Below are 139,825 nucleotides of genomic sequence, written 5' to 3'. Positions count from 1 at the left end.
GTTAAAGAATAAACTCAATATTCTGGGTAAACGATCCCATATTGTCAACTTTATGAAATATTAGTCTTAGACATGAACACAATTTACAGTCAATATACAGTCAACGAAGACCAATACTGTACATGTAAAATGTTTTTTTTTTATTGATTTTGTAACTTTTACACAAAAACAACTATACAATTAAACTTTTCCCATTCTCATTCCTCAACATTCCATAAAGTAATTATCGAATGTCATAAAGCGCCTATTTCCAAAGCAGATAGTATATATAGTACATGACTATCATGATAAACAGGAATGAGTCTAAAAGGCACCATGCATAACTTATTGCAGGTATAGAGAACACCAATTAGAAATGGAATCATCAGTACGAAGTTTCATCTGGTCCAATCCCTATGTCACCAGTGACCAGACAAAGAGCTAATAAACTATAGCAATACATAAAGGTCATACGGTACACCACCACCACGAACAACCGGTTTCCTCACCAAGCACTCACCGGCCAGGACAAGAGTATTCAGACGTGTGGCCCAGTGTTTGTCAGATTTTCTTATGTTTTTCATTAGTAGCAATGTAATGACGGGGGTGGGGAGACAGACAAGTGAGCCCTAATCTACCCGCCACTCAGTCCCTGCCTACTTGCAACGACCCGCCCTAGGCGACGGGGTACAAGTGGGCGACGGTCCCTACGCTTAATAAGTGCACGACAGACAAACAGACAAGGGTACACAGAGCTAGGGGGAGAAGGGGGCAGTTGCCCACGGCAACACCGTGAGCAACAAGAGTAGTGAACAAGCCGAGTCAAACCAGGAGTGAACGAGGTACCAAACGCAGAGAAGGAGAGTAGTCAGCAAGCAGGGGTCAATATGAAGCAAGGACAATAGTACAAGAAGCTGCAGCAGGGCCAGGAAACCAAACGAGAAGAATCACAAGCAAAGGAGGAACAGGAAAGGCAGGTATAAATAGACAGAGGGCGGGAGCTAGCTCCGTCTGGCCAGGCTGTGATAGGTTCTCCCACTCCTAAGCCTGCCACCCTGAGTGGTGGAAGATGGAGTCAGTCTCACAGACATAGAAGCAGGTGCAGACTGATTATCTATGGGCGTTAACCCCGAAGCTGTGCCTGGCAGATCCTTTACAAGCAAGTTAGAAAATTAAAGTCTAATAGTCAGTCTTTAATTCCCATAACTGGTCGGATCGGTTGGGTGGGGAATTTTCAGGATATGGTTGATAAACAGATACACAGAAACCTTAAACCCTTTCCTATATTTTGCTGACCATTTGGTGTTTTATGAGTTTAATGGCAAAATGGGGAGGGGGTGGAAAATGGCAGCAGTTTTCCTTGCAATATTTGACTGCCTTAGCTACACATTTCTTTGTGTTCTCAGTGACGTGTCTGTGAATATATAATCTAATTTCTATTATGGCTTTTTCCTTACAAAGGATTAATACTTAGAAGTAAAATGAATTAAGCAATTATTTTCTATGGCAAGTGTGTCACTGCTAAGGGATTTATCAAGTGCCACAGAACTTTTGTAGTCAGGAAGTAATGTTGGATCCCATATCTGTCACATGCGTAATACAATCTAAAAAATAATCCTCACTGAAGCATAGCCAAACCTTCAACCAAAGCAGTGACACTATGGAGTAATCTACATGATCTCCAGGCAAAATTAGATGGCGAACATACAAAAAACCAGAAGTGTGTTCATTCTCCGAATCTCATCCATAAATTCTGAGAATAATAGGTTGTTGTTTTTTTTTTGCGTTCTTATATAGTGTTTTTCCACTTAGTTATACATTTTGTACCATTTCATCTGAACATTAAGAAGTTTGATAATAATGCCTTACCACACAGCACCATGGTCCCAAGAATTCTTTAAAGTGAATGTCTTAGCATGGTATTAAAAGGTGGACACTCATTTTAAAGCGTGATATGCTCTTTGGTATGGTGTTGACTTCATGGCAATATAAAGTAGGGAATTCATCTGGGTAATGTGAAGAAATAAGCAGACTAATATAATTATAACAGGACTCCTGCAGCTTACCTCTGCTCCCTGCCGCTGCCGTTTCCCTATTACTTTACAGTCTCTTAAAGGGTTAGCTATTTAACTCTCCCTCTGACATCACATCTCTGCATGAGCAACAAGGTTCTTTGATTCCTGAGAATTTTTTTTAAAGTATTTTGTTAATTTACTTGGTCCTGCAAGCATACTTCGCAACTCTCAAGAATCGCAAAGAAGGAGAACCGATGCGACGCACGTTGCGCGTAGTGGCTTATTTTTTCTTTTAAGTCACACATCTAACCCCGCCCAATCCCCACCCATACACACCCGATTCAGCCCACACTGTATCATGCCCCCATAGCTGCCCTCATACAGTATAATGCCCCCACAGATGCCCCCATATAGTATAATGCCCACACAAATTCCCCCATACAGTATAATGCCCCATACAACATAATCCCCCCAGAGCTGCCCCATACAGTATAATGCCCCCATAACTACCCCATACAGCATAAGTTCCACACAGGAGCCCCCACACAGTATAATTCCCACAGATGCCCCCATACAGTATAATGCCCCCTTAGCTGCCCCCACACAGTATAATGCCCCCTTAGCTGTCACCATACAGTAGAATGCCCCATAGGGCCGAAATGCCCCTGTACATAGTGGCACAGTTTTGACTGTAAAAATGCCCACATAGATGGGGTCAGTGCCCACATATTACCACAGTGACCACTGTAGTGTCAGTGCCCCCATAGTACCACAATGCCCCCATATATACAGTGCCATAGTGCCCACATATAAAGTGCCAGTGCCCACATAGTGCCACAATGCCCATGTGGATAGTGCCACACACAGTTCCCATGCAGATAGCGCCACAATGTCCCCTGTAGATAGTGCCCACATAGTGCCACAGTGCCCATGTAGATAGTGCCTAGCCACCCCCGTGTAGATAGCACCAATGGGGCTCAACGCTCTGGCCGGTGATTCTGTTGCAGGTGGAGCAGTATCCGTATATGGCCCTGGCCAGAGCGACGGCAACGATATCAGGGGCTCCCTTTAGGAGCTGAATCCCTGGCCAAAGCATGGCCTACACTCTGACCGGGGAGTCTGCTCCAAGAGGGAGCCCCTGACATCATTGTCCATATATGGATAGTGATGCCAGGGTCTTCTCCAGGAGTGAAATCCCCGGCCGCTCCTGGAGAAGCCCCTGAAGTCATTATACATACATGGACAGTTATGAATCGTCTGCAATGCTCTGGCCAGCGATTTCGCTACTGGACAGTGACATCGAGGGGCCCCGAGCTAGAGATCTTGCATTGCTCTGGCTGGGAAATCCATAGTTGAATGTTGAAGCAGGGAGAAAACGCTGTAAACCCTGTGGAATTTCCGAAACAGAATTATGTGCGGGAATTTCGCAGTATTTGCAGTAGCAGCAAATTGGATATAATTTAGAAAATCTCAGCCACATGCTTCGGAAAATAAACCGCAGAAAAGCCATGTGGAAAGTGTTCTATGGTGCAACTTTCATTTCTGCAACGTCAATTAATGCTGCAGGTTTTTTGCGGAGATGCTACGAGTTTGACCTAGAGACAACAATGGGGAGCATAAATTCTTCAACAGATGAGTTTTGTAGAAGTTTGTACAGCGAAAACACAGTAAAAGCCACTGGAAATCCGCAGGTACACATAAAGTTTTCTATAATCAATGCTTTACACTGCAGCGTTTCCGCGGCAATATGCACTATTTGCTGTGGGTCTCTGTGACAGCTTTTTTTCTAGATTCTGCTGCAAATTTTCTGTTGCAAAAAAACTGCAGCGTCTCCTGCCTGAGGGAACATACCCCTAGGCCTTGTTCCCACAGTACAGATTTTCTGCAGATTTTGCATGTATTTTTTAAGTCAAAACCAGGAATGGAACTTAAACAGAATAAATGTATAAAGAAAGGCCTTATAGGTCTGCTCTCCTAAATCCAACTCAGGTTTTTGCTTACAAAATCTTTAGCAAATCTGCACTGTGGGAACAAGGCCTCAGAATGTGCTCCCTGATTTAGCCCCAAGCTAAATTCGTTAGCAGGCCAGAGTAAGAAACTAACTGTAATAACATAAAATATTGTTTTCACATGAAAGAGGTACAACATTGTCAAAATATCTAAATTAATAATTATAATAATGTGTAATACTGTAATGGAGAAACACATCACCAAATAACAGAAACAAAATGTCAATCCAGCAGGGAGAGGTGGGTTTGGAGGCAGGACTATGTGACTCTTCAGGATAGCGGCACCGCCCCATGACCCTTTCATGAGTAATTAGCATTTAGTGTGCGCTGTTTTAAAAGTTGATTTGACAGATTTTGCTGCATCTGAAAAAAACATACAAGGGAATGTTTGGAAATATTGTCAGGTCATGTATCACCGCATGGCAGTTCAAGGTGTTAAAACTACCAGACAGGTTCCCATTAAATATACAATGAATTGAAAACAATTCCATCTGCCCTGCAATTTTGTTATTATAAATATATTCTAAATAATTACAGCTCCAGAACCAAGCTCAAACATATATACCGTACCAGAACCAAGCTCAATACATATATACAGCACCAGAACCAAGCTCAGTACATAAATACAGCAACAGAACCAAACTAAGTACATAAATACAGCACCACAACCAAGCTCAGTACATAAATACAGAACCAGCACAAATACATCTCAAATTTAGTGCAACCCCTGCAATATAGGTACGGCATAAAACTACAGTTCCCAGCATGGCCTAATCAATGGTAAGAATATGCTGGGAGTTGCGGTTACACGAAAAAAAATATTCCACCCATTATCTCGCTGCAGATAATACAGTGACTACAGTACTGATTAGACGCAGAATAAACATTTACATTAAATGACTCACAGGTTATGTCTTCCCAGATTCTAGTTGTTCGTTTTTCTCTTTTCTTCTCCATCCGGTCCAGACCACTATGATGACTTCTGCCGGCCACAGCCCATTTCTGCAGTTTACCACTCAGATATCTCCAGCTTCTCACTTTTCAAACATTTCTGCACATATAAACGAAGTTAAAATTCTCATGGTGCCACACACTATGCCCCTAAATATAACAGTGCGATACACTGCACCTCTAATTATAATAGCGCCATACACTGTGTACCGGATTATAATAGCACCATACACTGCATCCCACACACACACAGTGCCCACTGTAAATAGTTCCCCCACATAGCCTCCCCTGTAGATAGTGCCCCACATATAGCCTCCTCTGTAGATAGTGCCTCACATAATGCCCCTCACATTTTTAACAGAAAAAAAAACAACATTACATACTTACTTGATCCCGTTCCCAGAACCCCCCCCCCCCCCGACCGGTCCCTTGCAATTCAGCCCTGCTCTCTTCTGAGCAGGTCTGCTGAGGCTGAACGACGCAAGCGGCGCCACGACCTCATCGCACCACTTGCGGCATTTAAAGGCTCTGAACGACAGGGCAAGGCATTCTGCCCTGCCAATCAGTGCCTTTCAACAACGTGCCATTGAAAGGCGCTGATTGGCAGGTTGCCTTGCCCTGCTATTCAACAACGCAAGCGGCGCGTTGACGTCATCGCGACGCTTGCGTCATACATACTTACCTGATCCCGTTCCCCCGCCATCCCCTTGCAATTCAGGCCTGCTTTCTTCTGAGCAGATCTGCTGAGACGCAAGCGGCGCGATGACGTTATCGTGTCGTTTGCCTCATTGAATGGCGCTGAATGGCAGGGCAAGGCATTCTGCACAGCGAATCATAGGTGCCTTGCCCTGCCATTCAATAATGCAAGCGGTGCGATGATGTTATCGCGCCACTTGCATCATTGAAAGGCGCTGAATCGCAAGGCATGGAATGTGCCCTGCCATTTAGAGCTTATGCATATAATTATATCTGCGTCCTGTAGACGCAGGTACAATTATAGTGCAGTAGGGGGTGGCGGTGGCGGCTGGTTTCAGTGGCGACGCCGCCCCCGCAGAGAAACAGCAGGCAGTCTGAGGCAAAATGCTCATCCTGCCTCATGGACGGTGCGACCCTGCTCATCTGAGCTAGTTGTGCCAGCACAGGAACAACTCTGCTGTAGACCTGGGTAAATAAAAAATGGGATATATGTTGCAGCGCTGCTTACATCAAGCACGGACAATTGCTTTAATCGTAAGATTTTTTTATTTTATTTAGGCTACGCGAGTCTTTATGCTTGATGTCAGCAGCGCTGTAAGACATTGTTCACATCTACGTTAGAGGCTCCATTAGCGCCCCATGTTGCAGATTGTCTCTGGTAAAACCACGGACACCCCGACGGAACTCATGAAAGTCAATGGGTACCGACGGGCGCCGATGCAATCCTTTGTGCAACAGAAACTTTGCGCCCAGAACAACGGAATAACGCAGATGTGAACATAGCCTAAAATATATTCCATTTTTGCTTTTACTGCTCGCCTGTATCAGGAAACTTTCTCTCAAGGTGTCATATAAAAATATAAATCCGAATTTAATGACAAATATCAAATATAAAATGTGGAACTTAATAACCAGACCACACAAACTTAATGTATACAAATAAAAATTATAAAAAAAAATACAATTAGAAAGTAAAACCATGTATTTTTTCTTTTTATTTGTATTGTATTTGAGCCAAAAAAATATTGGGTAAATCATGCAGGTGAGGTGTTGTAAGACTAAATCCACACGAGTATTACACTGTGAATTGCTGCAAAATCCGCAGCATTTGAATTCACTCTATAGGTATAATGCTAGTGTAGGCAGAGGCGTAGCTAGGTTCTCCACCACCCGGGGCAAAGATTCAGTTTGGCGCCCCCCCCCCAACCTCTTTCCCGACATCTCCTTCCCCCTCGCCGTGTTTGTTTTCTCTACCAATCGACGTGTCATTTATTTTTATGTAACGCGAGCATAAAAACATTTGTACATTTTACAAGCAATATGGTTCTATACACAACACCAGAACCAAGCTCGGTACATATATACAACACCAGCACAAATACAGCTCAATTTAGTGCAACCCCTGCCGTATAGGTGTGTACGGCGTAAAACTACAGCTCCCAGCATGGCCCAAACAATGATAAGGATATGCTGGGAGATGCCGTTTCACAAAAAATAAATCCTATCATAAACATACCACCCATCATCTCGCTGCAGATCATACAGTGACTACATTACTGATTAGAGGCAGTATAAACATTTACATTAAGTGACTTACCGGTGACGTCTCAGATTCTAGTTCTTTTTCTCCATCCGGTCCAGACCTCTATGGTGGCTTCTCCCGGTCACAGACCATTTCTGCAGTTTGCCGCTCACATGTCTTCAGCTTCTCACTTTTCCAACATTTCTGCACCTATAAATAAAGATAAAGTTCTCATAATACCACACACTACGCCCCTAAATATAATAGCGCTATACACTGAACCTCTAATTATAATAGCACCATACACCGTGTCCCACACACACACTGTGCCCCCTGTAGATAGTGCCTGCCATAGAGCCCCCTGTAGATAGTGCCCCCATACAGACCACCCCTGTATAGTGTCCCACAAATAACTCCCCCTATAGTGCTCTACAGATAGCCCACCCCTGTATATAGCCCCCTGTAGATATAGCCCACCCCTGTATATAGTACTCTACAGATAGCCCAACCATGTATGTAGCCCCACTGTAGATATAGCCCACCCCTGTATATAGTGCTCCACAAATAGTCCACCCCTGTATATAGTGTTTCACAGATAGCCCACCCCTGTATATAGCCCCCCTTGTACATATAGTCCACCCCTGTATATAGTGCTCCACTAGATAGTCCACCCCTGTATATAGTGCTCCACAGATAGCCCACCCCTGTATATACTATATACAAGGGTGGGCTATCTGTGGAGCACTATATACAGGGGTAGACTATATGTACAAGGGGGCTATATACAGGGGTGGGCTTTCTGTGGAGCACTATAGGGGGAGCTATTTGTGGGATACTATATACAGGGGTGGGCTATATCTACAGGGGGACTATATACAGGGGTGGGCTATATCTACAGGAGGACTATATCTACAGGGGGACTATATCTACAGGGGGACTATATACAGGGGTGGGCTATCTACAGGGCGACCATATCTACAGGGGGACCATATCTACAGGGGTGGGCTATATCTACAGGGGGACCATATCTACAGGGGTGGGCTATATCTACAGGGGTGGGCTATATCTACAGGGCTGGGCTATATCTACAGGGCTGGGCTATATCTACCGGGGTGGGCTATATCGACCGGGGTGGGCTATATCTACCGGGGTGGGCTATATCTACAGGGGGCTATATACTATATAGCCCCCCTGTAGCTATAGCCCCCCCTGTATATGGTGCTCCATAGATAGCCCACCCCAGTATATAGCCCCCCTGTAGATATAGTCCCCCTGGATATAGTCCACCTGTATATAGCCCACCCCCTGTAGATATGGTCCCCCTGTAGATAGCCCACCCCAGTATATAGCCCCCTGTAGATATAGTCCCCCTGTATATAGCCCACCCCCTGTAGATATAGTCCACCTGTATATAGCCCACCCCCTGTAGATATAGTCCACCTGTATATAGTCCACCCCCTGTAGATATAGTCCCCTTGTATATAGCCCACCCCCTGTAGATATAGTCCACCAGTATATAGCCCACCCCCTGTAGATATAGTCCACCTGTATATAGCCCACCCCCTGTAGATATAGTCCACCTGTATATAGCCCACCCCCTGTAGATATAGTCCCCCTGTATATAGCCCACCCCCTGTAGATATAGCCCCCCTGTAGATATAGTCCCCCTGTATATAGCCCACCCCCTGTAGATATAGCCCCCCTGTAGATATAGTCCCCCTGTATATAGCCCACCCCCTGTAGATATAGCCCCCCTGTAGATATAGTCCCCCTGTATATAGCCCACCCCCTGTAGATATAGCCCCCCTGTAGATATAGTCCCCCTGTATATAGCCCACCCCCTGTAGATATAGCCCCGCCGTAGATAAAGTCCCCCTCCCCCGCAGATACAGCCACACTTCTATTACAATTAAAAAAATAAAAAAATATTCAAACTCACCTTATTCCCGCTCCCACGCCGTCCGGCAGCCATGGAGACTTGCTCTCTTCTGCGCAGGTCTCCAGGGGGTTGAACGCAGCATCTATGAAAGGCGCTGATTGGCTGGGCAGGATGACTTTCCCTGCCAGTCAGTCAGCGCCTTTCATCGACGGAAGCGTCACTGGTACAAAAGGTACCAGTCGCTTTATTCGTGGAGAGGCGCTGAATGGCCGGGCACGGAACGTGCCCGGTCATTCATTTCTTCTAATTGTACCTGTGTCCTTGCGACACAGGTACAATTATAGTGAAGGAGGTGGCGCTGGCGCCCCCCTCTGAGCTGCGCCTGGGGCACGTGCCCCGCCTGCCCCCCCTCTAGCTACGCCCCTGAGTGTAGGGACCCATCAGAATGAGGTTGCCTGGTTAGCATAATTATAGCTCATGCACACGGCAAAAGCACGAAGCCTGTATGGCAGTGCATGGAGGCTGTACGTCTCCTTAGGGTGCAGTCAGATGCGGCAAATTTTGTTGCCGACTCAGATTTTGTTGCAGCAAATCAGTTCCATTCATGTAATCGCATGTGATAGATACTATACCCTTAGTACAGAACTGCACAGCCTCCATGCACTGCTGTAAAGCCTCCATCAGGCTCCGTATATATGGAAATGTTCTAGCCTAGAAGCAATACTCAGCATGCCACTATTTTTTTCTGTCCGACTCTTACAGATTCCAAAAAAAAAAAAAAGAGAACCTTCTGCCTCCAGATAAAAACAAAACCTTATGGCTTCATATGAAATTGGAGTCATATGAAAGAATAATAGGGGCTCTATGGCAGCCCTATTACAAAACGGAGTCATAATTTGCCTTCTTGCATGAACCCTTAATATGTCTGTTTATAAATCCATTTGCTCCATTCTCCCAGCGTGAACCTTTTTAGTATTGCAGATATAATTTCGGCAATTTCATACTTTATTTCTATTATACATAATACTGTAGTTGGTTTTTGGAACACTACAGTTATTCAACTTATTGACTCATCAAATGGAGGTGTGGATTTACTCAAGGACTGTCGGATATAAAAAAAATAATAATAATAAAGGATTATTTTCTTTATAATAAAATATTAATTATAAAATGAAGATTGTGTAAATTACACAAAGATCTTTTGGTTTGGTTCCATATTCTGAAGTTAATCCTGTGTTGTAATATTGTGTAGAAATAATACGTCAATTCTCAGACAACTATTCAATATTGATAAAATTGGCAGTTGGTCCAAGACTAGTTCTAGTATATATATATAAACTGGCTGTGATATGTTAATCACTAACATTCTCTGACCACCGACTGTACCTTTCTTTTAGGTAAGACTTCTATTGATTTACTACTTTCCCTTGCTGTGACTTATCTTGCGAATTATTCTTTTTAAACTTTTATTATGCCTCATGCACACAAGCGTGTGTATTTTGGCCAATAATGCAATGTGCACATTATTTTGCAGACCACATCGCGGCCCCCTAGTTCTGAATGAGGCTCTTTTTCACAGATTGTGTTTTCCTGCTAGAAGCAATAAATTCAGTACCTTTAGGGAAGAACTCGGTTCTATATACTGAATGCGATAGAGCATGCTGCATTACTTTTTTTTACAGGACTCTGCATGCATTTACCACTATGGTGGTATGCATGGCCCTATTAAACTGCAGCGACACCCTATTCGGGATCCGTTCACGTGATTGAGGCCTAACTCGAATGACCTGTTAGTAATATACCTAAGAAGGTATCATTTAAAATGTAGATAACATCCAAAGAATGGAACGGTTTATAAAAGCATTTATTTTTCAAATTCCATGCAAGTAGGATATAGCAAGCGAAAGAACTCCAACCGGCCGCAGTGATTTCCTTTCTTTGGATGTCATCTGCAAAACGGACTTCAGTGGGTAGAGCGCCACCCTTTGATTTGCCCCTGTGTTAGGGTATGTGCACACACACTAATTACATCCGTAATTGACGGACGTATTTCGGCCGCAAGTCCCGGACCGAACACAGTGCAGGGAGCCGGGCTCCTAGCATCATAGTTATATACGATGCTAGGAGTCCCTGCCTCTCTGCAGTACAACTGTCCCGTACTGTAATCATGTTTTCAGTATGGGACAGTAGTTCCACGGAGAGGCAGGGACTCCTAGCATCGGACATAACTATGATGCTAGGAGCCCGGCTCCCTGCACTGTGTTCGGTCCGGGACTTGCGGCCGAAATACGTCCGTCGATTACGGACGTAATTAGTGTGTGTGCACATACCCTTAATATGAAAATCATAGCCAGGTGGCAGCAGTGCCACTGATTTGCCTATTTAGCTTTTCCGTTTTACTGAGGTTGCATGGTAAATATAATTCTAATTTGCTAGTTTTGTTATTTCTATGTTGGAGTTTAGCACTTTGTTGCAAAGAGGCAGCTTAATTTTTTTTTTATAAACATTGGGCCTCATTCATCACTCCTGTCTAACTGAAAAACTGTCCCTTTTGCCTAATCAATAAGTGCTCAACTGCCATTTTATAATCTGCTCCAGAAAAATTAAAACTGCATTATGATTGGTTGCTTTGGGCATCAAGACCAGTTTTTATTGATTAGGCAGTATTGATACATGAGGGCCAGGCTGCTTTCCCCCTCTTTATATTTTGCCAAAACAAGAGCAGATATTTGAGAAAACGTAACTTGAAATGCCCCAATGCAAAATCTGTAACACGGCCCGCCAATTATCACATGCAATTTATGGTATTAGTCTCCCAATATAGGAAGAGGACCTTTAGGGCCCCCGCGGCTCCAGGGCCCGGGTGTGACCATAATCTCTGCACCCCCTCAAGTTACGTGCCTGAAGAAAATGTATATACTTTCACATTTGAAAGGAGATTTAAGCCCTGTCCGTTACAACCCGAAAACTACTGAAAATGCCCTTTAATGAAAAAGTATCAAAGTATAACAAGTAAATTCGGTGCATATACAGATAAAAAGTACACACATGATATGTGATACAGTCATGTCAGACTAAGAAGCAAGTCATGTAAAACAGTAAGAGCATTGAGAGGGCAGCCAATATAAACAATACTCTGTCTAGAGAGAAAGAGATCATACATCTCACATCTCTAGTCGAAAATGCCCTTTTTAATACAAATTTGAAATAAAAATAAAAACTTTCATGACACTCCACAGGACTGCCCCTAGAAAATCTGGACTGTTGGTAAGTATGTATATAGTCACATACTGAGAATATAGCCATGTAAACAAGTCCTATATATGTGTCCTGGCTGAATGTGATGCCCTTCGATGGCATTAAGGGCTGCAACCTCCATAATGTGGCTGGTTGACAAAGACTGGCTTACCATAGTACCAAGCCTAAATTAGTGCATATCAAAGTTTGTAAACGTTCATAATTAAGTCTATGCCAGCAGTGTGCTCATTCTTGAGGGGCAAAACAGGATTGACATTTTTCAGGAGCCCTATTATTCTCTCTGAATAAGTGGTGCCCTAGGTATGAACTGCTCTATCCATAGAAATAATATGAATGTTTAGCTAAGCCAAGTAAATGATAAGATGATTAAAGGGGTTGTCCACTACCGGACAACTGATGACCTATCCACCGGATAGGTCATCAGTATATCATTGGTGCGGGTCCGACAACCGAACCCTGCACCGATCAGCTGCTCCGGCTGCCTGCGGGCACTGGATGTCATTGCACAGTACGCAATGTATGGAGCCAGAAGCAGTTGGCTCCAAACATTGCATAGGGGCCGTGCTGCCGAACTGCAGCTCTGCTCCAATTCACTTGAATAGGAACAGAGCTGAAGTACTGCAGCTCAGCCACTATTCCGTCGACGGAGCCAACTGCTTCCGGCATTGACATTGATAAGTCATCAGTTATCCGGGCTCTGATTAGTTGCTATGGGCAACAGGGACAATTATTTTTTTGTGTGACAGGAATGGATAAGGCCCAATATTTTTCCGTCATTACTAATAATATATTGGGAGACAGACAGAAGAGGTAACTTTAACGATAATAAAAAAAATACTGTAATAAACTTTTGTAAATTAATCTTATTGTTAGTGTTATTTGCATTATCAGGATTTAAAGATGAAGGTGCTGATCGTTTTCCTTTTATTCTTTGCGTCACTTCATTGTTTTCCGGTGAGTGGATTTTATACAACAATACAAGATATAATTATTTATTACATACAAAAGCCTGTCAGAGAAAAATAAGTTCCACCTTCGTCTTTGTAATGCAATTGTTTTTGACTGAATTTGCAAGCAGCGTTTTGCTGTGTTTTTCGTGGCATTTTTGTTTCCGTTTTTCACTGTGCTTTTTTAGGTAAATATTGTTGCGGCCAGATGTTTTAAAGTCTATAGTAAAACATAGCAAATACTACATGCAAAATGTTTTGGTGTGTGAAATTTTTTGTGCCATTTTTGGGGTCAGTGGTGCTTTTACAAAACACAGGATTCTCTATAAGACTTCTAAATCACCAGCATAAAAATGTGCCTATTTAACCCCTTCCCATGAGCTACATCATATGTGTGTCTGTCATGTGTGGGAAGCGGTTGCCATGAAATGGCATACATTTACGGCACGTGGGCTCAGCAGTTGAGCCTGCACCATCCACAGTAGGAGGTCAATAGTGACCGTGGCATTTAAGTGCGCTCCCTCTGTACCCCAGTGGCTTTGGCAACCGAAGGGCTAAGAATAGCTTCCTGGCCTGCCATGTATAAAAGCCTATTAGGCCCTGCCCAGTGTAAAACTGGGTTTTACTAACTACATAAGTAGTGCAGTGTATTATACCAGCAATCAGAAGTTTTGATTTGGTAAACCACATGATAAATGCCGTAAAAACAAAACCCAAAAGAATTATTGCACAATTGCTGTTTTCTTTCCTTTCTAACCCTCCTCCAAAAAAACACAATAAAAAAGTTTTTTAAATACATTATATTTCCCCCAAAATGCTTCCATTAAAAAATACAACACATCCCACACAAAAAAAGCCCTCATACAGCCACGTCGACAGAAAAAACATAAAACGTTATGACTCTTAGAATGCAAAGATATAAAATGATGGCACAGACTAATTTATACACCTGGCAGTTTCATGTGCAGGCCAGATGGGAAAAATTCAGTATCTAGAGGTGGTTTTTCCAGTCCTAACATTTGGGAACTAGGAAGAGGGAGGCCCCAAGCACATCTGCCGCTGAAAAACATCAACTCTGCTGGAAGCGAGGCTGCCCGATTTGTAGCAAGGCTGCCCCGATTTGTACCAGGACAACCCTTATCCCAGCAAAGTTCCCCAGACAGCAAAGAAGGGAAGGACTCAAAAGAGGTGCAGTGTGTTTTCCGAAAGGGTGATAAGATAGGACAGCATTCAAAAGTGCGGCACATGCCCCGAAAAACCTAGCCTGTGCTTAAAAGGGTTTTCCCATCGGGGACATTTATGACATCCGCAGGATTTGTCAAAAATGTCAGATGGATGCGGGTCCCACCTCTGGGACCCACACCTATCTCTAGAACGTGGCCACCTAAACCCTGTTCTACCGCTCTGTGTTCCCATTAGATTCCCTGTGTGATTCCCGATCATGAAGAAGGATACAGCATAGCTCGCTGAACTATGCTGTTTCCGTAACTCCTATAGAACTGAATGGTAGTTAAGGAAACAGCGTAGCTCGCATGCTATGGTACTTCCATAACTGCCATTCACAACTATGAGTGTTACGGAAACAGCGTAGCTCAGCGAGTTATGCTGTCTTCTTCTTCATGGTCGGGAATCACACGCAACACAGGGCGGTAGAACAGAGTTTAGGGGGCCCTGTTCTAGAGATAGGTGCGGGTCCCAGATGTGGGACCCGCATCTATCTGACATTTATGACATATCCTGTGGATATGTCATAAATGTCCCTGATGGGAAAACCCCTTCAGAGGATTGATTCAAAGCGTACCACCATGTATTATTGATTTATTTCTTTACCCCATTATTATACCACCTTACTATGCCCTGATATACGCCGCACAACTTACATATGCCCCATAATTATAAATTGAAATACCAGTAAAACCACAAATCTACTACCAAGCAAAATCTAAAATCTAGCAATTTAAAAGCCAAAAAAAGTGGTTCCTTCCGAGCCTGCCTGTGTGCCCAAACAGCAATTTATGACTACATATAGGATATAACTGTACTCAGAAGAAGCTGCTTAACTATTTATGGATTGTGTGTCTCCAATGTCCATGCAAAATCATTTGTGGAAGTAGCTGTGGATAATTTTTACACGTGCACCTCCAACCAGGAGCCTCACTGTATGTCTCCAATGACACAACATATTGAGCACTGAAATGTCATTTCTTTGGAAAAACGAATCTGCAACATCCAGTGAGCACTAATTTCTGGAAAACACCTGTGGGGTCAAAATGCTCACTACACCCCCAGATGAGTACCTTGTGGGGTGTCGTTTTTACAATGGGGACACTTCTTTGGAGCTTCTGTTACTATTTCACCTTAGAGCCTCTACAATTGTGAGTAATGCTGTGCAAATCACCAAAATAGGCCTCAAATGCACATGGTGCTCTTTCACTTCTGAACCCTGTTGTATGTCCAAGCAAAATATTACATATGTAGGGTGTTTCTAAAACTGGGAATCACAACACAATAGAGCATAGAGAGCTGTCTTTTTACAGTGGCATAAGCTGCGCACAACATACCGTATTGCGCACTGAAATGGCATATCTGTGGATAAATAGCAATTTTCATTCTGCAACATCCAATGTATACTAATTTCTGCAAAACACCTGTGGGATCAATATGCTCACTACACCCCTAAATTTATTCCTTAAAGTGGTTTTCCCATCTTGGATATTTACACAGGATATGCCACAAAAGTCCAATAGATTTGAGTCCTACCTTTGGGAACCGCACCTATCTCTAGAACTGGACCCCCTAAACCCCGTTCTAGCTTACTCGGTTCCCGCTGCCTCCCGGCCACATCCTGGTTAGGTGGTCGGGAGTTACGGAGACAGCCGAGCTCACTTAGCTACGCTGTTTCCATAACTCCCATAGAAGTGAACGGGAGTTATGGAAACACTGTTTCAGTAACTCCCATTCACTTCTTTGGGAGTTACGGAAACAGCGTAGCTCAGTGAGCACTGTGCTGTTTCCGTAACTCCCGACGACCTAACCAGGAAGTGGCCGGGAAGCAATGGAGCCGAGTAAGCTAGAACGGGTTTTAGGGGGCCCCGTTCTAGAGATAGGTGTGGGTCCCAGAGGTGGGACCCGCATCTATCGGACATTTATGGCATATCCTGTGGATATGCCATAAATGTCCAAGATGGGAAAACTCCTTTTAGGGGTGTAGTTTCCAAAATTCCGGTCACTACTGTACTGGTACCTCAGTGGCCCTGCATATGCAACAAGTTGTGCAAAAACCATTCCAGCAAAATCTGCAATCCAAAAACCAAATTGTGCTCCTTCCCTTCTTTGCCCTACCGTGTGGTCAAACAGCAGTTTATGACCAGATATGGGGTATTACGGTACTCTGGAGAATTACATACCAAATTGTGGGGTACTATTCCTTCTACATTTGTAAAAATGGAATAAACATTTTTATTTTCATGGCTCAATTCAAATAAAATCTAGGAAACATCTGTGGGGTCAAAATGCTCACAATGCCACTAGATGAAGTTGAGGGGTGAAGTTTCCAAAATGGGGTCACTTTTGGTAAGTTTTTACTGTACTGGTACATCAGTGGCTCTGCAAATGCGACATGGCGTTCACAAACCATTCCTGCAAAATCTGCACTCCAAAAGCCAAATGGCACATCTTCCCTTTTAAGACCTGCCATGTGTCCAAACAGCATTTTACAACCATATATTGGGTATTACCTTACTAGGGAGACATTGAGCTACAAGTGTTGGGGTGCTTTTTCTCCATTTTCCTAAAGAGCAATCTCCCTCTATGTAGCATTGTGGTTTGACTGAATCCTGTTGAGAATTGGAGCTTGTACCAGCCCTTGTATAAGTATGGCCCTTTTTGGTGATTTGAAACACTAAAATTTGCTATTAAGGCAAAAAAAACAACTATTTCCTGCTCTACTATTCCAATGTATCTAGGTTTATTAATTGCAATCTTTATTATAAGGCACTTAGCCCCACAAATTAAAAAAAACACTTAGTTCTCTGTGAACAGGTCCCTGCATTTGTATAACACCTATAAATCTCTGCTATCTAACCGTAGAGGAAGGGTATTCAGTAGTCAGAGGTGTAGCTAGGTTCTCATGCACCCGGGGCAAAGATTCAGATTGCCACCGCCCCCTCCCAACTTCTTTCCCGACATCTCCTTCCCCTGCGCCATATTTGCTTTCTCTACCAATTAATGTGATGTAATATTTTTCACTTTTTTTTAATGTAACTTGAGCATCAAACCATTTGTACATTTTACAAGTGATATAGTTATATGAGGGAGTTACGATAACAATAAATTAAAAGAAAATTAATTAAAGAGGCTACACACTGCCCCCTGTAGATAGCGCCACACACAGCCCCCCTGTAGACAGCTATATACACAGCTCACTGTAGATAGCTCCACACCCCCCCCCCCCTGTAGATAGCACCACACACAGCACCCTTGTAGTTCGCGCCACACAGCCCCCCTGTGGATAGCTCCACACACAGTCCCCTTGTAGATAGCTCCATACACAAGCCCCCCTCTTGTAGATGGAGCCCCACACAGCCCCCCCCTTGTAGATAGTGCCACACACAGCAACCCCCTTCAGATGGTGCCACACAGCCCTCCCTTGTAGATGGAGCCACACAGTCCTCCATCGTAGATGGTGCCACACAGCCCTCCCTTGTAGATGATGCCAGATAGTGCCACACAGTCCTCCCTTGTTGATAGTGCCACGCAGCGCCCCCTCCTTGTAGATGATACCACACAGTCGCCCCTTGTATATGATGCCACACAGCCCCCCCTTGTAGATGATGCCACACAGCCCCCCTTCCCTTGTAGAAATAAATAGAAAAAAAAATACTTACCTAGACCCCTTCCCTGCTGCAAAGCCATTGCGCAGGGCGGCGTGATCCAGTGACATCATCACGACTGGACTGCGTTGGGACTCCGTCCCAGCGTCTTATAGGGTGCAGTCTACCCCATCAACAATAAGATGAAACCTTTAAGTGTGATTAAGAACACCTAACAAAGCCCCCTCAGATGTTTTGCCAAGATGACGTCATTGCCCAGTATACCCCTGAAGACACCATCTCAGCGGAACATGTTGCATAAGTAAAAGCATTCCAAAGTTATTACCACATGAAGTGACTTCAGATTTGAAAAATGGGTCTTTGTCCTGAAGTCCAAAAAAAGTCTGCGTCCTTAAGGACTATTAATCAAACAAATGATGTTTACATACCACAATGTCAGAACGACCAACAATTATTTTCATGTTTGCATAAACGATTATTTGTATAATCAATAAACATTTTATCATTAGTCCTTTAGCTGCTACACCCATTTACATTAAGCAATTATCGTACATGCTCGCACGCCCGCTTGCGTTGGAATCTGACGGATTATCTGCTCGTAAATGGGCCTGAAGTGGATATGGAAAACTAAAGAGGCAGGGCAGATATCAAGAGGAGCATCGGGGTAGACCTGGAATGTCTGTCAGCTTTATCTAGACAAAAGGAGACAGAAAGTTGAAGAAGTATTTGGCAGATTTAGCTGTAAGGAGGGCCGAATAAAAATTGATGGGCTGACTGTCACCCAATGCCTGTTGTTGAGAAAAAAACAATCAACATGCCGAATTCTGTGTTCAACTGGGAGATAAGCCACTCCCATAGGTATGTATCAGAGACGCTTATCTCCCTCGGTCTAGGACATTAAACATGCTTGCTCACATTCTAGATTTTTTTCTAGTTAGCAGTGCAAAGCAGAAGGGGCATCCAAGCTTCTAAGAAGGAGAATGGGGCCCCGACCCTAAGTAATATATATTAGTAAAAGCTGCAGAATCAGAATATTCTGTCACATAGTAAAACTTTTAGATTATCAGTAATATAACTAAAAATATTTCCGACTTATAGTCATCTAGGAGTGCCTGGTAAGTAATAGAGAGAACTGGGAAGTGGAGAACCTAGGTGGTGAATTTGCATGTGCAATTATTAAAAAACTTTATTGCAATATGTATTTAAAATATTTATTTGAAATAGGAGGTACATATTACGTAACATGACGATCACATTTTTTTTGTACTGTAGAGGAGAAAATCTTTTCCAAAACATGGAGCCTTTCAAAAACATGGAGCCTTTCAAAAACATGGAGCCTTTCAAAAACATGGAGCCTTTCCACATCATGGAATTTTTCCAAAACATGGAACCTTTCTACATGGATCATTTCCACAGCATGTATCTTTTCCAAAACCTGGAATGCTGCCCATGCCTGGATTCTTCCCCATTACTAATTTAGGTCATCACAATGAGGTATTGTGTACTCATTATTAGAAATTAGGATCACTTCTTTATAGATTTCTGCCAATTCCACATAGAGCATTATATTATATTCATAATCTGTTTACTGCTTGAAGCAAATGATGAGACATTTTAATATGTCTGCGTTCTACTTCACTGTGGGATAGTGGTTCCTACTCATCTGCTACTTACATATTTTTACTTTATGGCAATTTGTCTGTGCCATTTAGGACAAATGCACACAATGCGTATTACGTGCAGATTTGCCACGCGTATTTCCGTCTGGCAAATCTGCAGCGTAATACTGTACCAGCAAAGTAAATGAGACTTAAATTTTTTTTATCTACACGGTGCATTATCTTTCTGCACATAAATTGACCTGCGTATTTTAAAATCTGCAGCAAGTTACTTTATCTTGCGTTGCCGCTTGCGAATTGTATCTGACTAGTTTTATTAAAAAAAACACACCAAAATCCGCAGCATAAAAACGCACCTATTTCTGCATCAAAATGTAAAAACCGCATCTAAAAATGCATAAAAAAACACACTATTAGGTGCTGATTTTACCTGCGGAACTACCTGCGTTTACCTTCGGTTTTAATGAAGATTTTCTGCACCAAATTCTGCAATGTGTGCATTTAGCCTTAAAGGGGTTGTCCACGTGCAGACAATTGATGACCTATCTACAGGATAGGCCACCAGTATATGATCTGTGGGGGTCCGCACCAATCAGCTCACTGGCCGGCTCCGGACACCTCTTGTCAATGCCGGAAGTAGATGACTCTGGTCACGGAATAGCGGCCGAGCTGCAGTTCTGCATCACGGCCGCTATGCAGTAGTCGGAGCCATCTGCATCCAGCTTCAACTACTGCATACCCTTCATAGCAACCGGCGCATGGAGGCAGCCGGAGCAGCTGATCGGTCCGGGTGTCGGACTCACACCGATCATATACTGATGACCTATCCTGTGGATAGGTCATTAGGGTTTGTATGTATAAAAGATGAATCTTGGACTTTTTTTTTTTCTCTTGCCAACTCACTAACTATGCATCTGTCAATCTATCATTTACTTACACATACTGTACATAAAGGAGTCAAAATAAAAATTTTGTATAGTTAGGGTTTTGCTTCTGCATTGGTCTATACCCATTTCTAAGCTGCTTCTGTATACTGAATAGTTTAGCAACAACCCATGAACAATTTATAAATAAAAATACATATGTGACTAAAATCACTAATATAAATGGAATAAGATATGACCGTTTTGGTGAATTATAGACTGGACATCTGGATTAACATTACCACACGTTCCAATTCTCAGTCTAAATGTAAATCCATTTTCTCTTCCAGCATTTCCAAAGATATTCTGATTTAATCTGGCAATTTTGTGTAAGTAATCGAACATGGACAATTGATAATACAGTAGATGCTGCAAAATGCTAAATGTATTACCCAACAGTATATGGGATTTAAAAAAATATATAATTATGTTAGCATTAATTTACTGTTTAGATAATTTATATAAAAATCTGAATACTATGGTTAAAAAAATATTTCTTAAAGTACCGTATTACAGAATTCAGAGTTAATGGGGATCCCCTGACCTGGACACTAATTTAGTATTCAGAGTGGAGAGCCGCTACAAAAAGAGGTTGTCACTCTGGAGGACATGTCTGTGCATTACCCAATGTTTAATTATCCCTGCGGTGGCGCTGAAAAGTTAAACACTTGCTGCCAATCCCCCCCACAGATTTCCGCTAATCACAGAAGGTATCAGGAGCGGGATCCTTCGAACAAAAAAGTTGTTCAAAAAGGGGCAACCTATATAATACTTTATACTACATGTCACATCATTTCACATATGGGCTCAGCTTGATGAGAAGTTTGGCTATAACTAAGGACCCCATTTGTATACATTGGCACAAATAGATGGTCCCTTTGACACAAATAGATGTCAAGTACAGATCACCCACTAGTGGTGGTAACAGGTAGTGTAATGAAGGGGGTAGGGAAACGGACAAGTGAGCCCTAATCTACCTAATCTAATCTACCCGCCACTCTGTCCCTGCCTACTTGCAACGACCCGCCCTAGGCGAAGGGGTACAACTGGGCGGCGGTCCCTACGCTCAGTAAGTGCAAGAGACAAACAGACAAGGGAACACAAAGCAAAGGGAAATGGGGCAGTTGCCCACGGCAACACCGTGAGCAACAAGAGTGGTGAACGAGCCGAGTCAAACCAGGAGTGCACGAGGTACCAAACGCAGAGCAGGAGAGTAGTCAGAAAGCCAGGGTCAGTATGGAGCAGGATCAAATAGTCAGAAGCTGTAGCTGTGCCAGGAAACCACACGGGAAGAATCACAAGCAAAGGAGGAACAGGAAAGGCAGGTATAAATAGACAGAGGGCGGGAGCTAGCTCCGTCTGGCCAGGCTGCGATAGGCTCTCCCACTCCTAAGCCTTCCATCCTGAGTGGTGGAAGCTGGAGTCAGTCTCAGAGACATAGACTCAGGTGCAGACTGATTAACTATGGGCGTATACACAGAAGTTGTGCCTGGCAGATCCTTTACAGTACCCCCCCTTTTATGAGGGGCCACCGGACCCTTTCTAAGTGGACCTGGTTTATTGGGGAAACGAAGGTGGAACTTCCTGACCAATACCCCAGCGTGAACATCCCGGGCGGGTACCCAAGTCCTCTCCTCAGGCCCGTATCCTCTCCAATGGACCAGGTACTGGAGGGAGCCTTGGACCATCTTGCTGTCCACAATCTTGGCCACCTCGAATTCCACCCCCTCAGGGGTGAGAACGGGAACAGGAGGTTTCCTCGAGGGAGCCAAGGACAGGGAGCAGCGTTTAAGGAGGGAGGCAGGAAACGCGTCGTGTATTCGAAAAGATGGGGGCAACTCCAGTCGGAAGGAGACAGGATTGAGGACTTCAATGACCTTATACGGCCCAATAAACCGGGGAGGAAACTTCTTGGACGGGACCTTAAGGCGCAAGTTCCTAGATGATAACCACACCAGATCCCCGACCATAAACAAGGGGTTAGCAGAACGTCTTCTATCAGCCTGAGTTTTTTGTACGCTCTGGGACGCCTCTAGGTTCTTCTGAACCTGGGCCCAGACTGTGCACAGTTCCCGATGAACGACCTCTACCTCGGGATTGATGGAACTACCAGGTGAGACGGAGGAGAACCGTGGATTAAACCCAAAATTACAGAAAAAGGGGGAGACCCCTGACGAGTTACTGACCCGGTTATTAAGGGAAAATTCGGCGAGGGGAATGAATGAGACCCAATCATATTGACAGTCAGAGATAAAACACCTTAAATATTGTTCTAGAGATTGATTAGTCCTCTCAGTTTAACCATTAGTTTCAGGATGGAAGGCAGAGGAGAAGGACAGATCAATCTCCAACTTTTTACAGAAGGCTCTCCAAAACAATGAAACAAATTTTACCCCTCTGTCCGAAACAATATTGACAGGGACCCCATGGAGACACAGGATGTGTTTGACAAACAAGGTAGCTAACGTCTTGGCATTAGGTAGTTTCTTGAGGGGCACAAAGTGGCACATCTTACTGAAGCGGTCTACTACCACCCACACCACCGACTTGCCTTGAGATGTAGGCAAATCGGTGATAAAATCCATGGAGATATGGGTCCAAGGTCTCTGGGGAATGGGCAAAGAACGTAGTAAGCCCGCTGGTCGGGACCTGGGAGTCTTGGACCTAGCACAAACCTCACAAGCAGCGACGTAGGCCTTAACGTCTTTAGGCAACCCAGGCCACCAATAGTTTCTGGCAAAGAGGTGTTTGGTACCCAGGACGCCTGGATGACCAGATAGTGCGGAGTCATGATTTTCCCTAAGTACCCTTAGGAAGTATTGCAGGGGAACAAACAGCTTGTCCTCAGGAAGGTTCCCGGGAGCTGAACCTTGATCAGCCGCAATTTCAGAGACTAAATCAGAATCAATAGAAGAAATGATTATACCAGGAGGCAAAATACAAGCAGGATCTTCCTCCGAAGGAGGGCTGGCCATGAAGCTACGCGACAGTGCATCGGCCTTAATATTTTTAGACCCAGCCCTATAGGTAACCAAAAAGTTGAATCTGGTAAAAAATAGCGCCCATCGAGCTTGTCTCGGGTTTAGCCTCCGGGCAGATTCTAGGAAAACCAGATTCTTGTGGTCGGTAAGGACCGTTACCTGGTGCCTAGCCCCCTCCAGGAAGTGGCGCCACTCTTCAAATGCCCATTTAATGGCTAAGAGTTCGCGGTTGCCAATATCATAGTTACTCGCAGTGGGCGAAAACTTCCTGGAGAAGTAGGCACAGGGACGGAGATGGGTGAGGGACCTGGTACCCTGGGACAAGACAGCCCCCACTCCCACCTCGGATGCGTCAACTTCCACGATAAATGGCTCCATTTGGTTGGGCTGAACCAGCACCGGGCCGAGATAAAGCACTTCTTAAGGACCTCAAAAGCCTGAACAGCCTCAGGGGGCCAGTGGAGAAGATCAGCACCTTTGCGAGTGAGGTCCGTAAGAGGCTTAGCGATGACCGAGAAGTTAGCAATAAATCTCCTGTAAAAATTAGCAAACCCCAAGAAACACTGTAACGCCTTCAGGGAGGCAGGTTGGACCCATTCCGCCACAGCCTGGACCTTGGCGGGGTCCATGCGGAATTCATGAGGAGTGAGGATTTGACCCAAAAATGGTATCTCCTGTACCCCAAACACACATTTTTCGGTTTTCGCAAACAGTTTGTTTTCCCGAAGGACCTGGAGCACCTTCCTGACATGCTCAATGTGGGAGGACCAGTCCTTGGAAAACACCAGTATGTCATCAAGGTACACTACAAGAAATACCCCCAGGTAATCTCTTAAAATCTCATTTATGAAATTCTGGAAGACCGCAGGAGCATTACATAACCCAAAGGGCATGACGAGGTATTCGAAATGACCTTCGGGCGTGTTAAACGCAGTCTTCCACTCATCCCCCTCTTTGATGCGGATAAGGTTATACGCCCCCCGTAGATCAAACTTAGAGAACCATTGGGCCACCTGAACCTGATTAAAGAGATCAGGAATCAAAGGAAGGGGATACTGGTTCCTTACAGTGACCTTATTCAAGTTACGGTAGTCAATGCATGGCCTAAGACCACCATCCTTCTTCCCTACGAAGAAGAAGCCAGCACCTACCGGAGAAGTAGAGGGGCGAATGTAACCCTTGGCCAGGCATCCCTGGATATACTCTCTCATGGCTTCACGTTCGGGACAAGAAAGATTAAATATCCTACCCTTAGGGAGCTTAGCTCCTGGTACCAATTCGATAGCGCAATCGTATTCTCTATGAGGAGGTAACACTTCGGAGGCCTCCTTAGAGAAAACATCAGCGAAGTCCTGAACAAACTCAGGTAGCGTGTTCACCTCCTCAGGGGGAGAAATAGAATTAACAGAAAAACATGACGTCAAGCATTCATTACCCCATTTGGTAAGCTCCCCAGTATTCCAGTCAAACGTGGGATTATGCAACTGCAACCAGGGAAGGCCTAAAACCAATTCGGACGATAATCCCTGCACCAACAGTACAGAGCACTGCTCCAAATGCATGGAGCCAACAAGGAGTTCAAAAACAGGGGTATGCTGAGTAAAATAACCATTAGCAAGAGGAGTGGAGTCGATACCCGCTACCGGGACAGGTTTAGGCAAATCAATTAAAGGCATAGCTAGAGACATGGCAAATTCCACAGACATGATATTAGCAGACGACCCTGAATCCACGAAGGCACTGCCGGTAGCAGACCTACCCCCAAAAGAGACCTGAAAGGGAAGCAAGATTTTATTACGTTTCATATTTACGGGAAATACCTGTGAGCCCAAGTGACCTCCCCGATGATCACTTAGGCGCGGAAGTTTTCCGGCTGCTTATTCTTATGCCTAGGGCAGGTGTTCACTTGATGCTTGTCATCCCCACAATAGAAGCAGAGACCATTCTTCCTGCGGAACTCTCTACGTTGTCGGGGGGACACGGAGGCCCCGAGTTGCATAGGTACCTCCGAGTCTTCCGTGGAAGAGCGAAGCAACGGGACCTCGGGAGGCATCATGGGGGAGTCAGAGGGGAAAACACAAAAACGTTCAAGTTGTCGTTCCCTGAGACGTCGGTCAAGTCGTACCACTAAAGCCATAACCTGGTCAAGGGAGTCAGAAGAGGGATAACTAACTAGCAGGTCTTTCAGGGCGTTCGACAGACCCAACCTAAACTGGCACCTTAAGGCAGGGTCATTCCACCGAGAAGCTACGCACCACTTCCTAAAGTCAGAACAATACTACTCAACAGGTCTCTTACCCTGACGTAAGGTCACCAGCTGACTCTCAGCAAAGGCAGTCCTGTCAGTCTTGTCATAAATGAGTCCGAGAGCAGAAAATAAACAATCAACGGAGGAAAGTTCAGGGGCGTCAGGAGCCAAGGAGAAGGCCCACTCTTGGGGCCCTTCCTTGAGCCGGGACATAATAATACCCACCCGCTGGCTCTCAGAACCTGAGGAGTGAGGCTTTAAACGAAAGTAGAGACTACAACTCTCCCGAAAGGAGGGAAAAGTCCTCCGGTCCCCTGAGAACCGGTCAGGCAACTTGAGGTGGGGTTCAAGAGGTGAGGTGAGGGGCACTACCATGGTAGCGTCAGGCTGGTTGACACTCTGCGCCAGGGCCTGGACCTGTAGGGAGAGACCCTGCATTTGCTGGGCCAGGGTCTCAAGGGGGTCCATAGTAGTGTCAGGGACCAGGGTAGACTAGGTATATGGGCTTGTGATTATGTAATGATGGGGGTAGGGAAACGGACAAGTGAGCCCTAATCTACCCGCCACTCTGTCCCTGCCTACTTACAACGACTCGCCCTAGGCGACGGGGTACAACTGGGCGGCGGTCCCTACGCTCAGTAAGTGCAAGAGACAAACAGACAAGGGAACACAAAGCAAAGGGAAATGGGGCAGTTGCCCACGGCAACACCGTGAGCAACAAGAGTGGTGAACGAGCCGAGTCAAATCAGGAGTGCATGAGGTACCAAACGCAGAGCAGGAGAGTAGTCAGAAAGCCAGGGTCAGTATGGAGCGGGATCAAATAGTCAGAAGCTGTAGCTGGGCCAGGAAACCACACGGGAAGAATCACAAGCAAAGGAGGAACAGGAAAGGCAGGTATAAATAGACAGAGGGCGGGAGCTAGCTCCGTCTGGCCAGGTTGCGATAGGCTCTCCCACTCCTAAGCCTGCCATCCTGAGTGGTGGAAGCTGGAGTCAGTCTCAGAGACATAGACTCAGGTGCAGATTGATTAACTATGGGCGTATACACAGAAGTTGTGCCTGGCAGATCCTTTACAGGTAGCCAATATTTTCTATAAATTAAGGGTGATCTGTACTACCGAAACAGCACTGTAGTAATCATATTATAAAATTACTGTAGCTGTTTTCAGTTATAATCTATAAATCCTTTTTGTTTTCTTCCAGAAATCTCAGAAACTTTCCAGTTTGATTTTGAAATTGTGTGTAAGTAATTTACAGCAGTAATTATAGCAATTATATTTAATGGAAACTGTGAAGTGCTTTACTTCTACTGTAGTGAAGCATCAGGGATATTGAGCACTTGCTGTCAGGTTGCCCCGCTGATTGGAGCAGATTGTAAAGGTCTTATCAGCTGGACACCCTGTGATCTGCTCATACTGTAGTCAGTGAACCCTTCCAATAAAAAAAAAGATTGCCCAATGCAACCAAATCATTTAACAATAGCTTGTGCATGTATGTATTGCCCTAGTGTAGTCTAGTGAAAAAAGGAGTAAATAGGGACCGAAAGTGATAAAAGAGAAGGGTTTAAGAGAAGGCTAAAGGAAGGTGGGTGGAAAATTGAGGGGTTGTGTCTACATATCCCCTATAAGCAAAACAAAACTTTAATTATAAGGATAACATTATTTGTAATGCGTGATGAACTAAATGCACATGAATTTTTCCTTGTCTGTCTTGCAATCTTGAAGTTGGAATTTTCAGCATTTTTTCTTTTAGAATGGGAAGCGAAAATTGAATATGAATACCATAGCACCTAGTATACCTGTGACAACTATCCAGACTCCCAAAGAAACAGCTAATATGCCATTGACAACTAACCAAGCTCTCAAAGAAAAAACTGGTATAATAGTGTTAACAATGACAACTGTGGAGAATCCCCAAGAAACTCCTATAATACCAACGACAACTGTAGAAACTCCACAAGAAACCCCTATGATACCAATGACAACTGTAGAGACTCCCCAAGAAACCCCTATGATACCAATGACAACTATAGAGGCTCCCCAAGAAACACCTATGATACCATTGACAACTGGAGAGGCTCCCCAAGAAACATCTATGATACCAATGACAACTGGAGAGGCTCCCCAAGAAACATCTATGATACCAATGACAACTGTAGGGGCTCCCCAAGAAACACCTATGATATTAATGACAACTGAAGGTGTTTCCCAAGATACATCTATGATACCAATGACAACAGTAGGGGCTCCCCAAGAAACCCTTATAATACCAATGACAACTGTAGGGACTCCCCAAGAAACCCCTATGATACCAATGACAACTGTAGGGGCTCCCCAAGAAACACTTGTGATACCAATGACAACTGAAGGGGCTCCCCAAGAAACACCTATGATACCAGTGACAACTGTAGGGGCTCCCCAAGAAACACTTGTGATACCAATGACAACTGAAGGGGCTCCCCAAGAAACACCTATGATACCAGTGACAACTGGAGAAACGCCAAAAGAAACACCAACTATACCAGCAACAACCGGTGAGGATCCCCAAGAAACACCTATTATACCAGCGACAATTGGAGAGGGTCCAAAAGAAACACCTACTGTACCAGTGACAATAGGACAGACTCCCAAAGAAACGCTTATTATACCAAGGACATCTGCACTGGTTCCTCAAGAAACACCAATTTTACTAGGGCCAACTGACTAAATTTCTCAAGAAATTATATAATGAACAACTAGTCAGTCTACTCGAAAAACACCTATTGTACTAGAGACAAATATCTAGACTTCCCAAAATATACATAGAATATTTAGGACAACTACCCAGTACTCCTTTCTACATTGGGCAAGAATTCCTCAAGAAGAGGAGACATCTATTTCTTATTTTTCTCCTTTTCCTACTGTGTTATGAAACAGCATTACAGTAATGTTTAGTGCTACCTCTTTCTTTCTGAGATATAATGATGTCTAAAATAATGTGCAATTATGACAAAAATATAAATTAAAAGAAATTAAAAAATATATATGGTTTACATTTTGTGATGCAGTAGTGCAGTGAAATTTCAGGTGAATCAGTTCCATCACCTCCAACACATCCTAAATCATATTTACAGGGGCCTAGGAACCTGAGCTGCCAGACAGTTCCTAGTATAACTGCATCGCAAGACCGTGGCAATTCTACAACATGATTAGAGTGGTAAGTTCTATTATTTACACATGATTTGGAAGGCACACTCCTGTCTACCCACAGCTGACAATACATGTCAGAGCAAAAATAAAGCCACCTCTTGAGGCACGCTCAGGCCATAAAAATCCCATTCTCTGGTCTGATTAAACCAAAATTGAACTCTTTGGGCTGAATGCCAAGATTCATGTCTGGAAGAATCCAGGCACCGCTTATAACCTGGATAATGGCATCCCTATTGTGAAGCATAATGGTGGCAGCATTAAACAGTGGGGAAGTTTTTAGCTGCAAGAACTGGGATGCTAATCAGGATCAAGAAAAATATGGTGTAAAGTACAAAGAGAGATTCTTCATAAAAAAAAAACTTGCAGTGGAGAATAGGAGTAAATCCTCCAATACAGGTGTGCCAAGCTTGTAGTACCCGGGAAGACTTATCGATTAAATGATCCTATAATCAAACTCTAAAACTATTTGCTGCACTCACTGCAGAGGGTACCACACAACAGAGTAAAGGTTCTGAATAATTTTGTAAACGTGAAATTTCAGGTTTCTAAATTTGTAACAAATTTGCACAAGATACTACCCTCGTGTCGAACTGGTAAACCCGGTCTAACTCTTGAATAGAAAAGTACCTTGGTCCAGAAAATGCACTCTCGATACAAGAATCTGTATAATATACACTGTAACCAAGAATAAACTTAGCTGAACTGAATGTTCAGGATGCATCTCATCATTTGAGTTGTCCAATCAAATAGGGAATATGGATGTCACTGAAGTGGTCCCCAGCTTGTTTTCTTTATCTTGTTATTGTTTTTTTTTTTTGCAGTGCTGTATTGTATATAGCAACATCAAATACAGGTATAGACAGTGAAGCATTGCTATATGTAAACACATTATTTACTGGCATAGATAGGAGAGCGGGGCAGTGCTATATGCACCTAAATGAATCTTTAGAAAAAATGGATATACTAGTCTACCTTGCAAGGTGACCAGAACACTATACTGAAACTTAAGCAAGGAGTTTTTTAGTCACATGCAACGGACTCAAGCCGTTCTAACCTTCTAAGTTCATGTATACATATGTGTGTATATTTATATATATATATATATATATATATACTGTATATGTATAGCTCTGAAAAGACACTCTATTCAGATACATGGTGACAACTATGCAGATTGCTTCTTTTTTTTTTTTACAATATAGATTTATATTGGGTTTAATATTATATGGTAACATAGTAAGAAATATTTAGAAAGCGTTGAAGGTCAAGCATGACCAAAAATTGGTCCACATAGAACACCACATTGACCATAAGATACCCCCTCTGTTAACCATAGCAGAGGACAGCAGCAAAGAGAGACTTTGCATGAACATACTTGCCGTGTAATCCTATATTTGCCCAATATAATATATATGGCCGCCGGCAGCAGTACCAGGTAAAAACAGCTGATCCGGAGAGGGGGCGTACAGGTGTTTTTTAAGAAGGGATTTTCCCAGTAGTACAACCCATGTAAGTGGCATTCTGTCAAATAAAGAATACAATTCCATCCTGGATTAATACTACCACTACCATGGTAAAATGAATAGAGCCATTATTTTCAAATGCCGGTGTGTCATTTCTAAGTCAGGAAATAATTGTGAATTCCACATTTGTCACATGCATAATGAAAACAATATAATCCTAGATGAAGTCAGCCAAACCTCGAACTGGAGAAGGAACATTGTTTGGAAGATGACATCGCTCGCAGACAAATGGCACAAATAGCAAATGATGAATCAACAATAATAATCTTTTGTAAAGACAGCTGAAGATTTTAGAAGATGGCGCCAGAGTCTATCATTGGAACCTCATAAGCATATTCTTAGTAAATTGTGGTGCAGAGTGAGCAACAACGTCAAGATACAATGATAATAGTCATTCTTAATACAGGAGATGTTGGAAGTGGCAGATACTTATTTGTAAGGTCTAAAAAAAACTACTTTTTTTCTTTTACTATAATTTCCCATTAGACACTTTACAACAGTATGTTAATAAAGCAGTCAACAGTGCCACGAGGTTCACAGGACTCACCCCAAAGATGGTAGTTAAAAGTAGTTAGATGCAAGAAAATGTTTATTGTTATGAGCCTCACACTTCGTGACAAATCAGAAATATAATTTCATTGCAGTATTTAAATGAGTTATCCAGGATTAGAAAAAGAAGTCTGTATTTTTATTTTTTTACCCGAAACAGCGCCTCTCTTGTCCATAGGCTGTTTCTGGTATTGCAGCTGAGCCTGCTTCACTTTAATACATAGCCTTTTTTCCAATCTTGGACAACTCCTTTAAGTACTCCATAACACCATCGAATGTAGGGAGTATACATGCAGGATCAGACTACGTAGGGTTTGTTTATAGTGCGATACCATGGAAACAATAGGTTTGCATAGCTCCTGTAGACACAAAACAATAGGAGATTTTTTAATCAAGTCTATCATCAAAGCTGTTTCATTTTTATTTGAGATACCTTAGAGCAATAATAAATCGGTTGCAGACGTACACATAACCGCAACTTCATACTTTACTAGATTTTGCCTATTTTATATACATAGGACGTGGTTGGGTTTTGAAACCATGTAGTAATGTGTGAATGACTCATCAAAGGAAGCTAGAGGTGAATCCAGGTCCTATTATAATGAACATCTTGTTGGTCATGAAAACCAAAAATAAAGATTGAGCAAAACTTGGCAACGTAAGCCGGAAAAGGTTCAGAGTTCTGAGAATGAGCCTTTCTTGTCTAGAAATGACACATATACGTTCCCAGAGCATGTAACAACTATTCACTATCAGTAAGACAATAATCTTATTTGTGGCATATGACTCTCGTTCTACTGGTATATATAAGGTGGCGGAGGCATACTAGTTATTAACGCTCTTTGACAATTGTCTGCCTTTCCCTCAGGTAAGACTTCTTAATCTATTAAACTTTAGGGCACATTCAGACGTGGCGGAATTGGTGTTAAATTCCGCTGTGGACAGTCCGCAGTGGAATTCTGCAGCAGCCGTTTTTTACATTTCTTTCTATACATTTTTAGGAAACTTAGTTCAGACATTGCGGAAAAAAACTGTGCGGAAATTAGGCTGCGTTGCAGAATTTTCCCTCCGCAGTATGCACATTACATTGCCGAGAAAAAGCGGAATTTCACTGCGGATTTCAGCCTTTGCAATGCAAAAACTGAAATCTGTGGCAAGTCCGCTGTCTTATCTGCAACGTCTGAATTACCTGTCAAATATGCAAATGTTGGTGCAGATTCGTTGAGTAATTGCCCCAAATCTGCACCAACATTTGCAGCGGAAAAATTCTGCCACGTCTGAACATGGCCTTAACCTACAAATACTGATTTTTTACCCCCTTTCACTGTATTTGAAATCAAGGCATAGACAAGAGAAGGGCTCAGATTTCCTAATACACATTTCATTAATATAGGTATTGTACTATAAAGAAGACATTTTTCCATACAAGAAGCTGTCTGCAAACATTTGTATGGACAAATCCTTCATATAATGTGCAATCCCTGATTTAATGCAATGTATATTATGAAATGTGAGCTTTTTAAGATACACTTGAGGATTTGTCTTCTCTACAGGGTTTGGCTGCTGAAATCCTCAGCAATTGGCACCCATTAAAAAAAAAAATAATTACTGACCATGTAATAGATAGTTTTGCCAAACCCTATATAGAGTAGGAGCCAATCTTTGTGGAAGCTCTCTACTCTGGAAAATACAGGGAGGAAAAATACCACTAATAGGGCATATGGACAGGGGTTGTCCAGTTGGGTCAATCCCTTTAATAAAAACATTTAGAACCCTTTTAAAGGGGTTGTCCATCCAAAACAGCCCTCTTTCATCAGGCAGCTTCCCAATGATGAGTTGATCGTCAATGTCTGCTGGAACCTTTGGCAATAAGCAGTTACCACTAATGTATTATTACACGGTGGCCATTGAAATCAATGGCCGAATACGTAATAAATGGTCACACATTGGCTCCGACTAACTAACAAACCGTGTGGCATATGGACACAGTTGTTCTGAATGCACAACCCCTAAATACATCAATATAGAAATAGCTCCATTTTATGGAGAAAATAAATGTATAGAATGCTTCTACTTTTATTTACAAGGCTTAGAAGAATATCACGTATAAGTCCAGATTTGTGTTAAGAGATTCTGACTTCCATTGTGTTTATTTTTTCCTTGACTTTAATCACTGCTATACTAAGTCATACATGTAATGTTCCAACGGTGGAGGTAACAGTGTTCGAGGACACGTCTATAATTTGAACCATAAGTTGAAGTTAGCAGACAGTAGGATCTGCCATTAATGCATTGAGCGAAAAAGAGGTATAAACTTACATCCAAAAAACGTAACTTGAAGTTTCTGCACGGCTTTGTAACTGTAGAATTAAGGTTGACAACTTTGACTATATGGAGACAATTGATGCTATCTTTAGTTCAGCACCCATGATGAGTTTAGTTGTAGAGTGTTACTTTATTTATCACTCCATGAAAGATTTAGCTCATTGCTCCCAATACACTCATAAATATTCTGTATGTTGCTTCATTGTACAATGTCTTTAAAATTCAGATAACAGATTGTACAATGCACCGATTTTGAATATGGCTCTGAACAGGAGTCGAGTATATATAGTGCCAAGAATGGGATCAAAGCAGTCAGAAAAAAAATAAAAGGAAAACATTCCCAAAGGTTTAGTTTGGGAAAGGTTTAGCTGCTTTGTTCTGACTGGATCTGATCCTGTTCTTGTCCCCAAATATCCAAATATATGGCTCCCATCTAGATGCAGCCTTTGGCTATGTTCACACAGGGTGGATATGCTGCGTAAAAGCACAAAAGCGTATCTACCTTGGTCCCTGCAGGGAATTCCGTAGAGAAAAACGCACCAAGTTGTGCTGCAGATTTTCGGGCGGAATGTCAATATGAAAAACATAAGGCTATACTTACCCCTGGTCAAGGCGACGCGTCCCTCTGATGTCCTAAAGTCCGTCCTCCTGGAATGACATTTTATGCCATGTGACCGCTGCAGCAGTTAGGGCTTGTCTACACGTAACAGAATTGCTACAGAAAATTTCTGCAACGATTCCACAGAAACGAGAAGAAATTCCCCTGTGGAAAAACCGCACCATTTCCTTAGTTTTTTACTGCAGAAAATGGTACGGATTTTGCGTGTTTCTCAATGTTGTGAGATGGTGATATCTCCTGTGGGAAAACACAGCAATTCAGTCCACTTTCCGCAGCAGGAATGGACATGCTGCAGTATGAAAAATACGCACTGCGGATCAATTTCTGGTTGGAAATTTTATGCAGTGTGTGGATGAAATTTGTTACTTCTAACCCACTTTGCTGCTACTGTACTCTGCTGCGTATTTTCTGTCTGCAATTCCGGATGGAAAATACGCAGCAATTCTGTTACATGTGGACAAGCCCGTACATGGAATGAAATGTTATCCCTGGAGGCCGGGCTGGACGCAGAAGCAGAAAGATCTTTTTTTTTTTTTTTCTGATTTGCGATTTTTGCAGTCGAATCACAGCTTTTCCACTGCATAAATCGCAACATCTGCTATTTGTTGCGGGTTTTACCTCCAATAAATTTAATGGGGAAAACCTGCAACAGAAGAGCAGAGATTCCAAAGCATAAATTGACATGCTGCGAATTAAATTCAAATCTCATCCACACTCAAGCTACTGTATTAGGGCTTATTTACACGAACGTGTAATACGTCCGTGCAACGTGCGTGATTTTCACGCGCCTCGCACGGACCTATGTTAGTCTATGGGGCCGTGCAGACAGTCTGTGATTTTCACGCAGCGTGTGTCCGCTGCGTAAAACTCACGACATGTCCTATATTTGTGCGTTGTTCTCGCATCACGCACCCATTGAATTCAATGGGTGCGTGAAAATCACGCCCAGCACACGGAAGCACTTCCGTGTGACGCGCGTGATTCGCACAAGAGCAGTAAAAAGTATGAATGAAAACAGAAAAGCACCACGTGGTTTTCTGTTTACAAACATGTAGGAGGGACTACCACTGTCGGTACGCAAAATGCAAGAGACACAACTTCTTTCGATCAACTTCTTTACTGCAATGAACAGGTAACAGGAAATTCTCTTCTACGGAGCAGACAGGAATCCTGAAGTTGAGGACTTCGATCCCGCTGGAAGTCCGCCGGAGAGAGGTTGTGCCTGACCCCACGTTGCCAGGCTTGGCTACGGTCACGCCACTGTCAGGGTCGGTGGGAGCTACCCACTACTGACAGCCTACCCTAGGGTAAGAGTCACACTCCCGGCCCATGGGTCGCGTCGTGGGAATCAGTGAACTACCCGTACCTACTGGCACCGTCACGGGTCCTTGCGGAGCTATCCGCTACCTTTCGCGACAAACCCTCTCTCTCTTCAGTCGGCGGTCCAAACGGTGGACCCCCTAGGACGCAACTGAACCAGCGGGGCTGACGCTAAGGTTTACTCATAGTCCAGCTAATAGTCCAATAAAGTCCCGTCAACCCGACCGTTCCTTCTGTCTGCTCCTTGGATCAACAAGCTTCATCACCAACAGTTCAATGCAAATATTACAGGCAGTAATTACAGTGGTTTACACTCTGGAGGACACGCAGGGACACTGGCGCGGTTAATGAGGTAGCGAGCCTGTACTAGGCCTAATTCAGGATAAATCATCTGAGGATTGTAAGGCTAGTCTTCCATGTACTCTGTGACCAGGATAACGAGGGCCGTACTTCTCTTGGAGGGTCAGACTGTAATGTGGATACTGGTACTGTCCCTGGGAAGGTGTGAGGGTCCTAGTTAGGGGCTACGGGGTGAGACCGGTACCTGTAGCGGATGCTGATGCTCCAATCCGCTCCTGCTTTGGTCAGTCCTCTGTTGTTGCGGTCACTCTCTGCTGCTCTCTCTCTACTGCAGGGAGCCACGTTCCTTTTGTCTGTCTTCTGCTGCTGCCACACTGATTCCCCTCCTTGCGTCACTGATCCGGCAGCCCTTTGTGCTTCAGTCTCCTGTAGCCACGCTGTGGGTTCCTCCCTGGCCGTTCGACTGCACCGCTTCACCTGGCCTTACTTTCCCCCTTTATCACACTCTCCTGCTCCCTCCGCTCCTTCCTCTCCTCTCTCTCTCCCGCCGAACTTCCTCACTTCCGCCGCCGCCTCCTTCTTCTTCCTCCTCATCCGGACCTCCTCCTTCTCCCAAGTCCCGGCATCGCCCTGCTTCAACGCTGGGCGCATGCGTCATGGCTGTCGGCAGCGCGGCCGTCGCCATGACGCCCAAGACGCACCTCCGCTCCGAACTCCTGAGCCGCAGACAAGCCCGTGTCCCTGCGTTGGCCCCCAGAGAGAGGTAAGTACGGGTAAACCCTTACAAACATACAAACAGAGTGTCATAATGATGGCGGCTGCGCGAAAATCACGCAGCCGCGCATCATATGGTGATGACACACGGAGCTGTTAAGGGACTTTTGCGCACGCAAAACGCTGCGTTTTTTGCGCATGCAAAATGCACACTCTCGTGTAAATCTAGCCTTACACTGCAGATTCCCCGCAATGAGATCCGTTGCGGAAAATCTGCAGTGTTTACAATACGTGTGAAGCCAAATGTTCTGCAGCTCCAAAAAGGAAGTTGTACAGATAAACTAAGACGTTTCTTAATTGCTTTTTTTACTTTGGACTTGAAAGTTTAGTCATTGTTATGAGATTGTTTCTTTAAACATCTAGTATTCAATACCACTACTAATCTATATACTGTAATAAATGTCATAGAAAGCATTGTGTTACATTCTCCCAATGGTCTGTTCTTTGCAATGAAAGGATGACTGGATGTGGAGTCTAAGTATTGGTAAAATAACCGCCTGTACAGGTTCAGCGGGGCAGTCCTGGGCTGGTGGAATTAAAGGGGTTGTCAGGATTCAGCTAAGTAATGCTATTTTTTGTATAAATAAAAGTTATACAATTTTCCAATATAATTTCTGTAATCATTCCTCATGGTTTTTAAGGATCTCTGCTTTTTGTCATTCAGTAGAAACATCCATGGTTTACTTCTAGTGGATACAATTCTGTCCATGATCATGTGAAACTGTAACGACCCCAGCACTTGTATGTCAATCACACGACCATGGATCTTAGGCACCAAGCAGACAAACATATTTTTGCGGCCGCAATTCACCCGCAAATCTGCGGGTGAATTGCGGCCCCATTCATTTCAATGGGCCCATGTACACGACCGTGGTTTCCATGATCCGTGCATGGCCCAGGAGCCTGAACCGCAAAAAGAACGGACATGACTTATTACGGCCGTGTTTTGCAGTCCAGCCTCATAGAAGTTAATGCACGCAGCCATGCGCACGGCCCGCGAATTGTGGGAGGGTCCGCAGGTGACAGGCCGCAGCCGTCCGACCCGAAAATCACTGCCGCGCACATGGCTACAGTCGTGTGCATGAGGCCTTAAATTGTTGTCAGCAGCATATCCAACCCCTCCCCCCACGGAGGCACATAATTCTCAATAGCTCTGTCCTTCTACCCTTTCCCTCCCAACAGCAGCACATTCTCTCACTGTCCTGTCAGAATTCTCCTCCCCTTCCTCAGACGCACATCCGCCTGACTTGGACCTGCAGTACATGAGGTCTATCTCCTCTCTTGGTCGCTCTCTGATACGGTCAGCAGCTGTACAGTACAGCAACTGTTCAGCAGCCTATCAGAGTGATGTTTATTCATTCTGGTTTAGCGTAGCATCGTTGGCCAGCTTAAAGAGGCTCTGTCACCAGATTTTGCAACCCCTATCTCCTATTGCAGCAGATCGGCGCTGCAATGTAGATAAGAGTAACGTTTTTGTTTTTTTAAAACGAACATTTTTGGCCAAGTTATGACCATTTTTATATTTATGCAAATGAGGCTTTCTAAAGTACAACTGGGCGTGTATTATGTGCGTACATCTGGGCGTTTTTACTTCTTTTACTAGCTGGGCGTTGTGAATGGGAGTGTATGATGCTGAGGAATCAGCATCATCCACTTCTCTTCGTTAACACCCAGCTTCTGGCAGTGCACAGACACAGCGTGTTCTCGAGAGATCACGCTGTGACGTCACTCACTTCCTGCCCCAGGTCCTGCATCGTGTCGGATGAGCGAGGACACATCGGCACCAGAGGCTACATTTGATTCTGCAGCAGCATCGGCGTTTGCAGGTAAGTCGATGTAGCTACTTCGTCAGCATCATACACTCCCATTCACAACGCCCAGCTAGTAAAAGAAGTAAAAACGCCCAGATGTACGCACATAATACACGCCCAGTTGTACTTTTACTTTAAAAACGCCCAGTTGTACTTTAGAAAGCCTCATTTGCATAAATATAAAAATGGTCATAACTTGGCCAAAAATGCTCGTTTTAAAAAAAAAAAACGTTACTCTTATCTACATTGCAGCGCCGATCTGCTGCAATAGGAGATAGGGGTTGCAAAATCTGGTGACAGAGCCTCTTTAACAGTGAATCAGAAAGTACAGGCCTCACATTATTGTATGTTCCCATAGATACCGTATATCATCCCCATTAACTGGCAGTATCAAGATCACTGCAGTCAGGGCCGCACCGTCGATGAGTCTGAGGGGGCGGAGGTGGTGCCACTAAAACCAGCCATCGCCACCCCCTCCTGCACTATAATTGTACCTGCGTCTATAGGACGCAGATACAATTACATGCATAAGCGCTGAATGGCTATTTCAATGACGTAAGTAGCGTGATTTCATCGTGCCGCTTGAGTCGTTAATTGACAGGGCGAGGCAGCCTGCCAATCAACCCTTTTCAACGACGCAATGTTGAAAGGCGCTGATTGGCCGGGCAGAATGACTTGCCCTGCCACTCAGCGCCTTTTCACGACGCAAGTGGCACGATGACGTCATTGCGCCATTCAGCCCCAGCAGACCTGCGCAGAAGACCTGCATTGCAAGAGGACAGCTTTAGGTAGGTAAAAGTTTTTTTTCTGTTAAAAGTGTGAGGGGCTTTATGTAGGGCACTATCTACAAGGGAGGCTATATGTGGAGAACTACCTACTGGGGGGGCTGTATGTGGAGCACTATCGACAGGGGGGCTATATGTGGGGCACTATCTACACGGGGGCTATATGTGGGGCACTATGTACAGGGGCTCTATGGGGGGCAGTCACTACAGGAGGCTCTTTAGGGGGCATTATGTATGTGGGGCACTGTCTACAGGGGGCAGTGAGAGAGTGTGTGTGTGTGTGTGTGTGTGTGTGTGTGTGTGTGTGTGTGTGTGTGTGTGTGTGTGTCAAAATGTATGGTACAATTATAATCAGGGACACAGTGTATGGTTCTATTAGAATAAGAGGTGCAGTGTATGACGCGATTATATTTAGGGGCGTTGTGTAAGGCAACACGAGGACTTTATCTTCGTTTTATAAGTGCACAAATGTTTGAAAAGTGAGCAGCTGAAGACATCTGGGCAGCAAACTGCAGAAATGGGCCATGGCCGGGAGAAGTCATCATAGAGGTCTGGACTGGATAGATGGAGATGTCACCTGTAAGTCACTTAATGTAAATGTTTATTCTGCCTCTAATCAGTACCATTAGCCACAGAACCCCTGAAGACGCCACTTGTGTGGTGAAACATGTCTGGGGGGCTCTTTATATACTTTTAAACATCATGCTTTTGCTGCTAGCTCTATCAATTACATCTCAGATTGGGCCTGGCGTTCTACAGCCGCCGGCCTCATTGATATCGCACCACTTACCTTGTGTGGGCATTGTCCTACGATCTTACATTGTTGCAGTACGTTTAACTTTTAATCTATATGTGGTTCGGCTGATTTGCTTAAATAGCATAATAAAAGTTACAAATCATTCTTTAGGGATAGTTGGGATAAGGGTTTATTTTGCCACAAGCAAATGTGTATATATAAATCAGTACTGTAGTCACTGTATGATCTGCAGCGAGATAACGGGTAGTAGGATTTTTTTTTTTTTTTGTGAGGCTGCTAGTTCTGTAGAACAGCCATTGAGATGTCAATCTAGATTTGGGCGGCGCCATTTTGACCTCAGGCAGCAGAAAAACTAGAATCGGCCCGGACTGCAGTTTGATAATTCTTTAGATACTTTAGTACCTTTGACAACATTTTGCCACTCCCCCACCACCTTGCTTTTAGGGAACCGGGTTCGGGGGGCCTTTGTGCCAGAGAGACTAAAAAAAACACTTATGAAAATCTGCTTGTTGTCCACATAGAGGAAATTACAGATCTTGTCCACATATCTGGTACTGCTAGCAAACATGGGAAGAGAAGGAAGAAAGACTTAGAGTAGAGGGGGGGGGGGGTGACTCATTCAGCAACGTGACATTCATGGGAACCTGCATACGTGCACAGTGATAAGCTCAGCAAAGACACGAGAGACATAAAGGACTACTGGATAGCCATTTTATTTTGCTATACAAACAAAATGGTGGACATCTGTCTTTTACAAGCTTTCACATTTTTAGGCCTCTCTCTGCTTTTACAGAACAGAAGCATTCTGTGACCAGATTAAAAGCTATGTACACCTTTGAAATATACATAAAAAACCCCTATCTGTGTTTGGTGCTTTCTAAATATTTTAATTAAAATAATTTTTACTTTTTGAGATACAGCTGCTTTGTATCCTGAGCAGCTGTATCTTGCGCTGAGACCTGAATCCGTCAGGTTAGCGGGACTGATGGGTTCAGTGTCAGCGGGACACGCAGGATGCACCGGTTATCGATGACATCTCAGTTATGAACTTAGATGTAATCGATAACCGCTCAATTGACACGCAGGACCCGCTGTCACTGAACCAGTACGGTTACAAAGCAGCTGTATCTCAAAAAGTAAAAATATTTTTTAATAAAATGTAATTACAAAGTTGCACTGATACACATTTTTATTAAAATAAAACAAAAAACAAAATCGTTTTTAAAGGTGTACATAGTCTTTAAAACCTGCCGGAGGCAGGGAGTGCTAACATGGCAGACCTGGGGGTCTTCATTAGGCCACCAGGCTGCCATGCAAACCATCGGCACCCCGCGATCGCGCCGAGGGTGGACTGCTGGGCTCTCTGAGAGGGTCAGAGTTACTAACTTAGATGTGACCGGTAACAGGTGGTAACCGGTAACCGGTAACAGCTATATCTCAAAAAGTAGTATTTAGAAAGTTGCACCTAACACAACGATAGACATTTTTATTTAAAAAACAAAAACAATTTCAAAAGGTGTACATAGCCTTTAAAGATCACAGACTTCAAGAGTTTTTCCTAATGGAGGAAAACCCAAATAATTAAGGCTATGTTCACACTACCGTTGTGTCCCGTTTAGCTCTCTTCCATCAGAGGAAGAGATGACCGAAATTCCAAAACGTAAAGCATCGCTTCCGTTTGAATTACCATCGATTTCAATGGTAATTCTTTTGTTTTAGCTGGATTCCGTTTGTCTCTGTTCGATAGTTTTCCGTATTTTCATGGAAGCAAAAGTGCAGTCTGCATCACTTTTGCTTCCATGAAAAATAAAAACGGAAACCTAGTGAACAGACAAAACGGAATCCAACTAAAACAAATGTATTACCATTGAAATCAATGGTAATTTAAATTGAGCGATGCTTTCCGTTTGGATTTTCGGTCATCTCTTCCTCTGATGGAGAACTAAACGGGAGATAACGGTAGTGTGAAATTAGCCTAACATGCCACAAGGGGCATGAAACTTCCTTTGTACTCCTGTAATGCACTCTTCCTCTACTAGCAGGTGGATACAGGTCAGTGGCCTACTGCTAATTTACTGGTATTGCCCTAAACAGAATTGATCTAAGAGTCGGACGGTGCCAGCAGGCCAGGACTGTACCACTAACCCTGTTAGGCCTAGTTCACACAGAGATTTTTGCAGGGAGTAAAAATCTGCCTCAATATTCCTTCAGAAATTTTGAGTCAGAATTTGAATTGCCAGCGTTGTTTTGATGCTTTTTTCTCATTTTTTTGGCGGCGTTTTTTTGCCCGCGCCCATTGCATCTAATGCACAAACCACGGGCAAAAAAAGCTGCAAAAAAAAAAAAACCTCAAAAAAAGCGCCACAGGTTTATTCTGCCTCCTATTGATTTCAATGAGAGGTCAGAGACGGAAACCGCCCGAAGAAAAAACATGCCGCCTATTTTTTTCCAGCGAAAAAAATCCTCTGCCTCCCATCTAAATCAATGGGGGGCGATTTGGGCCGTTTTCTGGCGCGGATTCTGACGCAGTTTCCGCATCAAAATCAGTGCCCAAAAATTCCTTATGAGCTAACCCTTACAGTCATCCTTGTTTTTTTTTACCATTACTCGGGCTCCAGTTGTTCCAGTCTTCTGGTTTTAAAACGTGGCCCAATATATATGTGCAAATGTAACATGATTCCTTCAATATCTTGTTTAGGATCAACACGCAATGGAGGACTGACTACAATACATTGTTACAAACTAATTTTTTTCTGTTGGTGTTATCAGGATTTCAAGATGAAGTATATGGCTGTATTTGCAGTGTTCATGGTGACAGTTTATTGTTTTCCGGTAAGTTGCTTCCATGTGAGATATAGATAAACACATACATACATACATACATGCACACTGATACGCCATAACATTAAAACCATCTGCCTACCTTCCAGCACTTTCCACAAATGCTTAATCAAATTGAGATTGGGGGAATTTAAAGGCCAAGTCAAAACCTTGAATCCTTTGTCATATTCCTCAAACAATTCCTGAACAATTTTAGCAGTGTGTCAGGGCGTATTATCCTGCTGAAAGAGGCCACTGCCATTAGAGTATACCATCGCCATGAGGGGCTGTACTTAGTCTGCAACAATAATTAGGTAGGTGGTATGTGTCAAAGTAATAAGCGACGCACACACACCAGGTCGGCCACATGATGTTAAACAAAAACAGGATTTCTTGAGTAGTCACCGTAAAATCCTTTTCTTGTCCAGTTTATTGGGGGACACAGACCGTGGGTATATGCTGTTGCCACTAGGAGGCTTTACACTATGAAATAGTGACTCCTCATGCAGAATATATCCTGCCCACAGACACTGAGCTATTCTATCTGTCCGCAAGCAGTAGGAGAAGCAAATACAAGTTAAGATAAGTATGTCAAACACAAGGGGGGAATCCCTCAAACTGACAACTGTAAATGCAAAAAACCTTGAAAACAATTGGGTGGGAGCTGTGTCCCCCAATGAACTGGATAATAAAAAGTATTTAAACAGTGAATACTCAAAAAATCCTGTTAGTTATATTGGGGGACACAGACCATGGGGCATCCTAGAGCAGTACCCAGGGGCGGGAACAGAACACAGGACATGTTCAGCTATTTCACAGAAGCCTGCAATACCTTGCGACCTAGGGAAGCATCTGTAGAGGCGAGGGTATGCACCTGATAGAACTTGACAAATGTGTGCAGAGACCACGAGGCTGCCTTTCACAATTGAAGGGCAGAGGCCTGATGGCGCACAGCCCAGGAAGCCCCAACTGCTCTGGTAGAGTGGGCCATGACCCAGAAAGGGGGAAACTTTCCCCAGATGCAATAAGCCTTGTGAACAATCATTCAAATCCACCGAGCAATTGTGGCCTTAGAGGCCACAAAACCCTTTCTGGGACCCTATGGGAAGATGAAGATGGAACCAGACTACCAGAAGGAAGCAGTGATAGGAAGGTAAATCCGCAGAGCACGTACAGTGTCCAGTGTGTGGAGGGAACACTCTCTCGGATGATTGGTAAGAGAAAAAGATGGCAAGACAAAATCCTCATTTATGTGGAAGGCCGAAAACCACTTTAGGCAATAAAGAAGGTACCGTGCGGAGCACTGCCTTGTCTTGGTGAAGAGTCAAAAACAGAGAATGACAAGAGAGAGTCGCCAACTCAGAGACCCTCTGGATGGAGGTCAAAGCAACCAGAGAAACCATCTTCCAGGACAGAAAATTAAGAAAGACTTTTCTTAAGGGTTCAAATGAAGTCGACTGTAAGACATCCAAGACCAAAATTTAGATCCCACGAGGAAGTAGGAGGACGATAAGGAAGGGTCGCATGAGTCACTCCCTGAAAAAAAGTCTTAATGTTGAGAGCTAAACCGTGATCCTAACCCCTTTGTAAAAAGGATAGAATCCTGGACAAGGAAGAACGCAAGGGCGGAAGCTTGCGTTCCTCACATCAACCGAGAATCAGCCAATTCAGCTGGAGGAAGGAACGCCCCTGGGGAACAGCCCGAGAAGTGATCCACCACAGAAGCGAGTGATGGACCGAGAGGGGAAGGATGAACTTCAGATCCAGCGATTGCAAGCATCGGTCCCACCGGGAGAGGATCGTCCGCTGCAGAGAACACGTCCGGAACTGCGCCAATGGAATGGTCTCGATTTAGGCCACCCTGGTCCCATAAACCTGCATGAAGAGGCAACGTGAGGTCGGCACAGTCGTCTATAAGGAACTAATCCCTTCTTAAAGAATGTAGAGACGCTCCAGAGGAATAAAAAGCCTTTGCCAAGTGAGTGTCGAAGGCGACCCCCAAAAAGATGATCTGCTAAGAAGGAGACAGGCAAGACTTGGACTAGTTGATGATCAAACCGAGAGTGTCCAGAGTGATCTGGAGAGCCATCTCGTAATTGAGATTTGATTAGGATGTCGTCCAGGTACGGGGTGACCGACAACACCCTGGTGTGAAGTAGTGTCATCATGACAGAGAGAACTTTTGTAAACACTCCTCGGGGCTGTGGCTAGACCGAAAGGAAGGACCACGAATTGGAAATTACGAGACAGTATCGCAAAGCGCAGGAAGCACTGATGAGTAGAACAGATAGGGACATGTGGATGTGTCCTTGTAGGCCCCAGAAGAAATAAATTCTCACTGTTCTATGGAAGCGATGACAGAGAAGAGAGATTCCATTCGAAAATGACGGATCCAAAACATGCACGTTGAGGAGCTGGAGATCCAGGATGGGCCGAACAGTTAATTTTGGGGACTACAAAAATGTTGGAATAAAAGCCCAGGAACCTCTGGTTCAAGGGTACTGGAATGATGACCCCCTGAAGAAGCAGAGAGGAGTCGATTGCCCGAAAAAAGGGTGCCGTCCTGGATGGGGACTGTGGTAAAGCCGACTGAAAGAAATGCTCAAGAGAGGCTGGCAAATTCAATTTTGTATCCTAAAATAGTACTACGTGTTGAACCCAGGCGTCCGAAATATGAGAGAGGCAGACATCTTTCAAGTGCAGAAGCCTCCCCACCACCTGAGGCAAGTCGAGTAGGGGAGCGCCTTCATGCAGAAGTGGCCTTGCCGGTTCCAACCATTGAAGGTGGAAGTCGGGGATGCCAGGAGGGTCAGGAAGGTTTGGCCTTCTGATCCTGTTGAGTTTGTGGTCTGGAGGAAGTGGAGTTGGAGGAACCACGAAAGGGACAAAAACGCGGACCTGCCTTTTCAGTGACGGCTCTGCTAACCCAGATGCAAAAATGTGACAAAGGGCATAGCCCGAGGCCCCAAAAGTGGCTTTAGCAAAAGGAGTCTACGCGGCGATCCAGTGGATCTTTGAAGGAAGTGGAATCTGCCAACGGCAAGGTAGTGGCCTTGGCTTGGCGAGAAACTGGAGGATCTACCAGCGGAGCCTGCACCAAAGCGGAAAAATCGCAGTCTTGAAAGGGGTAGAAAACATTCAAATGGCTAGAGTTGGAAAACTTCTTGTCCAGGTGATACCATTCCTCCAATACCCCCCAGTTCCGAGGGGGCTGGAAAAACAGTCTGAGAACGTTGGGGCTGAAGGAAAAAAATGGAGTCAGTGGAAAGGGAAGGTGCAGAAGAAGTGACCTGAAGTGTGTCACGGACAGCTCTAAATTAGAATCTCCCTGAGGTGGGAAGAGAGGTAGAACCCTTACCAACTGAAGCCAAATCGGGAACAGATAATTCACAGTCAAAACCTCTCTAGGAGGAGAGGAGGTAAGCGAGAAGTTTTGGTCCGCTTGAGAGGTCTGCCATGAGGGGAAGGCATGAACCCTAAGAGGACAGGCAGAACAAGAGTCTGGCAGATGGGCAGACATGCCACCCAGAACGGACTGAGTAATTTTCGCCAGGTTATCAACCGTCCGGAAAAGTGAGTTATCCCATTCCAGACCCACACCCATCTTACCAGGGGCGAGCAACACTGGGGGTGGAAGCAGACTGAACACACAGAAATTTAGTATTGCACTTAGAGCAGGCATAATAAATGGCAAATGTCTGGCGTGAGGATACCCCTTTAGGGTCAGACATGGCAGTAGAGAGGGTTACTTAGCTTCAATGAAAAGAAAAAAGCAATCAAATGAAAGAAACAGAAAAAAATTACTAAAACTGCGTAGCAAGGTGTTCTCTTATTCAGCGAGTAATGGCTGCTTCACTTAGCGCTACTAGAAAACTGTACGAACTGAAAACTAGCACAGTGTAAGAAAGGAGTATGTTCCCTTAGGAAACTAACTCAGTGCCTTTAGGCTAGGTCACCTTAAGAGAATTGAAGAAGCAAAGGCTAATCCTACCCGCATCCAATATGTCAGAAGTCCTCCTGAGGCAAGAAGCAGTAGCTCTGTCCAGGAGGTCCTGTGTTCCCAGCAGCTTCCATCCAAATGGAGGAGAGCTGAAGCCCGCCCATGGAGCGCCACGATTGGCTGCTGGCGGTCATGTGGGTAGACCTGCCAATCAGGAGTCTCATGATTCCCCATGAGAGACAGTTAAAAAAAGCATGCTGGAGTGCTATTAGTGCATCCTATAAAGAAGGATCCCCGCCTGTGCAGTGAAGCGCAAAATGGCGCCGCCGTTGTAATGGCACCGGCCATACAGTAAAAGGTAGCGCTGTCGCCCAAAAGTGTTAGGGAGAGCAGAGACGGCTAAGGGAAAAGCCCCATGGAATAGGCTGGTGAAGCGAACCACCACAGTGCAAACAGTGGACCGGTTCTGGAAGGGGGTTAAATAACACTGAGCCAACTCTCCATCTCCCAGATGTACTGACCAGCAGTAGCACGCCCTCAACTTTACTGCCTTTACCAAGGGGATTCTGGTGGGAGAGGTGTTAAAGGTGCTCCTTAGGCTGGTGGGTGACAGTGGATGTTCTTGTTATGCTTGTTTTCATAGGCAGGATGGACAACAGTGCATTTGCATAGGACACTGGGCGCCCACAGAGTGGGAATACAGGGGGACTCTGTGACCCTAGTTCTTTATGATTAAAATAAAACCACACCTTCCCCTTGTAGACTGTGCAATACAGCCCCCACCTCTCCCATGTATATAGTGCCACCCCCACTTCCCCATTGTACAGTGCCATACAGTCCCCCTCCTCATGGAGATCGTGCCATACAACCCCCCCCACCTCCTCCTTGTAGACAGTGCCATACAGCCCCCCACCTCCCCCGTGTAGACAGTGCCATACAGCCCCCACCTCCCCCTTGTAGACAGTGCCATACAGCCCTGCACCACCCCCTTGTAGACCATGCCCCCCAAACAAATAAAACAAAAAAATTATACTCAACTAGGCTCCATTCCCTCGACAAACGGAGCTGCTCCACAACAGCGACGGGATCCTTTCATAGGCCAGCGCGATCCAGTAATGTGATCACACCCCAAAGGTCGGCCCTGCCTATGACCCTGTGGCTGGTTCACCTGTTGTCCCTCCTTTGATCACTTTTTGGTAAGTACTAACCACTACATACCGGAACCAATCCTTAAGACCCTCCGTTTTGAAGATTCTCTGACGTCTAGCCATCACAATTTGGTCTGTGTCAAAGTCACACAAAACTAATTTGATAGAAACTTGTTACTCCAGTACCAATGCTTTATTAGTTTCATTAAAAAATGGATTCAAGTACACAAAGATTGAAAAAACTTTGTACACTGACAGACTAAGGAACACAAGATGGTGAACTACCTTGACGCGGCATAGTAATGTAGCAATGCCAGCTCCATATTGGTGTATAGGTGTAAAACGTTAATGATTATGTTTATTTCTGCCCAGGAATCGGTTAGTGGACTATCTAGAAGGAAAGGCTGGGTTGCCTGTAACTGGAACTAATGGGCATTTGTAATCTAGTAGGAATTAAGTTTTGTTTGTATATTTTAAAGAAATATTTAAAAATAAAACTATTTTAAAAGTTGCTTTAGTTTATATTTTACATGCATTGGGGCAGTAGAAAGTCTCCATAGCCTTTAAAAAATGTTTAAAGGTGTGCACAAGCTAATTATTCAAAAAGAAAACACTATTTTTGCAATACCTTTACATGATCTGTTATTTCCTTTTTTCTTACTTTAGAGCGAAAAATCTTCTCCAAAATATGGATCTTTCCCTAAGCATGGAATCAAAGATCTTCACAGGGAGGTATAATGTTTGTACTGACCCCATTTAACAATTTTAAATATAAGTAACATTGGTGCAGTTATAGATTTCCAGAACACCAAACAGCCAAAAGTTCTGCTTTAACCCCTTAGTGACTAGCCCATTTTAGGCCTTAATGACCAAGCTATTTTATTCATTTTTCTATAGTCGCATTCAAAGAGCTATAACGTTTTGTTTTTTTTCGTCTACATAGCTGTATGAGGACTTGTTTTTTGCGGGATTAGTTGTGCTTTTTAATAGCACCATTTTTGGGTACAAATAATTTTTATATTAACTTTTATTAACCTTTTTGGGGGGGATTATAAAAAAAACCTGAAATTCCGCCATTGTTCTATGCGTTTTTAAATTGACGTCGTTCACTGTGCGACGTAAATAACATGTTACCTTTATTCTATGGGTCGGTACGATTACGGCGATACCACATATGTGGAGGTTTTTTTATGTTTTACGACTTTTGCACAATAAAAACACTTTTGAACTAAAATTGTTTGTTTTTGCATCGTCGCTTTCCAAGAGCCGTAATTTTTCTATTTTTCCATCAATGTAGTGATTTTTTGGGCTTGTTTTCTGCGGGACAAGACGTAGTTTTGAATGGTACTGTTTTGGAGTACATGGGACTTATTGATTCATTTTTATTATGACTTTTTTGGGGGGCAATGGAAAAAAATTGCAATTTCGCCATGTTTTTTTGCGTTTTTTTTACGGTGTTCACTTTGCGGTTTAAATTACATATTAACTTTATTAATGGAGTCATTACGGTCGCGGTGATACCACATATGTGGACTTTTTTTTTTTTTTTTTACACTTTTACTAAATAAAACCACTTTTTATGGAAAAAAATGGTTTTATTTATTTTTTTACTGTACTTTTTATTAATAATCTTTATTTCACTTTGATGACTGATTTTATTAGTCCCACTAGGGGACTTTACTGTGCGATGTTCCGATCGCTGCTATAATGCTCTGGTATACTTCGTATACCAGAGCATTATTGCCTGTCAGTGTAAATCTGACAGGCAATCTGTTAGGACGTGCCTCCGGCGCGTCCTAACAGGAATATGTCCAGGGCAGACCTGGGGGCTTTTATCAAGCCCCTGGCTGCCATGACACCCCATCGGAGACCCGCGATTTCATTCGCGGGCCGCCGATGGGTGACAGAGGGAGCTCACTCCCTCTGTAAACAAAGTTAAATGCCGCGGTCGCTATTGACGGCGGCATTTAACGGGTTAAACGGCCGCGATCGAAGTAAACTTCGATCGCGGGCGTTGGAGCAGGAGCTCAGCTGTCATCAGACAGCAGAGCCCCGGCTCCTGCCTGCACGGGAGACCCGTGCAGGACTTAGACTAGGCTGACGTGAAAAGGCGTCAGCCTAGCCTAAAGCCCATTAGTGACCGACGTAAAAAGGCGTATTAGTGGTCACTAAGGGGTTAAAGATAGTCACAGTTTCTTGATAAATGTTGGTTTCCTTTTTGGAAAAAATTACTACTTTTTGAAATCTGCCGTTTTTTGTTGTCACCAAAGATTATATTTGTTTATAGAAGTTGTGGAGGACCACAGAACTGTTATTTAGACCCTGTACCCACTTTTTCCCATGACTGTATATGAAAGTTTTAATAAAATATCCATAGCACAAATTATTCATGCAGTGGGTGGCAGATATCCCTGACTTGTCAACAGAGGATTGGAAGGAGGTTGAAGGCTCCTACTTTAACCAAGTGATGAGCGCAAGAGATTTTTTTTTTTTTTTTATTCAAATTACATTTCTAAATATAGTGTACTATACTCCAGCTAGATTGAAACCTATTGGGGTCTCTACTTCAGATATCTGCTTTAGATGTCAGGTAGATGAGGGGCCAAACCTGCATTCTGCTTAAAATTTGTTAAATACAACCTCAGATGAACAACAAATTACACCGTGTCATTATTTATTTAACAAAAACTAGGCCAAGAGGGAAAAACCATGTGTGAAATAAGTACAGCCCATGTATCAATAGCTTGAATAACCACCTTTAGTAGCTGCAACGGAAAGTAATTGTTTTCTGTATGACTTTATCAGTCTCTTAGGTCGTTCTAGAGCAATTTTGGCCCACTCTTTACAACATTGCTTCAGTTCATTAAGGTTCGTGGGCATTAGTTTATGCGCAGCTCCTTTAAGGTCCCGCCCCAGAAGTTCAATTGGGTTGAGGTCTTGGCTTTAGCTGTTGGAAAGATGGCCTCACATTTGACTCTAGAATACTTTAGTATATAGAGGAGTTCATGGTCGACACAATAACTGCAAGGTGCCTAGGTCCTGTGGCTGCAAAACAAGCCCAAATCATCACCCCTCCACCACCATGCTTCACAGCTGGCATGAAGTGTTTGTGATGATATGATGTGTTTGGCCATAACCCCCAGCATCACGTTTGGAGAAAACCAAACATCTCCACTTTGGTCTCGCCTGTCCAAATTACATTATTCCAGAAGTCTTGTGGTTTGTTCAGTTGCAACTTTGCAAACTTGAGTCGTGCCGCCATGTTCTTTTTAGAAAGGAGAGGCTTTCTCCGGGCAACCCTTCCAAACAAGCCATACTTGTTCAGTCTTTTTCTAAATTGTACGATCATGAACTTGAAAATGTAATATACTGAGGCCTGTAGGGTCCGAGATGTAGCACTTGGATTTTTTGCAATTTCTCTGGGCATTGAAAGGTCTGACCAATTTGCTGCGACGTCCATTCCGGAGAAGATTTTCAACTGACTTAAATGTTTTCCACTTGTGAATAATCTTTCTCACTGTAGAATAATGGGCTTCACATTGTTTGGAAATGGCCTTATAACCCTTCCCAGATTGATGGGCAGTAACAATTGCTTCCCTAAGATCATTGCTGATGTCTTTCCTCCTTGGCATTGTTAACACACGCCTGAATGCTCCAGACCAGCAAACTGCCAAAACTTTTTTTTTTTTTAGAGGTGGTCATACTAACTGATGATCAATTACTCAAGGGCTTTTGAAAAGCAGCACCTGACTGCTAATTACCCTCTTCATTCCTATGGAAGCACTAAGGGTGTACTTAGTTTCTCACACACGCTTTTCCATTTTGGCCTAGTTTTTGTTAAATAATGACTGTGTAATTTGTCATGTGTTGTTGGTTCATCTGAGGTTGTATTTGCCTAATTTTACGACCTTCTAAGGAGATTTTTTAATCATGTCATGATACATAAAACCATAGAATTCAAAGATGGTGTACTTTGTTTTTCTCACGACTGTATGTCCCCTTAGACGAAATCTCGTTCAATGACAGGAAATGCCCATGCAAATTCGATCAAATTTGGTACTGATGGATTGAGAAAGAGAATACTGCTGTATAATCAGTATGTATTCATGAGGCCGATATATCTTCTTTGTTAATGGGGGGGGGGGGTACACCGACGTGCATGGTTGTATGGCTATTGGTTGCTTGGCATATCTAATTCTATTTTTTGATTTGTATGTTTTACCGCAGAAAAGTATAAATAAAGCCTTAAAAAATATATCTATAGCACAACATGAAATTTCGGATTAACAATATCATCTATGTTGTCTCTTCCAGCATTATCCGAGATATCCCAATTTGTTTTGGAAAATCTGTGTGAGTATTCCACCATAATTACAGCAACCAAATACACATTTATTTTTCCTGAGGGGTTCTATTTGCATTAGTTTATTCTGAAAGTAGATGCATATGATGTGTATACTTTAACTGTTCTTTCAGAAGAAGCAGCCAACATTGAGCACAATCACCAAAATACCAACCATACCGGTGACAACGGTACAGACTTCACAACCAACACCTACTCTACCAGTGACAACTATCAAAGAAATGACATCATCGGCCATGGATACTGTAGGGAACATTTTTACAACAGACCACGATGAATTTATAAGGGGAGACCAATAAGTTGCTCACTCCATATTGTGTCATGAGTCAGCAGGACGAGAACGTCTTGCCTTGTTAAAATAATTTTGAAAGATGTAAAAAATTTATATACATTAAAAAAATAACAAAAATGTTTGGATTAAATTTTGTACATCCGTTTTGTGTCAGTCAACAATCCAGGCAAAGACAGGATCCCCTGTATTTAAAGGGAAACTCCAGCAAAAACTATAGTGCCAAGTGGTTGTGTCAGGTCCGTATATCAGGGTAGCTCCCTTCTCCCTGTTATTTCACACCGAATAACCACCTCTGTAAATTGAAAGCTGAAGGCATGCCTGGAAAGAAGTAAACCAGCCAAAGATGTTGGTACACAGCTTTCCCTAGATCAGACAGGAGGAGAACTGCCCTTTATTCAGAACAAAGAAACACACAGAGAAAAGACACTTGCCCCTCCCTAGAGATGTGGGACTTGCTTAAGTCCCATTGGCTCCTCAGCTGTAAGTTCTCCTGTACATTCTTCTGCACACTCCTCTTTGCATTCCAGGGGGCGGTGTCTTCCATAGGCGTGTTATGCTTGCTCTTTGTGTAATATACTGAATATATATATATATATATATATATGTAAGGATAATATTTTTCAAACAATATACATGGTAATGATCCCTGACAGTCCCCCCTAAAAATATTATTATTCTATCCCTGAGTCTTGCCTATCAACCTACCACTGACCACTCGAACCAGGCGGGTAGGGGTTGTTTTGGATTTCTTCACCAGCTTGAGACAAGCTACTCCTGATGAGTAACCCCGCTTTGTACCTGGACTTCCAAGGTTTCTGAATGGTCCTAACTGTCCCTATTCTCCTCAGTATACAGGATGGTTGTCTTTAAAGGGACTGTCGGTGTCACCTCGTCTATTTGTGTAAACATAGTGGGAACAGTCTGTTCTACAGCTTTCGTCATCATTTTCCTGATACAAGGGAAAACACAGAACACAAGGACAGAGAATAGTATTAAAAAGACCACTATTACTACTACTATTTGTGCTAATATTTTCTGCCATCCAGTCATCCATGAAAAATACTGGTCCCATGGGTTGGTAATACCTGAGTTCCTTTTCAACTCCTGAGATAAGCTCTCCAACTTATGTATGGCCATTGTGACTTTCCCTTTGGGCCCGGTGTTGTCGGGGATATACGTACAGCAGGTTGTCCCTATCATTCGGCATACCCCACCTTTTTCAGCCAATATCATATCAAGAGCCATTCTATTCTGGAATGTCATAGTCGAGGTGGGCCCTAGTTGGTCGGCTAACCCTTGTAAAGCATCTCGGGTATAATTTACAAACCGCTGCTGGTTGTAATATATATAATTAATCCAGTCTACATTTTTATTAACAGTAATAATTGGGATAAGAGACTCAAATCCTGCCTTCACCTGATCTCTGGCCTTGAACTCGTCTGGCACCCCCCTCGGGACACCAATTGTATCTATATACACATGTGGATCGAAGCTTCCTCTTGGGGATGCTTCCCTCTTTCTGCGGTGCTAAGATCCTTTCATTGGGTCTTCATCTGAACCTTCACCAAGAATGTGGAAAGGCATAATTGCTTTAGCCAATGCACATTCTCCTTTCCATTGCCCCTCAAGTCTGGTTCTGATTTTCATATCCCCACATATCCAGTATATATCGCCCAAAAACTGCACCTGATTCTGAGTGATAGATGCATTTAATGAGCTGTACTTTGAACAGTACCCTTCCAGAAAGTTCCCTAGGAGCCGGCCATTCCCTTCTGTATTGGTGTAACATGTGTAGTTGCCTTTGTAAATGGTAAGTCCCTGGGCTTGTTTGGGTGTCGTGGTGACTATGGGGTATTCCTTTTTCCAGGACTCGCATACTGTGTGGTCTAATGTTATATTGGTGTATATGCTTAGGAAACATTCTTCAGCATCGTCAGGAATATTAAGTGGTACTATCCCTAGGTGTGGCCGGGCTCCTGCCCACACATAGCAGTTGGACTTATTCACTTTCCGTGTCGTGTATTGTACCCACTCTAACCAGACATTATGGTCCCCAAATCCGGTTTCTACGGCCATAGCGTCTTCCAATCCTGGGCCAGCCATGGCCATCATTTTTTTATGCATCTGTATTTGGGATAGCAACACTTTTATCAGTCTCTCAGGGTTCAACTTTCTCCATTCTCGGGAGTCTACCATATCTTTTAGTTTGAATTTTCCCATTTCTCCCCCATAGGTCCCTAATATGTATGTGTCTTGGTCTGTTTTACTAAGGTTTTCTATGGTGAGGATCAAGTCTAATCCTGACAGATCACAGGCTTTTCTTGATAACGTCATTACAGTTAGAAGTGACTTCCCATTAATGTCTTTCTTTTCTAAGGCACTCTGTGGGCGATATCCCCAATGGTCCCCCGGGTTCCAGCCCACCGCCTTCCAGGATGTACAACGATTGCCGTAATAATTGTCTGTTACACATATATATTGAGTGCCTCGATCACACAGGTGATAAGCATTCCAATATCCGCATGTTTGTTTGACACAACTATGTTTGTTTCTGAAGGATGTTACAGACTCAAATTCAAACTGGTATGTAGCTTCATGTGTACTAGAAGAATTATACCAAAAAGTAGTCACCCCATCAGCCTGGGAGATTCCTACATGTCCCCCCTCAGCACTCTGTGCAATAACACGGAAAAGGATAAGGATGTACATGGTGATAGTCATTCTTTGGAAAAGACCCTCTTGCAGTGCGAGGCGTGGATCCATGTCGGCCTTCCTTCCAGCTTAACTGCAGTGGGCGAGATCAGGAGGACCTGGTATGGGCCCTCGAATCTGGCTTTTAAGGCCCCTCTGACGTGTCTTTTCACCAGTACACAGTCTCCTGTTTGTAGCTTGTGCACCCCTGAGACAGAATCTGGATCTGGAATGGAAGAAAACAATGCAGCATGTGTTACTGTCAACTCTTTACTGAGGGAAATAACAAAATTAACAAGACTATCATTTCCTAGACTAAGTTGTTGCGGGTAGTAACATCCCATTCTGGGAGGACCCCCAAAGAGGACTTCATATGGGGTGAGTCCTGTTGGCTGTTTGGGGGTATTGCTAACCGAGTACAAAGCAATGGGCAATACTTCGGGCCATGGCAGGGACAGTTCTTTAGTGGCTTTAAGAATTTTACTTTTCAGAGCACCGTTCATTCTTTCCACTTTGCCACTGCTTTGAGGGTGGTACGGGGTGTGTAGTCCGAGATCTGCACCCACCATCTTCCAAATGTCTCTGGTCACATCTGCAATAAATGCTGGTCCCTGATCACTTTCTATGACTTCAGGGATGCCGAATCTGCAGACTAACTCTGTCAGCAGTCGCTTCACCGTGGTTCTTGCTGTCATGTTGGACACTGGGTACGCTTCAGGCCATCCTGAGAACATGTCCACCACCACCAGGACATATTCATACCTTCCACTCTTTGGTAATTGCATGTGGTCTATCTGTATCCTTTGAAACGGGTACAATGGTCTTGCCAAATGTTTCTTTGGAGTGGGTTCAGTTCTTGCTGGATTGCAGGTATTGCAGATTCCACAGCTTTGGGTGTATTGCTTAACTGGTGTGGAAATGCTGGGTGCTACGTATAGTTTGTTTATGGCAGCAATCATCTGATTCTTCCCTCTGTGTACTATTCCATGGGCCCATTGTACTGTAGATGGGTAAAGTGCTCTGGGTAGACATATTCTGTTCCCTTTTCTCCAGAGTTCATCCTGCAACGATTGTATTGCCCCTGTTCTGAGCCATTCTTCTCTCTCGTGGGTCGGGGCTTGTTTTTGAAATTCCTGGAAGGTTCCGACTCCTGGATTATCCACTTTCTCCCCCTCCTGCTCTTCTTCCTTGCTTTTACCCCTCCTCGTCATTACGTACACACCTGCCTCCTCTCGAGGCCCTATGGCTGCTTGCTTAGCCTCTTGATCCGCAAACAGATTTCCTTGGGCTTCTGCCGTATGGGTTTTCCCATGTGCTTTAACTTTGATTACTGCCACTTGCAGGGGGAGCTGGAGGGCCTCCAGTAAATTCTCCACCGCCTCTGCATTCTTGATAGGGGATCCGGTGGCTGTCTTGTAGCCCCGTATGGCCCATAGCTGACCAAAATCATGCGCTACCCCGAATGCATATCTAGAGTCAGTATAGATATTGACGGTTCGTCCTTCTGCATGTCTGCAGGCTTCAGCTAGGGCTATCAGCTCCGCCTCTTGTGCTGACATGTGCGGCGGAAGAGATCCGGCTGTAATGACCATGGTAGAGGACACCACAGCATATCCAGTGTGAAAAGACCCCCATTCATCCGCATATCTGGATCCATCAGTGAAGAGGGTAAGGTCAGCATTGACTATCATCTGTTCAGTCACTGTGGGCAAATGCGATGTTTCATGGTGCATTACCTGGAGGCAATCGTGTTCGTGGGCATCTGGATCATCATGATCCGCCATAAGCGGGGGGTTAGGAGTGTGAGAAGAAAACCCATCTGTATAATCCCCCGAGAGAGAGGAAGCAGTGTGGCCGGATTCAGGATTGTGCATCGCTGTAGGGTCACATTTTCTGGGAGAAGAGAACATTGGAGTCTCATATGCCGCTGTGTAGAGAGATGCTTTTGTTGGCTTTGATCAAGGATGGCTTTGAGATCATGTGGAGCCAATATCGTAACTGAATGTCCTAGAAGAATGTCAGACGTTTTATCCAGCAATTCCTTGGCGGCCAGCACAGCTTTGAGACATACAGGGGCCGCTTGTGAGACAGAGTCCAATTTACAAGAGTAATATCCAATGGGACGGTGTGTCCCGCCATGGTGTTGGGTTAACACTCCGGATGCATGGCCGTGGTATTCTGACACGAAGAGGAAAAACGGTCGCTGATAGTCGGGGATGCCAAGGGCTGGCGCGGAGACATGAGTCTTTGTACCGCATCCACGGCTTCCACAGGTAGATGTGGATTCCAGACTACATCCTTCAAGGCAGCATACAGCAATTACATAAGGGCAGAAGCATTGGGAATCCACTGTCTACAGTAGGTGACCATACCCAGGAACACTTGGAGTTGTTGCACTCCCCTTGGGAGGGGAATATCTCGAATAGCAAACTTCCGGTCTTCAGTAAGGTGTTTCACCCCCTGAGAAATGCAGTGTCCTAGGAAAACAACTTTGGTGGCACACCACTGGAGCTTCTTCAGAGAGACCTTACAATGAATTTTCGCAAGAAACTGGAGCAGGCGTAGAGAGAGATGATGACTTGTCTGTTTGTCCGGACAACAAAGGAGTAGGTCATCCACGTATTGGAGGAGTGTGGCTTCAGGGTGAGTTCGTATCCAAGGATCCAGGCACATGGAGAGGGCCTGAGAAAAGTGATTGGGTGAGTTCTGTGCTCCTTGTGGCATAACTGTCCAAGTGTACTGAGCTCCCCTGTAGGTGAACGCAAAAAGATACTGACAATCAGGATGTAGAGGGAAACTGAAGAAAGCATTGGCCAAATCAATAACCGTGAAGTATGTAGATTCGGGCGGAATGTTACTCAGCAGAGTATGCGGGTTGGGGACCACTGGAGTTTCTAGTACCGTAGCAGCGTTAACTGCTCTCAGATCCTGGACCAAGCAAAATTTATCAGGCTCACCTTTAGGAGTTTTCTTCTTCACAGGGAAGAGGGGGGTATTGGCTGGAGATATGCAGTGGATAAGGGCGCCATTCCGTAGTATTCCCTGAATCTGGGCTCCTAAGGAAGCTTCTTGTATAGCCTTCAAAGGATATTGTGGGAGCCGTGGTATGTGCACACCTTCTTTGAGGAACACTTGAACAGGTGGAACGGGTAATCTCCCTATAGCTTCCGGCCCTGTGGACCACAAAGAATCGGGGATCTGATTGTAGAAATATTCCGGAATGGGGGTGGGAGGGGGTTGGTGTAGAAGCAAAGGGATAGCCCTGATCTGACAGGTCTCTTCCTGGGACAGAGGAGTGTCCAAATCGAGGTACATTCCAGAGTCTTCATAGCGGATAATTGCGTGAAGTTTTTGTAACAAGTCTGCTCCCAACAGGTTGAGAGGACAGGTATTGGAAAGCACAAATATGGAGAGAATCTTTTGCTGGGCCCCAACAGGTACAGGGTAGGTGAGCCTAGAAGAAGATGGCTTGCCGTCTACACCAACGCAGGAGATATAATCTTCAGATATGAAACTGTCAGCAGGTAGATCCTTAGTTCTTATGACTGATCTGGCTGCACCCGTGTCCACTAGAAAAAGCAAAGAGTGGCCTTCCACCAGGATCCTAACAGAAGAAATAGGTCCAGACTGTGCAGTAACAGAGGCCATGGTGGGCACGGGCATGCCGGTTCCCTATGGTCGATAAGGGCGTTCTGGAGAGCGATTACTGTAATCGCCTTGAGGTCGTGGATCGGGTCGATTGGCCGGACGAGTTCTGCAGTGCCGCCTAAAGTGCCCCGGTTCCCCACATCTATAACAGGCGAGGTCTCCACTGGCCCTTCCGGGACCCTGAGCGTCAGGATATTTCCTTGTTAGTCTCGCTTGTATGGGTCTGGGCTCGTAAGATCGTTGAGGACGGTAAGCCTGTTGCGGGTAGAGAGGGGGGCGTCGCTCTGCTGGTCCGGCGTACATAATTGTATTGATATCCTGGCACACGGCCACCTTTGTAGACTCCTGTGGGGTGGGGGCTGGTTGCTTTTCAATAGCTTTAGCTATGAGGAGGACCTTCCTCGGATCCATGTCAACATATTCCGGCCTTCCCTCCACCAACTTCTTCTTGATATGCTCCTTGAGACCATTTACAAAGGAGGTCACTAACAACACCTGTTGCATTTTGACTTTAACATCAAACCCCTGGTCTTGGAAAAGGGATTGTATCCGGGCATAGAACTTCTCCACTGACTCTGTGGTGTCTTTTGTGCAGTCTGAAATACTCGTGGAAGATTCCGTTAACCAATCCCTGGCCCACCCTTGTATTTGGCGGCAAAACACATCTCCTGATTCATGTTACCTGATTTGGGACTTGTGTATCATCTAAGGCAGACTGGATTATGGGCCAGAAACTGTCCCCCCCCCCCTTGATGCTAGTGATGAGTTGCAAATCCTTCCATGCTGCTGAGTATGTCTGTTGAATTTGTCTGAGTCTCCTGTAGAACGGCATAGGATTCTTGTCCGGGTCCGGGAGTTGGCTCACAATCTGGTTCACTTGCGTCGGATTGAAGGCCACATATTTGTTGGGTGCGTCACCTTGGGACGTGGTCGTGGTTGTAGGTGGGTCAGGGACTGAAGGAGAGCCGGGGATGGCGGAGGAGGCGGCTGTGGTAATCCCAATCTCCTGAGGCAGTGCCGCATCGGGGAGTACCACGATGGGTGTGGATATGGGAACTAGAGGTAAGGCTGTAGGAGGGGGTGGGTAGACCGGTGGGCGGGGTAGGCCAGGTAGCAGTTCATCCGGATCTTCAGGGAACATCTCCTTAAATAAAGGTGAGGGGATAACTTGCTTGGACATGTTCTGCACGGCCTGCTTCAGTGCTTGGACAGTAACATCATCATTGCTAATTAATCTGATTTCCTCCAGGGACGGCACTGCTGGGTGATGCCGTATGGCCTGAACAATTGTCTGTGCGCATGCCTGAGGTGGGAACCCGAAAATTCCTGCACTAATAGCTGGGAGTGCTATGGTTGTGAGACGTTTATAAATGGCGAAATCCAGAATCCTGCGGACACTTGTTTGAAGCTGTTGAACACAGTGCTCGTGATTCTCGGCCTCATACACAGGGCCTACTGCATGTACTATCAGGGTGCAGGGGAGATTTCCTGGGCCTGTGGATACCAGATCTGTCACTCTAAGTGGGCCCTCTTCCTGAACTATGAGATCGCTGTCACGTTGGATTCCGACACCTCCGACGTGTACTATTGCTCTGGCCACCCCTCGCATATGGCGGTGCTTACTATTAGCTGGGTTGACAATTGCATCCACTCGCTGGGTGACAATATCGCCCATTCCTGCTATCAACAAATTGTCAGTAGGCCACACCAGTCTTTTTGCTAATGGTTCCCAGTACTCTGGGTGTCCTGCATCAGAGAAAGTATCCCTCTCTTCCACTGGTGGGGACTCTGGTATGTGAAATGTGACACGGCCCGGGATCTGACTGACCGGGAGGGGGAGCGTACAATCCTCTTTCACAGCATGTAACTCATGCTGGGATTCCTTGTCTTCATCCGGTTCACACTGACTCCTTCTCTTCGCCATTTCACATTGAAAGGCCGAGCTATTAAGAAAGTAATCTATGGACGGAAAGCGCCCAGTCATGGCTGGGGGGACAATAGGGAAAAGGGGCACAAAATCTTTCGGGACATAATAGGCACCATCTGGTGTAAGGACTGGGTAAAGTGGTAATGGTGACTCTATGGTAGCTTCATGTGGAGTAGTAAGATGGTCGCCGGGGGTGGGAACTTCCTGTGATGTACTGATGTCAGTTCCGGGTGTACTGGGCGTGTCGGTGGGTGCAGAAGGGGTTGGTCAGGCTGATTTGGTTGAGCCGGACGTGAGCTCATCAGGGGGTGAGAGGCGGCCTCTCCCACAGGAAACACATTGTTCAATTGTAAGAGGGTTTTGCTGGCCACAATAAGGGCACACCCAAAATGAGGGATAGCGGCCATTATAAGGTGGGGGCTGCTCCTTTGTTGTATAATACATATAACATAATATAATGCCTTTCTTATTCCTAACTTCTGCTTCTTCAAATCCCTCTTTGCTGACCGCTATGGCTGTTCGCTGCCTTGCTAAAGCACTTTCCATCAACTTACTATCTTCTAACTTCCCTTTGTTCTCACGAATACCTTTTTCCCAATCTGCGGCTTGGAGCCTACCTCCTCTATGGATCCCACACACATCCATCAATTTCTTCATTTTACTCACATACTGCTTCCCTTCCCTTCACTAAATCATACTAATAGGACTGTCCGGAAACGGACGATCCTGGAGATTTGAATATGGACCGTAAACCATCCATTCTAACAGTCTATATTATACACATAATTTTTCAGTCTACAACTCTCTGACCTGGTTAATATATTACCTACAATTTAATACACGACTTATCAGTGCGTTGCACCCCGCATGCGCCTGTCCCACGACTTATCACACGTCTTATCGCACAGTTTACCGTGCCCGCATGCCCGCGTATAAGACAGGTTATAATACTATCCACGACTTATCAGTGTTTAGACACACCCCGCGTGCACCTGTATAAGACAGGTTATAATACTATCCACGACTTATTACACATGTACTGTGCCCGCGTGCCCCTGTATAAGACAGGTTATATTTTCTATCTAGTCCCTAATTACCCAGAGGATGGTTAGTCGGGCGCGACTAATGTCTCACAGGTTTTCGACCTCACAGCGGAAAATATCACCTCTGTCGCCTGAGATAATCCAGGAAATCAACAAAAGGGTTCTACAGATCGCCACAAGACCATCCACAAACACAGATAAGACGAAGATTCATAAAATCAACTCGCTTACCGTGTTATTGTGGAGGTGATCAAATTCCTTATCAGTGGGCAATCCTGGGTCCTCTGTTTCACCCTGTGATTGTCGGTTATCCGGATTTCGATATTTCCTCGAGTGAGGTCCCTGTTCGGGCGCCAAAGATGTCAGGTCCATATATCAGGGTAGCTCCCTTCTCCCTGTTATTTCACACCGAATAACCACCTCTGTAAATTGAAAGCTGAAGGCATGCCTGGAAAGAAGTAAACCAGCCAAAGATGTTGGTACACAGCTTTCCCTAGATCAGACAGGAGGAGAACTGCCCTTTATTCAGAACAAAGAAACACACAGAGAAAAGACACATGCCCCTCCCTAGAGATGTGGGACTTGCTTAAGACCCATTGGCTCCTCAGCTGTAAGTTCTCCTGTACATTCTTCTGCACACTCCTCTTTGCATTGCAGGGGGCGGTGTCTTCCATAGGCATATTATGCTTTCTCTTTGTGCTCCATGAATCCAATCGCTTTGTGTAATATACTGGATATATATATATATATATATATATATATATAAGGATAATATTTTTCAAACAATATACATGGTAATGATCCCTGACAGTTGCACCTGTAATTATGATTTATAATGCCACTGCTTTCTTATGTAGGTTTCTGAATAATAAGATATCGGACTAATATCTCTAAAGCCTCCGCCTCACAGTTTTGGAATGTTTCATAAAACTATAGCTTCTGATAAATGTGATCTGGCCACACCTCCCTATCTAAAGAGACAAGGAATTATGGGCCAGATATAGCAGAGTGCTGTACTGTTTTCTCCAGCAGTCCCAGAAAGAATGAACAAAGCAACAGCGTGCATGCGTGACCACAGTTCCGTTCATACAGGCAGACCAAGGACACCCCTTCTCTGGATCGGTGGGAACCCCTGCAAACAAACACTTATTACCTATCCTGTTGAAAGATGATAAATTGTTTTGTGGGATAACTCCTTTAAAAGGATACTTTCCTTGCTGCCTGCAACCACCATTAGAGGGAACTCCCTGCATACTATTATACATTAAACTCAATAATAACAAAGTATGCAATAAGCACCCTCTAGTGGTGGCAGCAGGCAGCCAACATGTTATGTTTTAAATCTATGTCTATGCAGTGGATTTGGAGATCTGAATAAGAAAAACAAAGCTCTGACCCCTGTAAATATATATTCAGAAATTAATCAACACTAAATTTTGAACAGATTTATATAAACAAAAAATGGTACTCAAGGGAATGCAGCCAGATAATAATTCTGCAACTGTTCCAGTACAATGAGCATTAGTTGGCAAATTGAGTCTCTTAAAGGAAACTTCACTTTTGAACATTTTTTTCTACATTCCAGAGTCAATATCTACATCAGACGTTAAGAGTTTTACTTTCCTGGTAGTGAAGTAAATACAGAAGGCAGTGAGTGTGGTGCACAGTAGAAATTTGCATGTTACGCTGTTAGGCGATATGTCTAACCGATAGTTTATTAAATACTCAATGTAAAAATTGATAAGTAAATGCATTATTTTATTTGTAAAACATGAAATTAATGTAATTCATATTTTCACTCTTAAAATGTCGTTCTGTGGCTAAATCTCTATGGCCTGACTTAAGCCAATAAATTATATAACTTTGTATGACTTTACCGGTACAATAAACTAGTGGCAATGCTAACAAGTTTGAAAATATTTATCAGGGTGTTGAGTGTTTTAAGCTCTTTCCATTTTAAAAAGACATTTTGGTGCAAATAAAAGAAATGAGGATCTACCGGACTACAAATACGGATGCCTCCACAGGTTACACAAAATAGGATATGACCAGTGAGGAACGCAGCCGTTTCAGGTGTGAAGGCACTAGACTTCCATTTCCAGGTCTACTACACTTGTATCATAGCACTCTAGAGTTACAAGGGGGAGCAAGAAACAATCTACCCCCATTCCTTACTATTTCAGTGTTTGCTGTAAAGAGGCCGTAGCAGCAAGTTTCAGCAGAGTCCGCTAGATAGAGATCATTTGACATTGCATAGCAATGTTTTGCACTTGGCAAGGGTAAGGGGGAGCACCAGAGAGAATAAGGTGCGGTATAACACTGGCAGAGCAATAGTAGACCACATTACCAAGACATATTCCTAATAAAAAAAAAGGCTTGGAGATGCGTGAACTGGGTATGGCAACAGCTCTGCAACCTAAATGACTTACTTTGGCTTTCATCTTCACATTGCCTTCATAGCTTACTATAGGCTCAATTAGGGGAATTACTAGAGATTTTTATTACTATAAAAAACAAAACAAAAAAAAAAACAGGATAGCGGTTTCCAGAATGAATGTCTCTACATATTGTCTTCTCTGCTGTCCTCCTCATCCAGGTCATCTTCATCACCAGCATCTCCAGACTCCAGATCATCCTCATCATCCTCCTCATCCTCCACCTGAAGAGTAGGGAGGTGTCACATTAGAGCCATTTAATTTCCACAATTCTTATTTTAAGGAAATTTCATATTCTGTGGGAGGTAGCTAGCAAAACAAAATAAACTCTAGCTCTACAGGGTAAGGGTATGATCCCACGGGTTGGATACGCTGTGACCGCAGGAAATTCCGCCCATAAAAGCGCACCAAATTGAGGTACAGATTTTTGGGCGGAATATCCTTTGCAGAAACAGCGCTTTACAAAAAAAAAGCCAATACTCATAGTGACCCACCTTTCTGTTCCCCATGCAGCCCGGCCTCCTGGGATGATGCTGCAGCCCATGTGACCACTGCAGTCTGTGATTGGCTGTAGGAGTCACATGGGATGAAACGTCACCCAACGAGGCCAGGCTGGAAGGAAAACACACTCAGGGGAAAAAGCGACATGCCCTATCTTTGGGCGTTTACGCCTCTGACCTCCCATTGACATGACAATGGGAGGCAGAGAAAGCGTATTTCGCTGCGTTTTTGCCCGTGGCTATCAATGGTCGCGAGCGGAAAAACCATCGCGGCAAACGGTGTGCAGGCAGTTCAAAATCTGCCTCAAAATTCCAAACGGAATTTTGAGGCTGAATTTTCCACCTGCAAAAAACTCAGTGTGAACGCAGCCTTAGATGGAACCTGCCCCACTTCTCTGCTGGCAGATTTCTTCTTAACCTCAAATTTGCCTAACCTGTGCTCCAAGTTCTTTCAATTTATTCCTCAGACTGAGGATTTTTTGGTCTTGATCAGCCAAAAGTATCAAAAGATCATCTTGTTCCTTCTTGGAGTCAGCAACCTCCTGTTGTAGTTTAAGCTTCTCGTCTTGTAAAATGGCTGCTGTGCTGTGAGCAGAATCTAGCTCCCGCTTTAAAGAAGACTTTTCCTCTGATACGGTTTTAAAGTCATCCTATAATAATAATAAAAAAAAAGTTTAGCAATTTTTCTACAGTTCTGACAGAAAATGTTTCTTCCCTCATTGCGCATTTCTTATAAAGGACAATGTGAAATAGCTTGTTTTCTATAAATTACTAAATATTGCAAACCCACATCAAAAGGAATAATGTATAAAAAGGTTTCATAAATACGTACAATTATCTTCCATGTAAGGCTAGGTTCACACTTGCGTTGCATCTGCTTTTAGATCAGAACAACGGATAAAAACGAATCCGTTAAAAATCTTATTGAAATCAAGTCAATCGGATTTTTAATTGCATCAGTTTGTGTCCTTTAGTTTAGTCATCCGTTTGTTTTTTTACGGAGATAAAAGTGCCGAGTACAGAACTTTTTTCTCCATTTCAAAAAAACAACAACAAAAAAACGATGTCTAAAGAATGGGTTATTTTTATCATTGGTGCCAATGTAAAACAGAGACAAACGGATTGTAATCTGTTTGAATTGGTCTTTTCATCAACATTCTTGTCCTTAGACCAGATTCACACAAACGGTCCCGCTAACCTGATGGATTCAGGTTTTAGCGCAAGATACAACTGCTCTGTATGCAGGATACAAAGCAGCTGTATCTCAAAAAGTTAAAATAATTTTTAATAAAATGTAAATACAAAGTTGTACCAATCACACTGATACACATTTTTATTTAAAAAAAATAAAAATAAAACTTTTCAAAAGGTGAACATAGCCTTTAATAGGAGCACTATCAGAAGCACGATATACTGCAATACATTAGTATTGCAGCATATAGTGCAAGCAATCCAACGATGGCTGGTTCAAGTCCCCTAGGTAGACTAGTTAAAAAAAAAAAAATAATTTGGAAAAACTGTTAAATAGAGGAATTTATTAAAACAAATTATTAAAAAGTAAAAAAAAAAATCATAATTGGTATCGTCGCGTCCATAAAAGGTCTGAGCTATTACAATACAACATTATTTAAACACACATGGTGAACGCCGTAAAAAAAACAAAAAAAACAGAAATCGCTGTTTTTTGGGCACCTCATCTCCCACAAAAAATGTAATAAGTGATCAAAAACTTGCATACACCCCAAAATGGTACCATTAGAAACTACAGCTTGTCCCACAAAAAATATACCCTCATACCGCGCAAATCGACAGCAAAGTAAAAAAAAAAAGTTATAGTTATTAGAATTTGGCGACACAAAATAAATTTAATTTTTACAGTTCGTTTTTTTCCTTGTAAAACTAGTCAAATAAGAAAAAAACGATACGAGCTTAGTATCGCGGCAATCGGATTGAACCGCAGACTAAAGTTAACATGTCCTTTTATTTGCCCGGTGAATGCCGTAAAAACAATGGAGGAATCAGTTTTGTTTTTTTTTCATTTACACTCCATAAAGAATTTCCTATTACATTATATGGTACAATAAATGGTGCCATGAAAAACGATAACTCCTCCCGCAAAAATCAAGCCTTCATAGGGCTAGATAGACAGAAAAATAAAAAAAAATTATGCCGTTTGGAAGGTGGGGAGGAATTTTTTTTAATGAAAATCTGAAAAATGCTGTGGTCGGGAAGTGGTTAATACCATCTATAATGACATCATCTATAACACCATCTATAATAACATCATCTATAACACCATTTATAATAACATCTATAATAGAATTTCGATAGCATCTTAAATTCTTATGAAGACTCCTCAATAGATGAAACCTTTGTATAAAGAATAGGAGAAAGATTCGGTAAGTTCTATGTTAATAAATGTGACATTTTCATGGTTGGGGTAAGGCTTCATTCACATCTCTGTCGGGACTTCATTCATGGGTTCCGTCTGAGCTTTCCATCAAGGGAACCTATGAACGGAAACCATAGGTTTCTATTTGCATCACCATTGATTTCAATGGTGATGGATCCGATGCAAATAGTTTCAGTTTGTCACCGTTGTGTAAGTGTTCCGTTGTTTTGATGGAATCAGTAGATCAGTCGACTACGGTATTGATTTCGTCAAAATAACGGAACCCTTACATGATGTCACCATCCGTTTGTTTCAGTTTGGCTTCCGTTCATGGGTTCCCTTCAATGCAGATGTGAACGAAGCCTTAAACCCTTCCATGTGTGTGTGTAGGGGGGGGGGGGGCTCACAGTCTGGTCTCTATTGGGTATTTATGGATTTGTCTTTTCTTTCTCTTTTTGTCTTTTTTAGATGGCCTTTATAATTTCCATTTTGTTCAGTTTTTTTTTAGAATGTTTTTTTTTTTTTTTATAGGATTTCACTATTCAAGTGCCTGAAGACCTAAAAATTGAGAAATATGAGAAAAAAAAAATCAGCTCATCTCAATCAAGGTTGCAGTCAGGGCTGGACTGTCCATCTGGCAAATGGGCCATTGTCTGCAGTGGGCCACTCTCCTCCTCAACCCCGCAGGCTTCTGCAGCTCCACCACCTCCTCTCTGACCTGTCTCTGCATGGGTCAGTCAGTTACCCAACCCCTGCAGTCTCAGTTGTGCTCCTGCTAGGTATGATGCATGATATAACAGAAAGGGTTGGGGCCTCCTGGGAGAAAAGGTGGGCCCCCCCCCCAGATTACAGTACTGTTTATAACAGGAAGCAGAAGCAGGGTGCTTGTCTACACATGTATACAGGTGAAGAGAGAGGAGTGAGGGATAGCAGGAGGAGACTATATGCAGGTGGCTGAAGGCATGGAAATTATATTTTTTTAATATGGGACTGTTTGTTGGTGGGAGCTGAAGGGAGGGGAAGGATGTTTTTACATGGGACTGTTTGTTGGAGGGGCTGCAGGGAGGGGAATGCCGTTTTTACATGGGACTGAGGGGAAAGGAAGGATGTTTTGCACTAAGGACTGTATGTTGGAAAGGGACAAAGGAAGGAGAGGGATGTTTTGCACCTGACAAATGTATGTTGGAGGGGGCTCAAGGGTGGGATATTTTTTTTATTTACATTGGAGGGGGTGAAGGGAAGGGAGTGATGTTTTGCACATGGAACTGTATTTTGGAGGGGGCTGAAGGGACGATAGTGATTTTTTTTTGCACATGGGACTGTATGTTGTAAGGGATCGTTGTTACAACCGGTAGGGACTATATCAGCCCTAGGATAGGTGAGCCCTGCTGTTCTGATCCACTATGAATTTATTACTTGGTTATCAGTCCGGCCCTGGTTGCGATATGTAAGGCTGGACTGACTATTATCTTCACATCATCTAAAGCTCCACATCTCCTCATCATTATGGACCTTCATCGATCATTTCGAGGAGGACATCTGCAGAGGTACTACAATGATCATCAGGCTACGCGCACCATCTCCAGTATTTCATCATCCTTGACAGAATATACCTCCATAGATGGTGACATTCCACAAATGTCCTCATGTTCCAAGAGGCTAGATCCTCCTGCCTCCAGAAATCAGCAAGGTGTCTATTGTTTTACAGGGTAACTGACATTAACCCCATAACGCACCTGGACATAAATGTACTTCATGGTGCAGGGTCTGAAGTATGAAGCGGGCTCACGCGCTGAGCCCGCTCCAGATGCCGCAGGCATCCGCCGTTTCTGGTTGTTAGTGCAAATAGCTGTAATCAACAGCTATCGTTCTGTTCTTCGTCCTTTAACCACTTAGATGCCGCGGTCAATAGCGACCGCGGCATATATGCATTTAGAAAGAGGGGGAACGGCCCCCACCGACAACCCATAATTCATTAGGATTGTATTGACCCAGATTATTTATCATGATGTACTATGGAAAATAAAAGCAGCAACTCCAATGTTTGCTATGCGCAAAATTACGACATGTGCATTTAATAATAATCATTGGTATCTGAACTACCTAAAAAGTGTCAAAAAGTGACAACCTCGCATAGCAGTCAGACTGATTTATGTATATGTGCACTTTTCAGTATTATTGCCCCTTTATTGTCCCATACAACTGAATAGGGTTTGTAAAAAACCTTGCAAATTCTGCAGAAACAAACTAATTTAGATGAACAGAATGGATTTTCAGTCGCAATAATGTCTGCAATAAATTTGCCACATGGGAACATATCCTTACAGTGTAAAGTCTGTCAGCTTGTTCTTAAGGAAGGTATTTTTTATTTTTTTTTTGTCTGCCCCAAAATCCCCCTCCATTCCCATCACCCCCGTATTGTAGACATGTGTATTAACTTACCAGGTGCTGTATTTCACTGGTCGCCGTGGGATGACGTGATCCGTACTCTGACAACTCAAATCGTACGTCTGCTGTAAGAAACGTAGATCAGCCCCTCAATGCATGTCTACGAGACTCACATCAATGCTTTTATAGACTTGCATTGAGAACCCGACTTCTGGTCTCTACTGAAGGATACAGGGAATCAAAAGGAAGATCACATGACCCCACGGTGGCCCGTACCGGAGCGGCGACCCATGAAATGTAGCACCAGGTAAGTCAACACTGATAAAAAAAATGGCAGCAAGTAGGACCTTGGCCCGTGCCCTCCGGAAAACCCGCTCGCGTACATACGTTCCACACATCCTAGGCACACATAATGAACGACTGCAACTCACACATGACATTTCAGAGACCTTCCGTGCTTATTATCACTCTCTCTACAACCTCCCAAAGGCACCCTCCTCACAGGACGGCGGTAGCCAACTGGAGAAGATCGAGGAGTATCTTCGATCCTCCGGCATTAAATCCATCCCACTGGACGATATTGCGGCCTTAGAGGCCCCCATCTCCCCAGAGGAGTTGTCATGGGCACTGAAAGACTCACCCACGGGGAAGGCCCCGGACGGCCTATCCCTGCCTTACTATAAGACCTACTCAGACGTGCTCACACCTCATTTCATCCGGGCCTTTAATTCGCTTACCGAGGGGGGCTCCATCCCTGGGGATACGTTGAGGGCGCACATCACGGTTATACCCAAGGAGGGGAAGGACCCATCCCTATGCCAGAGTTTTCGTCCTATTTCTCTACTGGATGTAGATTTGAAACTCTTTGCGAAGATTCTGGAATATCGGTTGTCTCCGCTCCTTCATAACGTGATACATACTGACCAAGTGGGTTTTATGCCCTTACGGGAAGCGAGAGATAACACCACGCGGGCAATCGATTTAATGTACCAGGCGGCAGTCTCGTCACTCCCCACTTGTATTTTGTCAACGGACGCGGAAAAGGCTTTCGACAGGGTCAACTGGGACTTTATGTTGGCCACTTTACGACATATAGGAATAGGAACTCATATGATGTCCTGGATCTCTGGTCTCTACTCCTCCCCATCAGCTCAGGTCAAGGTCAATGGGCACCTCTCATCCTCCTTTAGGATCACCAACGGTACACGACAAGGCTGCCCCTTCTCTCCACTAATCTTTATTTTATGCCTGGAACCCTTGTGTCATATCGGCTCCAACCCAGACATTACAGGCTTGGACCTGGGAGGCAGATCCCATAAGGTTGCCGCATACGTGGACAATCTACTGTTCTTCCTCACAGCACCTAGAATTTCCTTGCCCAACCTGATGGCGGAGTTGAGTAGATACTCGAGAGTATCCAACTTCAAAATAAACTACCAGAAGTCAGAGGCTCTTAACATCTCGTTACCACAGACTCTGGTTTCTGACCTGTCGGAGTCCTTTTCTTTCAAGTGGACAAGGGACTCACTTAAATACCTGGGAGTCCGACTTCCCAGTGATCTATCTCACCTTTATGCGGTGAACTTTCCCTTGCTTCTTCAATGTATAAAGGCGGACCTGGACTCTTGGACGTCGGGCACTTTCACCTGGTTTGGTAGGTGTGCGATTTTTAAAATGAACATTTTACCACGGATTCTGTATCTCCTACAGGCCCTACCGATACATATCCCGCGCCCGTTCTTTCAATCTCTGCTGTCCCTGGTGCACAAATTCATATGGGCAGGGAAACCGGCACGTATCGCCTGATCCTTGCTTTTTCGTGTAAAGAGGGAGGGGGGCATTGGTCTACCGAACTTTGTCTCCTATCATCACGCCTCCCACTTGGCACAAATCTTATACTGGTTCCGGCACGGCGGGATAAAAGAATAGGTATCTATGGAACAGGCTTTTATGACAATCCCCCTGCAGGCACTACCTTGGTTGGGCAGACATGTTCCCCGAATCGTGCGGACACACCCGACAATAGGCCCCACCCTTGCAGTCGCAGCACGGGTGTTTTCTCGGGCGGAGTTCTCGCCGTCCCCCTCCCTGCTATTTCCGATTTTAGGCAATCCTGCCTTTTCACCGGGACTGGATAGTGGCCCATTTCAAGTATGGTTGAGGGCAGGTAAGGGACAGGCTATACATTTTCAGCAGGATGGGAGGTGGATGTCGAGCGCTTAAATACGGTCTGTCGGATCCGGTCCCTTTCTCGGCATGGCAGGTTACACAGTTTCGACATTTCCTGGCGTAATTGGACCATCCTGGAGCGCAACTACAAGACTGCTCCTCGTTTGAACTCCTATGTACAGGCATGATCCGTCACTCGTTGTCCAGACTCTATACGCTCTTGATCTCACCCTCCAATTTGCCTCCACCCCCTTACCTGCTTAGCTGGGAGAGGGACATGGGTGAAACATTCACCCCTGAACAACAGGAACGCTTGTTCACCATGACACAAGTCCTCCATGGCCAGTAGATTTCAGGAGGCAGGGTTCAAGATTCTGTCCCGTTGGTATAGGGTGCCTTCCAGATTGCATGCAATGATCCCGGCGGCCTCGCCATTATGCTGGAGATGTGGGGACCATGTGGGTACAATCATGCATATTTTCTAGGACTGCCCACTCCTGACTAGGTTCTGGTCCGAGGTGTGGCGCATTTCCTCAAAATTTACGGATTTCCCCCTCCCGCGATCCCCGGGCCTCTTCCTGCTTCATTTGTGTGAGGTCCCCCTGTCCTCGTATAGACGCTCGGTAGTTCGACACCTGGTGAACGCGGCTAGGTTGTGTGTTCCTGCACGGTGGAGACAATCCTGTCCCCTGACAGTGGGCATGTGGTTCGGCAAGATTCAGGAGATCATGAGAATGGAGGACCTCATGGCATTAATGAAGGGGACCCATGCCTCCTTCCTAAAAACATGGCGGGAATGGATCAGATTCCAAACAACCGAGGAATAGAAGACCATCATGGCCTCGTGAATTCCCACCTGGATCCGGTGTGTCAGGTCAGCTCCCCCCCCCTTCTTTTTTTTTTTTCCTCGCCGTTTTTCCTCTCCCTCTGTCTCTGCTTTTCTTTCCTCCTTTTAATGTTCTCATGCTCGCTTCTGGAATACCATGCACGGCTGCGGGTTCAGGGTGCATATCGGAGATTCCTTAAACATTTGTTTCCAGCGACATGGTACTCTCAGATGACCCCATGCACTTATGTGATGCTGATAACTGACCTGTGACCTGTTGAATGTTTTGCACTGCCATTTTCGAACTATGTTGTGTATACTTTGAACGTTTTGTGATACAAAATGACAAAGTGAAAATAAAAGAATTTATAAAAAACAAAAACAAATGGCAGCAATGGAAGCTGCAGTTGTGCTCAACCAATAGGTTGTCCTGGGATCTGTAGTTCCTCAGTTGGAGTGCAGTCGGAAGAAGTGGGCTTGCAGGCAGGCAAGGATCCAATAAATAGAAGAGTTTGCTAGCAGTAACACGTCCCACCTGTGTCCGCTGGACTTTTATTCTATGCTGAAATAAAGCTCTTTTTATATTTTTCTAAATGTGGATGTGCTGAGGATTTTCTTTCAAAAACTCTTCTGTTTAAGTCAACACGGATATCTATATTATATTACATTTGCAAACGGGGGTGGGGGGGGGGAAGGAAAAGATTTGGTAGGCCAGAAAAAACATATAACCTAGAGTGCTACTTTAACCCCTTAATGACCAGCCTATTTTAGACCTTAAAGGGAATGTGTTGCCAGAAAAACATGTTTTTTTTTAAAAAATTAAACATTTAGTGTGTGGGTGATTAAACATTGTTCAAATTTTTTATTTTTTTTCACGAGTCAGGAAATAGTCAGGAAATATTATAAATTAATTCTAATTTATAATACTACCCATTTTTGGTCACTAGATGGAGCTATTCCCAAAATTGCAGCATTGCAACATTGGGTTAAAAGCCCTCGCTCTAGTGAGCTCTCAGCATCCCCCCCTCCTTTATCCTGGCTAGTGCCGGGATAAACGAGGGGTTTGAACGGTGTAACCTCCTACACTGTGTGTCGCCATTTTTTGAGCTAACACACAGTGTAGTAGGTTTACATACAGTAGTAAACACACACAAACACGAACATACATTGAAATCTCTTACCTGCTCCTGCCGCCGCGGCTCCCTCCGGCCCGTCCGCTCCGTTTGCTGCCGCTGGTCCAAGTGCACAAATCCGGAAGCCGCGACCGGAAGTAGTAATATTACTGTCCGGCCGCGACTTCCGGTCCACAGGAAAATGGCGCCGGACGGCGCCAATTTCGAATTGGACTGTGTGGGAGCGGCGCATGCGCAGTTCCCACACAGACGCCGTACACTGAAGTCAATGGGACGGGAGCCGTTCGCAGTCCCTATGGGACTGTGGCTGCCGTATTCCATGTCTGTATGTGTCGTTAATCGACACAGACAGAAATGGAACAAAAAATGGCAGCCCCCATAGGGAAGAAAAAGTGTAAAAATAAGAAAAAGTAAAACACAAACACACAAATAAATATAAACGTTTTTAATAAAGCACTAACATCTTGAACATATGAAAAAAATTTTGGGTGATGACACTGTTCCTTTAATGACCGAGCCACTTTTTTACGTTTTTTCATCGTCTCATTCAAAAAGCTATACACTTTTTATTTGTGCGTCGACATAGATGTATAAGGTCTTGTTTTTTGCGGGACAAGTTGTAATTTTTAACAGCACCATTTTGGGGTATTTAGAATTTATAGATGAACTTTTATGAACTTTTTATTTGGGGGGGGGGGGGGGAGAATAGAAAAAAACCCAGCAATTTCGCCACACTTTTCTGCGTCCTAAATTTACACTGTTTACCGTGTGGTATAAATAACACAATACATTTATTCAGTGGGTTGTTGCGATTGCAACGATACCAAATTTGTATAGTTTTTGTATGTTTTACTACTTTTACACAGGGAAAACATATTTTTTTCAAAATGATTTGTTTTTGTGTCTCCATATTTGAAGAGCCGTAACGTTTTTATTTTTTCGCCGATGGAATTGTAGGAGGGCTTTTTTTTTGCGGGACGACTTGTAGTTTTTATCAAATTTTTTTTTTAAGGCTGGATTCAAAGAAAACCGCAATTTTTGCATGGTTTTTTATTTTTATTTTTTACGACGTTCACCGTGCGGGTTAAATGATGTAATAAGTTTATAGTTGGGGTCGTTACAGACACGGCGATACAAAATGTGTGTAACTTTTTTACTTTATTTTGTTTGTTAATAATAAAGCAGTTTGTAAGGGGGAAAAGTGGGTTTTTCATATTTTTTTTTTTCCCACTTTTTTTACTAGTCCCACTAGGGGACTTCACTATGCGATTATCCGATCGCATTTATAATACACTGCAATACTTCTGTATTGCAGTGTGTTACTGCCTGTCCGTGTAAAACGGACAGTTATCTGCTAGGTCATGCCAGAGGCATGATCTAGCAGGCATTCACTACAGGCAGACCTGGGGACCTTTATTAGGCCCCCGGCTGCCATCGGAGACACAGACACTCGGCGATCTTATCGCCGGGTGTCAGTGAGATGAGAGGGAGCTCCCTCCCTCTCTCCAAAACCACTCAGATGCAGTGCACGCTATTGAGCACCGCATCTGAAGGGTTAAACGGGTGAGATCGATACCAATATCGATCTCACCCGGTCGAGCAGGGACGCCCCCAGCCCTCAGCTACCTCTGGTAGCTGAGAGCAGGGAAATTTGACAGCTCCCTGCTCTGTTTACTTATTCCGATGCAGCGACATAAAAAAGTCTATTGCATCGGAATAAGGCCCGTTAGTGACCGACGTAGAAACACTATGGGCGGTCACTAACGGGTTAAACCCTTCAGGACTGAGCCTGTTTTGGCCATGAGGACTGTAAAGGGAAGTGTTTTATATATTTCTATCTATATACATGTGAGTGTAGAAATATATAGATTTGTCCCTCCAGAAAGGTGTATACCCATCCCCCTATTAGATAATGGTATTCCATGTGGCCCAGGCCCCTCCCTTTCACGTGCATGAGCCTGTGAGGTCACACAGGAGTGCACGGGGAGGTTTAAAAGGACAAACTTTCCCAAAGCTCACTCTCTTGTTCCTGCTCCCCAACTCCACTAAGGGTCTCCTCTTCCCTCCTGGCCTGCTCATGGCCCTTGCTGAGAGACCACACCAACTTGTACCACATGGACTGCTAAGTATCCACGTGTAGCAGCAGCTACACATTATGTTCTCCCCCATCTTACTTTAACCCTTTCCTAAGTTAACCCTTTATCCTCCTGCTGTCCCTGGTAACCCTTGCTATTAACCCTTAGAGTATAGGGAAAGCTATATTAGGAGGGAGTGATACAGAAATAGTGAGCGTGTATTGGATTGTAACGTAACTGTATTCATGTGTATGTTTAGGTATGTGGGTGGAGGCATAACATAGGATACCGTGTTTATACTGTACTACGTATAGTGTGAGTATACTCAGTATATATTAACGTGTTATATGTATTGGGATATACTGATACTATACGGTGATCGGTTAATGTGTTCTGTGTTTGGTGCATTTTATATGTAAGTGTGATTATTGTTAGTAATAAATATTACCCTTTATTTACTATACAATTGTATTTATTGTACGGTCTTATTCCGTAGTAGCAAAGCAAAGCAAGTAGACGTTAGTATAAGGAAAAGGTAGGGGAACTAGGCATAACCCTAGTGACCCTGATTATAAAGGGGGTAGTAATAGTGGGCGACCAAGTAGGTGAAACCCAGCTATTATACCAGCCCTTGTACACACGTGGGTGAGTGTGTAGTAAGTGAGCATATATATATATATATATATATATATTATATTTATATATTATATATGAGCCCTTTTACAAGGACGAAGCCGGTTTTTTCAAATCTGACTTGTCACTTTATGTTTTAATAACTTGGGAATGCTATTACCTATCCAAGTGATTCTGAGATTGTTTTCTCGTGACATATTGGTTGATAAATCCAATATTTATTTGTGAAAATTACCAAAATTTAGAGAAAATTGGCAAAAATTTGCATTTTTCTAAATTTAATTGTATCTGCTTGTAAAACAGATCGAATTACCACACAAAAAAAAAAGAGTTACTATTTCACATATCCCATACGTCTATTTTATGTTTGCATCGTTTTTTGAACGTCCTTTTATTTTTCTAGGACATATTCTTATAACCTTAGCAGAAATTTGTCACCTTTTCTAGAAAATTTCAAAAGGCTATTATTTTTCAGGGACCAGTTCAGGTCTGAAGATTCATTTGTAATAAAAAAAAATTCTGTAACACAGAAGGTTTTACCAGAGAGATTCAATATTTATTGCCCAGGTTCTGCCGTTTTTAGAAATATCCCACATGTGGCCCTAGCATGGTAATGGACTGAGGCACAGGCCTCAGAAGCAAAGGAGAACGAAGTGGATTTTGGGGCCCCCTTTTTTAGAATATATTTTAGGCACCATGTCTGGTTTGAAGAGGTCTTGTGGTGGCAAAATAGTGGAAACCGCCCAAAAGTGACCCCCTTTTGGAAACTACACCCCTCAAGGAATCTTTCTAGGGTTATAGTTACGGCAATACCCCATATGTGGTCATAAACTGATGTTTGGACAGACAGCAGGGCTCAGAAGAGAAGGAGCGTCATTTGGATTTTGGAGTGCATATTTTGCTGGAATAGTTTTCAGTGCCATGTGTTTGCAACGCACTGGAGGGACCAATACAGTGGAAACCACCCAAAAGTGACTCCATTTTGAAAACTACGGCCCTCAGGGAATTCGCAGAATCTTGTGGAAATCTTGCGTGAAAAAGTATTTCTTCACAAATACTTCATTTATAGGACAGGGATTGTTCAGAGCATGCAAGTGAAGAAAAGCACTTTCATGCTTGGGGGCAACCAATTAGGTTCAGGTGCAGGTCTAACCTGAACACTAACCTTCCTGCGACGAAGTTCCTCGGTGTCACTTGAGGAGGACAGAACAAAAGCAGACCCAGCATCATACGCCTCCTCTGCGGTAAATGTTTTGCAGGTCATTTTTTATTTTTGTGTACAGTAAATGTTTATGTACACTTGTATACTGTAGAAAGTATATACAAAAAAATGTAGAACTTTTTTTTTTTTTTTTACATAAAACACTAAAAATACTAACACTAAATGTACACGAATATATATTTATTTTATACCACAAACTGATTAACACGGACTAAACTACAATGACAAAAACATAATAACTAACTGACGCTGATTGTCAATCACACACTGACTGACGCTAACTGACCGACCAACACTGACTAAATTGAAGTGGACTAACACGGACTAAATCTGCGGGTGAATTCCGGCCCCATTCATTTCTTGTGGCCCATGCACACGACCGTGGTTTCCACGGTCCGTGCATTATTCGGGAGCCTGGACCGCAAAAAGCTAGGACATATCTTATTACGGCCGCATTTTGCGGTCCAGGCTCGTTGAAATTAATGCACACGGCAATATGCACGGCCCGTGACTTGCCATCAGAGCTGCAAATCACGGCCCATGCACACCACTATGGTCGTGTGCATGAAGCCTTAATTGACGCGAATACTGACTAAATTGACGCTGACTAACACTGACTAAATTGACGCTGACTAAACTTACATTGACTAAAGTTTTTTTTTTTTAGTTTTATTCATTATTTTTATTAAAAAAATAAAATAAAAAAAAGCTCCCTTATAGACTGGAAGAGGAAGGGGGGTGATCACAGTTAGAGACTATTACTAGGGATATTACTCCTCGACTTCCTGACTCCAACAGAGAAGATCAGAGCCTGTGACTGAGTTTTTCTAAAGTTCTAAGCTCCGATTGGTTAGTCTGTACAGACTTACCAATCAGAGCGATCTCCAACAACGGACCGCTTCGATTGGTCCCTTGTACTCTTCCCGGACACCAGGGCAGACCGACTGCACTGTTAACCGCCGCTGTGGTGTAGCGCCGCACGGCGGCTAACTTTTAAAGTGCAGACGTAACTGCACGTCAAGGTTCGCAAAGTTACTGAACACCTTGACGTGCAGTTACGTCAAGGTGCGCGAAGCGGTTAATATGCAGATGTAGCTTTTTTTTCTTTTTTTATCAACTAATGAAAAACACCATCAGATAAATTTACTGTGACTGACAAACCTTCATAGAGCTATGCTCCTGCAGCAAGTTTGCTATTTTCACTTCATAGTCATTATTTCTGGAAGCAGCAGCAATGTCACCTGATGCTGTAACTGTAACCTGTGGTCCAAAACAAATATATGATAACTGACATTTCAATATTGGTACAAAATAAAAGATCTTATTAGAACAAATGTTCCTTTAAAGGAAATATCTTATGTGTTTATTTTAGTTTCTTTAATTAGTTGGCAAGAATTGCGTCTAATTTATTAAAAGGTGCACAACTCTTATCCGATTCAGGTCCAGGGTATTTTGGGTCGTCAGGAATCAGAAAGTATATTCCTGAACACTTCAGAATTAATCCGACTGCTTCTGTCTTCAGTCACATCATCAATAAACACTAGTGACCCAGTGGCTTTGGCAGCCATGCATACCCATGCCATCACACTGCCTCCACCATGTTTTACAGAGGATGTGGTGTGCATTGGATCATGAGCCGTTCCAAGCCTTCTCCATACTTTCTTACTCCCATCATTCTGGTACAGGTTGATCTTAGTTTCATCTGTTCAAAGAATACTGTTCCAGAACTAGGCTAGCTTCCTTAGATGTTGTTTGGCAAAGTCTAATCTGGCTTTTTTATTTTTGAGGCTGATTAATGGATTGCACCTTGTGGTGCAGCCTCTGTATTTGCTCTCATGAAGTCTTCTCTTTATGGTAGACTTAGATACTGATACACCTACTTCCAGGAGAGTGTTCTTCACTTGGGTAGATGTTGTGAAGGGGTTTTTCTTCCCCATGGAAAGGATTCTGCGATCATCCACCACTGTTGTCTTCCGTGGAAGTCCAGGCCTTTTGGAGTTCACGAGATAACCAGTGCGCTTTTTTTTCAAGAATGTACCAAACTGTTGATTTGGCCACTCCTAACATTAGTGCTATCTCTCTGATGGATTTCTTTGTTTTTTTTCAGCCTAACGATGGTTTGTTTCACTTGCATTGAGAGCTCCTTTCACCTCATGTTGTGGGTTCACAGCAACAGCTTCCGAATGCAAATGCCACACCTGGAATCAACTCTAGACCTTTTACCTGTTTAATTGATGATGGCTTAACGAGGGAATAGCCCATGCAGCCCATTACATAGCTTTTGAGATAATTGTCCAATTACCTTTGGTCCCTTGAAAAAGAGGGAGCTACATATTAAAGAGCTGTAATTCCTAAACCCTTCCTCAAATTAGGATGTGAATACCCTCAAATTAAAGCTGAGAGTCTGGACTTTAAGCCCATATTGATTATATAACTGTATATTCAATATGTTTTGGTAAACTGCTAAAATGCCAAAACTTGTGTCACTGTCCAAATAATTCTGGACCTAACTGTACATTGGTGCAGGTTTATGTACCAGGTTCGCTTGCCGTAAGTCTGCAGTCCTTAAGCGGCTAAAATCTAGTGCATTTGGAGTTGTCTGACTGTTTGAATTTCTTTTTACGTCTGCTATGAGCAGCCGTACATTTGCGTCACAAATGTTCACTTTTTTAGTCTTTGTCCACGCCGACTTTTCTTGCCTGTTTTCTTTTTTATTGTGAGAAGTTCTTGCACAACTTTGGATGCAACTTTATAACTTGTGCAATTTGGGGCAAAATTAGGCGTAATTTAAATAATAAATACAAGCCAATATGTTCGTTACTAGTTTAAAACTATGAAACCATTTATTTTTTACTCTTAAAAACTTTCCTGGGGTTGGCCATAATAGAGAAACACACATTCTTACTGTATTGTCAGTGTACCTGCAATGAATGGTAGTTAATTGACAGAAAAATGTCACAGATTATTAAAGTTTCCAAGTAGTTATGGAGAATAGACCCTCCCCTAGAGAGTGACAGGGCAGATGCATAGGGAGGCTTATCTATGAATATAGTGTATAGCGTTACTATCCTACCTTATCTATGGCCTCCAGCAATAAGATAAAGCTGTCATTAAATCACCTACCCTCCATTGACAATGACTCTGCTCATCCTGTACCAGTCTATACTGCAAAGCTGACAAATGAGCTACAGAAAATAGAGTCAGCCTATTGTATCTACTCTAGTAACCAGCTCTAAAACTGGAATATTTCAAGATTTCTATTTATATGGATAGTGACATAAAAAACTCCTGATTTAAATATGTAATTTTCTGAAGATAAAGTCTATTTAAGCTGGAAACAAGCATACTGGGATGGACACACAAGGTAAACTCACACTGGCTTCTATTTTTTGGACCAATTCCATTCGTTCTGCTTGTAGTCTGTTGATTTCTGCGGACTGAACATGAAGCTGAGATTTTAGGGTTTCCATTTCCTATGAATTAATAGAATCAAAAATTAAGTGTCTTTGTTACTATTCAAAGAATTTTATCAATTAAAAATTAAGTTTAAAATAAGTTTCCTTAGTTTTGTTAGTTGACACATTTGAATTAGGGACTGTGAAAGGCGGGTTATACAGTAATTCAAGCCCATACGGGTGGCATAATCTGCACCGATAACATTTCTTTATTGCTATTATATGGTCCGTCTTTATGACCTGCAAATCTTGTGATCAAATTGTCTAGTCAGCAGATGACTGACGTTATCTGGCCTGTTCAGTGTTAAAAGCAATTACTTGTTTTGTATTGTGTTTCTGGTAAGTAAAAGCATTTTAGGGAATCTGTCACCACGGAAAACCTCCCATAACGATTAAGTGAATAACTTAAAAGACAAAGATTCCGAATATGTCATTTTTATGTTTGCAATTTACTTGCATTCCCCAAACAGTCCGTGCGCTGTATGGTAATGAAGCAACGAGGAGTCCGCTGTACTATTTAGTCAAGCTTAAAGGCCATGTACACCTTTGAGGAGCAATTTTATTTTTTTTTTTTTAAATAAACAGGTCAGTCCGTGTGATTGGTGTAACTTTATAATTATTTTTTATTACAAATTTGTTTTACTTTTTGAGATACAGCTGTGTCTTTCACTATGACCTGGATCCGCCCTTCCCGCGGACCTGATGGGTTCAGAGTCTCCGACACGCAAGAACCACCTGTAATCTATCACATCTAAGTTATGAACTTAGATGTGATGTATAACAAGGGGATCCTACGTGTCATAGACACGCAGCACCCGCTGACACTGAACTCGTCACGTCCGCGGACCTGGCGGGAACTGGATTTAGCACTACATACAGCTGCTATGTATAGATAATTTAGAGCAGCTGTATCAAAACAAATTAAAATAAATTTTTAATAAAAGTTACATCAAACACACTGACTGAACTCTTTATTAAGAAAATATATATATGCCCATCAAAGGTTTACGTAGCCTTGAAGAGTCTTGGGTTTACATTAGTATGCGTTACAAGGAAGGACCATTTGCGGGCTTATTGAGGGCGAATGCAAGTGAAAGCAAGCATAAAAATTACATATTCAGAGTCTGTTTTTTAAGCTATGCAACCATTACAGTAGTTCACAGGGGTTATCCGTAGTGACATAATTACTTTAATCACATTTAAAGCCATGGTAACAAAGGAACAATACCGTTTGGAGATCTGTGACTTGATCGGACACTCCTGTGATTTGCTCTGTCTGTCCTCCGGCTTGATTGTATTTCTGTACAGCATAGAAGAAGCAAGATGTGAATGTAATGGAAGTAAAAACTGTATAAGTGGAACAGACAGAACACATTAGGCTCTGTTCATACTATAATCAAGGCTTACATTCATAAAGGAGACACAGCGGATATGAACAGTCAGTTTATAAATGGATCCCAACAAATCCCTTTGACTTATAATGGGGCCTGCCAGGTTTTCAATAACTTTCCAGTATTATGAGGGCAATAATAGCTCTGCAGGCTGCGCTACTCTTACCATGAAAAACACTGGAACCTCTGATGGAAAGCAAATAGCGCCAGTGTGAATAAAGCCTTAAAACTTAACTGGTAGCATCCAACCTCAAACCAATATCAGATACACTATATTACAAAAGTATTGGGACACCTATGACATCCCATTATAAATCCATAGGCAATAATATGGAGTTGCTCCCTCTTTACAGCTAAAACAGCTTCCACTCTTCTAAGGAAGGCTTTCTACAAGATTTTGGAGTGTGTCTATGGGAATTTTTGCCCATTTGTCCATAAGAGGATTTGTGAAGTCAGACACGGATGTTGGACAAGAGGGCCTGGCTCACAATCTCCGTTCTAGTTCATGCCATTTGATGGGGTTGAGGTCAGGGCTTGTTGCGGGCCAGTCATTCTTCCACACCAAACCCTTGCTTTGTTCACTGGGGCACAGTCATGCTGAAACATAAAAGGTCTTCCCCCAAACTGTTCCCACGAAGTTGGAAGCATAAAATTATCCAAAATGTCTCATTATGCTGAAGCATTAAGATTTCCCTTCACTGGAACAAAGGGGCCTCGGCCAACCCCAGAAAAACAACTCTATAGCATTATCCCTCCCTCACCAAATTTTACAGTTGGCACAATGCAGTCTGGCCGGTAATGTTCTGCTGGCATTCGCCAAACCCAGACTCCTCCATTAGACTGCCAGACAATGAAATGTGATTCGTCACTCCACAGAACACTTTCCACTGCTCCAGAGTTCAGTGGCGGCGAGGTTTACACCACTCCATCCGGCGATCGGCACTGTGCTTGGTGATGTAAGGCTTGCGCGCAGTTGCTCAGCCATGAAAACCCATGCCATGCCGATGCACAGTTTGTGTTGCCAGAGGAGGGTTGGAGCTCTGCAGTTATTGAGTGTTGGTGACTTTTATGCACAATTAGGCATTCGGCGACCCCGTCCTATAATTTGACGTGGTCTGCCACTTCGTGGCTGAGTTGTTGTGGTTCCTAAATGTGTCCTTTGCAATAATACCACTGACAGTTTATAGTGGAATATCTGGTAGGGAAGAAATTTCACAAACTGACTTGTTGCAATAGTGGCATCCTATTACAGTACCCAACTCTAATTCAGTGAGCTCTTCAGAATGACCCATTCTTTCATAAATGTTTGTAATGGCGACTGCATGGCTAGGTGCTGGATTTTATACACCTGTGGCAATAGGACTGAATGAAACACCTGAATTCAATGATTAAGAGGTGTCCCCCAATACTTTTGTCCATATACGGTATCTTCCAACCAGATTTGGCGCATATTTTTAATTTCTTTTACTTGTCACTATTCGCCATTATATTACTTATATGAAAGATTTTAAAAGCATTACCAATGTATTGCAAGGCATAGCTATGGTAATATCATCATTTGCTCTAGAAGTCAAGAAAAAGGGGCTAAAGCTGAAAAGCAAGTATTGACAAAGATAAAATAATAAAAAATATTAGCTGCCAATCACATTCAAGCTTTTATTTTTCCTGTACAGGTTAGAAAACAGAACATCTGACCATGGGCAACAGAGACTTCTTATCTCTATTAGAGTCTCAATACGTTCAATTCAATCTCAATTTCCCATCTTACAAGACAACCTTGATGAAGAACATCCTATACACTTGCGGGTAGAATGGGAACTCTTACCAAGTTTTCTAGAAGAACATTCTTTTCAGAAAGCTCTCCTTGTAGTAATTCATGGTGTTTCTTCAATTCTTCGACTTCTTCCTTTAAGCGGCTGACCTCTTCAGACTGGAACCCGTTCATTTGTGCGTTGCTGTTATGTGTGTTGTGATGCTGGCTATCTTTTCCTATTTGTATAAAAAGGAAAACCCAAGGTGACTGGATCGGGTACACCAATACCAAGGACAGAATGAATGTAGGCTGGAGACAGGAGACGATAACCAAGGGCTACAATGTGAGAATAAACATCACCTTCAAACAGGGCTATGCTCACATAGAAAGGAAAGAAAATATTCTATATACATTTGAATTTATTGTCAGCGATTTAAGCAGAATATTCAGATTCTATGATTTCTAGATCAGTTATTACTACATATACTACAGATATGGATATTACCTAGTTGCACTTTCAGAAGATTATACTGATCTTTGTGTTGTTGAATTTGGGCCAGTTGCTGAGTGACAGTAGTCTGGAACTGTTCATTTTTAGCTTGCAGAGAAGAGACTGTTTGCTTTAATTCTTCCACTTGTATGTCCTATAAAATAAAAATGAAAGATAGATAAACATTGATCAACTTTCTATCATATAAGCCTAGCAGACTATATATAACAATATGCAGTGAGGTGGCCCATTGCAGTGTGGTGGTCAGGTAACCATGAAAGCAGATGCATGGCATGAAAAATGAGGGAAAAGGAAGAGGTTGCCTAGACATTATCCACAATACTACCTTTTTATTCCTAAAGAGCATTGTCTAAACGTGACGCAAATTTACCAACTTCTCAGGATTTGCCGCGTACCGGTTCGCTGCCTCGAAATGTAATCAAGACTCTCATTCAATGACGGCAAAAACAGATCTTGAAAATTGTGAGGAATTGAAAAACGCAAAGTATATTATAAAGTTGCAGAACTCCATTTATGCAGTTAAGAATTATTAACCTAAAACTGGAAAACCTCTTTAAAGAGGCTCTGTCACCAGATTTTGCAACCCCTATCTGCTATTGCAGCAGATCGGCGCTGCAATGTAGATTACAGTAACGTTTTTATTTTTAAAAAACGAGCATTTTTGGCCAAGTTATGACCATTTTTGTAGTTATGCAAATGAGGCTTGCAAAAGTCCAAGTGGGTGTGTTTAAAAGTAAAAGTCCAAGTGGGCGTGTATTATGTGCGTACATCGGGGCGTTTTTAATACTTTTACTAGCTGGGCGTTCTGATGAGAAGTATCATCCACTTCTCTTCAGAACGCCCAGCTTCTGGCAGTGCAGATCTGTGACGTCACTCACAGGTCCTGCATCGTGTCAGACGAGCGAGGACACATCGGCACCAGAGGCTACAGTTGATTCTGCAGCAGCATCAGCGTTTGCAGGTAAGTAGCTACATCGACTTACCTGCTAACGCCGATGCTGCTGCAGAATCAACTGAAGCCTCTGGTGCCGATGTGTCCTCGCTCGTCTGACACGATGCAGGACCTGTGAGTGACGTCACAGCGTGATCTGGCAGAAGCTGGGCGTTCTGAAGAGAAGTGGAGGATACTTCTCATCACAACGCCCAGCTAGTAAAAGTATTAAAAACACCCCGATGTACGCACATAATACACGCCCCCTTGGACTTTTACTTTTAAACACACCCACTTGGACTTTTACAAGCCTCATTTGCATAACTACAAAAATGGTCATAACTTGGACCAAAAATGCTCGTTTTTTAAAAATAAAAACGTTACTGTAATCTACATTGCAGCGCCTATCTGCTGCAATAGCAGATAGGGGTTGCAAAATCTGGTGACAGAGCCTCTTTAAGCACCAACAAGAGGAGCACTCTAAACAAGACAACGATGAGTACAACAAACGCACGAATGAAGAAGATGTAAGGGAAATGCTAAATAGATAACATTATACAAAATCATAACAATATCGTTTCTATATTGTAAAATAACGATTAGTGCAGTTAAAGCTGGATATAGATATAAGATGACATGCTTTAACTTGAAGGGGCGGGATATTTTTCAGAATCTAAGGGGAAAGGATTGGAGGGGTTAAAATGAAACCTGCCTAATCCCTTATTTCCCTGACTTGAGACATCAGTGGACAGCTGGGCTGTCACTATAGACACGAGACTGCCGGTGGAGCCAGTAGAAATCTGATGAATCCACCAACAATAACATCAAGTCTACGGGCAACTTCAGACTTTCTACATATCATGGGAGCATGGTGAATCCAAGGTCTATCTCCCACATGATGAAGTTCACCTTTATTGTATAGTTTGACCTCGCATTTGAGGAATTTACTTACACATTTCACAAAATTCCCCCTGCAAACAAGTGGAGTTGCGCATAGCGATCTACCCCATTACCATTACAGCTCTTCATTTTCCGATGGCAGGTTACAAACGAAAAAGCAGTGAGCCGAGTCTCCTCACTTAATTTAAAACAGGTTTATTTGTACTATTGATTTTTATTATTCATCTAGTGTATGCTTTATTTTTTTCCCAGTTTACCTGCTCTCGGATGACACTTTTGTAGTGAGATATAATGTTATCGTGCTGTTCTAGAGACTTTTTCACCTCTTCTTCTTTCTTGTCTTCTTCACTAGATTTGTAGATAGCTTTAATAATGACCACTGAAGCCAAAAAAATAAGAGTTAAAATTCCATCTATTTCAACACAACACTAGCTTAGTAATGCTGGGATTTCCTTACAGCCAGCAAGAACTCAGCGTAAAAATGCAGTAAGAACAAATAAATCACAGGAAAGAGATTGAGAGAAAAAAAAAAAAGGAGAAAAAGAGCGAGAGGGCGCGAGGAAAAGAGCGAGAGGGCGCGAGGAATAGAGCGAGAGGGCGCGAGGAATAGAGCGAGAGGGCGCGAGGAATAGAGCGAGAGAGCGCGAGGAATAGAGCGAGAGGGCGCGAGGAAAAGAGCGAGAGGGCGCGAGGAAAAGAGCGAGAGGGCGCGAGGAAAAGAGCGAGAGGGCGCGAGGAAAAGAGCGAGAGGGCGCGAGGAATAGAGCGAGGGGGCGCGAGAAAAAGAGCGAGGGGGCGCGAGAAAAAGAGCGAGGGGGCGCGAGAAAAAGAGCGAGGGGGCGCGAGGAAAAGAGCGAGGGCGCGAGGAAAAGAGCGAGAGGGCGCGAGGAAAAGAGCGAGAGGGCGCGAGGAAAAGAGCGAAAGGGCGCGAGGAAAAGAGCGAGAGGGCGCGAGGAAAAGAGCGAGAGGGCGCGAGGAAAAGAGCGAGAGGGCGCGAGGAAAAGAGCGAGAGGGCGCGAGGAAAAGAGCGAGAGGGCGCGAGGAAAAGAGCGAGAGGGCGCGAGGAAAAGAGCGAGAGGGCGCGAGGAAAAGAGCGAGAGGGCGCAAGGAAAAGAGCGAGAAAAAGAGAGCGAGAAAAAGAGAGAGCGAGAAAAAGAGAGAGCGAGAAAAAGAGAGCGAGAAAAAGAGAGCGAGAAAAAGAGAGCGAGAAAAAGGGAGAGACAGCTTTTGCTTAATAAAGCTTAAAGAGACTCTGTCGCCACATAATAAGTGCCCTATCTCCTAAATAAGGAGATCGGCGCTATAATGTAGGTGACAGTAATGCTTTTTATTTAAAAAACGATCTATTTTCACCACTTTATTAGCGATTTTAGATTTATGCTAATGAGTTTCTTAATGCCCAAGTGGGCGTGTTTTTACTTTAGACCAAGTGGGCGTTGCACAGAGGAGTGTATGATGCCGACCAATCAGTGACCAATCAGCCTCATGCACTCCTCTCCATTCATTTAGGCAGCGCATAGGGATCCGGCTAGATTCTTATGTGCGGTCTTATACTAACATATTAACGATACTGAAGTGTTTAGACAGTGAATAGACATTCCACGGGATGTCTATTCACAATCTCTGCACTTCGTTACTGTTTCTGTGGTACTTACAGCAGAGCAAGCGTAATCTCGCGAGATTACGCTGTAGATGACAGGTTACAACGAGATTATGCTTGCTCTGCCGTAACTACCACAAAAACAGTAACGAAGTGCAGAGATTGTGAATAGACATCCCGTGGAATGTCTATTCACTGTCTAAACACTTCAGTATTGTTAATGTGGTAGTATAAGACAGCACATAAGGATCTAGCAGGATCCCTATGCGCTGAGTAAATGAATAAAGAGGAGTGCATGACTCTGATTGGTCAGCGTCATACACTCCTCAGCACAACGCCCACTTGGTCTAAAGTAAAAACACGCCCACTTGGGCATTAAGCAACTCATTAGCATAAATCTAAAATCGCTAATAAAGTGGTGAAAATAGATCGTTTTTCTAAATATAAAGCATTACTGTCACCTACATTACAGCGCCGATCTCCTTATGTAGGAGATAGGGCACTTATTATGTGGCGACAGAGCCTCTTTAATCACTGTATGAATAAAAAGTTCTACAACTTTAATGTACTCTGTTTAAATTCCTCACCATTTTCAACATGTCTGTTTGCTGTCGGTGAACCAGAACACTGTTGTTTACATTCAAAAGCAACAACCCACTACATACTTCCTTATGCTTTCAGCTGTGAAGTGCATACAATTGTATCCAGTCTAGGCAATGGTCTGAGTTAAATCACCAGAAGCTGCACAAATCTCACTGATTGTTTGCTACAATGTATCAGTCTGGAGTCCAGGTTGGTTAGCTCACAGAGCATTGCTTAGACTGGATACAGTGATATTCACGTCTTAGCTCAGAGAGGACTAGCTATGTACAGGTTTGCAGTCAGTCAATGAGACCTTTCACGTTTACATTGACAGACAGCGAACTAATGTCTCGAAATGATGAGGAATGGAAACAAAGTATAGTAGAAAGGTGTAGAACTTCTCATTTATACAGTACGGTGATTGAGCTTTATTTATATAAAAGCAGAAAACTCCTTTAACATTCATCAGTAGAATAAAAAACTAGAATAATAAAATAATATTGACAGGTGCCTTACCCTCTAATTCTTTAACTAATTTGGTGAACTCGTGATCAAACATCATGTGGTCAGGACTGGAGAAACTTGGTTGAGGTTTCTGAGCGGCCTTTGAATAAAATTCATGCTTTGTGATGAAGCTCAGCTTTTCGGTAAAGATTTCCTTTCCTATTCTTTTTTCTATCAATTGTTTCAATTTCTCTCTAAGGAAACAGAACCAATTTATTGAGGTCAACAAGGTTAACACCTTTATGTTTATACATCAGGTTGCCATTCAAACCCTTTAAAAGTCACATACAGTTATGGAGAGAGTACTACAAATATACAGTATGCCTTTGACATAACCATGTAAAGGTGGGTTTACACGGGCAGATTTGTGCCCATAATGAGCGCCGATAATTACAGGTCGATCGGCGCTCGTTTAAGTGTCTTTTACATGAGAAAATGTAAACTGCATGCGGACGAATGATCGTTAAGACGGTAGTTCGGTCCCCATACAGTTTACATCATGTCGGCAGAACAGCCCGTGTTTTTCAGGGCAGAATAAAAGATTAAAATCAGCCGACGACGAGTGTTTGCTCATTCGCCAACTGATCGCTGCCCTGTTTACACAACGATCAGGAGCGGGCATTCGAACAACACTCATTCACCCGTGTAATTGCTTTTTACTCAAAAGCAGAGGTCCATAATTAAAAATCTTGCTAGGGAAACAGACACAGTTGATGATATATCTATTCTGGTTGAGATTTCTAAACTGCTAAATAAAGGCCTTGGAGTGTACACTGACATTTCACATAGACGCGGATATTGCATGCGACTGTACATACTATACAAAATATTCACACAAAATAAACTTTAAGTAATATACATACTTGGTATTGTTTTCAAGTGAGTTATCGTTATAGTAAATGCAGATTCCCAGGAGAAGGGCGCACAAGCCCTGAACAAGCTGCTCCTCTTCTCCAAGGTTCTCGGATATCTGACCTGTGAGCTGTATGTTCACTAAGGAAGACAAATTCTCAAAAGAGAAGAACTCACTAACTTTTATTTACAAAATGATCAAGATCATATTGAGGTTTGGTCAGGAAGTAAAAGTTTATAAGCATGATTTGGGTTTAATGAAATCACAATGCTGCTCAAAAATTGGACCTAAATCCAGGTTTAATCCATGTCCAAGGCATGTTACAAAATTATATTGACTTAAAGAAGTACATTTGTCGGAGCTCGCAGTTGAGGGGTGGGGGTCTGAATGTGGCTATAGGACCCTATGTATTAGTGTATGTCCCCAGTCGACACTTATGCCAGTTGCACACGACCGATGTGCCACTCGGGCCGTTTTTAACGGCATCCGAGTGGCACCCGATAGTCTTCACGGACCCATTCACTTTAGCGGGTGAATCGGGTCCGTGAAAACTGAACCGATTCTCCAATCCGTGGAACGATAGGACATCTATGTTTCCACGGATCACTGACGGGACTCGGCTGGCGCACACGGTCGTGTGGATGAGGCATTACTCTCTATAGTAAAAATCTCACATATTCATACAACAGTACTTACGCAGCTATAGTCAACACTCATGAAAGGATACAAAAGGCACATTATCTGCATTGTGTAGGAAATGTGTAACAGCAATGGGACAGTTGGTTAACCAAGTACACAGCAACATTAACAGTCCAACTCTGGTCTGCACCTTACTACCCTGCAGATATGGGAGACAACGAATAAGAGCTTATGACATCGTGTGAGAAAAAGTAATATGGCTCCGTGGGACAGGATGTCTCGTTGATCGGCGCTCGCTGCACCGGCCGAATATCGGCAGGTGTAAAAGGCCCTTTACAATTGTGTGAAAGTAAATGCCTTCTACTAGCCGTTTTCCAGTATTGTACCGCGGTCACACCGAACAGCTTCTAATTGTATAATAACATGTAATACTAGACAACGGGAGCCTTAGCAAACACTTCAATTTCATTGGAGCCTACATTGCAAATTTCATCCGTTTTGTAAAGAAAGAAAAAAATGCAGCGGCATGGAACGGTATTCTGTCAAAATGACGGACACGACGACGGTACCCGACAGACCCCATTACAAGTCAATGGAATTCATCAGGCATCAGTGGGATCGGTCATGCGGCGGATCTGGCACTGCATTGGACTGCGGTTATAAATGGAAGTCATGATGCAGCTGTGAACAGAGTCTTAGTAACAATGCTTTTTTTTTTCTTTCTAACACCAATATGAAAAAGTAAATGCCAAACTAAATAATTGTGCCACCTTTAGCAGGAAGCATTTCAAGCAAATCCGATCATTTGTTTTAAGCCTTACACACTTAAGTTGAGGCAATAAAGCCCACTCTACTAAAAACGCTGTCATTCAGGCACACTGGTAGGTTTTCAAGCATAAACTGCTTATTTTAGGTCCTGGATCAACATCACAAATGGGTCCAAGCCAAGAATTTTACTGGCACCATCCAAAGCTTTAAAGAGGACCTGGTAGCTCTCATGACATGGCTGTTTTAGTAAATAATTGTATTTCCCAGGAAGTAACAATTCTGGAGCATCTTTTTTTTGTTTTTTGTAAGTAAAAAAAAAAAAGTCTACGTTGTGCCGTTCCTCTGCTATACCTCTTAGAAACGTATGAATATATTGACAGCTGGGTGTTACCAGTTGGGGGTGTGTCCCTACACAGGTTGACACTTTCAAATCAGTGCTGACAGAGTGAGACTATGTAAGGACACACCCCTTTAACCCTTTGTAAAATGGTAACTCCCAGTTGTCAATTTGTTCATACATTTTTTGAAGGTATAACGTAAAGTTCTAAGAAAATGCATCACAATTGTTATTTCATGGGGAATACAAGCGTTTACTAAAAGAGACATGTCGGAGTAGGTGGAAGGTTCTCTTTAAGAAGCACTGATCTAAGCAAGTATCCACTAATCTGAATTTTCCCTCACTTACAGTAGAATGGCCTGCCAAATTTTTAATAACAAATCTCTGAGCATTCCCAAGGAGATAGATTCTGGAAACCAGTGGTGATCAGAGATCACCAATGTGTCTCCTCTGTCTATGAGATCTCAGAAGATCATTTTGACTGGTTCTGAATACACCCTTATATTTATATTTATCTATGCGCCAACAAATAAAAGGAGAATATTAGCCAATATATATATCTATAATTATTTTTTTTCAAAAAAAATTAGGGAACTAGTCAGTGACAAGCAATAGAGAAAAAAAAATGTCATGCTTAGGTAACACCATAACGCAATAGCACAACAATCCTAATGTTATACTGAAGTTAGTGCAAGTCGGTTTTATAAATCTGTTTAAAAACATTAGTTAAATGGGCTCTCTTTTTGACAAAGCAACCAATAAAGTAGTCATTTGTTTGGTGTTGAAAGTGGATCTGTCACTGATGGGTGATTGACGGGCTTCTGTGCATGCCAATCCCTGCTTAGAGGGGCGGCTGGCTCCCCTCATAAATAAACTGGAGCCTTAACTAGGAGTCCGGTGAATTCTTTGATCGCTCCTATTAGCTAAACACAATATTTTTTTTGTGTACCCTTTTAGCGTATAGGACCTGCCCCCATACTTTGCTGCCCTTATAGTCCGATGACAGATCTGCTTCAAACCACAATATATTTACACCGCAAACATTCACAAACAATATGCATGAACAGTTGGGAATCACCTAATATCCAATGGGGGAGTAGCAAAGATGGGATTTAAAGAGGACATCTCAGCTCTCTTGACATGTCTGTTTTAATTAATGATTTGATTCCCCCCTGAAATAACAATGCTGGAGCATTTTTTCATAGAACTCTGCATTATGTGAAAGCTCTGTTATTCCTCCTGGAAAATTTTAAACAAATGGACAACTGGGTGTTACCATTCCCCTTGGTAACAGGGTGTTACTACCCAGTCTGAAGTTATTTGACAGTGTCAGAGTATGTAGTGACTCATCCCTATGACAAGGGTAATGGTAACAACCAGTTGTCAATTTATTCATACATTTCTAGGAGGCATAACAGTGGAATAGGAAAAGATGCTCCAGCATAAATTTTAAGGGGAGTAAAAGTATTTACTGAAACAGACATGTTCGGAGAGCTGACTGGTCCCTAAACAGCAGTTCCTACAATAGGTTAGATGCCATTTTCATACACGAGCATTTCCATAAACTACCTTTATAACCCCCCCCATCATAATTTGATTTACAAGTACCCCAGAAATAGCAATAGGAAAGATACTGGCTGCAATAGTTTCAGCTTTTTAATGAAATCACTATCTGCTCTTAAAATGTCCAGTTTTCCAGACACTCAAAGTATAGACACTCAGACTATTAGAATAGCGGTGCACTGGACACGGGAAACAGACAGCAGAGGACATTTAAAGCAAATCTAAACATTTTCTTCCCATAACAAAGCAGAAGGGATTTAACTTTGGGTGTTTATTACTAACATTTGCTACTTCAGTCCTAGTTCACATGTATTAGAGGACCGGTCACCACTTCGGACAGGTCTGTTTTAATAAATACATGTATTTCTCATAATATAACAATTCTGAAATATATTTTTTTAGAACCCTGTGTCGTGTGGTTTCTCTGTTTTTCCTTTTAGAAATGTATAAATAAATTGACAACTCGATGTTACTATTCCCCAAATGGGCGTGTCTATTCACAGTCTGAGACTGTGAGCCCTGATTGGACATGGTCAGTCTGTGTAGGGACACACCCCCAAACAGTAACACCCAGCTGTCAATTTAGTCATGAATTTCTAAAAGGAATAACAGATGAAGGGCCCAACATATAACTATAAGAAAAAATGCTCCAGAATTGTTATTTCATGGGGAATACAATTATTTACTAAAACAGACACGTCAGGAGAGGCGATAGGTCCTTTTTAAAGACAAATGCTGTTTGGAAATCTTCTGAATGGCATGGCATTGCCATGTGTGGAATCAAGAATCACTTACAGACAACAGTGGGGAATTGTAATGGTGTAATAAATTATTATTATTTTCACACTTGGGCAAAGATGGGTGACAATGTTTTGACTCCAATTCAAGGTCTACATGGGGATCAGTCAAAAATAAGACAGAAAAGATAGATTTGGAAATAATATTCATACCAAGGTAAAAGGAAGGTGGGAAGGTCATTTAAACAAGATTTGGTTTGCTACTTTAAAAATGCAATGGCACCATCTGACCCAGAATTGTGGAGGTTTACTAAATAATATCATTAAATAAACTTTATATTGAACTATATGGTGACTCGGAATGCATCTTTAAATAAGGCAAGTGTCTTGTCCATCTCTCCTGTATTGAGAAGACATGAACTCTAGAATCATATAGTAGTCATGCTGCTTCTTGGAAGCCCAGCACCCTGTAATAGGAATACCACAGCAGAGGAGAGAACATGTGAGTGAGAGCAGTTACTTAAAAGGTTAAATGAAAAACCCATATCACAACAGCAAGTAAAAGAAGCCCTGCGTGCCAGCAAGCAGCGCCAACGTATACATACCCGTCTGTTGATCTTATCCCCCTGCAAATTATATGTCATACATTTAATCTCTTCCAAAAATGGTTACTTTATTATTTCACTCATAATCCAATTTGGATTTCGACCCAATATTTTTGTAGAGCTTCCATTACTTTTCACACAATGGCGGAGCCACATTGTCACAGACTAATCTTTCAAAAGAACGATTCAGGTCAGGGGAGTTAAGGGGGTTTTACACTGGGCGATTATCGTGAAGGCAGCGACCAGCAGATGAACGAGCAAACGAGGTCTCGTTAATCGGCGCTCGCTGCACCGGCCGACAGGTCCTTCACGCTATGGGAGATTAATATATTGCTGTTAATAGTACAGTAACAGATCACAGTGCATTGTATTCTTTAGAATGGGAAATACTAAACATGAGTATGGTTGAGAAGCAAACAAAAGATTCTCAGAGGATGTACAAAAAAAGTTGACCAAAGGCTATATATATATATATATATATATATATATATATATATATATATATATATATATATATATATACTGGTTTACAAGCCATGCATCCACAAACAGTTCGTGTACGCATGGATGTGTTGGATATAAGTAGTCAAGGTCCCCTAATCAACAATCATCATTTAAAGGGGTTGTTCAGGATTCGAAAAAAGGGTGTGCCTTCATCCCGAAAAACAGCGCCAGTCTTGTCCAAGGGATGTGTCTGTTATTGTAGCTCAACACAATTCAAGTCAATGTGGCCGTGCTGCAATACCAGACAAAGTCCATGGAGGGGCACTATTTATGGGTAAAAAAAAAAAGCAGACCCTTTTTTCCAACTCCAGCACAACCCCTTTAACTTTACCTGTCAAATATCAGAAAAAAAAGTAGTCAAATAACTAAACATTGTAAAACCCACTGCAGTCACTATGGTGGAACCCATATAGAAGGAGTGTCGGATTTGTTCTGAGGGCTAGAACCACATCACTTTCCCCAATACAGATCTACTGTAGATGGACTATAGAGCTTCCTTTGGATGAAGCGCTCAAAACAACCCATGGAAAGAGTAGGATTTACCAAACTCATGTTTAAGCACTATAAAGCCCTGCAATGCTTGGTCTTATTTTACATGTAAATACTCCTACCTGCGCCAGGATGTTGGTACATTGCTGCAGCAGTGATACGGGTGGATTTCCAATACTCGTAGCCAGCTGGACTCTGAGCAATTGTTCTTTTTGTGTAGAATTGTCTAATAATGCATGAGCGAGGGCCACTGCCGCGCACCAGTTTGAGAGTGAATCTGTAGAAAAGAGACCTCCGCAGAGTAGCTGTCCAGCAGACAATGAAGTAGCTGTGGGAAGGGGCAGACATTAAAATGCAACCATCTGCTCCCAGTGACAGTCCCTGCCATTGTTAAAATTAACACCAGCATAATCCCACCACCACAATGAGCATAACCATTGCTATATTTTTAGAAATATTGTTTTACAATGAAGTCAGCAAGAAGGATTTTATTCTCAATGAAACATAGCTATAGAAACAACAGACTGTCAAACAAACCTAAAATATAATAGAATATAATATATATATATATATATATATATATATATATATATATATATATATATATATAAAACTAACTATTAGGTGAGTTGGGCAAAGTCGACTTTATGCCTTCTGAAATTCAAACGACATATCCACAGGATATGTCAGATAGATGCAGGTGCCACCACCTATCTCTAGAACGGGGCCCCCTAAACCGTTCTAGCTTTTTGTGCTCGCGCTGCTTCCCGGCCCCTTACTGATTACATGGTCGGGAGTTACGGAAACAGCGTAACTCGCTGAGCTACGCTGTTTCCTTAACTCCCGACCATGTCCCAACCATGTAATCAGGAAGTGGCCGGGAGTCAGCGTGAGCACAAAAAGCTAGAACGGTTTAGGGGGCCCCGTTCTAGAGATAGGTGCGGGTTCCAGAGGTGGGACCCGCATCTATCTGACATTTATGACATCCTGTGGATATGTCATAAATGTCCCTCATAGGAAAACCCCTTTAACTTAAAGGTGGATGGTAGGTGCAGGAATTTTGCCTTTCAGTAGCAGTTAGACAAAGCTATTTACATTGCTCCCTTTTTCGCAAATTACTATTTATTACCAATTTGCGGTAATGTTTTCCCACTATAGGCTTAGGGCTAAGCATGTAGATATGACATAAAAGTTTAAGTGGAAGGTGTCTGACCACCAATTAGAAAATAAAACGCAGATGCGAGGTCACGTTCCCAGCATATAAGTCGCCATGCATGCACTCCATTATAAAATCTCCCACTTACTTTATTGGAGAGTGGCCATGTATGTGCAGCCACCACACCAGGAATTAGATTTCCATAAACTCGAATAGATAGTGACTGTACAAGTGCTGCCATCTGGGTCGGTTGAGCCCCAGATGTTGGACTTCAATGAAAAGTATATTGTCGCACAATCCTAACAAGCAATTTATTATTAACCCCTTCGGGACGGAGCCATTTTTTGATTTTTGATTTTCGTTTTTCACTCCTCGCATTCCAAGAGCCATAACTTTTTTCTTTTTCCGTCAGTAGAGTGGTGTGAGGGCTTATTTTTTGCGGGAAGAGTTGTAGTTTCTTCTGCTACCATTTATAGTTCCATATAATGTACTGGGAAACTGAAAAAAAATTCTTTGTGGGCTGAAGTTGGAAAAAACTGCGATTCCTCAATTATTTTTTGGGTTTAGTTTTTACGGCTTTCACCGTGCAGTAAAAATGACAACTTATCTTTATTTTGTGGCTCAAAATGATTACGGTGATACTAAACTTAGTTTTTTTTTTTATATTTTACTTCTTTTATTGATAAAAAAATTTTTGCTAAAAAAGAAAAACGTTTTGTGTTGCCACATTCTGAGAGCCATAGCTTTATTTCTTTTTTTTACTGATTGAGTGGTGTGTGGGCTTATTTTTTGCGGGAAAAGCGGTCGTTTTTATTGGTACCATTTTTTGGTACGTACAACTTTTTGATCACTTCTTCAATTTTTCTTTAGAGCGAAGTTGACCAAAAAACAGCGATTTTGGCGTTCTACAATTTTAATTTTTTACGGCGTTCACCGTGCGCATTAAATAACGCTATATTGTAATAATTCAGACTTTTACGGACGCAGCGACACCAATTATGTTGACTTTTTACATTAGGGAAATGGGAAAAGGGGCGGTTTTTTTAATATATTATTATTTTTTTCACTACTAAAAACTTTTTCCCACTTTATTAGCCCCCCTAGGCTGGTACATTGATTGACCACAGCATTTGAGGGGTTGAACAGCCAGGAACAGCGCGATCGCTGCTCCTGGCGGTTAGTCCAGGGTGTCCACTGTAGAACACAGCCGACACCTGCAGTATATGGAGCGCGCTCGAAACATCACCCCCCCCCCCCCCCCCCCCCCGGACGTAATAGCACGTCTGGGTGCGCGAAGGGGTTAACGCACCATGATGTACATTGTAATGTAAATTAAGCGGTATTCCTTCATGTAATTCAATATCTGACTAAAAACAAACAAAAAAAAAATACACAGAAACAACATTACCATCAATAGTTGAAGGAAGAAGAGTTGCTACAATTTCTCCTTGACCCTTCTGATTCTTGTAAAGGAAGCACTGGAAACAGTAAAGAACGGCACATCTCAGGACAAAGGGTTGCCGTTCATTCACCATGGACATTAAAAGCACCACAATCGCAGGCCTTCAGCGAAACAAGAGGAAGGAAAAAAAATCATTCTAAGTATATGAAGGCCGGTAAGGACACAAGATTTAAAATCCTATTTGATATACTGTACAGCAATTTCATTGTGATAACCCAGGGATGTTGCCTTTTTGACTATCATTTTTACAGCATGCTCATAGATCCTAAAGCCCCCAGTATGGACTCTGTATGGTCCAAATGCTCAACAAGACCGATGACTTGCTGGTAGATCGAGATACGACTAGCAAAACCAAGCAAGATTTCTCCTAAAGGATGATGGGAACGCTGGAAGCATGCGCCAACATTACTCTGCAGGGAAATCATGACCGCGATCTGACAGCCATCTCATTTGAAAAATAAAAGCAGGTTTAATTAGTGACATTGCAACGTTTCCTAAAGTTCCTCTTGAAAGAAAAAAAAAAAAAATTGGACTTCTTACAAGAAATCTTAAATGTGCTTCAGTTTAGCTGCGAAGCAGAATGTATATTTCAAAGATTACCTTGGAGGGTTTGATGGAGCATTTACGGATGCAAAGTAGTCCTGATTAACTTGGCTGCCTCGGATGACCTCGGAGACTGTGTTTATGGTCTATCGAAAAGGAAGGGTAAATAACAATCCTCCGTAAAAATAGGAAAAAAATCAGCCAAGAAAAATCCTCTCACCGTATATGTAATAAATCATCAATACAATTGATCAATTGTGCAGGATATGGAAAACAAAGCTCGAGCTGTTTAACTCATAGATGACTGTGGATACAAAGTAGCAAACCAACTGCTATGAGAGGTATTAGGTCTGTACAGAGTTCCGCCACTGGAAGTAAATAATGTTTCCATTCACTGACAGCAAAATGCAGAGAAAATGTAATATTAAGTAATCCAGAATTTATCATAAAATAATTACATTTTATTTACATAACTGGCTTTCATATGGATATCCTCATCAAAGTTAAGTGTCTTGACTCCCTATAAATTGCAACTCCATCGTACACATAGATAGTGCTTTTAACCAGTTGCTGACTGCTCATAGACTATAAACGTCCTGGTGGTTCACATTTATCTCTGCAAGGACGTTTTAAAATGTCCTGCAGAGTTTTCCTCTTTATATCTATCCTAGAATGTTAAACCAGAGCAAGGCAAATCACCCTGCCCCATTAGACAGAAGCCAATTTTGCTTATTTCAGGGGAAAATTTCTTTCCCAACTCCAGATTTGGAAATCAGAATAATTCCCTGGATCAAGGACTAATTTCCATCAATATAGTACCCATAACCATCTATGGGGATGCTGAAACCGTCTTCCTTCTAGACATAGAAGATGCCCACTTGTTAAAGCTACGGCGCTGGGTATAAATCAGACGGATCTCTGTATTGACCTTAGATATATACATAGATATCTTTGGGTATATATCTTTTTCTCTTCTTCCTTTTTGAAGTTACTTACTTCTGTTAAAATGTCTGCAGGGACCCCAGTAGCCATCAAGATGATGCACAACTGTTGCAGCAAACCACACTGGTACATGAACTTCTGGCAACTGCTGGTTGCCCCTGGAGGATTCCCTGGAGATACCAAAACCCTGACCAGCTGAAACAGGAAAATATCAAGTACTAGTCAAAAAAAGTCTTGTAAATTCACAAATGTATTTATGGTTAGAAAAAAAAAAAAAAAAAAGGGTGGTTAATTTTATCCCTATGGGAATGTCCACCCACTGCCTTTCAGGAAAAAGTCCCACTCCCACTTTTGTGGAACTGGACAGGATTATACGGTCTAATACGGTCTAATGCTCATATAAAGTATGTCAAGTATAATCTTACATAGTTACATAGGTTGAAAAAAGACAGGTCCATTAAAGGCGTTTTCTACCTTCTGATAACTGATGATGACCTATCCACTGAATAGGTCATCAGTACATGATCTGTGAGGGTCCGACACCCGGACCCCACACAGGTCAACTGGTCCCGTGCCTCCGTGCACCGGACGTACAGGCCGGAAGCAGTACTGCAGCTCTGCTCCTATTCAAGTGAATAGGAGCAGACCTGCAGCAAAGCCGTTATGCTATGTACGGAGCCAACTGCTTCCGGCATGTACATAGGATGATGTGCCATAACATCTGGTGCCCGCAGGCCAACGGAGCGACTAATTGGAGCGGTTTACGGGTGTCGGACCCTCAACGCTGATATACTGATGACCTATCTGGTGGATAGGTCATCAGTTGTCAAAAGGTGGAAAACCCCTTTAAGTTCAAGCTTTCCCAGATCAACTACCATATAGGTCATTCATTGCTAGATTAATTATAACCCTCAATGGCATCCGTCCATAAATCATCATCTACCTCTTTTTAAATAGCGACATAGTATCTGCCATTACTAACTTTTGGGGTAAGGCATTCCATAGTTTGACTACTCTAACTGTAAAGAACGCTTTCCTTAATTGATGTCTGAAAAGCCTTTACTCCACACCCAATTAATGTCCCCTAGTCCTTTGGAAGAAATGGCTGGATGAAGCCAGATGAGACTGCATGAACACGGACAGGTGCCAGATTATCAGACATTCAGAATTATTGGATATTCATAGAACTATATAGCTTAATGTACAAAAGCAAACAATTATGTCGAATTTAGAAATACAGAAACTATGGGGGAAATTTATCATACACTATGCCATAGAAAAGTCACAATTTCCCCAAAAACTAGCTTTTTGCGCAAAAATTTTACTAGCTTTAGCTATTTCACAACCCACGGCACTTTTCCAAAAAGCTTAGAGAAAGGGTGTAACAACACACATTCCGACACACTTACTAGAATTTACGATGGAAACTGGTGTAAATTGCAGCGGAAATCTACGCCAGCTGTCGTATCTCTCCCTTTTTGGTGCAAATTTATTAAGAGGCGTGCGCTATGCGTCTTAATAATTTCCGACCATGTAATCAGGAAGTGGCCCGGTAGGAAGCGGGAACCGAGAAAGGTAGAACGGGGTTTAGGGGGTCCCGTTCTACAGATCGGTGCGGATCCCAGAGGTGGGACCCGCATCTATATCACATTTATAGCATATCCACAGGATATGCCATAAATGTCCCTGATGAGCAAACCCCTTTAATTTAAAATCTATTGCAATGAACTTGACTTCTGTTTACACTCATGACGTCTACCTGCAGCATCAAATGAAGATTTGTTACTTTCTGAGCAGACCAGCCAGAGTTGTCATCCCTCACTTCAAACCATGGCTTCATACGTTGGATGTAGGAGCCCTCTTTAAAGAAGTTTTGATTGGAGTTGTTATACTTCAGTAGATTCTGGAGCAGCAGTAGGCAATCTTCTACTACAATACCTATGAATAAAAAACATTTTGAATAAAAGAAAAGCAACCTTTAAGGCCCCCTGCAAACATTGGGGATTTTGTTGCAGATTTCGCGATTGTTGCGGAAAACAACTCCATTCAGATGAATGGAATGGAGATTTAGTCGCCAACATTTCTGCATGAAAATCTCCACCGTGTGCATGGTCAAGCCTTTGAAATTTTTTATTTTAGATCTGTTTCTTCCAATTAACGTTGGAGGGTATGGGTTGGGCACAGGGCTGGTACATCAGACATGAGAAAGACCACACCTGATGATATCTATGAAGACATAATGGGAGTGACGTTGAGAGGGAAGACAGAAGAAAAGCTTGAACTTCTTAAAAATCAATTATTATATTTCTACTTTATTAAGATTTACTGCGCCATTTCTATTGTTCATTTTTTTTTATGTTGTATATCCATGAGCAGGAGGAAGCTACAGTGGTCCTATAACTGAGAGACCCTTAGTGAGATGAAAGGAGTGCTGCGGATTTACCAACTCTACACTACATAAATCACGTCAGCTAAACCATGATGCGATTTATAGACAAAGATGGCTGCTGAGTCACATGGCATTAGGGCTTATTCGCTGCCCAAAAGTTGCTAAACTTTCTAAAATATTTAGTTTCATTTCTTCTCCATTTTCAAGAAACACTGAATGACCCCGCACACACTTACCACCATCACTGCTTCCTTCTTCTGTAATGATGTCAAGTTGTCTCTCAAAAGCATTTTCAAAGGCTACAATTTTTTGTATCGCAGCATTGTTTTTTGTCAATTGCTGTAGCAATAGAAGGCCCTGCAGTGCAAAATATTCAAAGAACAAAAGCAGAATTTAGTGAAATGGATGTACATCTCAGAGCAAGCAGAATTATTAACAACAGATGTATATCACTGTGTATAAGAAATATAAACGTATAGCGTAACATAACCATAGACTAATATTTTGTACACATAGAAAAAAAAAGTGCAAAAAAAACAACAAAAAAAACACACACACCACAACTCCAGTCAATATGCATAGTAACCACAGAAAAAATTCCACGAAATAAGACTTCACCTTTAATTCTACAGTTAAGGTATCCCAAGGAAACGACAACACTTACACAACAAATAACTCTAGACGAAGAGATACACAATTACAAACAGGAAATCTTGTACACTGACCAAACTCACCCTACTATATCCCTCTGCTAATATTGCCTAAAGCGGAATAGCCGCCCCAATAAGGGCTATCCCACTCTGGAACCTAGACTGGTGTCCCTACAATTTTCCCTTACAATGCGGAGATGTATGGATTATGGCAAAGGGGGCTCTAAATAGCGGGACAGCCCAGGAAAACACCTAGTGTAGGTGGTCCGGCTAACAGATCAGAGTAGATAGCAACAATTATCAAAGGTTTAGTGATGCCAACAAGTTATATATAGCCCAAATCATTTCAATTAGCCCAACACGTTTCTCTCTGGTTAACACGCACAGAGTTCATCAGGGGCAACAACTCATAACATGGCAACTCATATTTAGCACTGCACAGATATCGTATTACAAGTCATAAATGATTCATACCAATGCTGATGAGCGCCTATACAGATATTGAATTAGACCAAAACATCCTTAGCAGATAGTTAGCTCAAGGTTAAGACGTCCCACACAGCCATAATCACGGTTTCCAGGAAGAAGCAAGCATCGTTAATTCATAGCCAGCAACCCATATTGTACCAGATAAATATAGGGATGCTCCGATGTGATCCCCCAGAGAGCAGAAAGCTGCACTATTTTGGCTATATATAACTTTTAGGCTTTTACTAAACCTTTGATCATTGTTGCTATCTACTCTGGTCTGTTACCCGAACCACCTACACCAGGTATTATGTCAGGGCTATCGAGCTATTTCAATGCCCCTTTGCCGTAACCCATTCATCTCCCAGTGAAGCAGCAACATGGGGGACATTATACAGCAGTAATAAGCCGTGTAGCTGAGAATCCAGCGCTGGGGTAATATATAACATTTACTTGAAGCTGCAACAGTGTCTGTGTGTATCTTAAGTGACATGATAGTCCGACTCGTTTTCAGGAGATGGATTTAGCAGTAAATTCAGAGTGAGTGAACAGTTAGGAGGGGTTGGGAGGAGCCTGATAAGTGGAGAAAGAGTCATTTTCTCTAATAAGATATATTACAATGTTTCTTATATTTGCTTTTACTCTTAATTTATGCAAAATTTGTTGAAAAGATAGTGACCATTTAAATTAACTTGACGGTCTGTGAGTGTACAAAACACTTTGTCTGCCACCTCACGATCGTACTTAAATATCAAGCGGCCAGATATAATATGAACGAATTGTTTGAAGGCATACCAGTCATTGACAAATGTCACAGAAACTAGACTCCATCAAACAATAGAACATACAAGAAAAACAACTTATCTCCAAAAATACTGGCTTATTCACTATGACAGGGTAAAAAAACAAGTGGTACTGGAGTCGCAATCAGTTGACTGTGCCAACAGACGTGGTTCTAGTCTTTGACTTACGTCATTACGGATCACCTCTCGAGAGTCATCTAGCAAATCCATGAGTCTGGAAACACCTGGAAAAATATTTTACTTGTAAATACCTAACATTTAGGTTACATTAGCTCATTTACAAACGATAAGATTATGTGATACCTATGAGCAAAAGGGACAACCTATCACTTTGAAAGACCGAATTCTTTTCAGCCCCCCTATTGGCACTTTGGGGGCGGTTTAGTGGATGCAAATACACACGCTAATATAGCTTTTAGGACATCCCACTGATCATCTAAATTAAAGAGGTCTGTCATAGTGACAAAGTTACTTTTGACTTACCTGTATATTCAAATCCCAGTTAAACTGCATAGGATATTGTGATTGTAAAAGATCCATAGAACACATATGTAAAAAGTCAAAAAGACCCCTGTTAGTGAGGAGACGTCACTTACCCATAGGACTGACCAAAATAATCTGCTGAACTTGAGGTCCCTGTTGCTTCAGAATACACGTGAGTAATTTCACACACGGCCAACGTACATGAAAATCAAATTCCTGCAAACATAATTGAGGCAAAGAAAGATATTGTGTGTATTTTAAAGCAAGAACAAGGGTTTATACAGCATGAGATTATAAAGCAGAGAAGAAGCTATGCAGAAGGGGGATATGGGGTAGTAAGGAATATAATGTACAGTAAGAAGAACAGGTGTTAGAATAATCTCGCCATGGACATAGAGAGTTCTAAAGACCTCCATATTGCGGTGTCTAAGCCACTTGTACACCGCACAGAAATAACCTGGGCAGAATACACATCCCAGATAGAAAACGTGTGAACTGTGGACTGACTTCAGATCGTAAAATACAGTTTAGAGGTAATTTATGTTTGATCTACGGATATTTTACATCCATAGATAAAATGTACAGGTAGGTTTGAATTTCTCTTTACCCTAGATCGTCTTTTTTGTCAATGACTAACCTCTAAAATAGATAGTAACATTGTGACATTTTCTTGTTGTTTAATGAACATTTCTGTGAATTGGAATCCCAGATCATCTGTATGCACTTGCTGGTTCTCATCTGCAAAATGAATTAGAAAAGGATTAGGAGAAATCTATTAGAAGAGTTGAATTCATATCTGCGGATGACCACATGAGTAATTTTATGGGAGACTTAAAAACAGTATTCTGTATCTTTTGGACTCTCAGATTTAATATACCAATTACAATGAAATACAAGAGGCTTGAGTCATAGAACCATGCGAAAAATGTCCTAGGTATCTATGGAATGCACGGTGTGTGTCAAGCATAATAATGGTGAAGAGCAATCCAAAAATGTGGTATAACTGTACTGGTATACAGTAAAACATCCTTAAAGATAACACGTCACCTGACCAAAAAACTGCAGTTGACATCTCAGTTAGATTGCAGGCGCCTCACAGATTCTGTCACTTTTTATTTTTTTCTTCTACCTCCCACCGTTGCTGAGATATCGGTACCGTTCGTTCTGGTGTCCGATATGCAAATGAGGCCTTTGACTGTCAAGTGGGAGGATAACACAGGTCACTTGATAAGGGGTAACCGCCCACTTGACAGTCAAAGCCTCATTTGCATATCAGTCACCAGAACGAACAGCCCCAATATCTCAGGAACGGTGGGGGCTAGAAGAAAAAAATAAAAAGCATCAGAATCTGTGAGACGCCTGCAATCTAACTGAGAGGTCACCTGCAGTTTTTTTGGGCAGGTGACAGGTCCTCTTTAAAAGAACACTAAAAATAAAAAAAATAAAAAATAAAAAAAGAACTCCCAGCAACTCCTCCCTTTAAACCTATTCTGTCTAATATAGCATTCCAAATTGAGAAACATACAAATAATTTTTGTGTGTGTGTCCCAGAAGCTCAGCCAACGACACCCCCTTTCACCTCCTTCTCACAAAGCGGTGTCTGGCTGTAAGACCACTGGCTGTATCAGAACACATCTCCCACTGATATACACAATTTCTATCTTTTATTTTACAGAATCAGTAAATGGTAGCTTATTTATTTAAAATGAGATAAAGCATTTCATGAGTTACTAGGCAGCGTGAGACATCTTATGTCAACTACGGTAGTGTGGCTTTTAAACAAATAATAAATAGGATCATATATATGGACGATAATCACGAATATTTTTATACACTGAATTAGCAAATCATCAAGTATCAGCAAGGGTTAAAAAATAAAAGGGGGGTTAGCAAAAATTTAATGGCCTCTTTCTAGAGCATACACGTGGTCCCTTGTTTTCCAACTTTTATTAGTTCAACATGATACATATATTTAGACCTCCTGCCCAGTACCTAGACACGTACGGCCAGCAATCCAGCTAATGCCAAACAAACTAGCAGAACACGAATGTGTGTCCCCCATCCGCAAGCAACATCAGCAAAGAAGGGCATGGTTTTAAAATATTTTAATTAGCTCGCTGGATACTGCTGAAATTTTTCATTTTCAAGGTTATGGGGAACTTCGTGTTTTTTGAGACATTTATTGCAAGGGTAGCATCATTACAAATAGGACTGGCATCAGTCAGGAGCAAATGGCTCTGTTCTTTTGGGAGGGCAACCAGTCTTAGTGTCAACCGGTTACTCCCAGATTGTGAGCGCCCATAGACCAGATTTTATCACCACAACTGCAGCTCTCCCACCTTAGCATTGGAAATATAATGCTGAGTACTTTCTATCACAGATTTTACTTTAAATAAAGGGTTGTCTTTATTTAAATTCTAATAATCCGCCAGAAATCTTGATATTTCGGCATAAATCAAAATGAGTTTCATGATTAATGTGAAAATGAACAGAAAATACAGTCATGTCTGTATGTGCCTTAGTAATCGAATATGCTTCAGGGTAAGTTAAATAATATACAGTGCATTCGGAAAGTCTTCAGACCCTTTCACTTTTTTCACATTTTGTTATGCTTAGGCCTGGTGCTAAAAAAAAATTACGTTTTTCCCCATCATTCTGCAATCAATACCCCATAAGTTAAAACAGAATTTTAGAAATTTTTGCAAGTTTATTCAAAATGAAAAACTCAAATTTTACATGGACAAAATTACTCAGACCCTTTGCTGTGACACTTGAAATTTAGCTCTGGGAACCTCCCATTTCTCTAGATCATCTTTGAAATGTCTCTACACCTTGGAGTCCACCTGTGGTAAATTCATTTGATTGGACATGATTTGGAAAGACACACCCCTGTCTATATAAGGTCTCACAGCTGACAATGCATATCAGAGCAAAAACCAAGAAATGAGGAGGAAAGAACTGCCTGTAGAGCTCCGAGACAGAACAGAGCTGGAGAAGGGTACAAAAAAGAAAATGTCTGCTGCAGTGAAAGTTCCCAAGAGCACAGTGGCCTCCATAATTCTTAAACGGAAGAAGTTTGGAACAACCAGGACTCTTCCTAGAGCTGGCCGCACCACCAAACTAAGTAATCGGGGGAGAAGGGCCTTGGTAAGAGAGGTCACTCTGGCTGAGCGCCAAAGATCCTGTATGCATATAGGAGAAACTTCCAGGTCAACCATCAATACAGCCCTCCACAATTTGGGCTTTATAGCAGAGTGGCCAGAAAGAAGCCTGCCTGGAGTTTGCAAAAAAGCACCTAAAGGACTCTCAGACTGTGAGAAACCAAGATTTAACTTTTTGGCCTCAATTCTAAGTGTCATGTCTGGGGGAAACCAGGCCCTGCTCATCAACTGCCCAATACCATCCCAACAGTGAAGCATGGTGGTGGCAGCATCATGCTGTTGGGGTGTTTTTCAGCCCCTGGGATAGGGAGACTGATAAGTGTTGAGGGAAAGTTGAATGGAGCAAAGTACAGAGATATTCTTAAAGGGTAACTAAACGTTCAACAAACTTCTGACATGTCATAAATTTTGATTGGTGGGGGTCCGAGCACTGAGACCCCAACCAATAGCTAAAACGAAGTGGCAGAAGCGTTCGTCTGAGAGCTGAGCCACTTAGTTTCTGTTCGACTATTTCCGGAAAGCCGATGTGAACGAAGCCTAACATGTCAGAAGTTGGTTGAACATTTAGTTACCCTTTAATGAAAACCTGATCCAGAGTGTTCTGGACCTCAGACTAGGTCGAAGGTTCACCCTCCAACAAGACAATGACCCTAAGCACACAGCCAAGACAACACCGGAGTGGCTTAGTGACAACTCTGTGAATGTCCTTGAGTGGCCCAGCCAGAGCCCTGACTTGATCCCAATCAAACATCTCTGGAGAGGCCTGAAAAGGGCTGTCCATTGATGGTCCCTATCCAACCTGACAGAGCTTGAGAGGATCTGCAGAGACGAATGGCATAAAATCCCCAAATCCAGGTGTGCAAACCTTGTGGCATCACACCCTAGAAGAGTGGAGGCTGTTATCACTGCCAAAGGTGCTTCATCTAAGTAAAGGGTCTGAATACTTAGGTCAATGCAATACTTTAGTTTTTCCTTTTCAATAAATTAGCAAAGATTATTAACATTCTGTTTTCACTTTGTCATTATGGGGTATTGAGTGCAGAATGATGGGGAAAAACTTGATTTTTTTTTATTTTAACACAAAAAAGTGAAAGTGTCTGAAGACTTTCCGAATGCATTGTATATACAAATGCACATATATCTATGTATGCCCCAAGCACCATCGAATTTGCTTGCATGTATATGAATGTGAGATGTCCAATAGTCTGGAATCTCCAATAATCTGGCACCTCAGCTGTTCAGAGGATGCCGGATTATTGGTATTTTACTATAATAGGGATCTAAATAAACCGCAACCTTCTAATACACTCATCATTGGAATTGCTCAATTTAAAAGTATAAGCGTTCCAATAATAAGTCGGCCAAGGCAGGAAAACGGTCAAGCACCTCCCTGTTGACCCATCACATCACATGCACATAGAATACAAGGTGCCATTTACAACCGCTTCTATTCTGCTGATCCAGTTCAGAGAGACACAGCGCAGAAATTTCTATATGGTTATTGCTCTCGATTTTAAGTAAAAATTAGGTAGTTATTCAGTGTTAGAGTAGAGGAAATTGTACTTTTTTTTTTTTCCCCCAGAAACAATGCCACTCTTGTCCATGGGCTGTGTCTGTCATTGTATTCAAGTAAATGGGGCCGAGCTGCCATATAAAGACACAGACCATGATGCCAAAAGATTTTGGTTTTTGATTCCGTATTAGTTCAGTATGGATCTACATGGAAATAGAAGCGTAACACAGAAACGAAGCTAAACCAACACCAGGATAGTTAGAGAGAATGCCGGATGAGGACTAAAACACCATGCAGACACCAATTTTTACCTTCAGATTCGGCTGCAAAGACATGAAAGAAAGAAAGATGATAAGTTTACAACACAAGAAAGACAAATGAAGGCCATAATTCACAATTTCATGACTGTAGTATACCATGTTAATAAAGCAACATTGTATCATACTACAGACACTCGACATCGCAACAACGGAGCTCCTGGGTTACAATGATACGATATGACACATTTATAGAGCCGATCTGCCTAACTACAACAAATACTATGTGTTAAAAGTGGAGCTACCATATAATACTAAGCAAGCAAGCAGCACAGATGTCATTTTGCAACAATATACATAAAGAAAGCAAAAAAATATCTGCAGCAACTGCGAAAAACATCAATGTCCAAGATGACGTTGCGATTGACAATGGTAGGTGCATGCATTGGAGGTCACAGGACCAACAGAAGCAGCCTGTCTGTTTGCCAGAAGCAGTGTTTTCATAGGTGGTAGTTCACCTGTATCTCTGGGACGGAGGCTCCAAAAGGGGAATCGACCAACTGCATGAATAATTTGGTACAGGAGAGGTGGGTAAATGTAAGGGAGCAAAATCAGAGCAGCATGGAGAAAATGGCTATTTCCTGAATGAAAAAAGACTGATATATCGACATAGATCATACGCCCTGTCAGGTCTAGTATAAGATATAGGGAACTTAACAGGTTCCCGACCGCTGGCCGTATTTATACGGCCAGCGGTCAGGGTCTCTAAAGTCCGGCGTATAGTATATATACGGCCGCACTTCAGAGACTGTGCACGCGGGATCGCGTGCACACAGCTCTATGCCCTGGCTGTTGCTAACAGCCATGGGCACTGGGCAGAATGTCAGGGGTCAATCTTTTGGCCCCTGACCATGTGATCGCTGTGACAACCAATCACAGCGATCACATGCATTTCTGCATAGAAAACAGTGTGCACGCGATCGCGTGCACACAGCCCTGTGCCCTCGCTGTTACCAACAGCTCTGGGCACTGGGCAGAGTATCAGGGACCAATCTGATGGTCCCTGAACATGTGGTCGCTGTAAAAAACCTATCACAGCGACCACATTTGTTTTATTTTGACTTTTCTGGCAGTAAATCTCCTGCCTCTTTTCTTCTCCTCAAACATTGTTTCAGTTTGAGGAGAAGAAGAGACTCGGGAGAATTGCTGCCAGAAGATTACAGTTACAGTTACAAAAAAAATACAGTTACACTCTAAAACATTCTCTGTATAGATAGATTTCTATCTATCTATACAATCTATCTATCCATCTATCTTTTTTTCTATCTATCTACCTTTCTTTCTTTTATTCTATTAGAATAGGCAGGTAGGGAGTATATAATTATATATATATCCACATATATATAATATATATAGCAATAGCGGTTTATTTTTTTGTTAGCGGTAGTGTAGATATATATAGCAGTTAGTTTGTGTGTTTTATAAAAAAAATAAAAAAAAAATTTGTTTAGTTAGTGTTAGTGTTAGTTACGTTATGGCGAGGAAGTTGTTTAGCGCCGAGGAGGCATACGCCATGCTGTGGTCTGAGTCGGAGACCGCATCAGAGATGGCGTCCGAGATGGAACCTGTTTTAGGTAGTGACGATGACAGCGTCACTTCAGGTTCATCTTCAGGGGACGTTGTCCCTGATGCAGTCGAAACTGCAGAACATGAAAGCGCAGGGCCAAGTAGCGCTGTAGCACGGGACAGCCTGGTCCCTCCAGTCCAGGCTCTTGTATGGGCACCTGCCCCATCTTTTGGGCCTAGAATCCACGGATTTACGGCCACTCCTGGCATAACCGTGGACAATACAAATTTTGTCCAAATGGATTACTTCCATTTATTTATAACGGACGACATCCTAAATCAGATTGTCCACGAAACAAATTTATATGCCACGCAATATATAAGGCAGAAACCTTCATCCACCCATGCCAGAGATTGGACGCCCACCAATTTGCAGGAATTAAAAAATTTTTTGGGGCTCACCCTAAATATGGGTATTGGCAAAAAGCCCTCCATTAGGTCTTACTGGTCAACAAGACCCGCCCAAGCCACCCCAGTATATTCTGCAGTAATGCCCAGGTCTCGTTATGAGACAATAATGAGGTTCCTCCACTTCAATGACAACGCACAGGCCCCCCCAAGTACCGATGCAAACCGGGATCGGTTGTTCAAAATAAGACCGCTAATAAATTCCCTGAATAATTTATTTCTGCAACTCTACACCCCTGAGCAGAATGTAAGTGTGGACGAATCCCTCCTCAACTTTCATGGCAGACTTAGCTTTCGCCAATATCTACCTTCCAAAAGGGCAAGATATGGCGTTAAAGAGGCTCTGTCACCAGATTTTGCAACCCCTATCTGCTATTGCAGCAGATAGGCGCTGCAATGTAGATTACAGTAACGTTTTTATTTTTTAAAAAACGAGCATTTTTGGCCAAGTTATGACCATTTTTGTAGTTATGCAAATGAGGCTTGCAAAAGTCCAAGTGGGTGTGTTTAAAAGTAAAAGTCCAAGTGGGTGTGTATTATGTGCGTACATCGGGGCGTTTTTAATACTTTCACTAGCTGGGCGCTCTGAAGAGAAGTAACATCCTCTTCTCTTCAGAACGCCCAGCTTCTGACAGTGCAGATCTGTGACGTCACTCACAGGTCCTGCATCGTGACGGCCACATCGGCACCAGAGGCTACAGTTGATTCTGCAGCAGCATCAGCGTTTGCAGGTAAGTCGATCTTATCCCCAACCGATCCACAAGATTTCTATTGACTGATATAAACTGCGCTAGTTTCCTGGATTCTTATGTGTATCCAGGAGACTAGCACATGGGCACTGTGTTTCTGTGGAGGTAGCACGAGATTACTGATGTCACATCACCCTCCAGCTGCAGCCATTAAAGGGGATGTCCAGGCATGGGGCAGTTTTTCATAGTGATGACCTATCCACAGGATAGGTCGTCAGTACATGATCGGTGCGGGGTCCGTGTGCCGGCTGCCTCCGGGCACTGGATGTTATGTAGTGGCCGGTGTCCAAAGCAGATGGCTCCATACACTGTATAGCAGCCGTGTTGAAATACTGCAACTCTGCTCCTATTCACATCTGCTTCAGGCACAGACATCTGGTGCCCGGAGGCAGCCGATTGGTGCGGTGTCCGGGTGTTGGACCCCCGACCCATCATATACTGATGACCTTTTCTGTGGATAGGTCATCAGTATGAAAAAACACCCAGTGCTTGGACAACCCCTTTAGATACAAAAGTATATTACAAAGTTGTATAACTTTACTTTTATACAGTGATTAAGCTTTATTTGAATAAAACCGAAAAACACCTTTAACTTATTTTAGTTTTTGTGTTATCGTCTCTCATAACTATGAAAAAGACATCAATATGTTTTCCGTAACCCATGGTGCACTCTCCCTAGTATAATTTTATTTAAAAAATAGCTTTCAGTGTGTTTTGTGCAAGTTTATATTTCGTTTTTATTAAAAATTATTTTAAATTTTTGAGATACAGCTGCTTTGTATTCTGCATATAGAGCAGCTGTATCGTGCGCGAAGATTCAGTGTCAGATCCACCTGTAATCGATCACATCTAAGTTATGAACTTAGATGTGATCGGTAACAGCTCGATCCTGCGTGATCAGAGACATGCAGGACCCGCTGACCTGACAGATACAGGATACAGCTGCTCTGTATACAGAATACAGAGCAGCCGTATCTTTAAAAGTAAAACTAATTTTTAATAAAAAACTAATAACAAAGTTGCATAAAACACATTGATTGACATTTTTCTTTTAGAAAAAAAAATAGCTTTCAAAGGTTTAAGCTTTTAAAGAGAACCTTTCACCTCCCTGTACATGTGCAGCATGTAATGGGCAGGACTGAACAAACCCTGAGTAACTTAAAAAAAAAAATTCTACCCTCCTCTGTTATTTAGATATCGATGCCGTTATATTTGGCGCCCGATATTTAAATAACCCCCTGAACTGTCAATGGGGCGTGTAATGGCAAGGGGGCATGTTACAATGGCTGTGACACTGTCCAATCAGATACGGACAGTGTTACAGCAAGAGCGAGGATAGAGTGTGTGCGCGCGCATGCAAGCACGCTCTCACTCTTCAGCTGTCAAGATCAGTCTTCTGCTGAACTGGCAAGGGGGTGTGTCACTGCTACTGACAGTGTAAGAGCTGGGGAGAGGAGAGCGCGAATGTGAGCTCTCCTCTCTTCAGCTCTTGCGAGAGATCAGTCTTGTACTTTATCTGCCGAACTGGCAAAAGGGCGTGTCACTGCTACGCACAGTGCAGTAGCTGGAGAGAGGAGAGCGTGCATGCGCGCTCTCCTCTTCAGCACGCTCTCCTCTATCCTCGCTCTTGCTGTAACACTGTCCGTATCTGATTGGACAGTGTCAGAGCCATAGTAACACGCCCCCTTGCCATTACACGCCCCATTGACAGTTCAGGGGGTTATTTAAGTATCGGGCACCAAATAGAACGGCACCGATATCTAAATAACGGAGAAGGGTAGAGAAAACAAAATTAAAGTGCCCCAGGGTTTGTGCAGCACTGCCCATTACATGCTGCACATGTATGGGGAGGTGAAAGATTCTCTTTAAAGGCTTGTGCTGCCTGTTTTATATCTAGTTCAGAATCGGCGGCAGTGCGCATAATGCAAGAATATTCTGCATTCCCGAATACCAAGGATAAGGGGGGGGGGGGGTGAGTCAGACTTGTTCCCTACAGCTTATTGCATCATGGAAGATGGCACTACAGGAATAAGACTAATCGGGAGGCAGGGGAATCACCAAGACTCCGGATATCCCTTCAAATACATGACACAACATTTTATATTTAGACATCAAATAGTCATTAATCCCTATGAAAAATGAATTATGCTCAATCATAAAATGTATAGTGTTACATCTGCTGGGCTTTAACCTCCATACATTGATATCTATATTGTGTTTTGACCAGGAGTGGATTTTCTGAGAAAGAGATAGGGAATAATGCTGCATTAAACACATGTACCGGTCAGATTTCTTTTAAGAAAGAATGATATATACATAATATATAGAGAGATATCAGTGTAGGAAAGGAGCTTCTGGCTTTATAACAGACAGGCGCTTTCTGTTAGCTGAATAATGTAAAAAAATTATTAGAATCATTTTTAGTGGATGATGGTAGTACATTTGTGAAACCTTAATTTATCTATGAATGGAAAGTGAGCGGGGTGACTCGCCACACAATGAGTAATACGAGAGAACCGTGACTTACCTGCCTCTTCTGCATCATTCGATAAGACATTGTAAACTGTATCCAGAGCATAGCCAATAATTTCAGAATCGGCACTGAAAGAGAATATACAGATTGATGAGACAGTTCAGAACTAGGATGTGAGGCCTTGCTCATATACTTTAGTTTTGGTGTAGTTTTTCCATGTGTGACTGGATCCAAGAGAAAGAAGTATAAATCTTTTATGCTTTTCCTCTCTTCAAGATCTACTCGTCTCTCCACAGGAGAACAGAAAATACTAGTGGACAGGTACAGGTCTCACGGACCACTGGAGAGAAATTTGCCGTCTATGGCAGACTTTAAAGGAGATCTGTCACCAAAACAGACATCTTTAAGTCCAGGCAATAGAGAAATTGCACTCACTAAACAGCATACAAACGCAACCTGTATTGAAATGACTATGTGCTCCGAGACACCACGTGGCCTTATCTATGACAGCTGCACAAAAGTACCACGGATGAGGTCACGTAGTGCCAATTAAATAGAGAGCCACCATATACGGAGCTGTTTTGTATAGAACATCTAATATGTGCTTCTACTTAACGGGGTTTGTCTAGTTACATTTATTTTTATATTTTTTGTATAGAATAGGAAATCGTACAGTTTTTTTTTTTTATATACATGCAATAGAAATTCTGCTGATCCATGAGCTAACTGAATATGACTAAAAATGGCATCAGTCGTGACCTCCCCCACCACACACATCATGTGACCCCTAACATTCAGTTAGAAATAGGGTTACATGACATAGATATGTAGGGGCCACATAGAGGATAAATCCCAGGGCTAAGCGAATAGAAATAATGGTGGAATAATTATGTACAAATGCGTGTATTTACTGTCTGGATATTATTGTAAAATGGCTGCCTGTCTAGGTGATACTGTCATGTTGTTAATAAAGTTAATTTAAAAAAAACAAAAACACAGAGGAGACAGGGGGAAGAATGCAAGAACTGCTTCTCACAGACATGATGAAATGCTGCTGTAGGTAGAAATACTTTATACTGCTCAGTAAAATACTATTAACCCCTTAAGGACACAGCCTGTTTTCTCCTTATGGACCAGGCCATTTTTTTCAAATCTGACGTGTCACTTTATGTGGTAATAACTTCGGAATGCTTTCACCTATCCAAGCGATTCGGAGATTGTTTTCTTGTGACACATCGGACTTTAACCCCTTCCCCTTCCCGTCGGGTAGGGGAAGTATGGAGCGGGCTCACGCAGTGAGCTCGCTCCATACGATGCCGATGTCGGCTGTATCTTAAATATCTTAAATGCTGCGGTCAATACCGACCGCAGCATTTAAATCGTCAGAAAGAGGGGGCGACCCCCTCTAACAGCTCATCGCACCCCCCGCAACGCAATCGCGGGGGGGCGATGGTTGCTATGGCTGCCTGGGGGCTTAGTGAACGCCCCCCAGGTCCGCCATCTTTGTGCTCCTATTAAGCGCTGCCTCCGGTCAGAATCACGATATACTGCCATACTTTAGTATGGCAGTATATAGTGCAAGCGATCTAACGATCGCTGGTTGAAGTCCCCTAGGGGGACTAATAAAAAAAAAAGTAAAAATGAGTTAGTTTTTTTTTGTGTAAAAAAAAAAAAAAAAAAAGTTCAAAAAACCCCCTTTTTCCATTTCCCCCCTAGAGCATAGTAAAAAAAATAAACATAATTGGTATCGCCACGTCCGTAAAAAAAAGTATGAACTATTACAATTTTTTTATTAGTTAACCCGCACGGTGAACGCCGTAAAAAAAAAAAATAAAAAAATTGTAAACGCCAGACTGTCTATTTTTTGGTCACCTCATCTCACACAAAAAATTAAATAAAAAGTGATCAAACCGTTGCATGTACACCAAAATGGTATGATTAAAAACTACAGCTTATCCCGCAAAAAATAAGCCCTCATACCACTTAATCGACGGAAAAATAAAAAAGTTATGGCTCTCGGAATTTGGCGACGCAAAATAAATTTTCTTTTTTACACTTAGGTTTTTACTTGTAAAAGTAGTAAAATATAGAAAAAACTATACATATTTGGTATCGCCGTAATCGTATTGACCCGCAGAATAAAGTTAACATGTTGTTTTAATTGCACAGTGAATTCCGTAAAAACGTCACGCAAAAAAACATGGAGGAATCGCTGTTTTTACCATTTTCTACCCCACAAATAATTTTTTTCCCGTTTCCTAGTACATTATATGGCAAAATAAATGGTGCTACGAAAAACTACAACTCGTCCCGCAAAAATCAAGCCCTCATAGTACTATATCGACGGAAAAATAAAGACGTTATGGCTTCTGGAATGTGGGGAGGAAAAAACAAAAATGATAATCTGAAAGTTGTTTACGACGGGAAGGGGTTAAGTTAGTGGTAAAATTTGGTCGATATTTTATTTGTAAAAAACACCAAACCTTAGAGAAAATTTGTATCTGCTTGTAAAACAGATAGTAATACCACACAAAATAGTTACTAGTTAACACTTACCATATGTCTACTTTATATTTGCATTGTTTTTTGAACGTCCTTTTATTTTTCTAGGATGTTACAAGGCTTAGAACTTTAGCAGCAATTTCTCACATTTTAAAGAAAATTTCAAAAGACTCTTTTTACAGGGACCAGTTCAGATCTAAAGTGACATTGAGGGGCCTATACATTAGAAAACCCCCATAAATCACCCCATTTTAAAAATTGCACCCCTCAAAGTATTAAAAACAGCTTTTAGAAAGTTTCTTAACCCATTAGGTGCTTCACAGGAATTACAGCAGAGGTGAAATTTACAAATTTCATTTTTTTTTGCAGAAAACCAGTTTTAATCCATTTTTTCCTGTAACACAGAAGGTTTTACCAGAGAAACGCTACTCAATACTTGTCCAGATTCTGCAGTTTTTAGAAAATGTCCCACATGTGGCCCTAGAGTGGTAATGGACTGAAGCACCGGCCTCAGAAACAAAGGAGCAGCTAGTGGATTTTGTGGCCTCCTTTTTATTAGAATATATTTTAGGCACCATGTCAGGTTTGAAGAGGTGTTGTGCTGCCAAAACAGTAGAAACCCCCCAAAAGTGACCCCATTTTGGAAACTACACCCCTCAAGGAATTTATCTAGGGGTATAGTGAGCATTTTGACCACACAGTTTTTTTGCAGAAATTATTGGAAGTAGGCCGTGAAAATGAAAATCAACATTTTTTTCAATAGCGAATTGTTTTTCATTTCCACAAGAATTAAAAAGGAAAAAAATCACCCCAACATTTGTAGAGCAGTATGGCCTCATGCACACGGCCGTGCCTGTAATCACGGCCCGCATTTTCAAGCCGTGCTTCCATACAAAGTATGGGAGCACGGCCCGTAAAAAACGAAAAGTAGAACATTCTCAATCATTCCCGGTACGGTCCTTTAGCACGGACACCTATCCGTAGAGATATGGAAAGGCGTCCGCGGCCAATAGAACCGGACGGGTCCATAATTGCAGGCCGTAATACGGTCCGCAACTACGGAGATTTTTTACAGTCGTGCGCATGTGGCCTAAAACAATACCCCTGAGGGACCAAAACAGTGAAAACGCCCAAAAAGTGACTCCATTTAGGAAACTACACCCCTTGAGGAATTCATTTAGTGGTGTAGTGAGCATTTTGACCCCACTGGTGTTTCATAGAATTCATTAGAATTGGGCAGTGAAAATAAAAACAATCACTTTTCTTCAATAAAATTTTTCATTTTCTCAACAAATAAAAAGAAAAATAGAACCACAACATTGGTAAAGCAATTTCTCCCGAGTATGGCAATACCCCATATCTGGTCATAAACTGATGTTTGGGCACACAGTAGGGCTCAGAAGGGAAGGAGTGGCATTTGGAGTGCACTTTTTGCTGGATTGGTTTCTGGTCGCTACGTCGCATTTGCAGAGACCCTGTGGGACCAAAACAGTGGAAACCTCCCAGAAGTGAACCCATTTTTGAAACTACACCCCCTAAGGTATTCACCTAGGGGTGTAGTGAGCATGTTAACCCCGCAGGTGTTTTGCAGAAATTAGTGTGCACTCGATGTTGCAGAGTGAAAATGGGATTTTTCAATAGATATGCCAATATGTGGTGCCCAGCTTGTGCCACCATAACAAGACAGCTCTCTAATTATTATGCTGTGTTTCCCGGTTTTAGAATCACCTTACATGGGGCCCTAATCTTTTGCCTGGACATTTGACAGGGCTCAGGAGTGAAAGAGTACCATGCGAAATTGAGGCCTAATTTGGTGATTTACAAAGTATTGCTTCACAATTGCAGGGCTCTGATGTGAAATAATAAAATAAACCCCTGAGAAGTGACCCCATTTTGGAAACTGCACCCCTCAAGACATTTATTAAGGGGTGTAGTGAGAATTTTCACCCACAGGTCTTTTCCATACATGAATGTGCTGTGGATGGTGCAAAGTAAACATTTAAATTTTTCTGTAGATATGCCATTTCAGTGGCAAATATGTCGTGCCCAGCTTGCGCCACTGGAGACACACCCCAAAAATTGTTAAAAGGGTTCACCGGGGTATGGCGATGCCATAAATGTGGAAGTAAACTGCTGTTTGGGCACAGTGTAGGGCTCAGAAAGGAGGGAGTGCCATTTGACTTTTGGAGCGCAGATTTTGCTTGGTAGTAGTTTTGTTTGGAGTTTTACTGGTATTTCAGTTTATAATGTGGGGGCACATGTAAGCTGGGCAGAGTACATCAGGGGCATAGTCAGGTGGTATAATAATGGGGCAAAAAAAACAAGAATAAAATAATCCATAGATGTGTGTTACACTGTGAAGCAATCCTTTCTGCACAGGACAGTGTCCTACTGATAAATGTCCTTTCTTATCCCCTTTTGGTCCACACTCCGCACCTTTGAAGTTTGGGCAATTTTGCTAGGCAAGTGTTGTCCTGGTATAATACTTATTTTATGTTTTACAACTTTTTGCACAATAAAATTACTTTTGTAAAAAGAATTGTATTTTTTCTATCGCCATGTTGTGACAATCATAACATTTTAACTTTTTTGTCGACGGAGCTGTATGAGGGCTTGTTTTTTTTGCAAGACGAGCTATAGTTTTTATAGGTACCATTTTTGTTTACATGCGACTTTTTGATCACTTTTTATTCAAATATTTGTAGGGCAAAGTGACCAAAAAACAAATTCTGGTATAGTTTTTTTACCGGTTTTTACGCCGTTCACCGCGTGGAATAAATAACATAATATTTTTATAGTTCAGGTCGATACGGTGGCGGTGATACCAAATACGTATGGTTTATTTTTCAATAATAAAAGGACTTGAAACTTTTTTTCCCACGCTTTTTTTTTTTTTTAAAGTCCCACTGGGGGACTTGAAGGTCCAACTGTCTGATTTTTTTTTTCCCGAATACATTGCACTACCTATGTAGTGCAATGTATTAGATCTGTCAGTCATTCACTGACAGCAAGCCGATTAGGCTTCTCCTCCCGGCGGGGCCTAATCGGCTTCCGTAATGGCAGAGCAGGCGGCTATTGTTAGGACTCCTGTTGCCATAACAGCAGTCGGCAGCCCTGCTATTGCTGGGCAGAGCTGCCGATCTGCTAGCAACCTCTAAGATGCAGCTATCACTGCATCTCAGGGGTTAATGGCAGGGATCAGAGCTAGCTCCGGTTCCTGCCGTTACAGGTGGATGTCAGCTGAAACATACAGCTGACATACACCGCTGAGGACGCCGGCTCAGCTCCTGAGCCGGCATCATCTTACCGTCAGCTACAGAAGCCTTTCAGGCCCTGCCTCCGGGCGGGGCCTGACCGGCTTCCATGCTAGGCAGACCGGGAAGCCAGTATTAGGCCTCCGGTTGCCATTGCAGCCACCGGAACCACGGCAAGTTCATTGCTGGGGTGCTGATGAGCTGCAAACTCCTTAAATGCAGCGATCGCTTTTAAGGGGTTAACGTTGGGGATCGACGCTAATTTCGGTCCCCGCCATTAGAGCCGGATGTCAGCTGTAATACACCACTGAGAACCGTCGATGATGGCACCGACTCAGCTTCTACGTTTCAATACTTTTTTATTGTTTAAAAACGTATACGCCCGGCGGAGAGCACAAACGCGATGTGAATGGGGCCTAAGGGTTCGTGGTAGGAATGTAGAATATTGATCCGGGGATCTGTCTAATTGCCAGTAGGAGTAAAATTGGTCCATGCCATTCAAGGATGGTTTTCCTCCTCCTCTGTATAAACTAGGATTGGTAAATATAAAAGGTTGTAGTAGATGGCCCTAAGTGTTTGTCAACTCTCTAACTATGTAACTAATTGAGGGAAAAAAAAAAAAAAAGGGAAATGTCTCTTACCGGTCGATCTGTAACACATTCAGCAGATGGTCCATAGCCTGCGTGCCTACTTCAAGACGATATTTCTGCTCACAGAAAAGAGGAAAAAAAAAATTGTGCATTTTCATAGGGAACATAATTTGAAAGCTAATAAGCTCCCACAGTAGTCTATTCTATGGCAACGGGTAACCAGTACAATTCTGAATCTGGCTTTAGAGGCGAATGGAGAATGAAACGTAAAAAATTATTTTTATGAATTTCAAATCCGTATTTAGAGCAGAATAAATTCCCGATGTACACCTCCGACGGGAGGCCGTGACGTATGCCACTGTATAGACATAGACTGGAATATATACCAATAGCTCTGTCTTCACGGGTGGAGTCTCGCCGGCCTAATCCATCCCAGTCCCCTATATACATTAATGTCTGTGTTAGGTATCAAAGGAGATTAGACTCAGTGGTCACAGACTGGCAAATTTGTAATTTCACTGACAGAGGCAGACACAAGGGGACACAAATCAAAATCGTTATTTTTTTACTCTATGTGGAGATTTTTTTTCAATATAGTCACCAACATACCCCAGAAACAACATACATAATAACAAACCTTGGACAAGGATTTGAGGGCTCGTACAGCATCTCTTCGGTCATCAAGTAAGGTCGATGAGGCAACTCGGTCACAGAGCTTTTGGATCTGGTGAAAAGAAAAAAAACAACCAGATGATTAACACATTTATAAAATAACCAGAGTCTAACAAAAAATGAACCAAAGCGCAAATGGAACTGGTTACCAAATCATCACGACACCATCCTAACAACAAATGCACACATGTGGGACCTTACTTTCTGCATATGTGCCCTACTATGGCGTTACAACAAAACTTGTCCAGAAAAAAAATTATCTTTCTGATACAGTATAACAAAGGGGCATCCACTACGTCTAGAAGAAAGAAAATTTCAACACCCATAAATGGATTATTATTTTTTTTTTTTTGCTGTAAGAGCAGTGAAAATATGAAACTCTCAATAAAGTGAAAAAGTTTAAAAGGGGTCTGGATGCTTTCCTTGAAAGTAATAATATTACAGATTATATGGAAAAGATTTCTGGCGATGGTGTATCGGGAAGGATTTTTTTTCCAAATATGTTGACATCAGTGAGTGTGATCTTCCCTGGCTTTATGCCCTGTTGCCCCTTGTATTTTACATTATTTGACAGAACAAGAGAAGGCCTCGTTCACATTTGTGTCAGTCGTTCTGCTCCGTCAGTGGAGAAGAACGAAAGATACGGAATTGCCGGTTCCGTTGTACGACACCATTGGCGCCCGATGGAACCAAATGACTTTATTGGATTCCATCAGGGTGTCTGTGGTTTTACGGACAGTCTGCGCTATTTTTTCCAGTATTTTCGACCAGATCTGTGAAGGAGTCCCCTAATGCAGATGTGAACCGGGCCGAAATCACAATTTCTGTTTTAAGGTTTCGGTTTTGTTTTTACAGCACTATCCTTACCGTCAAAAAAGAAGAAAACTGAGTTATTGGGATCTGTCCGTTAAAAACGGAAGCCATGACATTAATGTAGAAAGGGCCTCACCAGCTCTTCAAACATTTGAAAATGCTAAAGACAACTCATCTATTTTGTTTTATTGTGATGTGAAAAATTCACATTTGACAGGTTTGCCTCCCCAAAACTATACCAACATTTATTTTCCTTCAATACTTTTTGTTGCTATGCTGTAATTCCATTCCAACCTTCTACATGTTCCACCTTTCCTTATTCTCTCCTTAAAGAGGCTCGGTCACCAGATTATAAATGGACTATCTCCTACATAATCTGATCGGCGCTGTAATGTAGATAACAGCAGTGGTTTTTATTTTGAAAAACGATCATTTTTGAGCAAGTTATGAGCTAGTTTAGATTTATGCTAATGAGTTTCTCAATGGACAACTGGGCGTTTTTTTACTTTTTACCAACTGGGTGTTGTACAGAGGAGTGTATGACGCTGACCAATCAGGAACTGGAACAATGAGAAGTGTATGATGCAGATTGGTCACGGATTGGTCAGCCTCATACACTCCTCTGTACAACACCCAGTTGGTAAAAAGTAAAAACACGCCCAGTTGTCCATTGAGAAACTAATTAGCATAAATCTAAACTAGCTCATAACTTGCTCAAAAATGATTGTTTTTCAAAATAAAAACCACTGTTGTAATCTACATTACAGTGCCGATCAGATTATGTAGGAGATAGTCCATTTATAATCTGGTGACAGAGCCTCTTTAATACTCCCCCCTCTAACCAAAGGATACTCTCCTGATTTTGTCTTGGACGCTTGCCTTTAGGCTCAGATCTGGTGAGAAATGCCAGACAAAATTGCGCGATTTCACCGGAAAAACAGAAAAAAAATTTAATTCAATGGGTTCCGCCAGGTGCCGGCCGTCCAACGGATCCAGCACTTCTGGTTACGTAGGATCAAAACAATGGAAAACGAGAATGCTGATGTGAGCAAAGTCTAAGATACTTGCCACAATTTACTTTGTTGCTATTCTTGTCCTTTACATTTAATGAATCTAGATAATCTTGAGGACTGTGCCTGAGAAATGACTGTTTCATCACTGGGCCCCAAGGCTCCGTTATAGGAGTTTTATTTATATAAGACCTCTGTTGTGCGACAGCTGCTACATCAGCTGTCTGGAAACAGTTGCGATCCATAGCGAGATTTTTCTTTTGAACATATACGAACATGAAAGTTGCAAACAGAGATTCCGGTGACAAATTATTACTATGGAGGAAACAAGAAAGACCAAAAAATATGATAGCAATTCCGACCCAAGAGAATCCGCTTCCATAGATTGTTTCTGTACACCCGGCCTGTGAACAGTGCCAGAAGCCTCTCTGCCTATTAATTGTAAATTCTACCTTTGCAGGGGAGGCTTCAACCATTCTATTGATGCCTAGACTAAAGGACTGCCCGTCCTGCCAGCTGCATCTCCAGACAGCACTTTTATTATTTTGGCAGTACAAACAAGGACATAACCGGAGAAACACTATAAAGAGGTTTATGATGTAAGAAACCAAGGGTCGGCTTTTTTCCAATAAACAATGCCTCTGCTGTCCATGGGCTATGTTTGGTATTGCATTCACTTGACTGGGACTAGGCTGCAATACCAGACACAGACTAGGGCAAGATTGATACGGTTTCTGGAAAAAAAAAAAAAAAAAAGAAAAAGGAGACCCTTTTTTCTAAGGGCTCGTTCACATCAGCGTCACCCTTCCGTTGATGGGTTCCGCTAGACCTTTCCATTGGAGGAACCCATCAACAGAAAGGCAAACAGAAACCATAGCTTCCGTTTGCATTACCATTAATTGCAATGGTAAAGCTTTAGTTTCTAATGGTTTCCGTTTGTCTTTGTTCTGTAAAGTTTACGTTTTTTTTGGGCGGAAACTATAACAAATATAGGGGTTGCCAATGGTTGTCATGGCAACTTGGGCCCTAAAGAAGGCCCGCAGGTCAGCCATCTGTGTGCTCCTAACGTAGCGTAACGCTGTGGAATTTCCGCAACAGAACTTCCGCAACAGAATTGTTTGCGGAAATTGCGCAGAATTTACATTAGTAGCAAAGTGGGTGAGATTTTTAAAATCTCATGCCCACGCTACGTTTATTATTTAAACGTTAATAAATTGACCTGTGGTGCGGAAATGAAATCCACAGCGTGTCAATTAATGCTGCATTTTTGTTGATTTTCTGTTGCGGATTTTCCTTATTGAATTCAATGGGGATGAAAAACCTGCAACAGAAAGCCAAGTGTTGCAATTTTTGCGGCGTATTCGCAGCGATTACGGACCAAAAATCGCAACTACGGAAAAAAATGTAACATTTCGGACGGAATGTACTGCGGGTTCAAGGTCAGACACGCTGCGTGATTTTTACGCAATGTATCCACCCCATGGGAACCCGCCCTAAGTCCTGCCAGACTCAGGGCTTAATTAGAGCCTGTAAAAATAACGATATGCTGCAATACATTAGTATTGCAGAATACCATGCAAATGACCCAACGATCGCTGGTTCAAGTCCCCTAAGGGGTTCATTATTTTAAAAAAAGTTACATAGCGTTAAGGTCTTTTTTAATACATATATTTAAAAAAAAAAAAAAAAAAAAGGAAAAATATTGAAAAAAAACAAAAACACACGATTTTCCCCATTTTCTCCCAAAAGCAATGTAGAAAAAAAAACAAGAAAGAAACAACATGAATGGTATTGCCGTGTCTGAAAAAGTCCGAACTACTATAATATAATATTATTTAACCCACACGATGAACACAGTAAAATACACAAATGTAAAATCCAGAATCGTTGTTTTTTTGTCACCTCAAACAAAAAATGGAATAAAAAAAAAGTGATCAAAAAGTCTTATGTACCCCAATTGAAACTACAGCTCGGCTTAAAAAAATAAGCCCTTAAACCGCTCAAATCGACAGAAAAATAGAAAAGTTATGGCTCTAAGAATGTGGCGACAAAACACATTTTATTTTTAACAATTTGCTTTTTCCGTGTAAAAGTAGTAAATCATAAAAAAAACTCGCTGTATCGTATCGACCCACAGAATAAAGTTAACATGTCATTTTTACTGCACAGTGAACAGTGTAAAAACGAAACCCAAAAACCAAATGGAGCAATCACTATTTTTCCCCATTCCATAGAAATTCTTTCCTAGTAAATTATATGGTACAATAAGCAGTGCCATGAAAATTCCGCAAATAACAAGCATTCGTACGGTTATATGGACGGAAAAATAAAAAAGTTATGGCTTTTGGAGGGTGGGGAAGTAAAAGCGAAGATGAAAAACTGGATCGGTGAGAAATGTTAGATCGCTGAGTGTCCTACTACTGGGGCCTCCGCTGTACAAAAGTATGAGGAACCCGAGTACCCCCATTCCTCCTGACCACATCTGTGCTGAGGAGGATTTATATAGAGCAGAAGTCTAGAACAGACGCGGAAACAATCGTGTATCAGGTTACTGCAAGGTTTTTTTTAAATTATGGTTTCTTTTTACCAAGTAGAAAAATCAAACAGTAATAATTTCTTAACAAAACAGAGGCTAACTGATCGAAAAATCGAATTGAAAAACAATGGGAATCGGTTCTCGGTGTATTTTTGTATAAACAGAATAACGTAGAGATAAACTCTATTATGAGCTTTACCAAGTACAGCTTATCGGCACGCTGCATGCCAACCACAATACTGTAGACTCTTTTACAGGCAGAGTTTAGCTATAGTGTTCCCTCAATGTGAAACAAAAACCCATAGTCGACTTCCAAAACTATACATAAAGTCCATGAAGTTTTATATTTATTTAGATTATTTTTTTTTAGAGTTGAATCGGAGTGATCCAAACTTTTCTGCTGCCTAAAGCGGGAGGTGAAACGATGCCCCTCCTCCCGATTTGGAAATTGGAGATGGGAAAGTACAAAGGATTGACGGTATATCTAACCATGCATCACCCACCCCTCTCCCATATTTATGCTTGTCTACAGGGAATGATAATACATCAATTGACCTCTATGTATGTCTGATGTTTACTAAGGAACAGACCTTGCCCATTACTATCAAGACCAGGGAATTGTAAGTATTGCAGCACAGAGACAAGCTAAGGCTTCGTTCACATCTGCGCAAGGGCTCCATTCCGACATTCCATCGGAGCTTTCCATCGGAACGGAGCCGTAGTCGACTGCGCTATTGATTTAGTTAAAACTACGGAACCCTTGCACAAGGGAAACAAACAAAAACCATTGGCACCGGATCCGTCACCATTGAAATCATTGGTGATGGAAACGGAAACCTATGGTTTCCGTTTGCGACGGTCAGGACTCCGTTCCGACGGAAAGCTCAGACAGAACGTCGGAACGGAGCCCTAGTGCAGATGTGAACAAAGCCTAAATAGTATAGGAATATGGATTAGGCTGGCCATAGGCTTAAGATATTTTCCCTGATTGCCCTGTTTAGTCCCACTGAATTGCCATGTTATTCTATAGAGGGACGAAAATAAGTGACTGTCATTCACCTCTAAAGCTGCTTATCTTGGGGAAAACAAGAAGAGTGGAATTTGTCCAATCCCTGTAAAGCTCTTCCAATCCACATCTGATCCTGGTGAAATTAGTGGGATCAGCCACGTGTATGTCTACACAGATTTATGAACGCAGTATTGGGGCTCATGCACATACCGTGTCACAGCTTCGTACTGCACTTAGAGCTTCCATAGATGTCCACGAGGCCCTCCGATTTCATGTGCATACTGAGGTTTTGTTCTGTTACATTCTGCATCGACCCAACAGAAAAAAAAAATCATGCCACATTCCATCGGACTCCGGATGTAAAGAGGTATTCTACCCTAGAAGCAATGCTTGGAGCATGGGATGATCTTTTCATACAGAACCCAACAGATAAAAATGGCGTACTTCTCTGTATGAAATCAGAGGCATACTAAGGTTCAGCAGAAATCGAGCTCTATGGAGCCATATTACGAGGCCTGTATATGAGTCCTAAGGGTGTATTTAAATGAATTGTTTGGGGTTTCATTTTTGCACAATTTATGTAATCGCGACAAAAACAGTGCCAAAAAAAACCTTAGGAGTCATTCACACACCAGTAGCCCCGTGTGCTCGGAGCCAGTACATCAGTTCCTGTAGGTTATATAGTACATAGCCATACGGCCTCCGTACAGAGTTACATACGGTATCCAGTGAAGAATGGCACAATGTTGCATGCCTCGTACGAAACTGGAGGCATAGGGAGGTTCAGTAAAGTGCCCATGAACCAGAATGGGAGCCATCTTATGGCTCCATACAAAACTTAGGCTCAATTCAGCCCAACGATCTCATGTGTATGGTGGCCTGCTAACTGTCCCTTCAACGATAGAGGTCAGGAAAAAAAGAGGGATGGGGCATTTTGGATTTTAACATGCCCGATGTTCCGTTCCCAGCAAGAGATAAGCCATTGCCACAGGTGTCGGACAGCGGCTTATTCTCTTCTCCTCTCCTCATTGGAATAAACATGCTCGCGCAGCCAAGTCATGAATATTTATGGTGTCGGGAGAAATGGTGTTCGTCCCGCAGCTACCTAATGTGTATGGCTACTATGCACTCGCCAGCAGACTTTTTTCATGTAACAATTGCGGATGTTGGTACAAAGAAAAAAAACAAAAAACGTTATAGACAAAGTGAGGTTTCTTACTTTGCCGAGCTACTACAGTACCGGTCGGCCTGACATTATGTAGGACTTAAAAATGGCTCTTGGTTCCATCAGAGGTCTGCACATCACATTCAGTAAGGCTACATGCACACGACTGTTGTTTCGTTAGTGTGCTATCCATTTTTTTTAACAGATAACACACTTACCCATTTATGTCTATGGCCCCATACACACTACAGTCTTTTTCACGGATCCGTGTGGGGGCTGTGGTACTGGGCCACAAAACTCAGAGCAATTGAATTCGCCGTCCAGTGACTTGAATAGACGTCCTGAGTTCTCCAGAGCAGTGAGTTTTGAGTTATTTTCAATAGAAGGGGGATGGGGTCTCACGATTACCTAAAAAAACAAACTTACAGACCATTTTACAGGGGTTATCTGTATCAGACAAGTTTGACAACTTACTAGGCCCAGCCAGGGCTCAGCATTACTGCCTGAACTGTGCAAATAACAAGAAAACGGTCTACACCTAACGCTTTGTTCACACTTTGTTTTTTTAATAGTGTTAGACAAATGTGCCGATGTATACTCTAAACATATCCATAGGGCTCAAAGCACCCAGTGTATGCTAAAAGTATGTCTATATATCATACGCTGGGCCAGTATGCATACCTCTGAATATTTTTTTTAAATATAGAGGGAAGCGTAATCTGCTGCACTTCCCTTCCCTGTACATGGGAACCCATTGGCGACATATACAACCTTACATCGGAGGAGTACTTCGGGAAATACACCGGACTTATACCTGAGGCGGAAGGAAATAAAGTGTGAACAAAGACTAACACTGTAAGGCCTCGTTCACATCTGTGCTTGAGGCTCTGTGAGGGGCCTCCATCACAGGTCCGGACGAAGTTAACGGAAATAGTGCAGCATTCTGAGCTATTATTTCCGGTAAAACCACGGACACCCTTAAAGTCAATGGGTTCAGTCAGCTGCTGGTGTTGTCCGTGGTGCAACGGAACCGGTGTGACCGGTATTTTCATTGCTCTGCTCCTCTGACGGAGTAAAGTAACATAAATACCAGATGCAGATGTGAACATAGACTAAGCTATGACCAGACAAACATCCGGATGGATTCTTATGAACTAATCCTGTATTTACACAGAAATGTAGACTGAAAATGAAATACTCCGCACTGGGAAATTTGTTCCCTTCATTAAAAAATAAATACCTGCTCTTCCCCATATTTAAGTTTCTCTGACAGTCACCATGAGCCTTGTAAATTAAAGGGGTTACCAATCTCCATTGAATCTTCCCCTACCAACGCTCCCCTGGTCCCCCATTGGTAGTGGTGATGTGTCGACCTTAAAGAGGCACTGCCACCAGATTATAAGTGCCCTATCTCCTACATAATCTGATCGGCGCTATAATGTAGATAACAACAGTGTTTTTTATTTTGAAAAACTATCACTTTTCAGCAAGTTATGATCAATTTTAGCTTTATGCTAATTTTTTTCTTAAGACAACTGGGCGTTTTTTACTTTTTGACCAAGTGGGCTTTGTGAAGAGAAGTGTATGACGATGACCAATCAGCTTCATACACTTCTCTCCATTCATGTCCATTTGCATTCAGCACAGCGTGATCACGCTGTGCTGTCACATGCCCCCACATTAACGTTACTGAAGTGTCTTGAGAGTGAATAGACATCACTTCCAGCCAGGATGAGATGTCTATTCACACTCCCGACACTTCGGTAAGGTTTGTTTGGGACTTAATCACAGCACAGCGTGATCTCGCGAGATCACGCTGTGAATGACAGCACAGCGAGATCACGCTGTGCTGTGCGAGTTAAGTCCCACACAAACTTTACCGAAGTGTCCGGAGTGTGAATAGACATCTCATCCTGGCTGGAGGTGAGGTCTATTCACTCTCAAGACACTTCGGTAGAGTTAAAGAGGCTCAGTCACCAAATTATAAGTGGCCTATATCATACATACTGTGATCGGCGCTGTAATGCAAATTACAGCAGTGTTTTTTTTATTTATAAAAACTATAATTTTTGACGGAGTTATGACCTACATTAGCTTTATGCTAATGAGTTTCTCATTGGACAACTGGGCGTGTTTTACTATATGACCAAGTGAGCATTGTACAGAGGAGTGTATGACGCCAACCAATCAGTGACCAATCAGCGTCATACACTTCTCTCCATTCATTTACTCTGCAGATAGCGATATAGCTATATCACTATGTGCAGCCATATGAACACACTATAACGTTACTGCAGTGTCATGACAATGAATATACATTACCTCCAGCCAGGACGTAATGTGTATTCAGAATCCAGACACTTCGCTAATACAATCCCGACACTAAAGCACAGCAAGCGTAATCTCGCGAGATTACGCTGTAAACTGTAATTTCAAATGAGATTACACTTGCTGTGCTGTAGTGTCGGGATTGTATTAGCGAAGTGTCAGGATTCTGAATACACATCACGTCCTGGCTGGAGGTAATGTATATTCATTATCAGGACACTGCAGTAACGTTATAGTGTGTTTATGTGGCTGCACATAGCGATATAGCTATATCGCTATGTGCTGTGTAAATGAATGGAGAGACGTGTATGACGCTGATTGGTCACTTATTGGTCAGCATCATACACTCCTCTGTACAACGCCCACTTGGTCAAAAAGTAAAACCTGCCCAGTTCTTAATTAAGAAACTCATTAGCATAAAGCGAAAATAGGTCATAACTCCGTCAAAAAGAATCGTTTTTCGAAATAAAAAACACTGCTGTAATCTACATTACAGCGCCGATCACATCGTGTACAATATAGGGTACTTAGGGTATGTGCACACACACTAACTACGTCCGTAATTGACGGACGTATTTCGGCCGCAAGTAGTGGACCGAACACAGTGCAGGGAGCCGGGCTCCTAGCATCATACTTATGTACGATGCTAGGAGTCCCTGCCTCTCCGTGGAACTACTGTCCCGTACTGAAAACATGATTAACAGTACGTCATAGTTGTCCTGCAGAGAGGCAGGGACTCCTAGCATCGTACATAACTATGATGCTAGGAGCCCGGCTCCCTGCACTGTGTTCGGTCCGGGACTTGCGGCCGAAATACGTCCGTCAATTACGGACGTAGTTAGTGTGTGTGCACATACCCTTATAATGTGGAGACAGAGCCTCTTTAATGTGGGTGTGTGTGACAGCACAGCATGATATCGCGAGATCACTCTGTGTTGTGTGTACAGACGGACATGAATGGAGAGAAGTGTATGACGCTGATTGGTCACTGATTGGTCAGCATCATACACTTCTCTTTACAATGCCCACTTGGTCAAAAGTTAAAAAACACCCAGTTGTCTATTAGGAAACTAATTAGCATAAATCTAAAATTGTTCATAACTTGGTCAAAAATGATCATTTTTAAAAATAAAAACCACTGTTGTTATCTACATTACAGCACCGACTAGATTATATAGGAGATAGGGCACTTATAATCTGGTTACAGAGCCTCTTTAATGACATCACCGCTGCGACCAGTGATTTGCCTCTATCTATATGTGCTATTTGGGTAATTGGACATTATAGAGGGGTCTCCACCTCATGGCATCCCTCTACTAGCCAGGATCTTCCATTTTATCAGCAGCTATATGTGCATGCACCAATAGCTTACCAAAGCAATAACAGGGATTCCAGCAGCCAGACATAGTTCAAAATGATAGAGGTTGTCCATCCTGAACTTCTTTCATGGGCTAGCTTCCACAGTGGTTAGCTGATCACTGGACTTGCCTCATGAAAGTGAGGTGTCTTAGTGGACAACCCATTAAATGTAGATCTTCAGTTATGGAGAACTTGCAACATGTCATTCAGGGCTTCATTGAGGAGGGATGAAGAAGGACCACAGATTGTAATGCAAATCTTCACCTTTCCAAAACGAAGCAGACGGAACAGAAAGGGGTGCAGTGCACTGCAGAGAATCGCAGCCCCTTCACTTTAGCTACTGGTGGAAATCTCAATGTCCGGACTTCTAGCAATGAGAACTTCTGACATGTCACTATGAGACTTCCCAGGACAGATCAACTACACAAGAAGTGAATGTACCTTTAGGCTGGGACAACACACTGAGAAAGTGCAGTTGCTGTGTGAGGACAGGCCACCATTGCTTTGGGTTGTTTCTCTAGGACGGTCACATTCCCTGAGACAATAAAATTGCAGTCACTCTACAATCACACCCTCTTGACGATCTTAATTCTTTTTGAGATCGCACCCTATGCCATCCTGCAACCCATTGATTGACAAAAGTCGCCACGTAGGCTCCTGCCTAAAGGAGTTGTCTAGATGCCCAATCAGCATTATGTGGTGAAGGAGCTGCAATGTTGATCTTTTCTTTCTCTGCCCCACTGAAGGTGCCTACTGTAATCAATGCATGGTCATGGCATCCACTGTTTACATTGATGTCCTGAGTGTGGGAAGAAGGCAATAGCTGAAGGAGGGGGTCCAGAGTGAGGGACTCTCACTCCAAACAGGCTAAGGGCATGTGAGCTGCAGAGACCCCCTTTAAGAAATGACAGCCTATACATGCTGCTAGCAGTTTAGGGCACGTCTGACAATAAAGTGCTAGGCTACCAGTAACAGGTCATGTTGTGTAACAAATAGCAGCCTGTACACATGACGACACACGTAACACTACCATGATAGGACAAGTTTGTGACGTCATTTGTCTAGATGTATAATATGCAGGCAGAGGCTGCTGTCACTCACAGTCTCGGCTCCAGATGGCTGCACACCGGAGCTCGGCTGACCTCCCATCACGCCCCTTAGGAAATTCATGGTGAAGGATGCGGTCAGGTGTAAAGGTGCCGGAGGAAAAGGACTCGGGGAACACAGATCCCCAGCTCTGGACAGATAGGGTGCAGGCCCCGGTGCTGTTGAGACGCGGCGGGGTGAAGGGTGAAGAAGGGGCGGAGGATGCGGCCAGTGTACACACAGCAGTGGTGTGATGACGTGGGCATTCAGGAATGAAAACCAGGAAGCTGCTGGTGGCCAGCGCATGCGCGGAGGACGTGGCGGTGACGTGTCCGGGTACCCAATGTCACGTGACCTTCCTTCAGCGACGCGCCGCAGTTGTTGGCATGTCCTTCTGCGCTACTTAGTTTTATAGCGGTTCCTGATAGTAAAGTCGCACTGGAAGCAGCGACCTAACGAGATAGACGACGTTTAGGCTGGGTTAACGTGTCGCGGCCCAATTGTTTTCCGCGGCAAAACCGCATTTTGACCAAGACGTGTGAACTCAGCCTTATTGTAACAGCGCTGCTGTAATGTCATGGAGACTTGAAACGTGTCATTTTTAGAGGGATATCTCCACTAATGTTCCACTGGCTTTTATGAAGGACCTGTTAAAATGCAGGGTTCTAAGAAGAAATGCTCCAGGGTAGGAACAGACTCGGCGTAAACCCTTCATATTTTCCGCAACGGATTTCCTTGCAGAAAGTTCACAACATAAGGGCCTGTTCAGGTCAGCGTCAGGCTTCCGTTCGACCTTTCCGTCGGAGGAACCGATAAATGGAAACCATAGCTACAGTTCTGCATTACCAGTCGACTGCTAGTGTTTCTGCAAAAAAAAAAACGGAAACCAATTGCAATGGAAACATTACTATTGAAATCAATGGTAATGTAAACGGTAGCTATGGTTTCCTTTTGGCTTTCCGTTCATCGGTTCCTCTGACGGAAAGGTTGAACGGAAGCCCGACGGTGATGTGAACAGGCCCTAATACAGTCGCAGAAGTGTGGATGAGATTTGAACAAATCTCAGCCTCATACAGCGGAAAAAATCTGCTGGAAAAAACGTTTAGAAATAGTTTTTAAGCCGGAGCATGCTAATTTATGCTGCAGAATCGCTACTCTTCCTTTGTGGGTTTTCCCCATTGAATGTGTGTTGCGAGTTTTACTGTAGTCCCTCTCTTCTGAACGTAACCCAGGCCTCCTCGGATGACGTTTCATCTCATTTGACTTTTGCATCCAATCAAAGGCTGCAGTGGTCACATGGACTATAGAGTCGTCCCAGGAGGTCAGACTGTGTTCAGAAGAGAGGGACATGTCGCCATGACTAGGAGGTAAGCTTTAAAGTTGCTGTTTTTCGGACGGAATGTGTGTGCTGCGGGTTCTGGGTCGGGTACACTGTAGTTTTCCGCAGCGTATCCGCTTAGTGTGTTCGTACCTTAAAATTTTAATTTTATGGGGAACACAAGTGTTTACTAAAACAGACATGTCAGAAGAGATGACTGATCCATTTTAATGGTAATGTCCACTTTGGACAATCCCTCTTTGTTAAAGGGTCCCAAAGGTATGGTCACATGCAGGGGTGTTGCTAGGGGCTTAAAAGATAAGGACGTATATCCCTGCCCTTTGAAAAATATATATTGTTTTACATATATATATATATGTAGGAGATATATCTATAAGGCCTCATTTACACGAGCGTAATATACGCGCGTGCTTTTCACGCGTGTCGTACGCACCTATATTACTCTATGGGGCAGTTTAGACGATGCGTGAATTTTGCGCAGCGTGAGTGCGTTGCGTAAAACTCACGACATGTTCTATAATAGTGCGTTTTTCGCGCATCTACGCACCCATTGAAGTCAATGGGTGCGTGAAAACCACGCATGCCGCACGCAAGCACTTCCGTGCGAACTGCGTGATTCGCGCAAGAGCTGTCAAAAGGATGAATGTAAACAGAAAAGCACCACGTGCTTTTCTGTTTACAAACATCCAAACGGAGTGTCAAATTAGAGATGAGCGCACCGAACTTCACCGGGTTCGGCCGAACTCGTTTTGACCGAACCCGGCAAAAAATGTTCGGGTACGCGACGTCAGGAGACAGTCACTGCCCACGGTGCTGAAAGACTTAAACTGTTTCAGCACCATGGACAGTGACTTTCGATCACAATATACATATACGTGTAAAAAAAACCAGAAGTTCGGACTTACCGATAAGTCCCGGCTCCTTCCTCCAGTCCGACCTCCCGGGATGACATTTCAGTCCAAGTGACAGCTGCAGCCAAGCACAGGCTGCAGCCAATCACAGGCCAAGCAAAGGCTGCAGCCAATCACAGGCTGCAGCGTTCTCATGGACTGCCGCGTCATCCTGGGAGGTGGGGCCGGATGACAAGAGAGGGACGCGTCACCAAGGCAACGGCCGGGAGACCGGACTGGAGGAAGCAGGCAGTTCATGGTAAGTTTGAACGTCTTTTTTATTCACAGGTTGGTGTATATTGTGATCGCCATTCACTGTCGAGGGTGCTGAAAGAGTTACTGCCGATCAGTTAGCTCTTTCAGCACCTTGGACAGTGACGGGCGTCGACTAGCCTCATCTCTATGATGGCGGCTAAGCGAAAATCACGCAGCCGCGCATCATACACGGATGACACACGGAGCTGTCAAATGCCTTTTGCGCGCGCAAAACGCAGCGTTTTTTGCGCGCGCAAAACGCACACGCTCGTGTAAATCAGGCCTAAGACTAAGTCTCTTATAGCTACACCGCTGGATAGAATTGGATGCATTGTCTCAGTAGACCGCATCATACATGATAGTCTTAGGGTATGTTCACACGCTGAGCCAAAAAGTCTGAAAATACGGAGCTGTTTTCAAGGGAAAACAGCACCTGAATTTCAGACGTTTTTTGAGCAACTCACGTTTTTCGCACCGTTTTTTCGGCCGTGTTTGGAGCTGTTTTCAATAGTCTATGAGAAAACGACTCCAAAAACGTCCCAAGTGTCCTGCACTTCTTTTGACGAGGCTGTAATTTTACGCGTCGTCTTTTGACAGCTGTCAAACGATGACGCGTAAATGACAGGTCGTCGGCACAGTACGTCGGCAAACCCATTCAAATGAATGGGCAGATGTTTGCCGACGTATTGGAGCCGTATTTTCAGGCGTAAATCGAGGCATAATACGCCTCGTTTACGCCTGAAAATAGGTAGTGTGAACCCAGCCTTAGATACATGGCCCAGCAGACAGTATCACGCATGATAGACTTTGATACATGGCCCCAGCAGACAGTATCACACATGATAGGTTTAGATACATGGCCCCAGCAGACAGTATCACACATGATAGGTTTAGATACATGGCCCCAGCAGACAGTATCACGCATGATAGACTTAGATACACGGCCCAGCAGACCGTATCACACATGATAGGTTTAGATACATGGCCCCAGCAGACAGTATCACACATGATAGGCTTAGATACATGGCCCCAGCAGACAGTATCACACATGATAGGCTTAGATACATGGCCCCAGCAGACAGTATCACACATGATCGACTTAGGGCACATTCGGACAAGCGTGATTCTCGTCACTGCTGTGCGTTGAAATAATGCACAGCACACGGATCCGTTGATTTCAATGGGGCTATTCACAAATGCGTGAGTTTTCATGCAGCGTGTGTCCATTGCGTGAAACTCACTGCATTTCCTATATCGGTGTATTTCACACGCCTAGTCTCCCATTGAAGTCAATGGGTGCGTGAAAACCACGGACAGTACACGGATGACAACCCTGTGCTGTCCGTGTTTCACGCATCAATTACATTGAAGAAAAAAAAAGTGCTTGCAAGTACGTAAAAAACACATGTCACACGCAAAGGACACTGAAGCAAAACGCAACGCACACAACCGCATTTACGTGCGTTTTTTTACGCACGTAAATTTGTTACGCTCCTGTGAATGCAGACTTACATACAGGGCCCCAGCAGTAAGTATCCTTGTACTAAACCTCAGGGGCAAATTTGTCATTTCTGGGGACCCAAGCAAAGTTATGTCTCGGGACTCTAATCAAAGACACCTGTAGAGTGTTCCCCACACAATTCCCCCTGTATATAGTGTCAAAACCCCCTGTATGGTTGCACACACATCCCCCTTGTAGACAGTGCCATGCAGTCCCGGACCGAACACACTGCAGGGAGCCGGGCTCCTAGCATCATAGTTATGTACGATGCTAGGAGTCCCTGCCTCTCCATGGAACTACTGTCCCGTACTGAAAACATGACTACAGTACGGGACAATTGTCCTGCAGCAAGGCAGGGACTCCTAGCATCGTACATAACTATGATGCTAGGAGCCCGGCTCCCTACACTGTGTTCGGTCCGGGATTAGTGGCCGAAATACGTTCCGTCCATTACGGACGTAATGTGCTCGTGTGAATCCAGCCTTAGGCTGGATTCACACGAGCATGTTCGGTCCGTAAAGGACGGAACATATTTCGGCCGCAAGTCACGGACCGAACACACTGCAGGGAGCCGGGCTCCTAGCATCATACTTATGTACGACGCTAGGAGTCCCTACCTCGCTGCGGGACAACTGTCCCGTACTGTAATCATGTTTTCAGTACGGGACAGTAGATCCACGGAGAGGCAGGGACTCCTAGCGTCGTACAAAACTATGATGCTAGGAGCCCGGCTCCCTGCAGTGTGTTCGGTCCGGGACATGCGGCCGAAATACGTTCCGTCCTTTACGGACCGAACATGCTCGTGTGAATCCAGCCTTACTATCCTTGTACTTGTTCAACCCCCCAAAAAAATGTGTGTGTGTGTGTGTGTGTATATATATATATATAGAGAGAGAGAGACAGCATATCTGTAGCACTCTGACCCTACAGCTGTGGATAGGATTAGATACAGTAACTCAGCAGACAGTATCACACGTGTATCCCCAATTTTCATAACCAGACAGATACAACATAGCAGCAGCAGCCTAGCATTACCAGGGTGGGAAGGGACACTGTTTTTGGCCTTTCCCAGCATAATGATACCAGCCTGCGGCCGCCCCAGTTCTCGACCATCACTACAGATGGCCAGGTACTGGATCGTACCCAGCTATTCCCGGCACCCCCGGTGGCGGTGGGTACCAGGGTAATAATCGGGGTTAGTGTTAGCCTCTGCACCGGCTAACACTAAGCCCCGTCTTAGTAATGGACGCTGTCAATCAGCCAGCAGCCATTAGTAAGGCGGTAGTAATAAAGTTTAACAGAAAATACAAAGACATAGATGAAATATTTTATTGAAATAAACCCCCCTACACAACCCTCATTAACCATTTTATTGAAAATAAAAAAAGCTGTCATCGAAGTAGTCCTCTAATCCGACGTAGTCCAACGACCGAACCTGTAAAGAAAAAACATTAGTAACACATGTGGTAAGCTCAGATACAGGGCCCATCAGACAGGATCAGACATGGGCCATGTATCTATACTATGTGGTAGGCTTAGATACAGGGTCCATGTGTGATATGTCTGTTAGACACTGTATCTAAGCCTACCACAAGGCATGCTTAGATACAGGACCCCAGCAGAGAGTAATCTTATACTGTATAAGATTACTGTCTGCTAGCACCCTGTATCTAAGCCTAACGTGGAAGGCTTAGATAAAGTGTCCATGTGTGATACTGTCTGTTAGACACTGTATCTATGACTACGACAAGGCAGGCTTAGATACAGGACCCCAGTAGACAGTAATCTTATACTGTATAAGATTACCGTCTGCTGGGGCCCTGTATCTAAGCCTAACATGGAAGGCTTAGATACAGTGTCCATGTGTGATACTGTGTTAGAGCCTGTATCTAAGCCTACCACAAGGCAGGCGTAGATCCATCAGACCGTAACGTTACAATTACCTCCTTTTACCGACTCTGGGTGCAGCGGATGTCCCGACACCATCTAGCGTCGTGACGTCATCCGTGGCGCACAGCGTCCTAACATCATAACGCGAGAAGACGTCAGGACTTCCGCTGTGCTCGGGAAGGAAGATGGGTAAGTATGTGTTGATACTATAGTAACATGGGCCCGTGTATGTGATTACATAGGCCCCACTTACTATAGTAACTTTTACAGATATGGGCGGCCGCGGCCCTGTCGCAATTGCGACCACTGTGACTCAAATGTGCTAGTCGCCGGGGCACCGGGCCCCGAAGGCCCGGTGATAGCGACGCCCCTGGTCACATGACATATGTTTGATGCAGAAAAACAATGCTGATTTTAAGAGAAAACAGCTTCTGAATCAAGGCGTTTTTGGAGCTCATTTAACCCCTTCCTGCGATTGGGCGTGACTGTACGTCCGAAATCAAAGTGATTTCCCGCAATAGGGCGTACAGTTACGCCCAAGCTTCAAACTGTCACCATGTCAACAGACATGGTGACAACGTCCCGATCGCAACTGTCATAGACAGTTGCCGAGCAGGACTCGCGGCACAGGACCAATCAGCGGGTGCCGGCACGAGCTGTGATTGGCCAGTCAGTACTGACAGGCAAATCACAGCGCAGGAGCAGTGCTTCCTGTCAGAGAGCTTGTCAGAGTCGGAAGCCAGTCAGAATACAGTGAAGATTGTTAAAAAAGACCCCAAAAACCAGCGATCTGCCGCTTTTGTGCCCACTAACCAGTGATCACCCCCTTTGGTGCCCACTGGTTAAGAAAAATATATAATGTATATATATTATATCATTTCAGTACCACACAGTGTCCTTCTGCCGTGCTGCGATCTGTGCCCATCTATCACCTGTCGCAGTACCCGGTCGCCATCATCCTGCTGTG

The 139,825-nt window shown here is 42.9% G+C and overlaps 1 protein-coding gene and 1 long non-coding RNA gene across 3 annotated transcripts; one reads left to right on the top strand and one right to left on the bottom strand.

The window, feature by feature from the left end:
* The first annotated feature begins 20,918 nt into the window (after positions 1 to 20,918).
* On the top strand, positions 20,919 to 27,911 carry LOC142739011 (uncharacterized). Its single transcript, XR_012880604.1, has 3 exons — positions 20,919 to 20,959; positions 27,062 to 27,100; positions 27,611 to 27,911. It is a non-coding gene; the product is annotated as an uncharacterized LOC142739011 (long non-coding RNA).
* A 35,507-nt stretch (positions 27,912 to 63,418) lies between these two features.
* On the bottom strand, positions 63,419 to 133,262 carry USO1 (USO1 vesicle transport factor). 2 transcript variants are annotated; one of them, XM_075860709.1, is made up of 25 exons: positions 132,999 to 133,262; positions 121,643 to 121,729; positions 121,057 to 121,121; positions 114,714 to 114,787; positions 109,458 to 109,469; positions 105,110 to 105,210; positions 104,586 to 104,688; positions 104,158 to 104,213; positions 102,305 to 102,425; positions 101,439 to 101,617; positions 99,734 to 99,874; positions 98,795 to 98,883; positions 98,141 to 98,295; positions 95,699 to 95,904; positions 90,662 to 90,772; positions 89,945 to 90,063; positions 89,094 to 89,275; positions 86,653 to 86,774; positions 84,559 to 84,697; positions 84,126 to 84,289; positions 82,138 to 82,209; positions 80,829 to 80,927; positions 78,616 to 78,714; positions 65,051 to 65,266; positions 63,419 to 64,340 (listed from the first exon to the last, which is right to left on the bottom strand). In XM_075860709.1, the coding sequence occupies exons 1-25, from the start codon at positions 133,065 to 133,067 to the stop codon at positions 64,242 to 64,244; spliced, it is 2,880 nt and encodes a 959-aa protein (XP_075716824.1). In that variant the 5' UTR covers positions 133,068 to 133,262; the 3' UTR covers positions 63,419 to 64,241. The 2 variants fall into 2 exon arrangements, with proteins under 2 accessions (XP_075716824.1, XP_075716825.1); XM_075860710.1 differs by lacking the exon at positions 109,458 to 109,469.
* Positions 133,263 to 139,825: the final 6,563 nt, after the last annotated feature.

Source organism: Rhinoderma darwinii, chromosome 1 (genome assembly GCF_050947455.1).
Source record: "Rhinoderma darwinii isolate aRhiDar2 chromosome 1, aRhiDar2.hap1, whole genome shotgun sequence".
NCBI classification, from domain to species: Eukaryota; Metazoa; Chordata; class Amphibia; order Anura; family Rhinodermatidae; genus Rhinoderma; species Rhinoderma darwinii.
This window is presented reverse-complemented; position numbering and strand designations above follow the sequence as displayed.

Coding starts and splice junctions, on each gene's coding strand:
- USO1 (XM_075860709.1), bottom strand. CDS start 133,067: ATGAATTTCCTAAGGGGCGTGATGGGAGGTCAGCCGAGCTCCGGTGTG. Junction 104,214..104,585: donor TATTTTGGTCAGTCCTATGG/GTAAGTGACGTC, acceptor ATATTTTTCCAG/GTGTTTCCAGACTCATGGAT. Junction 84,698..86,652: donor AAAGTGTCATCCGAGAGCAG/GTAAACTGGGAA, acceptor TTTATTTTATAG/GACATACAAGTGGAAGAATT.